Source organism: Archocentrus centrarchus, unplaced genomic scaffold, assembly GCF_007364275.1.
Source record: "Archocentrus centrarchus isolate MPI-CPG fArcCen1 unplaced genomic scaffold, fArcCen1 scaffold_26_ctg1, whole genome shotgun sequence".
Lineage (NCBI taxonomy): Eukaryota > Metazoa > Chordata > Actinopteri > Cichliformes > Cichlidae > Archocentrus > Archocentrus centrarchus.
In genome coordinates, this window is record NW_022060256.1 from 2,151,435 (window position 1) to 2,264,681 (window position 113,247).

Sequence of the window (113,247 nt, forward strand, 5' to 3'; positions counted from 1 at the left end):
AATTTTCACCAGATGAAGCTGAATCCTATTTTACATGAGATTTTTTTCACTTTTTCTTCCTGTTTATGACAATTCCTTTGTTTGAATCATTATTCAGTAGAAATTTCATTTATTAATGGAATAGCAAGCTCACTTTTAAAAAATTTTTCTTAAACATCTGTCATTATTTCTAGCATTAGATAAAAATGCTTACTGGATAAAAATGCTGAGAAAAACTGCTTTAATATTCCTCAGTATAAGCATTTCTCAACTGATCTAATCTCAGCTTCACTGATTCAGGATGGCTGTCTGACAACCACAGTGGAGATATTTCACTGAGTTAAAGGTCAGAGTTCAGTCACAGTTTCATATTTAACTGAAAACTTGTAGAGCAGCTTTCCAAATCTGTAATAGTGAATGGTCAGTTGACTGGTTCTTATAGCGCTTTCCCACTCCACCTAAGCACTCAACGCGCTTTATACAATGCACAGAATGTAAAGGTAAATCAATAAAAGTCAAACATCAGAAATGTCTCAGCTTTATAGGTTTTAAATATTTCAGTACACTTTTGGGAGGACGAGCCATTTAAAATAACAAATGCAGAGCGTGTCAGGAAAAATTAAGCCATTATGAATGGATCCAGATGGGATGAGCTGGGAAATGGCTGGAGCCTGAAGTGGATCTAGGACTTATCCGGTCTGAATCCATGACCCTCGTCTGCTTTGGATCCTTCCTTCTGTGGAGCTGGACTCGGACATGTTTTGCTGATCTGTTACGGAGCTGATGATCCCATCGGATGGATCCAGCAAAGCACCAAAATCACAGATTGAAGTCATTTTCAGTGGAAATTATGTTGTGATTAATGTTCTCAATTTCAGACACCACAACTTTCAAAATGATGACAACATTTAAGCCACTTCAAACACATTTATCCTTAAAACTATTTCACTCTCATGTTCACTCCAATATTCACATTGTCTCCAGGATCCAGACATTTTTCCATCAGTGTGACCTTTTACAAAACAACAAATGATTGATCATTGATCAGTGTGTTCTGCAGCTGTTCAAATCAGTTTGATTTGAACAGCCTGACAAAGGGTCGGAGCGCTGTTGAGCCGAGTATTCCTTTCGCTTTAACTAGTAGTGACTTCATGAATTTCTTCACAAATAAAATTTTATCCATTAGAGAAAAAATGATTCATAACCATCTCAAAGACTTATCTTCATGTTCGGCTGTTTTCAGCACTGCTGGTATTTGTTTAGACTCTTTCGCTCTAATTGATCTTTTGGAGTTAACTTCAATAGTTACTTCCTCCAAACCATCAACGTGTTTATCAGACCCCATTCCTACTATACTGCTCAAAGAAGTCCTTCCATTAATCGATGCTTCAATCTTGAATATGATCAATCTGTCTTTATTAGTTGGTTATGTACCACAGACTTTTAAGGTGGCAGTAATTAAATGAAAAGCAACTCATTGCACCAGTTGGGGTTAAATGTAGGATAATACATAATATACTGTAAATAGTCCAGCACATCATGCACATTGTATATAGTGTTATTATTATTAGTAGTATTAAGGTTAATATTGTTTGTTGATTTTATATATATTCTTTTCTTAATAGTGTGAATTATTATATTATTATATCTTTATTTATATTTATAATAACTGCGGCTGCTGTTACACCCAAATTTCCCCTCTGTGGGACAATAAAGGCTGTTTCTTCTTCTTCTTCTTCTTCTAAATAGCTTGTTGCCAGCTGAAAAATAATCACCAATGCAGTAATTATCCAATAAGAGGCTCGTACGTATTTGCTTAGTTAAATCTGGGTGGCAACTTTGTTTTTTTTTTTTTGCCCAGGCAGTGTAGATTTTAATCAAATTTTATTTATATAGTTTCCTCGTGCAGCCGCTAGAGGTCAAGTATTGTTCACAAAATGTGCTTGTACAAACGACTGTCTGTGAGGAACCACGTCTACCTGCAGAGAGCCACTGTTGTCAGATGAGGGCAGTGGTATAACCATCCTGTGGGCTAGTCTTGCCTGTGCTGTTCTTGGTCCATCAGTCAGCTATTTAAAGAGCAAAGTGATACATGCAAACATGCAAAGAACTGAAACAAAGCAAAGTGTTTAAAACAAAGAAAAGCGCCCAATGCAATCAGTGTCTGTGCTTTTCCTACAGTTTTGTTTTGTTTTGTTTGGATTTTTTAAATCTTTGGTGTGTTTCCTTTTTTTCTTTCTCCCGTTCGTGGTGATCTCTGCTGTCACTCCCTTCCTTGTTTTGGCCCAGTTGTCAATCAGTCAGCATTCAATGCACAGCATCATCTGCATCGAGCATCATGCAGTTGGGATTTTATATATGTTGAACTTTCTTTATAGTACTGGGCCCTGGACTGATGACCCGATTTCTGCTGCGACAATTGAATTGTAGGCTCAGAAATTGGTGTAAACAACATGAAAGCATGGACTTATTGATGAAAGCAGATGAACATGAGTTCAGTGCAGTAGATCGCCTCCATAGTCACCACATCTTGTAGACCACCTTTGGTAGGTGATGGAATGGGTGAATCGATGATGGATGTGTAGTCCACAAATCAGCTGCAGCTGCATGATGTTGTCATGTCAGTATGGACCAGAATCTCTGACGAATGTTTCCATCACCTTGTTATCTCATCCCAGTACTAACAAGCTTTACCTAATACTGTGTCTAGTGAGTGTTTATTCAAAGTAGTAAAGATAGCAATAACCGTTAATTGTAAACTGTAATTTTTGTAATTAGCATTCATGCTGTTAAACAATTATTATTAATCAATGCTAATAATTTGTCACCAGTTTAAGAAGAGTCTTCTGAATTATATATAGTTTTATGTATATCATTATTGATAACGGACCATGCAATAATAATTCCACTCTAATCACATTTGCATATATAACATTAACATTAATGACATTAATAACAGTATTTAACAATAATTAATGTAACTAATATGAACAATATATTAAATCTATTATTATTATTAATAATAATATAATAAATAAGATTCATATTAAAAATGCTATTGAAAGCAAAAGTGAATGAAAAGGATATCTGTATCTGAAGGTTCAGTCTTGTGATACACACCACTGTAAAAACTGAATTTTATATTAGCATCCAAATAATGTTTAGCACCACTACACACTTTTTTAGAAATTGTTTTTTAGAGTAATTGTTTATAAACCAATTATTAACAACTGGTAAACATCTGTCATCTTTTCATTAACAGTAAAAAACAGTTAACTTCAGTTTAATTAACCATCACATGATTTAATAGTGATAGTTAATAGCAAGCATTACCAGCTTTTTTTTAAATTCAAACTAACACTGATCTATAATTTTTTTGGTGTATTTTTTAAAGTATTCACAAAGTTTTTAGCTTCTTGTCTGTGAATATCTATCTGCTTCACTCGGCCCATGAAACTGCTGGTCAGAACCTATGAAAATGGAGGACTGTGTATAAAAATGGCTGTACTTTTTAAACATCCATCCATCCGCTTATCCTGTTCGGGGTCGCGGGGGGGCTGTCACAGGGCAAAAGGCAGGGTACACCCTGAACAGGTCGCCAGCCTGTCGCAGGGCTAACACAGCGAGACAAACAACCTTTCACACTCACGCTCACATTCACATTCACACCTATGGGCAACTTAGAGTAGCCAATTAACCTAACCCCAGTAAGTACATGTCTTTGGAATGTGGGAGGAAACTGATGCAAGCACGCATGCAAACTCCAAGGTGGAATCGAACCCAGACCTTTCAGATGTTATTCTAACTGTGAGGCAGCAGTGCTAACCACTGCACCACCGTGCTTACGGTACCACATACCACCATGAACCTGCTTGATCTCATCTGATCTCGGAAGCTGCGCAGGTTCGGGCCTGGTTAGTACTAATTTTTAAACAATTCATGTTAAATTTTTGTAAAACCCCTTGAATTAAAGTCTGCACTTCAACCACATATTGATAACCAGACAAGACTTGCAATGGTATTTTTCATTATCATAACATTTGCAAACTGACTTGTTGCAGGAAACTTTATTTTGATTGGTGAAACAGGTGAGCAAGAACTGAAGTTTAGGAGAGACAGATTTAAGAGTTTTCTCGTTAATGTGAACATGATCAGAACCATGAAAAAACTATTGCACAACTATCACAATAGTCCGGATAGCTAAGATGTGGTAAATAAAGGCTGCTTATAGACATCAGACATCATTTAAATCTCCACATGCCTACTGATTATTTCAACCAAGGGTATAAGTGTAATGGAGGGTCCCGCCTTTGTCCAGGTAGCAGTCATGCGTAAAGGTTCCCACCTTGATCTGCCTTTGGCAGACTCCCAGCAGGTCATCGAAGAGGATGTCACTGTCATAAACCTCAAGTTTCAGCACATCATTTTCCTGAGCCTGGAAGTAGGTGAATTCCTCTTCCCACCAGGGGTTAGCGTCGTTGTTGCGAACAGCTGTTTTACCGAGCACAGCAGAGCCACATATCACCTTCACATAGCCATCTGTAGTTGAAAAGATATTGGTCGGAAGCTTGCTGGCTCGCATATTATACAGCTTCAGCTGGGCTTCGACCATATTTAAACTACATATGACCAGCAAAAGGAGGGGCACATTAGACTCCATGGCTTCGCTGGAGGCTGTGGAGAAGGAACAATAGATGTGTAAATTTTAGCCAGAGTACATGAGTTGACACAATCAGCCCTTGTGAGGGTCTTTATATACATCCTTTGTTGATACAGCAATGAGCTACTTTCACTGTGGTTTTCAGAAATGTCCATAAAAGGATTTCTAATGCAGAAGTGTGTCTGTTTTTAATGCTGTACATGGCCATTCAACAACTGTTTCCCAGTTCCAATGTATTGCTATCCCAGCTGTTCACCTACGCCAGGGATCCTCAAATCCAGGCCTCGAGGTCTGGTGTCCTGCAGGTTTTAGATGTGTTTCTGCTTCAACACACCTGAGTCAAATATAGAAGATATTAGCAGGACTCTGGAGAACTTGACTGCATACTGAGGAGGTAATTCAGCCATTTGATTCAGATAAGATAAGATAGTGTTTATTTCTCACATGCGCAGTTATACACAGTACAATGGACAGTACAATGCACAGTGAAATGTATTTTGTACCTGCAACCATATATACAACACTTGAGTACAGCAGAGGGCTGAGCACACAGCCCTGGGGGGATCCGGTGTTGAGGGTGAGGGAGGATGAGGTGAGGTGACCCACTCGTACCACCCTCCTCCCTATAGGCTCAACAGAGACTCTTCTTCCTAAGGAAGCTGAGAAAATTTGGATTTTCCCCCAAGCTCCTCAGCAACTTTTACAGATGCACAGTGGAGAACATCCTGACAAACTCCATCACAGCGTGGTAAGGGAACTGCACTGTTCAGGACAGGGAGGCTCTCCAGCGTGTCATCAAAGCGGCACAGTTCATCTGTGGAGTTGCCTTCCCTTCACTACAGGACACTTATTATACCCGAGTAACATCATCAAGGACCCCCCCACCCACAGCACACACTGTTCACACTCCAGCCATCTGGCAGATGTTACAGGAGTGTAAAAGCAAGAACAACCAGACTCAAAAACAGTTTCTATCCACAGGCCATCAGGCTGCTGAACCACTGACTAAAAAACTGTGATTACCTGCCTTCTTTCATCCATATAGACTGCACTTGCTTTATTATTATAATTTTTTTTTTTACTCTTTAATTTTATTTTAACTTAGTTATTTATTTCACTTGTGTGTAGGGTACTCACAAAGTAAGAATTTCATTGCTCAGCATAACCACTGTGTTTTGTGGTGTATATGACAATAAACTTCTTGATATAGATTAACTCTCCTTTACTCCTATCGCAACTACTACACAAGACTCCATTATCAAAATTAAATGATTGTTCCCCCTCCCCATACACAAACACACACACACACACACACAGAATACACATCACTCACAGATGTAGGATGGAGAGGCCACGTGGAGAGCTGCACCACCACTTGCCTCTCCGTTTTAATTGCACTTTAGTCATTATAACTCACAACACATACACACTTACACCCTGATACACATAGGACCTTTGGGGCAGGCATGTTACTCAGAGGTTGATGAGATGGGCCGCTGAGGTGGCCCCACTCGGATCCTCGTCACTGTCTGTCTCCAAATTTTATTTGCACTTTAGACATGGAGGGTTTTGGGGGGGCAGTGTGGGCAGGCGCTGACGACCAACAGTTGGCGCTTGTGGCATAACTGTCCCCTCAATTTTAACTACACCCTATACACCTCATTCACTCACAAACATTAACACATAGACCTACAAGTTGGGGAGGAGGAGGGGTGGATGGGTCATCTTACACCCCGATTTCTTGCGTCTCGCCCGGGGTAGGGGTCGGGTGGTTCCTTGGGGACCGGGCTGGTGGCGTCCTGGGGTCGCTGTTGGCCCTGGGGTGGTTTCCACTTGCCCCGCCTTCAGAGGGTGGGTAGCTATGGATGAATGTGTGTCTTTGTGTATTTGTCACCGTCTCCGTGAGTATGGGTGGGTGAGTGAATGTGTATGTATGGCATATCTGTGTGTGGGTAAGTATGTATGGGCATGTATGAGTATCTGTGTATAAATGTGTACACGGGTGTCTGGGTGTGTTTGTATGTATGGCTGGACCTGGGTCTGGGCCTTGTGCCTTGCCTCCTGGCCGCTCCTTGCTGGTTGCCTCCTCCCCCCTACCCCCCTGGGATGGGGGTGCCTCGGGGTTCCTGGGTGGGGCTGGGTGTTCTGGCGTGGGTACTGGCCTGCCCCCCTTGGGGGTGCGGTGCGGGGCTGCGTTGGCTTCTTCGGCGTGGGGGGGGGCTCTGTGGAGGGTCGGGCGGTCCTTGGGTGCCGTGGGCCCGGGAGCCCTGCCGCCGGCCAGTGCAGGGGGCTGGCCGCTGGGGGGGGGCTGGCTTCTCATCGCCTTGGGTTCCCTGGAGCCCTCGCTCCTCGACTGGGGGGGCTCCGTCTGAGACCACCCTCTCCCGTCTGCTGGGGTAGGTGTGCGGTTGTCTTTGGACTGAGTGGCCGGGGGTCTTCCTGGCCCTTGGTGGGCTGCTGGTGGCCTGGGGTTCTGGGGGCTTTCCGTACCTGCCTCTGGCTTCTGATGGGTGGAGCTGCAGCGTTTTGCCCTCATTGGTAAGTACGTTCCATGACACAGACACAAACATGACACAGACACAAACGCCCACTCAATCACAACTCAACAAAATTGTTGGTGTGCGTAACATGCTTTGTTAGTTTTGTTTTTCACACACAAATTTATTTTTGCAAGTATTGATAGTATTTTTTTTTATATGTTAAAGTGATGAACTATCTGATTAATAGACTTGTGCTCTTTCCCCTTTTTTTTTTTGCTCCCTTTCTCTCTCCCTTTTTCTTCTCTGTATTTTCCTCTTCTTCAGCCTGTCAGCTCTGGCTGTTACATAGTATGTGGAAAAATAACTCAGATAAATAAAATAAAGGGTTAAAACAACAACAAGAAGAGCCTATTGAGAACCTATAGAGCTCATCTTGAAATAGCAAATATGTTTGGCACAACAACGCATTCAGATCACAGTTCTGCTTGCAAGATCTACCAGACATGACAGGCTAAAAAAAAAAAAAAAAAAAAAAAAAAAAAAAAAAAAAAAAAAAAAAAAAAAAAAAAAAATTAAATGATTGTAATAAACTGCAGCATTCCTTTTTTAATTAAAAAAAGAAATAATGATAACAATTGAACATTGACTGAATACTCCATGGGCATCTGAATTATTTTTAAATTAAGACAGAATTATATTATGTGAGGTATTCTTTGGGTTTTAGGAAAGTTCTTAGGGCTTTTAATGCTGTGTGTAACACATGGCTTCTTGCCTGTTCATGGTCAGCGCCGTGTAGCACATAACACTAAGATGGTGTAGAGGTGCATGTTCAAAAAGAAAAAAAAAAACACATCTGAGGGAGAAAAACACCTAATGTTTACACAAACATGTAAATATCACATTAGCTATGGAAACATATTTCTTTTTAGAAATATTGTCTTTCTGGTTTAAAGAGAAAAAAATGGAATACTGACTGTCAGTGCCATACAGCACACGGTAACATTCACTGAGCTCTCAGGATTCAAGGGAATGTGTGTGAAAAATTGAGTGTGCTAACAGCTGAATTTCTTTGGACTTCACTTTGCTGTTATCACATGTTTTGCTAATAGAGTGGTCGTTTCCATAAATGTGACCTGATCTAATAAAATAAGTCAGAGGCTAATTCTTAGGCCAATAACATATGAACCTGTGTTTCTGGTCATTTCCAGGTTCCTGGGATGTTCTTAGTAACAAGGGAGAGATAGCTTCCATATTTTGAGCACTTGTGTGTGCTACCAGTGATGTCATTATTAATTTAATAATGTCATTATTAAAATTACTTTTTAATGACATTAGGTCGCATATGCAATTAAATGATAATTTTTTGTGGCTTCTTCATGAATGTATTTTTATTTTGCTGTCTCTGTACTATGTTAGAATATTTACCTTACAGATAAAGTGTGTTGCACTGACTGTCATTAAAGTTTAAAAAGTTAAACTTAAACTTGACTTAAAATTAGGAGTTTGGATGCATCTTGGCAAACGTGAAGGCCACAGATGGCCTTTAGGTCACGGGCTAGTTTGATTGGATTTGAAAAATGAAAACAAAAACCGTACACTTTTAACTAAAAGCAAAAAAGCAGTTATAAACTCTTACCTGTAAGCTTGATCTTGTCTCTCATCGTTACCTGCTGTTCAGGATGTTTTAGAGGCTGGCTTATCAGCTTTGTGTCAACAATACACTGGCCACACAACCTGCTCCACTCTCACCATTATATAATATGTCAGAATTAGAAAATCTGGTTGGGATGGTTTGGTCCTAACTACTGGAGGACTGTAATGTAAACTTGTTGCATAAGGCTCTGTCAGGATTCCTTGCTGCCACATTTTAACCCACTTGGTGTGCCTCAGGTGATAGTTTTCAGTGTGCAGGATAGTACAATTGTTCACACTAGATATGCAGTTTAATATGTGAGGAAGTAAAACCAGAAACATTCTCTTATGGGAGAGGACAGGGCTGATGGTGATGGCATTGGTCAAACTCAGAGCTTTCCTGTTCCAGAAAGCAGGTTTAAAACGCTCTGCCCCTAAACTCTGAGCTGATGAACAGATTTAGTTTATTCAGCTCTGAATATGTTCAGTCTGAGTTAAGCCTGTACGCACTACACAATATTAAGCTTATTAGAGTATTAGTTGATACTCAATTCAATATTTAAAAAGCATTATTCCTCTTAGTATATTGTTTATAAGAATGGATATAAATGTTTAGGCTTGCTTAATAAGCTCATATGTAGTATATAACATGTTTAGTGACATTAACGATTTCTAAATAAAAAGAAATATTACATCAAGTACATCATTTAGAAAGTCTAAATAAATGATTAACAAAGTATTTCTAAGCACATTTATACACATAGGGAAATGAGCCAGTTATTTGCGTGTGCATTAATAGATGTTTAATAACTGCTTATTTCATATTGTAATTCATGGTTAATTCAGAAAGTTACTAGTTATTAATGAAGTATTTTGTGTGACCTCATCTCAGCTATCTTCATATCAGAAATATGAAATGGAGAAAACACAAAGTGATACAGTACGTATAAATATTTATTACAAGATGCAAACATATCTCTTAACATTTGTGGAATACTGAAATGTCAGTAGGACCAGAGTGAGTTTGTAGGAGGGTTTAAGACAGAAAGAGACACACAGAGCAACTGGAGCCGGAGTATTTAGAAGTATATTGAAACATAAACAAGGTTATCAAAAAGCAATGGGGAATATTTCACAGAGCTTCACAAACAAGTGTAAACACCACAAACAAAGTATACATATTAAACTGATAGAAGCTGCTTTAGGCTGCTCCCTTGTAATGGTAAATGGACTAGTTCTTATATAGTGCTTTTCTACTCTGTCTGAGCACTCAAAGCGCTTATACAACATGTATATACCCACTCACACCCATTCAGAGAGCAACTTGGGGTTCAGTATCTTGCCCAAGGATACTTTAGCATGCAGTCCCGAGCAGCCAGGAATCAAACCGCCAACCTTCTGATCAATGGGTGACCTGCTCTATCTCTTGAGCTACAGCCACCCCACAGGGGACACAGGGGATCACCTGATGATGCAGGAATGGGATGTTTAAGAGTTAAAAATTCAGTTTGTTCCTCAAGTTCAACTTTCCTCTGGTTTTTGGGAGTTGTAGTCAGTGAGTTATAGTCAGATATCCAACTTTAGTCAGAAAAGCCAGCAATTAAAAATTAAATGTTAAGTGCTCCCTCCAAGTCTCACCTCATGACCGGGCAGACTCCTAGAACTATTTTGTTTTTGGATTGTTGTGCTCCTAGTTTGTCTCATTCTCTTCCAGATGGCACATGGCAATGCCTCCCCAGAGACTGTTGCTCCATCAGGGGCCTTCCCAGAGACTAAGCACCCTGTACCGATTCCCATTTCCAGGGTGATTGTGGCCAGGGCCCAGCTTGCCCCTTTCACCCATTCCTGTTCTTAGGGTGAGAGCGGCTGAGCATCTTGAAAACCCAAAGGCTTATGCCCGTCTTTTTTTTATAGATTTTAGCTTTGCTTTTAATATCCTACAGCCTCATTTGCTCATTAAGAAACTATAGCAGATGAACCTGAATCCTTTTCTCTTTAAATGGTTTTACTCTTTTTTTAACAAATAGGACACAGCTTGTCAGAATTAACACCACTCTGTCAGAGCCAAGGTCTATCAGCGCTGGGGTTCCCCAAGGCTGTCTCACCTTCCCTGTCCTCTTCACCATTTACACAAACGACTGTACCAGCAGCTGCCCAGGGAACTATGTTTTAAATTCTCAGATGACACTGCTATCCTCGGCTTGCAGATATGGACCCTCTACCATATTTTAATGTGGTAAAGTCCTTTGTTCAATGGTGTGATGACCACCACCTCATTATTAAAGCCAGGAAAACAGAAGAAATGCTGACTGACTCCAAGTCCTTAAGCAATAATCTCCTGCTTCTTATTCATGACCAGAAAATAAACCAGGTCTGTTCTTATAGATACCTACATGTTTACCTAGATAACCAATTCAAGTGGGAAACTCATGTTAACAAGTTGTGCTGTCGTCTGCAATTATATTTTTTATGCAGACTGAGAGTATTTGGTGTGAATCAGAAACTTATGTTTTTATTCTATCAGGCCGTATTGGAAAGCATCATCAGGTTTGGAATGTCAGCGTGGTACAGCAATCTCTCCATGCAATTAAAAACCAAACTCAACCATATGGTACAAACTGCAATGAAGGTGATAGGTAAGACCGATGTCTCCTCCTTGCAGTACATTTATGAAGAGTCTGTGCTCATACTTGCTCGGAGGATCTTGTCTGACCCCGCTCACATCCTCAACCCGCAATACGAACTGTTACCATCTGGCAAACAGTTTGTAGACTTAACAGATTCAATTCAATTCAATTTTATTTATATAGTGCCAAATCACAACAAACAGTCACCTCAAGGCCCTTTGTATTGTGGGTAAATAACAATTAATAATTAAATGCAAAGTGGAGTATAAACAAAGTAAATAAGGTGAATGAAAAGAAACAGTGCATTATGGGAGCCCCTCAGCAGCCTAGGCCACTAGCAGCATAACTAAGTGGTGGTTCAGGGTCACCTGATCCAGCCCTAACTATAAGCTTGATCAAAAAGGAGAGTTTTAAGCCTAATCTTAAAAATAGAGAGAGTGTCTGTCCGAATCCAAGCTGGGAGCTGGTTCCACAGAAGAGGGGCCTGAAAGCTGAAGGCTCTGCCTCCCATTCTACTCTTAAGTATCCGAGGAACCACAAGTAAGCCAGCAGTCTGTGAGCGAAGTGCTCTATTGGGGTGATACGGGACTACTGTATGAGGTCTTTAAGATAAGATGGGGCCTGATTATTCAAGACCTTGTATGTGAGGAGAAAGATTTAAAATTCTATTCTAGATTTAACAGGGAGCCAATGACAAGCCACATTTTATATTTGGACCTCTTTATTGTTTTCTCTTTTGGCGCTAAGTTTTTTGTTTTCACATGCAGCAAAGGGCTTAGTTGAAAGTCGCTTTCTCTGTTAAGACACTTAAACATACCTGTTCAACTTTTGGCAACAAGCTAAACAGTGAATATTTAACACATGAATGATGTTACACAACCTCCCTCTTCACTCAAGGTTAACCGATTCATAGAACAAGCCTGCAGCTGGTAAGACCTAGCTGCATGAATATGATAAAGGCTGTCTTTCAATCAGTCGATTTGTCTTTCTGCCTGTACGTTTTTTCTGAGTCTAGTCTATTTTCACAGCAAAAGTTTCCAAGTTGGAAAAATATCCACTCCCTATCCAGAAGATAAACATAAGAGTCACATTTCTTGCATCTGCTCTCTCCTTTTCTCCTCCCTGCCAGACCTGCTTCTTTTTCCATTATGCTTGATTATAGACTGATAAGAAACACAAAGGTTTAAAACAGCATCATCCACATCATAGAAATAACAAAAAAACAAAACAGGGATGGAGAAATAGTTAGGTTTCAGACATTTTATTAGCATTGTCCACTCAGTCATCATTTACTCAGCTGGAATTTTCAGTAATAAATATAGCAATAATCCTACCATGTTTTTTATTTCATCTTTCAATATACAGTACCAGTCAAAAAGTGTGCCTATACCAGCTGTCATAGGGTAAGAGGTAGGATGAGCTAAGGCACACCTTGGACAGGTTTCCAGCCTGTCACAGGGCTAACACAGAGAGACAGACAACCATTCACACTCACATGCACACCTATGGGCAATTTAGAATCACCAATTAACCTAACCCCGGTAACTGCATGTCTTTGGGCTGTGGGAGGAAACCAGAGTACCTGGAGAAAACCCACGCAGACACGGGGAGAACGTACAAACTCCACACACAGAAAGGCCTGGGCCAAGGTGGATTAAAACCCAGGACCTTCTTGCTGTGAGGCAACAGTGCTAACCACCATGCCACCGTACTGCTCCTGAGAAATACAGTTTTTGTCTTTTTGGATAAAATTACTCTTCAGATTCACATAAGGGAAAATATGAAGTTAAGTGACACAGTCTATGTGTGTCATAATTGGCTAAAAAATAGCTAAAAATGCCAGATATAACTAAAAATCACATTAAGAACAATGGATGAAATCCAATAATGATTACCAGACAGAACAGCAGCAGTAAAATGACAACTACACTACCCATATTTTAGAATCTTAAACTCATTTTTGTACATTTATCTTCATTCAAATAGTCACACGATCTCCAACTCTGACAGGCTTTTATTGGTGTGACACAGCAACAAACGAGTGTTCATCTGTCAGTGTGTTATGTGTCTAACCCTTCATGCAAACTAGTTATTTGATTGCTAAATAACATACGGCTAATATATCGACAGGTGGAGGCAACCTGAAAGCTGCCTACTGTCCAAAGTCACACAATTATAAAGATATAAGCAACTGTAACTTGCTTTTATCAGTTTTCTACACCCCCCACATTCATTAAAATTTTAGTGATCCTTTAATATTTTTATTTGCATTTTGCAGACTTAAAATGGAGTCTGTCTTCAAAATGTAGGGTCAGTCACTGCTGACTTGTTCTTTAGCAGTGCAAATCTATGCAGTCAATCAGAAATCAGAAATAGAGTAGAATGTAGCTGGTTGACCTCACTGGGTATAATTAAAGGATTCATCATCTCCAGAGTTATTTTCTTCTTGCCGCTATGGGGGTGTTTTCAGGAGGGGAGGGGGTGAGGTGCAGCCAGTGGTTTTACATCATTCCACTGATCTACAGGTGAGACTCATGCAGATGATGTTGCGCACACTTTCACACCAAACTTCTTTGCTGTGGCACTCTAACCCTCTGTCCCACTTCAAAACAGGCTGCACATGCACAAAGATTGCTTTGGCGACTAAGCTGAATTTCTGCTGTAAGAGTGGCATTATTGGCAGGAGTCAGGGTCACAGCAGAAAACAAGATTACACGGGGAAAAAAAGGAGCTGAAGTTTTATTTGTTTTTCCAGCTGTTCCCTGGAGTCTTTCCTGCTGAGTGAGTTACAGCAGACGGCTCAGCATCAGCATTTCCAAAGTAGACACTGCACTACAGTTTCACACATAGCAAAACTTCATTATTTCAGTTAAAATTATTTACGCATATGGGAACCTTATGTACCACATCTGCTTTCTGTTAGCTATGCTTATAAAGTGAGAACAGATCAATCTGCACATCACATAAAGATACCTGTTGTGCACCTTCTGTGCAATATTCACTGAGAAAAGGTCCCGTCTTAATATTCGATGTGAAGACATCCAGCAGATATTAATGAAAAAATTTCACTGTGTCTGCTTTTTGGAGTTTTAGAGGAAAACTGCTACCTAAATAACTCTCAGAGTATCTGCATGAAACAGCAGTAAAAATCAGAGGTGGGAGGTAACGAAGTTTAAATACTTTGTTACTGTACTTACTGTAAGTTGAATTTTCAGGTATCTGGACTTTACTGGTATTTATTGTTCTGACAATATTTTATTTTAGGAGTTTACATTTTCAGTACAAGCTCATTACTTTAGATTTAACACATGAAGTTTTTATTTACTAGCACTGTGCGCTTTCGAACATCAAACTGGTTTGAGCTTAAATATAGGAAACAATAAGATATAAAAGACAATCCTATTAGTGTGTTTGTCATCGGGGCTCTTCACATCCAAAGAGATGAAATAGGCAGAAAAAAAAAATATTATTTGTGCATCATTTATGTACTCAGGGGTTAAAGTGGACCGGAATGATCCAGAACAGTGTTTTTGGTACAGATGTCCACATGTTGTGGTCTCAGTACTTCAACTAGCCTAACAGAAGAGGAGCGAGTACAAAGGCAGCGATGTTTTTTAAGTGGCAGGTAATTTCAAATGTAACCTTTCTCACAGCTCCACAAATATCAGCAAACACACAAACTGTTTGTGTGCAGTTTGTCACAGTATGTCTGCAAGCTGAAGGCACAGCTGCTGTATTACCCAGGGAGAGAAAATAGTGCAAGATAACTTTAGTCAGAGATACAGAAAGATGGAAGAAACACAGGAGAGGAAGTAGAGAGAGTATTTTTAAACTTAGGGATAAACTGGAAATTTAAAGCTTACATGTTATTCTCATCTTCAAATCAAATTTGTAGATGATGTGGAGTTATGTTTTTTTTTTCATATTATGAAACATCCTGCAAAATAAACTGAGGTACAACAACTTTGTGTTATTCAAATAGTCGGCAGTTTGTGTAGGATAAACAGGTCAGTTTGCTGTACTGTGGTGAGTTTACAGTAAAGCTCTGTGTTAGACTGGTGCACAGCAGCTGTGGTGTTCATAGAGTTAAGTTATATGAAGTGTAGCAGAGATAAGTTTGAATTTCAGCTGATGATGCTTAGATTGATTCGCTGAATTCAACCTTTAAACCAGCTGTATACTGTCAGTATAAAAGGTCAGTGTAGGAGATGAAAATCAGCCAATGTTCCTTGAGAAAAATAGTCAGCTGATCACAGCCTGTACACAACAAAAATATACTGGAGCTCTCAATAGCAATGTAATATTATATATATATATATATATATATATATATATATATATATATATATATATATATATATATATATATATATATATATATATATATATATATATATATATATATATGCCAAATCCCACTTTAATCCCAGATTGTTCTCATTTTTCTTTAGGTTTAGATGTGGAGTGAAGGAAAAAAAAAAAGAAAAAAAAAAGTTTGTATTTTTATGTTTGCTCTTCTTTTATTATTAACGTAGCATGAGGTTCAGTTACCTTTGCACAAAACAGCAGGTAGAAATATCCTCCAAAGAGCTACTTTTTTATTTCTTACTTTGAGTACATTTGAGAGCATGTACTTTTTCATTTTTACTTGAATAAAGAACTTGAATTGGTACGTCAACCTTTACCAGAGTATTTGTAACACAAGTATCTGTACTTCTACTTAAGTAAAGAATGCCTGCAGTTTTGCCACCTCTGGCAAAAATGTGTATAAATAAAATACAAATGACTTTTCTAAAGATGTACCTCTGTTGGCACTTGTGTCATGGAATAAGGATTTGTGTCAGTTTTTCAAGGCAGGAAACCTTCCCACAGTGGTATCCCTAATGATAAAACACACAGTATGAAAACTGGTTGTTGCAGCAATTTTTAAAAAAATTTGTTTTATTCTTTTAATGACAATATTGAAATTGGGGTAAAAGAGCCAATAGGCAGTGTGACAAAGGCACCAGATTACAGTTTATTGATTAGGTGTATGAGTTTTTTTCTGGTAAAATCCTTAACAAGGAACCAAAATAGACAGACTGGGAGTAATGCAGTTTGTATGTAGGGTCTACATCTTTTTACGAGCCAAATGATGGTCTTAGCCAATGGTGTAGGTATAATGGAGGGTCCCGCCTTTATCTAAATAGCAGTCATGCTCATGGGTTCCCATCTTGAGCTGTCTCTGGCAGACTCCCAGCAGGTCATCAAAGACGACGTCACTGTCATAAACCTCGAGCCTCAGCACTTCATTCTCCTGGGCCTTGAAATAGGAGAACTCCTCCTTCCACCAGGGGTTGGCATTGTCAGGTCGGATTGAGGTTGTACCCAGAGTGGTTGCGCCACAGAAGACCTTGACATAACCATCTGTGGTTCCCAACAAGTTAGAGGGAAGATTACTGGCTCGCAGATCGAACAGCTTCAGCTGCGACTCGGCCAAACCCACGTAACAGAAGACCAGCAGGAGGAGAGGGAGGTTGGAGGCCATGACTTCACAAGAGTCTGTGGAGGAAGAACAACAAATCTAAACTGCAGCCAAACAGTTTTATGTCACAAGTTTTCATTATATGAATTTGAGGGTTTTTTTTTTTTAAATCATAAACATTCTATTTGACAAGCTACTGCAAGAAAAGACTGCCATTTCTTTTAGGCAACAGCTATCTCTTAATTATCACACATGGCCAGGTAGTAATGACTGGCTATTTTGCCTCACTTCACAAACCCTTCTATTGCTTTTCATGCTTGTAGCATATCCTAGTAACTTTTATGTGATATCTCTTATATTTTAGAAATTAATTTCCCAACATTTTTTTCCAAATTTCAGGTGTAACTAGTTCTTATATCGCGCTTCTCTACTCAGTCTGAGCACTCAAAGCCAGGAATCGAACCCCTGACCTTCCGATCAGTAGGTGACCTGCTCTACCTACTGAGCTACAGCCACCCCAAGAATTTTTAAAAAAATTAAAAGTATTGTAATTTTTCTTGTTGTGAATAAATAACTTGGAAGCATCATGTTTGTCTTTGAAATTTTGAAATAAAGACAGCTGGATTTCTTTTTGGTTGTAGGTGTATGTAGTTGTGGACATTCTGATGAAAGTTAAGTTATTTATGTTACTCAATAATATGACAACAACATAGGATTTTACTTGTGTCCTTATCTATTTATATCTTATGTAATGTTTCATTTACAGGCAATCATGCCGTGACTTTGTTTATTTTTGTTTAATAATAATTGATGAAATACATAACAAGTTAGTGACTTTGTGCATGGATAAGTGTATAAAATAAGTCAGTCATGTATTCTCATTTTAGTGACTAATTTCACCCCAATTTAAACTGAGGCATTTTCGTGGCCTCTGTAGTCCAGTTGCATTTAAATACTAGTGCAAACTGCATATGCAAAACTCTACACCAGTGTATCAACTAAAGAAATGCAACAAAGTAAAAATGCAGAGATATTCAATTCAATTCAATTCAGTTCGATTCAATTCAATTCAATTCAATTCAATTCAATTCAATTCAATTCAATTCAATTCAATTCAATTCAATTTTATTTATATAGCACCAAATTACAACAAACAGTCGCCTCAAAGCGCTCGAGATTTGTAAAAGTGCCATAGATGTAAAAGTCTTACCTGCAGTCTCAACACCTTGTTTCTACCCTCTCCTTGTCCCGTTCCTTGTTTATAAAGACCAGGAGACCTCATATCAGTTTGGAAAAAAAAAAGAAAGAAAAAAAATCCCTCAGTATACAACCTGTGGCATTCTCAGACAGACAAGAGACAGAAGGAGTTGTTTTGCTTATTATACAGTAATAATGGCAAAAACAGCACCACACAAATTTTATATGAATTCATATTAATGACATGACTTTTACCAAATGTAAATCCAGTTTGTATAAATCTTATACTGTCATGGCCCATACTGTCTTTCCCTCCCTCTCGTTTGTGGGCTCCTGGCCTGTGTTCTGACTCCGGTCTCCGCCCTCTGAGCACTACCACCCAGAAAGGCTAATCAACACACCTGTTCCTGATCTAGAGGACTACTTAAGCGAGGAAGCTGCACCTAGTCTTCGCTGGATCATTCACTGTTTTGTAGTTAGTGTTACCGGCTATAGTATAGTCTAAAAATGACTATAACCTGAAAAACACAAGTTTTGTGATTTTAGCGATTTTTTTTAGCTGCAAAAGTGGAGGTCAAACTAATTCAGGCTAATAGTAAACAGCTAATAGCAAACATATATCTGCAGTATTATATGGATCATGCAATTAACACACACATTACCTCGCATCTTTTTCTCCCTCACAACACTAAAGAATCCTATGTTTCATTTAAGCATCTCCATATATATATATATATATATATATATATATATATATATATATATATATATATATATATATATCTTTTCTCATGTTTTTCAGGTGAGGCAGGAAAGAGCAGCTTCTAAAGATGTTCTAACTGTGTTTTTTTTTTCTTATGTGAACAGTAAGATGTTATTTTGCCCTACATTACTGCCTTTCCTGCTTCCCAAAGAACATGACCACATTTCTGACAAGTCATTATTTTCTCAGTACATTGCACACCCCTTTTGGAAATCATTAATGAAATCTTGTTCAGCAAGTAATGATGTATTAAATCTCCAGTTCCTAATTGTTGGTGTGTCTCTTTTCTGCGTCAGATATACACAGGTGCATGATCACTGATAGTGGGAGGATGAATCTGAGTGTCTGTGATATCCATCATAATAGAGCTGCTAACTAAAAAATAGTCTAAGCAAGAGTGTGTGGCGTACTGGTGAAATGTCTGCAACTGCCAGTTCCTTTGGCTCACTGCTGCACTGAGCCTGTCAATATCTGCATTAAATACCAGGTTGAAGTCTCCTATCATAAGTGTGGTGTCAGAGTGAAGTGAAGAAGCTATGAAAAAAAGAGGGGTCATCAACATTTGGTCTATATATTAGCAATAAATGAATCCATATTTTGAATAGATAAGTTAAATATTATAAATCTATCTTCAGGATCTCTTGTAGTCTTCCTATTAATCAGTATGGCTATGCCTCTTTGTTTGGGGTTGTAACAGGCTGAATATGTGTGCGGGAACTGTAGAGAGGTGAGGGTGTGTGCAACTTAAGTGTCTTCTGTAGAAAGACAATGTCTAATTATTTTAACAGACAATTTTTAGCCTCTTTTCCCTTGAACCAACTCCATGTACATTCCATGTGACAAACCTTGTGAAAAAGTGATATAAGTGAAATAAAACAGTGCAGACACCAAAGAGCCATTTTAGATTTATTTAAAACAACAGGAGAAAAAAACAAAAACAAGGCACTGTCGCCCACATTAATTATCCTATGTATGCTGTGTTTCCGTTAGCACCTACTCAGCGCAGCTCGACTCGACTCTGCACGGTAGACATTTCCATTAGTACCTGGTACCAGCTACCAGGTACTGTTTTAGTAGCCACTCAGCCAGGGTTCCAAGCGATCTGAGGCAATCTGAAAATGTGACGCAGAAGAGCAGCATGCCACTGCTTGGCCAGGGAGTGTCGTAACTAGTTGAGTCATGAGAGCGACCCTAGACTGACAGTTTGCAGCGGTAGTTTTGCAACAAGAAATCCATCTGAAACGTGCACACAGCATACATATTTTAATCCTGTACTGCCGGGCAATCATCTGAAGCACCTGTTACCTGCCCCTACTAGCCGTGAACAGCTGGTTAACAGCGAGCGCTGAGGCGGCTGACCAAAAAAACTTCGAAATACCGTAATTACATTACCGTTTATCCTATCGGAAAAATTCTAAATTTTCTGAAAGCTGAGAAACTGCAGAGTTATTATGATAATTGTTGCCAGAAGTAAACAAACTGTGGCACTTTTGAAGTACAGTGAGTCAATTACATGTTCTGCGGTATGGGGCTAATACTTAAAAATGATAACTTTCATTCATTAAAACATTGTAAGGGGGACTTATGCGTGATGATGATAGTAAACTGGCCTTAGCTATGGTAGCTTGTATCTCATCCATTCTTATTAACAATTCATGTTTTGAATCGCATACAAATTACGTCAAGAGACTACTGCCAACATTGCTATATCGACTCCACCCGCATTGACGTGGTACTCAATTGCAATGGAAACAAAAAAAGACCGTAGCGAGTTGTGCTGAGTCAAACGTGGCAGTAGACATGTCCATTAGATCAGTGGAAAGCAAGAGTAGAAAAAAAAGATGAATCAGAAAAAAGCTCAAGTATGGATCCAGATCACCTGTTGGTAGGATCAGTACAGCCATGGAGTGATGTACTGATCCATTGAGGTCAAGTTTATTGATCGCGATGATAGCCTGGGAGCCTCCTTGGATGAATTTCTTCCAGATTGGGAACAGAATCTTATGTCACTCCGGGATCTCTTTGGGAAACTGGTAATTGATGCTGAAGTCCGTTCCTTTCAGCTCCTGGCCATCAGCTAAACATTGAGATACCGGTCACCTGGTATTCTTTGGATACATCATTAGCCTGCTTTTTTCTTTTCCTTTTTTGTGTGTGTGTATATCCATGCAGACATCTGAGGACATGTTTGTGATCTTTCCCAAATCAAAAGTGGTGAACTTGACTCATTATGAAAGAATTGTTGCCAGCTAAATTTTAGGAAAAGTCACCAGCAAAATGCACCTCAGTGAAACTACCAGACACCTAAACAAGAATTAAAGAAATAGCACAAACAAAACGAGGCAGTGTGGGGATTTTGAGGACACCGCCACCCTCATCAAAGTCATTGGAATTACCAGAATTCAAACATTATAACACAGACCAGTGATAAGAACCCATGTGAGCCCAGAGACCCCAAGTGGATGCAACCTTTAGTGCACCAGTTTCATCACATTACATTTTTCATGTGCATTAAAAAAAACCTGAACAAACTTGCTAGGTCAGCAAACATGTGCAGATGATGCTACTGTTTTATTTACAACGCATCACTTTGTTTCACATCAAGCATGATGTGTGACAGCAGATCAGTGGGTGTGAAAGAGAAATACTGCCACCATCAGGAGGTAGAAATCATGTACTTTTGCAAGTGTTTTTTCTTTTCTTCACAAATAATGCAAAAAAGAAAAAAAAAAAAAGAAAATATGCAGCATCACAAAAAACACAGTAATTTTTTTTTTTTTCCTTTTGATTTTGCGTGAATTTCCTTTATCGCAGAATTGCAAAAAAAATTGCAGGACAGGTGTGCAGAGTTCAGCAGTTACTGTTCTCTAACGAATAGAGAGAGACAGAGAGAGAGAAAGAGAGAGTGTACATATATATTGTGTCATTTTATAAACATTGTCTTTTGTGCCTGATGAAAGTCAGCTTGACCAAAGCGTGATTTAAGTGATACAGTAAATGAGACTGTGTGCGGAGGTTATACTTTATCTTTTAATATGACGTGGACAGCTATTTGTTTTGCTTTAGTTTTTTTTTTTTAATTTTGGGTCCATATTTCTTGGCATGTGTGAAAAGGATGTTTCTAATTAATATTTTGCATTTTCGTTATTCATCCATCCAGTAGATTTTTTTTTTTAAGTTTTATTTAACTTATTTAATATTATCTTTTTACTTTTGCTTTGTTATATAAATAATATTTCATATATTATAGTAATCAAATTTATTTAAATAATATTCACATCTGTGTTAAATTCTTTGTGGACATTCTGTCCTACTGCAAAAGCAAATAAATTGTTTTGTAAATGTTTAAGCATGATAATAGCTGTGTTAGATGTATAACTATGAAGCATGAACAATACATACTTAATATTGACAGTGAGTGGGTGGTGGGTTTATCCAAATCAAGTTCGGGTTGTGGCCACATAAATCTTTAGGCTGGTTCTGTGAATGTCGGGCCTCGAACATTCAAATGGTGTATCTTATATTTTATGGTTTCATATTGGATAGAATAAAAGTTAGTGGGAACTGGGTCAATTGGGTTTCGAACCTTAGAAATGTAAAATATTGATAAATATTATTCAGTATTGCATTGAATAAGTAAACGCTTGCGGGCTCTTTTATTTCGAAAATCCTGAACCGGAAGTGTATTCTCACTAATTTGACCGCGTTCTTCTGTTTTGACTTGTGGAAAAGAGAAATGAAAACGAGTCTTTTAACATTTCTAAGAATTGGTTTAGTTTTAATCGGGTGTTTTATATTTTACGTCTTGTGGAATTCAAGAGGTAAAATAGGCAGAAATATCGACTTTTTCACTTATTCGCAGCAATTTAGTTAGCTACGCTTTATAGCAGCGAGTTAAAGTTAGACTGGATCGAGGCGATCCGGGGTCCTGGCACTGATCCTCCGTTTATCTGTGCAGGTAGGATGTGTGACCAAACGTTGGACTATTTCTTCAGTAGGAGTCTGATAAAGAGGAGGGACGCTGCCGAGGTTAGCTGGTGGCACGCAGCGAACAGCAGAAGCAAGCTGACACAGGCGCTCACAGGTGGGTCTGTACCTGTCTGTGTACGTCTGACGTTATGAACCCTAACCCCGCTGGCAGCTGTCAGTCCATCTGACGTCAATATGAAAATTGAAACACCTGTCATTTTATTTTTGCGTTTCTGTATCTTAAAGGTAATTTGTAAGCCCTTTGTGGAAACAAATCCTTGCTCTGTCCTTAAATTTCTAGAGAGGTGTTTGATCTGTTTTTGTTACTATCATTATTAGTACTATTGTTTTGCTAGGCCTAAAAAAAAAGGCTTCACTTCCGGTAACCCTGCCGCTTAGTAATTTATTTAATTTATTGGCAAAATTAAGTAACCTTCACAGACACTTAAAAACTTTTATTTAAAGTGCTGTGGAGCCACAAATTCCCATCAATATACAGTACTAGTCAAAAATATATATTAAAAAAATCCCTTTTGAATGCCAAAAGACTGAAACAATGCCGCTTTTAGAGACTTTACGCTGCACCACTGAGAAACCTGCAAAATGAAAACATTAAACATAATTAAAATTGATAAGTAAAAAAAAAAAAAAAGAGTCAATGTCAATAAAAGTCAACTCTCAGGCTGTTGCCAATGAAACATGGTGGTTTAAGACTTAAAAATGGACAGTGAAGAAGCCTGTCTAATGTACCGTGGGAGCGAATTCCACAGTCTAGGTGCTGCCACAGCAAACGCTCTGTCCCCTCTGTGCTTTCCTTGTGTCCTCGCACATCCAGGAACAGCTGATCAGCTGACCTGAGCACATGTAAGAGCTCCAAGAGGTAAGAAGGGGCAACACCATTTAATGACTTAAAAGCAAATAAAAGAATTTTAAAATGTACTGTAAAATGAACAGGGAGCCAGTGCAGTGAGGCCAAAACAGGAGAAATATGATCTCTCTTCCATGTACCAGTCAAAAGCCCAGCAGCTGCATTTTGCACCAGCTGAAGACAGAACAGAGATGACTGGGAAACCCCATAATAGAGAGAATTCCAGTAATCCAGTCACGATGTAATGAGCACATGGATTACAATTTCAAAGTCCTGTTTTGAAAGGATCTGTCTGACTTTAGCCAATTTTCTAAGTTTAAAAACTTAGTAGGACCCAGGAGGTAAAAAAAAAAAAAAAAAAAGCTAGAGATGGAGGCTGGGGGAGAGGGAGTTTCTTAGTTTTAGACTAGTCAGTCTAATTTTTTTTTCTTGTTTAGTCAACTGATAAATTAGTCACCAGGAACATCCCTAAACAGAAACAAAGCAAAAACTATGTGAAAGACACAGGTCATCCCATCTCATTTGATTTAGAAAGAAACTTCCCCGCCTGACCATCTCAGAATTGCCTGGAAAAAAAGAAAAATCCAGGGGAAAGTACACTTGTTAATATGAACTGATTGTTGGAAAAAAAAAAGGTTTCTACTTCCATTAATTTTCTGAAAAAATGAATCTGATTTTGGGCTCTCTGAAGTACAGCTCACCGAAATTTTGATATCAACACTTATCAATAAATCAAGAATAAAACAGATATTTCTTAATTAAATTTATATTTTATATTTTGCTATATTTCACCCAAGTTACCTCAAAGGCTTTGGCCGAGATTTATCTAGTGAGAGAAGGCTGTAAGATCACTGTTTACCTCATGAAGTTTCCACATCTACTTACTCTGGAGGAGGCTGGAGAACTTTGTGAAGAGTCCAAAATGAGGCGATGAGTCAGAGAAGGTCAGTTCTGTCCGATGACAGTGATACTGATGTGAGTTATTGAGGATTTCCTGGACTTCTCTGTCGGTATCCACTCCTTTGATACCTTTCACAGACTATAGACCAAAAAGTTATTTACAACAGTTTAAATACAGCCAATCATTTTTTGGCAAATACCAGAAATCACTTTTTGCAGACGATCACTTTTGGGACAACATCGATTCCTGCCAGCTATTCATAACAGGGTTCTAGCCAAAAAACATTTTTAGCCTGGCGCGTTTAGTGGGGTGGGGGGTCATTAGCAAGCTAATGCTTATTAGCTTACTAATGTTAAACGCTAAATGCTGCACCTGCTTGCTAACTGAGTGATGGTGAACAGTTAGGCCTGAATTAGACTTCTGCCTCGGGTCTTTGTGGGGCCTACGTTGGTTAGTTGCTTGTGGTCATACCACCCAGAACACACCCAAACATGTCTGATCTTGAAAGCTAAGCAGGGTCAGGTCTTGTTAGTACTTGGATAGGAGACCCCATGAGAATACCAGGTGCTGTAAGCTGCGGCTCAGGTGGTAGAGCAGGTCATCTACTAATTGTAAGTTTGGTGGTTTAATTCCTGGCTGCTCCAGTCTGTATGCGCAAGTATCCTTGGGTAAGATACTGCACCCCAAGTTGCTCTCTGATGCAACTGTCGGAGTATGAATGTGTGCGAATGTTATATAGTAAGCGCTTAATTGTAGAAGGAAGTGCTTGTACTGTATGAATAGGTAAATGCAAAGGTGTTGTATAAAGCAGTACACAGCTAGAGTAGAAAAGCGCTATATAACAACTAGTCCATTTACATTATCATTTATGTACGTAATCGGAAATCACCATTGAAGCCTACGCGGTAATCACAGTCCTTCCAGGCTGCATCTACCTGACGTGTAGTTGCATTTCTCAAGAGATGCACGTCAGGTTATGTCCATATGTTACAGCGTAGGGTTCAGAGGGGATTTCTGGTTACTTGTATATTAAAGCGCTAATTCTTTTTGAATATAAACCAGAAGAGTTACACTTACGTAGCTGCATTCAATGTGTCCCAGAGTGCCATTTCCTTCCACTAAAGGGTTTGCAGAAGTCACGTAAAAAGCATACACAACAAAAGCACTTCACCTACCTCACATCAAATTCATTAATTAATGAATTTAGAATGCACAATTTTTAACTGTGGGAAAAGGCTGGAGTACCTGGAGTAAATTTTGCTGTTATGCACCATTGCTGTTGTGCTAACCATTGCACCACAAAAGAATTGTGTGTTCATTATACGTAGTGTGCTAACATTTTTCTGGGTTGAAATCAAAAAAGATGGATTCAATGGTGTTTGCAGGCAGGATGCTACTTGATGAAAATAAGACCCAGGTTGTAATGGGCAACAATTTTTTACCATCAGGTCCTTCTCTCATGATTGAAGCTGACATTATCATGAGGGGTCATGACCCCAAAGAGCCAATCATGGCACATCCGCCTGATACAGACAGTGACATCACACTGAGGGAATGGCTGGAGGGAGTGAAGGAGCACAGCAAGGGAATAAAGCTAGATTTTAAGAGGTGAGTGGCAGTTTATATTTCACCTCAATGCTGTTTCAGTTTTTTGTCATGCTAAAACTGAAATGTACTCTTCATGTAGCATGGAGGCTGTGTCACCATCTTTACTCCTGCTGGAGGAGGTGCTGACTGAGCCATGCTGTCCCGTGTGGATCAACGCAGATATCTTCTCTGGTCCTGGGGGCCAGGCCAGACCTCTAGAGCATCACACTTTCCTGTCTGTTGTGACTAAGCTTCCCTCTCACACTGTACTGTCACTGGGCTGGACAACAGGATGGACTGCTGGGACAGATAATCCAGGTAAAGATACCGCAAAGCCAATATTAAATTGGATTTGTGTATGGTCATACTATTACACTATATTCCCAAAAGTATTTGCTCGTCGCAGGGATCTAGCCAGAAAAAAAAATACGGTGGTATCGGAGGGTCGGACGACTGCTTGCTAGTCCTAATACAGGGTTCTTGTCAGTGGTTGATTACCCGGCACTGTGCTGGGATGAGAATTTTTCTTTACTTTACTTTATACTCCTCAGCCTCCTTGGTAAGGTCTATAGTAGGGATGAATCTCAGATCCAGGAAGAACACTGCATTTTTTGTTGTTGTTTTTCTCTGGTTCGAGAACACCGGTTTTTTTGTTGTAACACTGCTTCTTTGCAATAAAGCTTATACCATTGGAAAGCCTGTTTACTTCCCCTTAAATGGTGCTACATTGTGCCATATGGCATAGAAACTGAATACTAGGGATGTTCCTAGCGACTAATTTCTTTGTTGACTAAACAAGGAAAAAACTAACTACCCGGCTTGTCTAAGCTAAGAAACACTCAGATATCAAATTCAATTTTATTCCTGTTTAATGGACAATGTCAAAAACTGTCTAAACAAAGGCATTTGACACCCTTAATTGCGTTCTTCTATAATGAATCACACTTTAAGCTGTGAGCTAAGCTTTTTAACTGTGCAGCACCGCACATTATGAACACTAAACACTCCAAACAACAAAGAAAAAAACTTAAAATAAATTGATGTTAAATATGAAAATGCGTTACTGCAAACAATGTTCATGCATCATTAAAATATGAGAAAACAATAAATGAAAAACTAATAAATTGCATCTTAAACAATTGGCCCATTGTGCCGTGCATTATTAACGATGCTCGTTGCTCTCTAGTTCATGACACACATCAAAACAATACAGTACAAACACCCATCCATCCATCCATTTTCTTCGGCTTATCTGGGGCTGGGTTTTGAGGGCTGCATCCAGAGCAGTGGAGCCCAGACCTCCCTCTCCCCCAGACTCCTCCTCCAGTTTACCCCTGATTCAGACTTCAACGCTGGGTCTTCATACAGCTACGACATAACCGCCTTAAGTGGCCAATGTTGGCTGTGTTTATGCTTGTGCAGGTGCGCTGTGTGTATTAATTACCTTTCGGTCATGTTCCAGTGTTTTACATGCAGTGGCGGCTGACCAGTGGCGGTGCCAGGGAGGGTGCTAGGGGGTGCTATAGCTCCCCCTGGAAAAGTCATAGCACCCCTGTAGCACCCCCAAGAAAATAGCTTGAGTCTGTGTGTGTTGAGAACTGAAAGAACAAATGATCCTTCATAGCCAGTGGCAGTTCCTGATGTGGGCGACATGGGCAGCCGCCCAGGGCAGCTTCTCATCTAGGGCGGCATGACGGCCCCCCCTCTCCCTACGCATTGCGATCGCTGCAGCAGCGCCTACCGCACTACTCCACCTGTGGGGTAATGGTCGCCCTCTGCCTGCTGTGTGGTGCATGTAGCTTTCTGCCATGGTCTGACAGGTTGTAACAGAAAGAAAGCAGCAGGCGGGGGATTCTCTCGTCTCGTTTGCTGAGCCTAGAATGAATCTATAATGAATCTATTGATAGAACACAAAGCACATTTCATTTATAATTAGTGATGCGAATCAAGAACCGGTTCCCAGTAATTCAGTTCCTTGGAATCGTTAGTCTGCTTGCTTAATGATTCCGCTCATCAATTCCACTAACATGAGGATGCATTTGCGTGATTACATCATACACGCACCTTATTTGGTTCGGAATATATCCAACAGCCATGACAGAAGCGTCGAGATAAAAAGCATTAACAACAGCAGCAGCTGTTTTACTGCAGTCTGTCCACACGCAGCAAGCGCAAAAAAGGCGGAGCCGTTACCGATGAGCTCGGATGGAGCGAAAGGAAATGTTTTTCTGGCGCCCAAAGCAGCAGCGCTTTTTCCTGTAACCACCGTTAAAACCTTTACTTTAAAACCGCTGGAGGTCCTTCATCAACCACCTGATCAGTAAGTGCCAATGTGCAGAAAAGAGAAATTGATAAGAAATTGCTAAATTCTTATCAGTTCCCATCCCTATTTATAATACTGTAAATATGGTCATTAATTCACAGTATTTGTGTGAACCTGAATCCTGATGAAAAAATAACACAAATATGAATCTAGACAGTTTGGACAAATGTTGGTGGATGTGTTGCGACCTTGAAATATCCCTTTTAATCTTATTTGTATTTTCAATTATTTAGTTGGCAGTAACAGATTTAAACAATAGGTAAATATTTTACGTTTCTATTTTATTTTGATGTTATGCCAAATATTACTGTGATTAATGTTGCTACTATGGGGTCAGAGTTCAGGATGTGATGTCATCAACTATCGCGAGGTTGGTGAGCGGTGCGACCTCTGGGGAATGTTTTTTTTGTTACTTTCTCTCGTTCATCTGTGCTCATGTTTGTGCCTGCTTTGTGGAGCCATTCAGAGAATCGGGAATAAAAAAAGTTGCTGAACTGAAGATGGAATCCTGTCTTTTTAAGAGGGCAACATAAACTTGGTGTTTCCGCCCGGTTGAAGTGTTTTCTTCACCGCGAAGCAAGACGAGAGAGAGCGACAGATGCGGACTCGGTGCGAGCTAGCACTAGCTGCTAACCAAGGCTACAGACTCCAAGAGCCCCGAGGAAGAAGGTAAAACGTTTTGATCATGGCCGAAGTGCAACAGATGTCATCTGACTGGGAAAGCCTGGTGGCTGAGATAGAAGAAAAGTTGTTGAGTCTGAAAGCACAGGACCTGAAGGATGTGTGTACAGCCCTCAGCCTAACTGTAGATGAACGTGACAGCGACGTAGCACGTAAGTTGAGAAGGTGTATTCTTCAGTATATAGAGGGAGAAGATATTACCTCAAGAGAAGATGAAGGAATGTCTGTTTTGCTGAAACTCAATGACCAAATCGACGAATTAAAAGAGAAATGTGAGTACAGTGAAGTACCCTTGCCTCAAAATGTCATCCAGAAGCGCCACCCTGTGGCCGAAAATGAAATTGCACCCAGTGATGTAGAGGGACAAAGGGAGAGTGACTTGACCATGAATGCAACAGCTGCTATAGCTAGCCAAAATGTCTCTTTTGTCCACCCGCTGTATAGAAGAGAGTTAAAAATAACTGGACAGATTGGGGAACCAAATCAAAGGGACAAATTAACATACTCAAGTCTGGAAAGACAGATTCAAAAGGCACTGAAAAAAGGATATGATGAGGGAGAAGTTGTCGAAGCTGTTATTCAAGCAATAGCTCCTGGAACAAAACTAAAAAGTTATTTAGAGAGTAGGATAGACCTGACGCTGCAAGCCCTCAGACAAATCCTGCGGACCCACTACATTGAAAAAGATTCCACTGAGCTGTATCATTCCCTCACACGTGCAGTTCAGGAACCTAAAGAGACGCCCATACAGTTTCTGATGCGAGCCATGGACATGAGACAACAAACTGTCCTTGCCTCAGAAAGAGTCAAGTCTGGTCTGAAGTACAGTGCAGAACTAATTCAAAACCAGTTCCTTCAAACAGTGATGACTGGTCTTCGTGATGACACCATTCGAACAGACATGAAACCACACTTACAAACCCCCAAAGTGACTGATGAAGCTCTTCTGGAGAAAATGACTGCTGCATACAGTCTGGAAATGGAAAGGAGAAACAAGCTGTTAACCACACCGAAAACCAAAATGATCAGTGTGGCAGCAATTAATGAGGAAAATGAAGGAGCTGAATGCGAACATGTGTCTAAACCCAACAAGAACAAAGGTGGGGAAGCAAATAAACGTGATACACTCATGGACAAAGTGGATCAAGGTAACAGAGCCATATGTGAAGCTATTCAGAACCTCACAACACACATTGCAACCCTTCAGCAGAGCCCGCAGTCTCAACAAAGAGCGAATGGAGAGCCAAACGTAAAATACAGAACCCAACCTAAGACTGGGAACAGCCGAAAATGTCAAAAATGTCAACAGTCCAATCCTGATGGAAGGTGTGCTCATTGCTACAAGTGCGGCAGTACTGAGCACTGGGCAGCAGGTTGCCGAATGAAAAACGTAAGAGCCAGCACAAGCAAAATTGAAATCCTGCACTGTCCCACTGAAAGCGCAGAGAAAGCAGATCTTCTCAGTCTAGGAGCACCTCTCACTGGTAAACAATTGCAAACTGCAAAACTGGTGGGGAGGAGGTGTCTAGTTCGAGCCTCCCTAGGAGGAGTGGACACTACAATACTGTGGGACACGGGCTCACAGGTATCAGTAGTGGGAATGGGCTGGAAAAGAAAACATTTGCCAGATGTGGAAGTCAGACCGGTGACTGAGCTGCTTGAAGATGGATCGTTAGAGCTTTCAGCGGCAAATGGAACTGACATCCCATATCAGGGATGGATGGGGATTGAAGTGACTTTAGCTAAAGATGCTGTAGCTGGAATGAGCGACAAACCTGTCCTGGTCCCCATCCTGGTGGCAAGCCACGATATGGAACGCCCAATAATCGGCTTTAATGTGATTGAGGAATTAGCCCTGACCAATGACACACATGAAGACTGCATGCGATCCGGTCATATGGTTAAGAGACTTTGCTCAGCACTGGAGGTAGGGCACAGAACTGCAAAGGCTGTTTTATCTGTTTTGAAAAAGCCAAAGCTTGAAAATCAGCCCCATGTAGCCAGAGTGGGTAGACAACCAGTGACCATCCCCCATAACAAAGTGATGGGGGTGCAGTGCGGCCGACTAAACAAGAGTATGGTGGGTGCATCACATGTAGTGCTAGAGCCAAACCTTGAAGCACCCTGGCCATCTGGTCTTGCCATTAGAGCACAGCTGATTAAGCTCCCTCCAGGAGATCATGAAAACATTGAAGTGACTGTTGAGAATGTGACTGATAATGACATTGTGCTACACAGTCGCACCACACTTGGCCTGTTGTACAGTGTGGATGCCATCTACCCATTGCAGACAAAACTGGCTGATGAACAGACTTCGCAGACACCACACAGCTGTGCTGCTCCACCCACACAGCAGTCAAGTGGAGAGCTACGAGGTGAGCCATGGGACCCACCCGTGGACCTGAGCCATCTATCTGAGGACCAACGACAGCAGGTACAGCAGATGCTCAGGGAAGAGTGTGATGTTTTTGCTAAGGATGACTGGGATACAGGGTGCATTAAAGATTTGGAGATGGAGATACAGCTAAAAGACAATGTGCCTGTTCAAAGAACATATAATGCGATCCCCAGACATCTCTATCAGGAAGTTAAAGCGCACATACAGGACCTACTCCACCGAGGCTGGATCCAGAAATCCTGTTCTTCATACTCTTCACCTGTGGTATGTGTCAGGAAGAAGGATGGGAGTCTGCGGCTATGTATAGACTACAGGCTACTGAATGGGAAAACACTGCCTGACCGTCATCCCATCCCGAGGATACAAGAGATTCTGGAAAACCTGGGAGGCAACTCCTGGTTCACGGTGCTGGACCAGGGAAAAGCATACCATCAGGGCTTCATGAGTGAGAAAAGCAGACCCTGCACTGCATTCATAACGCCATGGGGACTCTACGAGTGGGTGAGGATCCCATTCGGGCTTACGAATGCCCCTGCCTGTTTCCAACGCTATATGGAAGGATGCTTGGGAGACCTCAGAGATGAAGTGTGTGTCCCGTATTTGGATGATGTATTGGTCTTTAGTCCTGACTTTGATCAACACATCCAAAATGTAAGACAGGTGCTCAGGAGGCAGCGAGAGTGTGGCATAAAGCTGAGACCAAAAAAATGTGACTTTTTCAAAAGTGAGGTCTGTTATGTGGGTCGTGTGATTTCTGCAGAGGGATACAGGATGAATCCTAAAGAAACAGAAGCAGTTCAAGCACTGAAGCACGAGACACCAACCACTGTGCGAGAGGTGAGAAAACTAATGGGTTTCCTTAGCTATTATAGATCCTACATCCCAGATTTCTCCAGGACAGCCAAGCCCCTTTATGAACTGTTAGCCAAGCCAAAATCTGAGGTGAAGCAAAACCAAAAGAAAAAGGGGTGTAGCCGCAAATCAGCCCAGTTACCACCTTCCCATCCAGTTCAGTGGACCTCCTCCCACAAAGAGATACTGAACCAAATTGTGGATCAGCTGACCAACCCACCTGTTATGGCATACCCAGATTTGGAGAAGCCCTTTGTGCTTCACGTAGATGCTTCTGAAGATGGCTTAGGTGCGGTTTTGTACCAACGGCAAGAGGGGGTACTCAGAGTGATAGCATATGGATCAAGAACCTTAACAGCAGCAGAAAGAAATTACAAGCTACATTCTGGTAAACTGGAATTCCTCGCGCTGAAATGGGCTATCACAGAACGGTTCCGTGACTACCTCTTCCATGCACCTCACTTTACAGTCTACAGTGACAATAACCCTCTGACCTATGTCACCAAGTCAGCAAAACTCAATGCAGCAGGACATCGCTGGGTTGCAGAGTTGGCAGACTATAGGTTCACATTGAAATACAGGCCTGGAACAGCAAATAGAGATGCAGACTTCTTGTCACGCAGACCAAAGCCCATCGAGGAGCTCATCCAAGAATGTACGGAGGAATGCCCACAGGAAGCTGCTGAATGCATCACGAAAGCTCCGCACCTGGACAAAATAGGTGAGGTGAATTGGATATCAGCTGTTACCTGTAACGAAGATGTGCTGTCAGAAGGGTGCAGCATCACTGAGCCACTTCAGCCTCTTGCAGTAGAGGACATGAGAACAGCTCAAAACACAGACCTCATCATAAACAGAGTGGTGGCCTTAAAAAGGACACACGCCCACATGAAACATAAAGACAAACTGGCAGAGAATGAAGGTGTCAGACAGCTTCTCAGAGAGTGGCCCCGCCTACACATGGATGGTGATGGTATCCTCAGAAGGGAGACGGCGACACGAAAACAGCTAGTTGTTCCTGATTGTCTGAAGCCAGTTGTGTACAAACTCCTGCATGAGGAGATGGGACACTTAGGTGCAGATAAAATGGTAGCACTGGCAAGAGAACGCTTCTTCTGGCCTAAGATGAGACAGGAGATGGAGCACTATGTCACAAATGTGTGTTGCTGCATAAAGAGAAAGAAGCCTCACAGAATAACCAGAACAGCTATACAGAGTATAGAGACCTCCGCACCGTTTGAGATGATCTGCATTGACTACTTACATCTGGACAGGTGTAAGGGAGGTGAAGAATACATACTGGTCGTTGTTGATCATTTTACAAAATATGCACAGGCATATGCAACGAGAGACAAGTCTGGGAAGACTGCAGCCAAAAAGCTTTTTGATGACTTTATCATGCGTTTTGGTTTCCCATCCAAGATACACCACGACCAGGGAAAAGAGTTTGAAAACACTCTCTTTCACAAACTCCAAAGCTACTGTGGTATCCGCCACTCCCGCACTTCTCCATATCACCCCCAGGCTAATCCTGCAGAGCGCTTCAATAGGACGCTGCTAGGAATGCTGCGCACACTGGAAGAGTCTCAGAAGACAAGGTGGAAGGAGCACCTGAACAAAGTGGTTCATGCTTATAACTCAACTGTGCATGAGGCAACAGGGTTTTCTCCATTCTTTCTTCTCTTTGGTCGTGAACCAACACTACCAGTGGACCTGATGTTCCCCAGGAAGGGAAGGGAAAGAAACCAGTCACAGACTGGCTATGCAGAGAAGTGGAGAGAAGCCATGCAGGAGGCCTATGCGATTGCGATGCAGAATATGAAAAAAAATGCACGAAAAGGACAGAAAACCTACAATCAGAACGCATGGAGTTCTACCCTGGGGTCAGGTGACCATGTCCTGGTGAGAAACCTGACGCCTAGAGGTGGCACTGGAAAACTACGCAGCTACTGGGAAGATCTGATTTATGTTGTCAAGGGAAGGAAAGGACCTGATAGCCCTGTGTATGTAGTTGAGCCATTGCAAGGAACAGGGAGACAACGGGTGTTACACCGAAACCTACTCCTGCCGTGTCCTTACCTGGTTGAAGCGCAAGAGGAGCCCAGCCTGAAAGAGAAAAGCAATGGAGACAAAACAAAGCAGAGAACAAGGAGACAGCATAAAGCCAAGCACACTTACCCCACTGATGCAAGCAGTTCCAGTGATGAGGAAAATCACATGTGGGCAGCAGTGAGGCGGGCAAATCCACCCCTCAATATAGAAGCAAAAGAGTTTTGCCCCCGGAGTGAAATGCTCAGAGGTGAACCTGAGGAGGTGTTCATACCTGAGGAGCACTCTGAAGAGGAACATGAGGAGGAACAACATGAAGTGCCATCTATGGAACTTGAGGATGAACAGAGTGATGCTGAAACAGGGAGAGAAAGGCCTAAAAGAGTCCGACATCCCAGGCGTGTCTACACCTATGACCAGCTGGGGCAGCCGACCTTTCAGCCGCTGGAAACCTGCCCTGTTAGTATGAGGGAGTCCTCCAGAACCAGCCATGGCCTGCTAACCAGTCCATAATCCATGTATCCTTTTTACATTGAATAGAGGCTCACACACACATATACAAGACAACTACAAGTTAGTTTATTTGTGATTTGTTATACAGTTATAGTTCACGGGGATGTGGTAATTCAAATGCATCACAGAATATAAAAACAGGTTTTCTGAACATTTATTTCAATAATAAGTACAGAAAATGGGGAACTAAGCTAACATGTTGGAGTTAAGGCAGTAGTGTGGTACATACTGTAAAGTGAGAACTAGTAATGTGTACACTTACTGATAGGCATGCAGAACACATGGCTATGAAATGTGTGAATACACAGTTCTGGGTGTAAATGGTAATTTCCTTGTCCCATTTGTGAAGATTTGGGGGGCCCACCAATGCTTCTATGGACTATGCACCTTACAATACTTATGGACTGTAGACATTTGATCCTGTATTGTGGCCATGAGAGACCATTAGAAAGAAAAAAAAATGAAGAATGGACTGTTAAGATAGCACAGCCTCATCATCCTGTAAAAGAGAAAAAAATGTGATGTGTATGATACTCACCTGTTTATGTACCTTTGCATCAAATGTTCAGTTAAGAAATTAAGAAAATGTTCTGCAACATTTTTTTTAGTGGGGGAGGGTGTTGCGACCTTGAAATATCCCTTTTAATCTTATTTGTATTTTCAATTATTTAGTTGGCAGTAACAGATTTAAACAATAAGTAAATATTTTACGTTTCTATTTTATTTTGATGTTATGCCAAATATTACTGTGATTAATGTTGCTACTATGGGGTCAGAGTTCAGGATGTGATGTCATCAACTATCGCGAGGTTGGTGAGCGGTGCGACCTCTGGGGAATGTTTTTTTTGTTACTTTCTCTCGTTCATCTGTGCTCATGTTTGTGCCTGCTTTGTGGAGCCATTCAGAGAATCGGGAATAAAAAAAGTTGCTGAACTGAAGATGGAATCCTGTCTTTTTAAGAGGGCAACAGATGGCGCAGTGTTGCCCGATTGGGCCAGATTCTACATTATTTTTTTAGTTGGTTGTTATACTTTTAACTTACCCAGTATTACAGTTTCTTTTTTGTGATGTTTGTTTATAGTAATATTTCAGTTTCTTCCATGTTTTTTTAAAATAAAATTTTAAAAGAAATTCTGATTGTGCCTGTGATGGTGGTGGTGGTGGGGACCTTCTGTTAAAACCTGCCTGCCATGGCAGAAAGCTACATGCACCACACAGCAGGCAGAGGGCACTCATTACCTCCCAAGTGGAGCAGTGTGGTAGGCGCTGCTGTGGCAATCGCTGTGGGGGGTGGTGGTGCTCGCTCAGGGCGCCAAACAGGCTAGGACCACCACTGTTGATAGCACCCTCAATCCTCAATAAAATGCTTAGCCCCCCCCCCCCCCCCCCCCCCCCCCTAGCACCTGCAGAAAAATATTTCTGGAGCCGCCACTGCGGCTGACAGAAACATAAAATGCTGGGACTTTTTCCCCTGGGTCCTACTCTTTGCTGCGGTCAGTTTTTTTTTTTTTTTTTAAAGGTGCAAACACATTTGTTCCTCGAGTATTTTTGCTTCTTTGTACAAATTTGGGAGAAGTAGCCGGAAATACAGGGAACGAAGGGTGTTTCTTGGGAGGTGCACTTCAGGTTACGTTGTAAAATTTCAAAAATAACTGACAATATTAGACCTAATAAAAGTATCAGGTCAAGATTAACAGAGCTATTACATTTTTCTATAACAATATTAGGACTGCAGCTCCATCTGGTGGCAGATGGTTGCATAGCATTTAGGACAAACATTTACCGGCACTGGGTTACTTAAAACCTTAATAATTAGGATAACCAACTAGTGCGTGTGGTATTAGACTAGTGACAATAGCAATGATTAGTCATCTATTTACTATGCACATCCCTACTGAATACCCTGAAAGTATTCCCTGAAAACACTATTTTGCCTGGTCATTTCTTAATAACATTTAAATTTACTTTAATGGATTACACAACAGTGGGGGATGCATTTTATTACAGTTGAAGTCTTTCTGAAAGTGCAGTAACTAAGTTCAAGGATATAATTCCTCCATTATTATGCTCTTCAATGCCATGTGCAAACACATTACACAGCAGCTCTCGAAACTCTGCTCCCACAGAGGTAGATTATCTTGTCAATAGTTTTACATCCTCACTTGGAAAAAGAGTTTGTTGCTCTATAAAAAAAACCCTCCGTAAAGCTAGACAATCACTGATTAAAGAAAACAAGAACTTGACCAGCTATCTTAGTTAATTATAGGCCAATCTCCAACCTTTCTTTTGTGTCAAATGTTCTTGAAAGAGTAGTTGTAAAACAGCTAACTGATCAAATAAACCATTCCTCTGCAGATGAAGAGTTTCAGTCAGGTTTCAGAATTCATCACATTACAGAAATAGAATTTGTGAAGGTTACAAATGATCTTATGTCCTCTGGCTGTGAAGTCATCTCTGTGCTTGTCCTGCTAGATCTCAGTGCAGCTTTCAATAATGTTGATCATAATATTTTATTACAGAAATTAGAGCATGTCATAGGTATTAAGGGGACTGCGCTTTGTTGTTTGAATCATATATACTTCAATTTGTTAATGTAAATTGGGAGTCTTCTTACCCACTAAAGTTAATTATGGAGTTCCACAGGGTTCTGTGCTGGGACCAACTATATTTACACTATACATACACTCCATACATTTTCATTGTTATGCAGATGATACCCAGCTTCATCTATCCAAGAAGCCAGATGACACACTATTTAGTTAAACTGCAGGAATGTCTTAAAGACATAAAGGTTTGGATGACTTCTAATTTCCTGTTTCTAAATTTTGATAAAACATGGTGTCTAACCAGATACGTACTCTGGATGGCATTACCTTGCCTCCAGTAAGACTGTTAAGAATCTTGGAGTCATTTTTGACCCTTTTGTGACCTTAATGCAGATACTAAGCACAAGCACAAATAATCTATGAATCCTCCTTTAAATGTTCAAAACAAATTTTCATCTTTAACTTTCCAACTTTTGGAGATCAGCTCTTTTCATAAGATTATGAGAATTTGCATCACCAGTTGAGCTTTTTGTAAGAAGATCACAATCAATAATTTATTTTTTTATTCAGTAAGTGATTAATAATGAATATTATCATGGGCAGCACAATGGCACGGTGGTTAGTACTGTTACCTCACAGCAAGGAGGTCCTGGGCTCCAGTTTGTCATTTGGCCGTTGACTGTTTATGTGGTGTATGCATGTTCTCCTTGTATCTGCATGGGTTGAATGGACGGATTATGGATGTAAGCGGAGGTGTAATGTGTTAGACAAATCTGGAAATTAAAGGACTTCTATTGCATAGAGGGATATGAAATTAAGCCTCAAAACACCCACAGTAATTGGAGACAGTCACTGTTGTTGCGGCTCTTTATGATGTTTGTTGACAACAGGAAAACCAGTGAATCCTTGGCAGAGTGTTACATCTCACATGACAAGTTTATGAAACCACTGGATGCCATAAAAGCAGAACTTGAATGTTGATTTTTTTTGTTTTACTTTGTACAGGCTACAGCTGGGATATGGTGCATATGATGGAGGAGATATGTAGAGACCTTAAACATCCAGTCACCTTCCCAGTACGTGCAGCTCTGCTGGCCAAGTCCTTCTCCCAGCTGTCATGGCTGCTGAAGCAGTCAGATAGGTAAATATTAGCCACTGGCAATACCTTATTTCTGTGTAGTTACACTGTTGAACAGTTACACATGGCTCCTCGTCTTATTTTACTGTGTTCAAGAAAAATTCTTCATATTTCAAACGGCCTGTTTGTAACTTTTCTTGGGTTGTGCAGATTGCTTCTGTACATAGTATGTCTATTTTATTTGCTTGAAACAAAGTATTTTGGATACTTTGGAATTAATCATTTCACTTACACTATATTGGCAAAAGTATTCACTCACCCATCTAAATCATTGCATTCAGGTGTTCCAATCATGTCCATGGCCATAGTGGATATTGTGCAATATCCAGTATTCATTCACTAATGCAGTATTCATTCACCAAGTGCAATACCACCAATCACCATTTTCATCATTATATGTACTTTACTTATTTTATTTTTTTACAATGTATATATTTTTATACATTCTGTTTTATTTTCTGTATATTTTTAGAAGTTCTATTTTATATTTTAGAAAGTGTGACTTTCTAAAGCACGGCACTGAACAGGAGTGGCCCTCCAATCTCATTGTACATTCTGTATGACAATAAAGGCATTCTGTTCTATTCTGAGTGTATAAAACCAAGCACTGCTTCTACAGACATTTGTGAAAGAATGGGTAGTTTTCAGGAGCTCAGCCAATTCTAGCATGGTACTGTAATAGGATGCAACAAATCCAGTCATGAAGTTTTCCACTAAATATTCCATAGTCAAGTGTGGTATTATAACAAAGTGGAAGCAATTGGGAACGACAGGAACTCAACCACAGAGCGGATGCTGAAGCACAAAGAGGACAGAGGTTTCCAACTTTCTGCAGAGTCAATTGCAGTGCATAGAGAGCTTCATGGAATGGGTTTCCATTGCCAAGTAGCTGCATTCAAACCTTCATACTTTACCAATCGCAATGTAAAGTGTCAGGTACAGTGTTGTAAAGCACGTCGCCACTAGAGTCAAGAGCAGTGGAGACGTTATTCTATGATGAATCACACTTCTCCATCTGGCAACCCGGTGGATGACTCTGGGTTTGGCAGTTATCAGAATATAAGATAATTGCTGTAGACTGAAAACATTTGTGTTTGACAAAAAAAAAAAAAAATCAATATCAGACAAAAGATCAACATCTCAGCTTTTATTACCAGGTATTTACATCTGGATCTTAATACACAGTTCAGAAGATGGCACCTTTTGTATTTCATGGAAACGTGTGACTGACAGGTGTGTTTTGTCACCTAGGTGTCCTGTTACACTGATTATTCAAACAATAAAAAGCAATGAATGTATATGCTCTGTTTCAGATTTGGGTTTTGCCTGTACAGAATATGCATTTATAGTTAGAGGAGTAACCAACATGAAAACCAGAGAACTGTCTATGGGTGAAAAAAAGCAATTGCGAAGCTGAGAGAATATGGAAAATCAATCAGAGCCATTGCACAAGCATTGGCCATAGTCACCACAACTGTTTTGAATGCCTTGAAGAAGAAAGTTGTCACTTGTGTGGAACAGGTAGCCCAAGGGAAACAACAGTAGTTGATGACAGAAACATTTGTAAGTGCTGGAAAGAAAGACCCTAAAACAACTGTTAGTAACATCAGCAACAATCTCTAGAGGGCAGGAGTGAAGGTATCACAATCTAATCTTCACAAAATAGCAGTAGATTGAACAAAAGTACAGCGAAAGATGCAGACCACTAATTAGCAATAAGAAATCTCATTGTACATCCTGTATAATGACAATAAAGGCATTCTATTCGATTCTAGGAAGGCTAGACTGGAATTTGCCAATAAGTACAGAGACAAGCCTCAGAAATTCTGGGACAAAGTTTTAAGGTGATGGAAAGACTAAAGTTTGGAGAAAGAAAGGATCTGCTCATGATACATAGAATCGTAGAAACATATTGTCAAATCAGATACTCACTCTGGATGGCATTACCTTGGCCTCCAGTAACACTGTGAGAAATCTTGGAGGCATTTTTGAGCATGATATGTCCTTCAATGCACATGTTTAACAAATAAGTACAACCACTTTTTTGCATTTGCGCAATATTTCTAAAATTAGAAACATCCTGTCTTGGACTGATGCTGAAAAGCTAATTCATGCATTTATTACCTCTAGGCTGCACGATTGTAATTCATTATTATCAGGCTGTCCTAAAAGTTCCCTGAAAAGCCTTCAGCTGATCCAAAATGCTGCAGCTAGAGTACTGACAGGGACTAGAAAGAGAGAGCAGATTTCTCCCATATTGGCTTCTCTTCATTGGCTCCCTCTTAAATCCAGAATAGAATTTAAAATTCTTCTCCTCACATACAAGGTCTTGAATAATCAGGCCCCATCTTATCTTAAAGACCTTACAATACCGTATCACCCCAATAGAGCACTTTGCTCTCAGACTGCTGGCTTACTTGTGGTTCCTCGGATACTTAAGCGTAGAATGGGAGGCAGAGCCTTCAGCTTTCAGGTCCCTCTTCTGTGGAACCAGCTCCCAGCTTGGATTCAGGAGACAGACACCCTCTCTATTTTTAAGATTAGGCTTAAAACTTTCCTTTTGATAAAGCTTATAGTTAGGGCTGGATCAGGTGACCCTGAACCATCCCTTAGTTATGCTGCTATAGGCCTAGGCTGCTGGGGGGGTTTCCATAATGCACTGTTTCTTTTCATTCACCTTATTTATTTTGTTTATACTTGACTCTGTATTTAACCATTAATTATTATGAATCTGTGGCTCTCTTCCACAGCATGTCTTTTGTCCTGTCTCTCTATCCTCAGCCCCAAACAGTCGCAGCAGATGACTGCCCCTCCCTGAGCCTGGTTCTGCCAGAGGTTTCTTCCTGTTAAAAGGGAGTTTTTGCTTCCCATTGTTGCCAAGTGTTTGCTCATAGGGGGTTGTTTTGACTGTTGGGTTTTTTTTTTTTCTTTTTGAATTGAATTGAATTGAATTGAATTCAAAAACATAAAAGCTCACCTGTGAAACACAGTGGAGGTAATGCCATGGCTTGGGCTTGCAAAATTATCCTTTGAGCTTTGTTTTTCCTCTGCTTCCGCCTTGGTTTCATGCTGGTCGCTATTTTGCCCCTCAAAATCAAGCATGAACAGGACCATTGCGAGATCGCGCCTGCACATTGTGAAGGAAACTGGCTGTGCCCACTGGTATATTCTTGTAGTGAAATAATACTATAGTGCTGGGATCTAGCCAGAGAAAAAAATCAGTCTGGTATCAGCAACGGGGTGGCGTGCGTGGAGTGAGGGGTGTGCACCCACTTGCTAATTGCAGTGATAGAACAGTTTGGATAGATTGTGAACTGGTGAAGTTCTCAGCCCAGTGCAAGGAGACCTCAGCATGGCGTAGCATCGGGTGATCAACTGCTGGCTAGAACCCTGGGAAGTGGAAGGTTTTACTGTAGACTGGCCTTGTCAGTCTCCAGACTTAAATCCTATAGAGCAGTTTACCTGCTAAAAAGGAGACCGAAGGGAAAAAAACCGACCGAAAGAGGCCTGTGGTGAAAGCCTGCAAAAGCATCACAAAAGAAGAATGCAGAAGGTTAGCAATGTCAGTGGGTCAGCTTGATGTAGTTATTGCAAGCAAAGGATTTGTAACTCAATATTATGCCTTATTCATGGTTTCCAATACTTTTGCTCACAAGAAAAATGGGTGGCTTCAGACAAAAGATGCTATCTTCTGCACTATATCAGATCCAGATGTAAATTCATGGTAATAAAAGCTGAGGTGTTATCTTTTCTCTCATATTGATTTTTTTTTTTTTATGTCAAACCCACATGTTTTCAATCTACAGCAAAAATAAATGGATTGGCCTCACTCTTCTCACACTCCAATAATTTTGCAGAGGACTGTATGTTCTGGCTTTTCTTAAGATGCAATACACTGCTCAAAATGAAAGGAACAGTTTTTAATTGGGGTACAGCATCATCAGTTCAACTTCTGGGATATTGATCTGGCCAGTTAAGTAGCGGCGGGGGTTGTTGATCAGTTTCAGCTACTTTGGTGTTAATGAAATGAACAACAGGTTCTTCCTTCCCCAGGTTTTCTCACTGTTTTCACTCACTGTTCATTAGTTTTGCATTTGGCTGAGGTCAGTGTCACTATTGGTAGCATGAGACAATACTTGGACCCTACAGAGGTTGCACAGGTAGTCCAACTCCTCCAGAATGACACATCAATATGTGCCATTGCCAGACGGTTTACTGTGTCTCCCAGCGTAGTCTCAAGAGCATGGAGAAGATTCCAGAAGACAGGTAGTTACTCTAGGAGAGCTGGGCAGGGCCATAGAAAGTCTTCAAACCATCAGCAGGACCAGTATCTGCTCCTTTGTGCAAGGATCAACAGCATCCAAAATCCAAATTTATTTATAAAGTGCATTCAAAACAACAAAGTTGACCAAAGTGCTGCATATGAAAGAAAGGGTTATACAATAAAATAAGAGATACACCATACACACGCACATGTATACACACATCAATAAATATATTCAAACACAAAAATACAACAGCCTTAATACCTAAGGTCTCACTCCAGGTTGAAAGCTAAAGAATAAAGTGAGTTTTAAGGCATACTTTAAAAATGTGCAAGGTAGGGGCCAGCCTAACAAAGAGGGGATAATGCCAGATGGGCTTTCAGCTTAATGGGCTGCTGCATTTGCCTTGACACCTGAGGCATCTCTTCTGGGGTGACCTGCTCTAACTAGCTCAGTAGGTAGAGCAGGTCACCTACTGATCGGAAGGTCAGCGGTTCGATTCCTGGCTACTCCAGGCTACATGCCAATGTATCCTTGGGCAAGATACTTAACCCCAAGTTGCTCTCCGACCATCCTGTCGGAGTATAAATGTGTGTGAATGCTAGTTAATTAAAAAGCACTTAGCTTAGTATAAACATGGAAGTGCTTGTATGAATGTGAGTGCATGGGTAAATGTAAACATGTTGTGTTAGCGCTTTGAGTGCTCTGACTGAGTAGAAAAGCGCTATATAAGAGCTAGTCCATTTAGTCCATTTACCATATGAAACAGGTGAGGTATACTTGCTAAAAGCAGGCGAAGAATGCTTTCTTGGCTTCCCTCATCATATTTGATCAGTTTTTCAGTGAGTAGTCGAATATCCAACAATTCTTGGTGATCATACACCAGCAGAGAGCCAACATAAGCACTGCCATAGTCCTACAAAATGACCTCCAGGAGGCCACTGATATAAATGTCTCTGACCAAATAATCAGAAACAGACTTCATGAGGGTGGCCTTAGGACCTCCAAGGCCATCCTCTAGTGGGCCCTGTGCTCAATGCCTGGCACCACGGAGCCCAATTGGTCTTTGACATAGACTACCAGAATTGGTAGGCAGACCACTGGCGCCCTGTGCTTTTCACAGATGAGAGCACATGCAGCAAAAGTATGCAGGCAGTTCGTGGAAGATGAAAGAACTGATACCACTGACTGGCCCCACAGTCACCTGACCTAAATCCAATAGAACACTGTCCATCCAATACAGCCAGTTTGCACCTCCGACTGTCCAGGAACTCAGTGAGAGAACACCATTCGTCATTTCATTAGGAACCGCGACATCAGGCATGCATACAAGCATGTGGGGGCCATACAAACTGCTGAGTACCATTTGAGTTGCTGCAATGAAATTTCAGCAAAGTAAACTAGACTTCCCACATAATTATTTCTCTTTGATTTTTGGTGTGTCTTTGAATTCAGCCTTCTGTAAGTTGATAATTTTCCTTTCCATCAAGAGATGTGGATCCTTTCATTCCTAACACATTATCCAGTCCATATCAATGTAGTACCTCCACATCAGTCAGGGTGTGATTCCCACACCCTGACTGTGTTTTTCTTGAGCTTTTGATCGTTTCAATGCCACAAAGTTAGATTTTCATCTATTCCCACAACAGAGTCATAACTTTTCCATCTCCAAGTCATTTTATGTCTTGTAGACCAAAAAAAAAAAAAAACCCTTACCAAAACATGGCCTGCTTAGTCCTGGATGCTTGAGGCTCACAATCACATTCATATGTCACTGTATACAGCACACCTGGCAGCAATCTTTATGAATGGTAAATCCCCACCAGCAATCAGCTGATCATGCTGAATCAGCACACAAATGTCTATCCCTAGAGGGGTGTTGTTGTAATGAAAGCGTTGGCCATGTGCTCCTGTGTAGTAGCATGCTTTGCAAGGTGATGCGTGATTGTCCATGACATAGATTTCTTCTTGAACCAATCAGGGGCACAAGGCTTTGGCATCGGGCAACCCGACAATCGCGATAATAGTTCAATGTAACTGACAGTTTTAAATGAATCTTGCAGATAAGCAGGAAAAATGCAATACCATCAGCCTCAACATGTTTTTTTTTTTACCTGAAAGGTGGACAACACAATCAGCTATTGAAGCGTAATAGAGGCAGGGAAAGAGTTTGTTACTGGAATGAGTAGTCAGCCTCACCCTAGATGGCTCCCAGGCTCCCGGCCTTTGACTTGTGCCATGCGCTCGGCTATTCACACTCCTCACCTAAAGCTGAGGAGCAGGAATTTTCACACACCTGCAAAATGTATAAATCCAGGACTGCCTGTTGTCCACAAATCGGCTCAGTTTGCAAAACTCAAGATACTTCTAATAGACGCATCTATTTATTGTATTGTTTTTACTTTACAATTAAAGGACCTTGAGATGACATTTGTTGTGATTTGGTGCTATATAAATAAAACTCAATTATGAATCTGACACGTTAACACCTTTTCCCTTGACATTCACAGGTACACTCTAACAGTGTGGATGGGCCACAATGATGAGTTCTCACTACAGGACTTGCTGCCCTACAAAAAAGAGTTTGGCATGAGCAGGATCTACTATGACCTGCCGGACCCACTAAGAACACAGCTAATTTCAGCACAATAAGTAAAAGTAAATCCAGTGAGAAGCTGACTGGCTCTGCTTCCTCAGCTCTGACAGTGGACTGAAGTGGAACAGTTCTTGCTGCTTATCTGCCATCTACTGATATTATAACTGCTAGTTTACTAGCACACTGGTTCTCAGGTTTGGAGATGTAAGATCATTTTAAAGATGTTTTGACACATGTACTACTCCCGTGAACTTTTCTGAACAGTAGCCAGTGTAGCTGTATGTGAAAACACTCTGTCCAAATCAGTTGGATTGGACATTGGACCGACTTTATCCTCAAGGTCTGTACCTTAAGGTATAGAGGTTATCAAAGTCCTTGTCCAAAGTTCATGTCCAAAGTTGATTCAAAGTGAATCAACTCACTGTCACCACTATTCAGTACTGACGTCCCTAGTTTTCAAGGGCATAAGCTGTTTGCAGTTATAAACTACAGATGGTAATTTGAAAATGTTTGTAGGGAGAACGAGATGGTAAATGGACTAGTTTTTATATGGCGTTTTTCTACTCTTGTTTGCATTCACCCAGGCACTGTTTTCTATTTCAAAGTGCTTTCTATCTAACATTCACACACATATTCATATTCCAACGGTTGCATCGGAGAGCAGCTTGGGGTTCAGAATCTTGCCCAAGGATACTTTGGCATGCAGACCGGAGCAGTCAGGAAGGAACTGAACCACCAACTTCTGATTAGTAGATTATCTGCTCTACCTCCTGAGCCACAGGCACCCAAAAAGGAATTCTGACCTTGAAGGCTTTCCACTCAAAAATGATGTAAGATGAATTTAACTAGTTCTGTATAAATGAAATTGACATGAAAAGATTCTCCAACCCAGCTGATGAGATATTTTCTGACTTTTCTCTGTTGGTTGCTGTGGGGAAAATTCCTGTAATAAAGAATTTTCAAATCATGAGTTGTCTTTTTTTTAGGAGTTTTATTCCACTTGCAAGTTGGCTTACTCAGGGAGAGTTTTAAGCACAAGGGGCTCTCTTGAAAAGTTACACTTTTCTTGTCCTCTTAAAACAATTACAGCTTGTTTGCAGCTGTGTCTTTGAGAAGCTGAGCTGAATTTTTTGTTAAAAATAAATACAGTCAAGTAGGTAATGAAGTGCATGTGGCTAAATTATGTTTTGATATTTTAATGAGTAAACAGTGAGCGACATCTGTTGGGTGTCATTAGAGAAAAACAAAATCCATAATACGCTTTCTGCATACTGTAACTCCAGTGGGCTAAGAGTGAAGTGGACCTCCTCTGGGCTCCGCTTTTAGGATTTAACAAATTTAGCCATGACCCAAGACTGGCCAGTCTCGGGTCACTTTCAGATGAGATCAGATGAGTAGTATTCATCACAGCACTGTTGACAGAATTATAAAGTTGCTTTAGAAAAACATGAAAACATTACAGCTGTTAAGCACACAGACTGTTCTCAACCAAAGCTAAAGAACTGTTATCAAACAGGGTGTGAATTAATGAAGTGAATTATTTATGTTCGAGGGCTGATTCTGAAACATTTTCACACCATCCTTTTTATTACAGACACTGGATTGTTCAAATTTACGACTATAATAGGATAATACAGGGGCACTCAACACATTTCTTAGCTGAGATACAGTAATCAGGGTAAACTTTTAATATTAAATTGTTTTGTCATTGCAGTGACTGCACATAGTGTCAGCAGTCCTGGTGGCACAGTGCCATAAATCTATATGCCTCTCAAACATGTCTTGTGACATCACTGAATGAAGATCTCCATTAATCGCCTTGGAGCAGATTTCCGTATTCTCTGCAAACACAATACGGAGGAAAATTCCAAATATACTTTCAATACACCTACCTGTAAGATACACATGAATATACAAATATTCAAATATTTCTCACAAGATTGATTAAAAACATAGGGCAACAGGTGGGGGATAAGCGGAAGAAAAAGGATGGATGATTAAAAACAGAGAAGTGCAATACAAGGCAGTTTAATGAACACTTTGAGTCCCTGAAATGTTGCTATTGGCAACTCTGCATGATGAAAAGAGAAGCATAAATGTTTTAGGTTTTCAAGGATGCAGAGTTATGAATTGGCAATTTAGATAAAAGGTTTTCTAAAAGAGAAAGCTCTTACAACAAAGTAAAATAACTCAAAAATATAAGTGCTGTGTTTTCCAGCTGTTCACTCCATTTTCATAATGATTATGGATGTGCAATGTGCTATCAAAAAATTCTGACACTGCTCCTCTTAAAAAGCAAAATCTGTACCAGTTTTTATTTTGCATCATAAATAATAAGTTAATCTTCATGGATATGGGTTAGCTTTTAGCTTTTCACTTTGTGCTGTTTGTAACAGCCAGTCTATGAATGTGAATGGGTTGCAGTACTGGATGATTCCACAAGGAGCTGTCTCTGTTGTATATTGGACTGAGGGCTGCACTCATTAGAACCGTTATTATTTCTTCCAGTCGATGCTTACGGACATGTAAAGAAGAAAGCTCACCCTTTTTCAGCTCTGACTTTTTACACATCAGGACAGAATTTAAAAGAAAACGGTCTTAAAATGGTTTAAGGTGAACAACAGCACATGCCATATTATATATTATACGATGTCATTATTTATTTATAGTACACTGTTATTGTTCAATAGGAACTAAAAGGGTAAATAGTAGCCAGGTGCTGCTAAACAAATTTGCTTGAGTAACTGATCCTCAGGAAGTGTGACCACCTCTATGAAAGCAAGTTGCCAAAGGTTTTGGCAGTTTGCTGGTCTGCATTCAGGTGTGTGTTTGTTAACATAATGAGCAGTGATCTTAGAGAAGCAATTATTGCAACCTGGGAAGGGTTATGAGGTCATTTCCAAACAATCTGGAGGCTGTCATTCTGCAGTGAGATTATTCACAAGTGGAAAACATACAAAACAGTAGCCAGTTGTCCCAGGAGTGGACATCCCAGCAAATTCACCCCAAGGTCAGACCATGCAGTGCTCAGAGAAACTGAAAAAAATCCAAGAGCTACACTCAGATTCTACAGGCCTCAGTTAAATGTTGAAGTTCATGACAGTATGATTAGAAAGACTGAACAAGTATGGTTTGTTTCGGAGGGTTATCAGGAGAAAGCCTTTCTAAAAAGAACATGGCAGCACAGCTTAGGTTGGAGACATGCTGTGGAAGAGAGCCAGAGATTAATAACAACTGATTAAATGCAGAGTGGAGTATAAACAAAGTAAATAAGGTGAATGAAAAGAAACAGTGCATTATGAGAACCCCCCAGCAGCCTAGGCCTATAGCAGCATAACTAAGGGCTGGTTCAGGGAAAGTTTTAAGCCTAATCTTAAAAATAGAGAGGGTGTCTGTCTCCCGAATCCAAGCTGGAAGCTGGTTCCACAGAAGAGGGGCCTGAAAGCTGAAGGCTCTGCCTCCCATTCTACTCTTAAGTATCCTAGGAACCACAAGTAAGCCAGCAGTCTGAAAGTGAAGTGCTCTATTTGGGTGATACGGTACTATGAGGTCTTTGAGATAAGATGGGGCCTGATTATTCAAGACCTTGTATGTGAGGAGAAGGATTTTAAATTCTATTCTAGATTTAACAGGGAGCCAATGAAGAGAAGCCAATATGGGAGAAATCTGCTCTCTCTTTCTAGTTCCTGTCAGTGCTCTAGCTGCAGCATTTTGGATCAGCTGAAGGCTTTTCAGGGAGCTTTTAGGACAGCCCGATAATAACGAATTACAGTAGTCCACCCTAGAAGTAATAAATGCATGAATTAGCTTAGCAGCATCACACTGAGACAGGTTGTTTTTGAGATATTGCACAAATGAAAGAAGGCAGTCCTACTGGTCAAAAATGACACCAAGATTGCTCCCAATGTTACTGAAGGGAGAGGTAATGTCATCCAGGGTAAGTATTTGGTTAGACACTGTGTTTCTAAGATTTGTGAGGCCAAGTAAAATAACTTCAGTTTTATCTGAAGGAAGCAGGAAATTAGAGGTCATTCAGATCTTTATGTCTTTAAGACATTCCTGAAGTTTAACTAATTGATGTGTCATCTGGCTTCATGGATAGATAAAGGTATCATCTGCATAACAATGAAAATTTATGCAATGTTTTCTAATAATACTGCCTAAGGGAAGCATGTATAGTGTAAATAGAATTGGCCCTAGCACAAAACCCCATGGAACTCCATAATTAAGCTTTGTTTGTGAAGAAGACTCGTCCATTTACATGAACAACTTGGAGTCTATTAGATAAATATGATTCAAACCACTGCAGTGCAGTACCTTTAATACCCATGGAATGCTTTAATCTCTGTAATAAAATGTTATGGTCAACAGTATCAAAAGCTGCACTGAGGTCCAACAGGACAAGCACAGAGATGAGTCCACTGTCAGAGGCTCTAAGAAGATCATCTGTAACCTTCACAAATGCTGTTTTTGCACTGTGATGAATTCTGAAACCTGACCAAAACTCTTCAAATAAACCATTTTTCTGCAGAAGATATAGTTTAACAACTACTCTTTCAAGAATTTTTTGAGAGAAAAGTAAGGTTGAGATTGGCCTATAATTAGCTAAGACAGCTGGGTCAGTGATGGCTTTTTAAGTAGAGGTTTAATTACAGCCACCTTGAAGGTCTGTGGTACATAGCCAACTAATAAAGACTGATTGATCATTTTTAAGATTGAAGCATCAATAATTGGAAAGACTTCTTTGAACAGTCTAGTAGGAATGGGATCTAACAAACATGTTGCTGGTTTGGAGGAAGTAACTATTGAAGTTAACTCCGAAAGACCAACTGGAGCAAAAGAGTCTAAACAAATACCAGCAGTGCTGAAAGCAGCCGAACATGAAGATAAGTCTTTGAGATGGTTATGAATATTTTTTCTCTAATTTCTCTAATTTTATTTGTAAAGAAATCCATGAAGCCACTACTAGTTAAAGTGAAAGGAATACTCAGCCGGGCTACAGTGCTGAAAAGAAACCTGGGGTTGTTCTTATTTTCTTCAATTAATGATGAGTAGTAAGATGTCCTAGCTTTACGGAGGGCTTTTTTATAGAACACAAAACTCTTTTTCCAGGATAAATGAGCATCTTCTAATTTAGTGAGACACCATTCCCTCTCCAGCTTGCAGGTTATCTGCTTTAAGTTGTGCGTTTGTGAATTATACCACGGAGTCAGGCACTTCTGATTTGAGGCTTTCCTTTTCAGAGGAGCCACAGTATCCAAAGTTGTACGCAGTGAGAATATAAAACTATTGACGAGATAATCTACCTCACTGGGAGCAGAGTTTAGGCAGCTGCTCTGTACTGTTTTGACACATGTCACTGAAGAGCATAATAATGAAGGAATTAGATCCTTAAACTTAGTTACAGCACTTTCAGAAAGACTTCTACTGAAATAAAACTTATTCCCCACTGCTGTGTAATCCATTAAAGTAAATGTAAATGTTACTAAGAAATGATCAGACAGGAGGGGGCTTTCAGGGAATTCTTTTAGGTTTTCAGTTTCTATGCCATATGTCAGGACAAGATCCAGAGTATGATTAAAGTGGTGGGTGGGCTCCTTTACACTTTGAGAGACGCCAATTGAATCTAATAATAGATTAAATGCAGTGTTGAGGCTGTCATTTTCAGCATCTACATGGACGTTAAAATCACCTACTACAATTATTTTATCTGAAGTGAGCACTAAATCAGATAAAAAGTCTGAGAAATCAGACAGAAACTCTGAGTAAGGACCAGGTGGATGATAGATAATAACAAATAACAAATTTGAATTTCCCAATTAGGGTGGACAACACTAAGAGTCAGAGTTTCAAAAGAATTAAAACCCACGGGAAATGAGTCCGACTTATGGCAGGCAATACGGACCAAGCTCTCGCTGCGGTTGTACGGGGACTGAATGGCACGCAACAACAGGCCAAACACCCCATACTCCCACAGCACCCCCCACAGGATACCCCGAGGGACGTGGTCGAATGCATTCTCCAAGTCCACAAAACACATGTAGACTGGATGGGCAAATTCCAACACACACTCGAATATCCTTGAGAGGGTGAAGAGCTGGTCCAGCATTCTGTGACCAGGATGGAACCCGCATTGTTCCTCTTGAATATGAAGTTCGACTAATGGACGGACCCTCCTTTCCAGCACCCTGGCATAGACCTTTCGGGGAGGCTGAGGAGTGTAATCCCTCAACAGTTGGAACACACCCTCCAGTCTCCCTTCTTAAAGATGGGGCCCACCACCCCAGTCTGCCAATCCAGAGACACCGCCCTAGATCTCCACGCGATTTTGCAGAAGCATGTCAACCAAGACAGCCCTACAACATCCAGAGCCTTCAAGACCTCAGGGTGAATTTTAATCCATCCCAGGGGCCCTGCCACCAAGGAGCTGTTTAACCACCTCAGTGACCTCACCTCCAGTGATGGGGGACTATGCTTCCACTACAGAAGGTGTCTCCTCAAAGTATTCCTTCCACCGCCTGACTATAGCCTCAGTTGAAGTCAGCAGTGTCCCACCTGCACTATGGACCATGTGAGTAGAGCACCTCTTTCCCCTCCTGACTCACCTGATGGTTTGCCAGAATCACTTCGAGGCCATCGATGGCCTCACCAAACTCAACCCACACCCAAGTTTTTGCTTTTGCCATCACCCGAGCCATTCCACCAGATGGGTAGAATGGTCCTGTTCAGCGGCCAGGCGAGTGCTGCTGAACAGTGATGCTTCTACTTCACAGTTTCTCTCAGATATGCACAAATGATCCATCAACACTCGTACAGGTTGTAATCCATGGGGTCCACTGCGTGGTCACATCCTACTGTCGTGTACCATTGTGGCACGCAGGTTTGAGGATCCCAAAGTAGGACTCGAGAGACACAGGCTGAACTTTTCTTTCAGCTTTTATTAGCTGGGAAACACAAGATGGAGCTGGATGGGGCCAACAGAACAAATTACTAAACTCATTTGAGCAGACAGAGGGCAGTACACACAGTGACCAGGAAGCGACAACAAGGATGTGACAGAGAACTAAGGGAAATTCAGAAATTCAGGCAATCAGGGAAACGGGACACACCAGGGAGCACAGCTGAACAGAATTTGACTAACAAGACAAAGGAAGCTGAACTGAATACAGAGCACAAGATACAATGGACTGTCAAAATAAAATAGAAAGCAAAAAACAGAAAATACCGTTGTCCTAGACCCAACACCATTACAGCTTCAGAATTCCATTCTCTTCTGACATTCAATCTGTGGTTCATTCATCTTCATCCCTTCGATTTCCAGCTTCAAACTCACAGTCCTGTCTGTCACTCTCTTCACCTCCACAACACTATTCATATACTCTTCCTTCAAGATTACCCATACTCCATTCCTCTTCTTGAATCCACCACCAATGATCTTGGTCTTGCTTCCCTTCTACCTGGTCTCGTGCATGCACAATATATCTACCTTCTTTCTCTCGATCATATCAACCAACTCTCTCCCTTTACCACTCATAATCCCTACATTTATTGTCCATATTCTCACCTCCACACTCCTTGCCCCTCTCCCTTTCCACTGTCTTTGGCCAACAGTAGCACACTTTCCACCAGCACCCTGCTAGCCAACAGCACCAGAGGCAGTCTTTGTTAACCCAGGCTCCAACTGATCCTATTCTTTATGATCTGCATGTTTTCTTTGGCACAGGTTATATGATGGACGCCCTTCCTGACACAACCCTCCCCAGTTATTTGGGCTTGGGACTGGCATTAATAATACACTGTCTTATGAGTTGAGCTGAGTGAGTTAAGTTGTGAATCAAGTAAATACTTGTAGTAATTAGTTCTTGATTATCATTAAACCCATCTAATACCTTCTTTATGATGAACTCTGAGTGGCCATTCATTACTGATTACTCCAATATTAGTTGGTGGTGGCTGTAGCTCAGGAGGTAGAACAGGTCATCTACTAATCTATAAGGTTGGTGGTCCAATCCCTGGCTTTGAGTGCTCAAAGTAGAGTAGAAAAGTGCTATAAAAAATCAGTCCATTTCCATTTAGTTGCTCTTTACGTTATTATACTAAGGAGCTCTTCTGTAGTTCCTCCACACTGATGGAGTATTACCAACCTTTTATTTGTGCCTTTATGTAATACTCTCTTACTTTTCTTACTCTTGTTTGTGTGTCACTCCAGAGTGAATTATCATCAGAGGCTCAGACTGATGATAAAATGAATAACTAAAGCCTGTATACAATAAGCCAGAAATATGCAGATGTAACAAAGTCTCACTGCAGTAACTGCAGAAAGTCACAATTTTTATCTATTATCGATTCATGTTATTTGATATGAGGTTTTATTTCCTGTACTTAGAGACAAGGCAGTATCACATATAGTGGTATTTCAAATTTACAGATGACAAATGCATTACGAGGCAAGCTGGGTGGTGTGATACAAATTAAAGATTTTGATCCAAGAGACTAGGGTTCCAACACCATGCAGGACTACATTTTAGACTTTTCTTTGCTTTATTTTTACACTTAAGTTTTGTATTTCATTTTCTTTCACTGTTTGGTTTTAGGCAATAAAACTACTTTGTTAGCTTTAGAAAAAGATCATGGTTTGGGTTAATATAGACCCTTTCATGAGGGTCCCTTTGCTAGACAGCTGCATTTCCAAGGTTGCCAGTTTTGCCAGGAGGTCCGTGAAAAGACAGTCTTGGAAAAAAATATGGTGCAGGTGCAAATTTATTTTAAATTTAAATTTAAATTTGACGGTCAGAGGAGAAGACATCTGGAAAAACATGCTCCCCATATAGAGGGTTTAACCATCTCCACATACAACTCATATGTATTTATGTAGTCATGTGACCCAAAACCCATATTTGATAAAATACAATTAAAACAAAATCATCTCAATGACAACTTAGCAACTCAAACAAATAAGTTGGGCCTTATGCCTAGAATTATTTTGGAACATCTGAGGCCTTCTTCACATCTGGCATTAAATATGACTTCAAGTGAACTGTTCTAAACACAGATGTGAATGCACCCCAGACACACTGAAACCCAATCACTTAGACCACATTCAGAGCCAGCCTGGGGCACATGGCTACATTCTTTAGCTTTTGTAGAGAAAAATTATATATGCATGTTTTTGCACATCAGTCAGGTAAGTGGAAAAAAATTACAGTGCCTGGTGTAAACATGCTTACAGCATTTACTGGATGAGCCAAGATGATCCCAGTGTTAATGAACAGGACCTGACAATATTTAAAGGCATTCTTTCTTTTATCAGGAGATGAGAATGCAAAGTGTTACGCCAAAGTAGCACATTTTATTCTTTATAATTATTGTTTCCAAACTGTCCTCATAGCTAGTATGATGTGAAATTTATCTTTAAAAGGATACATCAACACAATGCTGAGGACATCTAAACTAATTAGTTTTAAAGAACATATGAATTGACAATTAGAGATGCTGTTATAGCTATAATACTGGTGTTTATGTTGCACATAAAGCACATGCATTTTCCTCCTAACTGATGCAACATATTTTTCTAGTGGCCAAAAGTTTCCTCAAAGTTGGCAAGTTGCTTTATCTGCTCACTCTGCATTGAGTGACGTCTCCACAACATTTTCTTAGCTTTCAGATCCCTGGGGAAAACATGTGCACAGGGTAGAATAGATTTTGAGCCTGTAAGAACACCATTCAATGTCTTGTTACTTCCACTCAAAGGGTAGGAAGAGCTAGAGTTAACACCAATATCTGGTATAGGAATGTGAGGATTCAGACGAGGCAGGTATCCAGGGCGCGTGTGGGCAATGTGATCCAGAAGAAGAGCCCCTGACCCTCTTCGCTCCAGTCCTGTAGCACCTCGCCTCTGAACAGAGCTCTCCAAGGACTCCCTGGATCCTGACAGATTGGAGGATCTGCTGTTGGCTAGCTTGTGTCTTTCTGCTCCTGATCCAGTGCCACTACTGCTCTTTGAGGTTCTATCTCGGCTGCCAAATTGCTGTAACTGAGAGTCAGAACTGTAGTGGTCGATACCAATGTTCCGCCGACGCACCACATTTTGCAAACTGGAAACACTCAGCTGTCTAAGACAGTCAGATGAATCTTCATCCACAGGTCTGAATTCATGGGAAAAGGCAAGACTGTCTTGAAGCAAGTTCGGGTGTGAAGCAGAATACAATGAACTTGCAGCACTGTCATATGACATCTTTCTACCAAAGCCTCTTCTTACACCAACTGCCCTGTTTTCACTACCTGACATGTTCTCTAGTGCTTTCATGAGTCCTGTTGCATCTTTAACGTCAATGCTGTGGTGCCGTGAAACACCTGGAGGTCTTCCTTTTGCTCTGAAGGACAGCTCTTCCGTGGGAGTAATTTCCACTGGTTCCTCAGTCAGAGAGGTGGCCTGACTCTGCTGGAGCAATAGGGAAGGACTTTTGGACCACTGTTCCGAGTGTAGCCGATGGAGGTTAAGTCGCTTATCCACACCAGGAACACGTAAAGGACTAGGATGCTGGATTGGTGAACCTGGTTGAGATGTTACCAGGCTATGCCCTAAGCTTAAATACTGGGAATCCTTGAGGCCAAGAAGGGGGCTGCCAGGTTGAGGAGAGGCAGTTGCTGAAGAGCCCTGAGGAGGAGTTCGTAGCTGGGCCTCACGTGATGACATGCAACAAGATGCTTGCATGTAATGCACACGGTCCTCAAGGTCAGGAGATGGGGGAACATTGAGGTACTGCTTTGTCATCTGATGGCCAGAAGGCAGTTTGTTGGTGGTGATGATGATAACTTCCTTACCCTTGGCTTTACAGGCATCTAAGAGGACACGGAGGATGTCGCTGTTGCCTGAATTGACTGCATAAACTAATGCAGATAAGCCTGCGTGGTCCTCCAGAGTTGGATCAGCTCCGCTGCTAAGAAGAAGCGACAGAATTTCAGCTCCCGTTTGTTCAATGCAAGCATGCATAAGAGCTGTTTTCCCCATCTTATCTTGGATGTTTGGATCAGCACCATTTTCCAGAAGATACCTTGTAGGAACAAAGAGTACATTCATTGTACCAGATATATAGAAGATAGTAATCGTCAATAAAAAAGAATAAAACTCACCGAACCATCTTGTGCTTGGGTACACTCTGTGAATCTGTATGGCGTGTCTTGCAAGCTACCATGAGTGGCGTCTCACCATGCTCATTACTCTCATTAATGTAAGCTCCTCCTTCCAGGAGCAGCCGAGTCAGACGTAGCCGACACAAATACACAGCCTTCAACAGGGAATTGCCCTCTGTTCGAACTTCTGTTGACTCATCCATTGTGAGGAGCTTTGATGAAGGATCACCGCTTCAATGATTTAAGGTGTGCACAAAGAAAACCCCTGCAACAAAGTAAGAAGTTTTTAGGTGTCCATAAAGTGAGCAGCTGTTGGAGGCTTTATAGTATAGGTCCTCAAATGAAGATTCAGCGCTGTTATTAATGGTTACTAATGGTTCTACTAAATACGGAGTAAAGGTTCTGAATACTTAGGTGATATTTCAGTTTTTTCTTTTTTGATAAATTTGAAAAAGACCCCAGGTGTGGAACTCTGTGATGCAATGTAATCCAGACCTCAAAGGTCTGCAGTACCAGCCCTGGTCAACTATAGGCTTGTAATGTAAAGTGTACTACTCTGTGAAAGAATGTGTTAAAACAAGAATTTATCATTATGTTTCTTAAAGTAAAATTGCAACACATATTTCAGGATTTTGTGAAATCATTAAATCCCCAGTCGAAACAAAGTCCAAAAAAGAAAGACTGCTCTGCGGTCTGGCCAATCAAAATCTGAAATTCCTTTTGGAAATCTTGCATGTCACGTGTATTTATTTGGCTTTGCCAACTTTTTTTTTTTTTTTTTTTTTTTTTAATGTGCTACAGGGATTGAATTTAAAATGGGTATATATCTTATTTTTAAAAAAATCATATTTCTTTATTTTAATATTTAATATATTGTCTATGTACTTTTTCAGTACTTACAGGCTTTACAGTAAATGACTTGCAAATTGCTGCATTCTGTACTTAATTTAATAAAACAGCTTTGTTTGGAATCAGTGTTGTAGGTTTATGTAATAGGTGTGTTAATGAAACCTGTAAGCAGGTAGTACATGTACTCACCTTTGCACTCTTACCCATAGTATTAATGTGAGTGTATGTATGTTAGAATACTTGTGAGTTATGGCATGCTGTCAAGTGTACTGTGTCTTTCATCCAATGCATCCAATGCTGAGGTAGGGTTCGGCCCACTCATGACCTTGAACAGGCTAGACGCATTGGAAAACTGATGGGCGTCAGCATAGAAAAATTTGACTACCAAAATAAAAGACTGTAAAGCAATCACACAGTTAAAGGGCAGAAGTTCTCCCTGCTCATTCCTCCTTCTAGCTTCAGATATAAGAAAACATCATCTAGTGGACTGTCTGTATTCTCTCATCTAGAGCCTATTGAGTGTGCATGGCCTTGCATTTCTCTCCTCCAAGTATATCAAACTGTGACCAATGACAGTTTAACTGTGTAGGTGTGTGTGTTTGCCTAGAAAGCATGTGTGGAAATACAGCTGAAGATCAAATATAGAATAAAGAAAGGAAAGTGTTGTAACACACGTTTCAGTGTGGACACTGGCACTGTCATGTATTTCACTTCATAGGTGCAGCTTGGCAACACTTTTTTAACCACATTTATCGCTGATGAGCAGTTTACATTTTGACTTTTGACATTTTGACATTCTGCGTTGGGCATCTGTGTAATAGTTGGGTTTCCTGTTTTATGCATAACTGGCTTGGATTTTAGGGTGACACTCTATTTATTTATTTATTTTTTTACAGTATTGGCATATGCAGATGTGCTTTTCTTTCTTTTTTTTTAAATATATTTTTTTTTTATAATCCACCACTTTTTATCGCAGCGATTTTGTAGTCCAAGTTCAGTTATGCCAAAGTTGCAGGTAGACGAGTCAGAATGTTCAGTTGTTGGGTGTATTAACCCACACAATTCCTTACATCGCCCCCCGGCATCAGAGCCTCTTCGAAGTGCCTGTTTCTCTGCCAGTAGATAATCGTATCGTTGCTATCAAACTACAAAAATGGCTGAATGGGGTAGAGTGGAAAGCTACGCGACCTGGAGGGGTGCGGGGCGTGAAATTCACATTTAGAGAGACCACACCAAAACAAGCTGGTCTAAGATTTGCCTCAGAAAAGGGGCAAAAGAGGGGTCTGTGGAGCTACAATAATGAGGAATTCAGACCAAAGCACTGCAGTTCTACTTTATATAGACCACAAGTGAATGATTTATATATGAAAAGGAAGGATTTAAAAGCATGATATGTGCCCTTTAAAAAGCAATCGCTTGAGTCAGCTGTCTTTTAACTAATTATAGGGCTCCAACCTTCCTGTTTTTTTCAAAAAAAAAACTTGAATGAGTAGTTGTAAAACAGTTAACTGAACATCTCCAGAGGAATGGTTTATTTGAAGAGTTTCAGTCACAGTACAGAAACATCATTAGTGAAGGTTGCAAATGATCTTCTCTGTGAATTGTGGTAGGGGGTTTGTGTGACCCAGTGATCCCAAGAACTATGTTGTCCAGAGGTTTTTGCCATCTGGTAAGGACTCCCAAAGCAAATTGGTACTGGGTGATGGTGCCAGACAAAGAGTGAGCAACCCTATGAGGTATCAAGGGAACAGATTACCCTGCCCGGGATAGGATTACTGGGCCCCACCCTGGAGTCAGGCATAGGGGTTGGGTGCAGTGTGTGTTGGGTGGTGGCCAAGGGCGGAGGCCCTGAGGTACCAATTGCCAGCTATTAAGGCTGGCTACTGGGACGTGGAATTTTACCTCTCTGATGGGGAAGGAGCCTGAACTTCTGCGTGAGGTTGCGAGATCCTGGCTAGATATAGTTGGGCTCACCTCAACATGTGGCCTGGGCTCTGGAACCAGTCTCCTGGAGAAGGGATGGACTCTGTTCCAGTCTGGAATTGCCCTCAGTGAGAGGTGGCGAGCTGGGGTGGGTATCTTTGTATCCCCTCGGCTTGCTGCACGCACATTGGAGTTTTCACCAGTGGACAAGAGGCTGGCTTCATTGCACGTTCAGACAGGGAAAGGGTCCTTACTGTTGTTTATGCACCAAATGACAAATCAGAGTACTGGAGTCACTGGGTGGGGCGCTCAAGGGTGCACCATCCAGTCACTTTGTTGTCCTACTGTCATTCAACGCTCACGTGGGCAATGACAGTGAGACCTGGAGGTGCGTAATTGGGAGGAACGGCCTGCCTTATCTGAACCTAAGTGATGTTTTGTTATTGGACTTCTGTGCAAAACAAAGTTTGTCCATAACGAGCACCATGTTTGAACATTAGGATCTCCATAAGTGCTTTGAGTGCTCATATCTGAGTAGAAAAGCGCTATATAAGAACTAGTCCATTTACCATTTACCATAAGTGCACATGGCACCAGGATACCCTAGATCGGAGGTTGATTTAGTTACAGCTATCTGAATGAATGAATGAATGAATGAATGAATGAATGAATGAATGAATGAATGAATGAATGAAGTTTTATTGCCATGTGGGTGAACAAGTTCACACATTGGAAATTGCAGTTACAGAACACCATCCAAATACACAAACACAACACACATAGGGGGATATGTGTCCTCGGGTCATGCAGCCGTTTACTTGCGGCGCTACCTTTGGCAGGAGGAGAAAACAACACATCATGGGGAAGTTAGGTTAAAAAAAAAGTCATCTGGTACAGTGCTCAAAAGAGCACTATACCAGGGTCCAAAAAAAACCACCTTAGCAAAGCATTTGCACATGTAAAGCAAGGACAGCGGCGGTAGGTGAGGTCAGGTCAGGAGGGGATGCAGACGGAGACGAGAGGTGGGGGCATTGTGGAGCCAGATGCCAGGTTCCAGCCAAAACAGTTTGCTGATAGTGGTGGAATTTCATCAGCGGCCGTGATACACCAGACCCAGCTTCACAAGTCACAACGCGGAGTGGGGGAGAGAGCAGCCGCACACAGTGCCCTGGAGAGAGATATGGTTGCCAACCCAAGGCCGGCAGGGGAGCCGAATTCCTGATAACAAATGTTGTTTTGGAACAGGCTGCTTGTTTTTCCAACAGCCTTCAGTCTTACTGGGAAACCATTCAAAAATCCAATATTCCAAATTCGTTGATTGCCGTCCTCACTGTGCAGAACCGAACTATATCTCCTGATCTAACCCCTCTCGCCTGCGAGCTCGCTAATCTTGCGGCTCAGGTCCACCAGGCTTTGAGTCTGAGTTTGTACGGCTCTGCTCAGCCCCTCCACCTGGGTCGGCAGCCTCTGCAGATGTCGAACCGCCGTCCAGATTTTCTTAATTTGCCAGTAAAGCAGGTATCCACCGAGCCCAAACAGAGAGGATACTGCTACCAAAAAGCCGAATATGTAGGCGTCTTCCACGTCTTCCACTCCAAGGGCCGAGAAGCACACAGGTCTCCACGAGCTCCAAGAGTCGATGACGTATCCAACCGGGTCTGTTCCACTCGGACACGCAGGCTCCCCTGTCCCGGATCTCATAGTGGAAAAAATTCGATCAATGATGGAGAATGCCCAGTTTGCCAGATCCATGGTTCAATCTTGTTCTTATTCGGACAGTGTGTAAAAGACGCTCTCACAGCAAGCAGCAAGCGGAGAGATGGGGAGGGCAGGGAGAGAGAGATAGTGCGACCGTCTCCGACAAGAGCAGGAAGAGAAGATCTGCAGCTATATGTTCTGGACACTCAGGTGAAGAGAGGAGCTAAGCTCTCAGCTGATTACCACCTGGTTGTGACTTGGATCGGGTGGGTGGGGAGGATGCTGGAAAGTCTTGGTGCACCTAAACGTATAGTGACGGTGCATGGGGAACACCTGGCAGAGGCCCAGTTCACGAGCTCTTCAACTCCTACCTCCAGCAGAACTTCAACAGTATTCTGCAGGAGGCTGAGGATATCAAATCAGAATGAAGCATGTTCTGCAACTTCATTGTTGAGGTTGCTGCATGGAGCTGCAGCTGCAAGGTGGTTGATTCAATTCAATTCAATTCAATTCAATTCAATTCAATTCAATTCAATTCAATTCAATTCAATTCAATTCAATTCTATTCTATTCTATTCTATTTATATATATATTGTTCATTCTTTAAATTGTTTCAGTTTGGATGTTATGGGATCATAAATAAATATTGTTGAGGTTGCTGCATGGAGCTGCAGCTGCAAGGTGGTTGATTCAATTCAATTCAATTCAATTCAATTCAATTCTATTCTATTCTATTCTATTTATATAGCGCCAAATCACAACAAACAGTCGCCTCAAGGCGCTTTGTATTGTGGGTAAAGACCCTACAATAATACAGAGAAAACCCAACAGTCAAAACGACCCCCTATGAGCAGCACTTGGTGACAGTGGGAAGGAAAAACTCCCTTTTAACAGGAAGAAACCTCCAGCAGAACCAGGCTCAGGGAGGGGTAGTCATCTGCCGCGACCAGTTGATGCTTCTCATGGCGGTAATCCCCAGTCCAGATGGTGAACACCAGAGGTGAAGGGAGCCATCAAGGTGAAGGAGTCCTTTCGGGCTGACAAGGGGGATGACTCACTGGGGGTGAGGTCATTGAGGTGGTTAAATAACTTCTTGGTGGCAGGGCCCCTGGGGTGGATAAGATTCACGAGTTCCTCTCTGAATGTTGTAGGGCTGTCTTGGTTGGCATGCCGCTGCAATGTCACATGGAGATCTGGGGCGATGCCACTGGATTGGCAGACTGGGGTGGTGGTCCCCATCTTTAGGGGGTGGAGGGTGTGCTCCAACTATTGGGGTATCATATTCCGCCAGTGCTGCCTTTTGGTCAATCTATTTCCCCACCCTCACCTATGGTATATGGTAAATGGACTAGTTCTTATATAGCGCTTTTCTACTCAGATATGAGCACTCAAAGCGCTTACACAACACGTTCACATTTACCCCATGCACACGCATTCATACAAGCACTTCCATGATTAATTAATTAAGCTAAGTGCTTTAATCGTCTAACATTCACTCACATTCATACTCCGACGGAACGGTCGGAGAGCAACTTGGGGTTAAGTATCTTGCCCAAGGATACATTGGCACGCAGCCTGCAGTAGCAAGGAATTGAACCACTGACCTTCCAATCAGTAGGTGACCTGCTCTACCTACTGAGCTACAGCCACCCCACTACCCAAAACTCATGACCTATGGTCATGTGTTTTGGGTAGTGACCGAAGATCTTCGGTAGTGACCGAAGATCTTGTTCTTTCGGTAGTGACCGAAAGAACAAGATCGAGGATACAAGTGGCATGATTGGGCTTCCACCAAAGGGTGGCTGACCTCTCCCTTAGGATGATAGTGAGGAGGGAAGTCATTTGGGAGGAGCTCAAAGTAGAGCCGCTACTCCACCATATTGAAAGGAGCCAGTTGAGGTGGTTTGGGCATCTGACTACAATGCCTCCTGAGCACCTGAGGTGTTCCAGATATGTCCTACCGGGACCTAAGTGCAGCGTCCCATCCAATACTGTTGACCATAATATTTGATTACAGAGATTAGATCATGCTGTAGGTATTAACGGTACTGCACTGCACTGTTTTGAATCATAGCTATCTAATAGACTCCAGTTTGTTCATACACTGAGGTTGATTATGGAGTTCCACAGGGTTCTGTGCTAGGACCAATTCTATTTACTCTACATGCTTCCCTTAGGCAGTATTATTAGAAAGCATTGCACACATTTTCATTGCTATGGAGATGACACCCAGCTTCATCTATCCACGAAGTCAGATGGCACACATCAATTAATTAAACTGCAGGAATTTCTTGAGGACATAAAGGCTTAGATGACCTCTAGTATCCTGCTTCTAAATTCAGATAAAGCTGAAGTTATTGTACTTGGCCCTGCAAATCTTAGAAACACCGTATCTAACCAGATACTTAATCTGGATGACATTTGGCCTCCAAACATTGTAGGGAATCTTGGAGCCATTTTTGACCCGGATATGTCCTTCAATGCACATTTTAAACAAATATGTAGGACTGCTTTTTTGCATTTGTGCAATATCTCTGAAATTGGAAACATTCTGTCTCAGTGTGATGCTGATAAGCTAATTTATACATTTACTTCCAGGCTGGACTGTAGTAATTCATTACTATAAGGTTGTCCTAAAAGCTCCCTGAAAAGCCTTCAACCTTCAGCTGATTCAAAATGCTGCAGCTGGAGTACTGACAGGGACTAGAAAGAGAGAGTATATTTCTCCCATTTTGGCTTCTCTTCATTGGCTCCCTGTTAAATCTAGAATTTAATTTAAAATCCTTCTCCTCACATACAATAATCAGGCCCCATCTTATCTTAAAGACCTCATAGTACTGTATCACCCCAATAGATCACTTCACTCTCAGACTGTTGACTTACTTGTGGTTCATAGGATATTTAAAAGTAGAATGGGAGGCAGAGCCTTTAGCTTTCAGGCCCCTCTTCTGTGGAATTAAAATCAGTTCAGTTCAATTTTATTTATATAGTGCCAAATCCCAACAAACAGTTGTCTAAAGGCACTTTAAATTGTAAAGCAAAAACTATACAATAATTTTTGTGAAAACCCAATGGTCAAAACGAACCCCTATGAGCGAGCACTTGGCGAAAGTGGGAAGGAAAAACTCCCTTTTAACTGGAAGAAAAAACAGCTTTCAGTCTGGATTTGGGAGACAGACACTCTCTCTATTTTTAAGATTAGGCTTAAAACTTTCCTTTTTGATAAAGCTTATAGTTAACGCTGGATCAGGTGATCCTGAACCTTCCCCTAGTCAAGGTGCAATAGGCCTAGGCTGCTGGGGGGTTCCTATGATTTCTTCTTCACTCACCTCTTTTCACTCTTTCTGTTTTTATACACCACTCTGCATTTAATCATTAATTATTATTCATTTCTGGCTCTCTTTCACAGTATGTCTTTTGTCCTGTCTCCCTCCCCTCAGCCCCAACTGGTCGTGGCAGTTGACTGCCCCTCCCCGAGCCTGGTTCTGCTGGAGGTTTCTCCCATCTGGTCATCCAAAGTTCTTGCTCAAAGGGGGTCATCTGATTGTTGAGTTTTCTTATTATTGCAGGGTCTTTACCTCACAATATAAAGTGCCTTTAGGCAGCTATTTGTTGTGATTTGGTGCTATATTAATTTAAATTAACTCTAGTGGCACTGACCAATAGAATTTTGGTGACACTGCCATAAGAGCAAGTCAAACTATGGCGATTTCAATAATTCTATAGCAGCATGGTGGCGTGGTGGTTAGCACTACTCACAGCTAGAATGACATCTAGAAGATCTAGAAGGTTCGATTCCACCTTGGCCTGGGCCTCTGTCTCTGGAGTTTGCATGTTCTCCCTGTGTCTGTGTGGGTTTTCTCCCACAGTCCAAAAACATGCAGTTACTGGGGTTAGGTTAATTGGTCACTCTAAATTGCCCATAGGTGTGAATGGTTGTTTGTTTCTCTGTGTTGGCCCTGCGACAGGTTGGCGACCTGCACAGAGTGTACCCTGTCTCTCGCCCTAAGTCAGCTGGGATAAGCTCCATGGAAAAGGCCCAGTGTAAAGTGATGATAGGTTTTTTTTTCATTAAGCATTATGAAGTTTTTAATTACACAAGTTTGTAAAGGTTATTTAATAACAGCACCATCTGTATTTAGGCTGGTTCCCTATAGCCCTTATTACAAATTTGTCTTCCACCTGGTCTCCCTGAAAAATGAAGGAAAAAAAAAAAAACTCAACAAAACAACCAAAAAACAGGGTAGGATCGAGCTTTTTTCCTGGTAGCTGAAATGGTGGAAAAACCACAGAAAGTAAAAAAAAGAAAATTAAAGCGTGAAACTCTGACAAGCATTCGGTTGTGAGAGCTCTAAGACTTTTCAGAGGGTAATAAGTTCAGGGTAAGTAATAAAAGCTGCCTTCTTCTTTTCTTTTTAGCCTAGTATAACTTGTTTGTATTGTTTGACTTTATGAAATGTACAACACTAAATGACTTGCACATTTTAATCATTTGTGTAATTGTTCATTTGGAAAGACTATAATGTATGTGACATTTCACCCTGAGGTGACTGTTGTTCTGATTTGGTGCCAGATAAATAAAAATGAATTGACTTTTATGAAGAGCAGGAGGTTTTAAATTCTGCCTTTTCTGCAGGGTGACATTCAAGCCCCCATCTGAGGGGGTCAGATCTGGCCTTCCACCAGCACAGACAGAATATCTAATGATAAGGCAGCAGAGAAAATGTCATTCCTTAACATTATAACACTTCACACAGAAAGGCCAGATTTTTTTTATATTCTATCCGAACAAGTCAAGACTGAAACATTATTACTGATATATTCTTTTGGTCCAGTATATACATGTATTCTTCGCTACTTCTACAGGTAGTCAAGAGGAAGCAGAAAAAAGAAATACCAGGGAAAAAATTGCTACAAGGACAAACACAGTCTAATCCATCTGCTGCCTGCATCCAGATTCTTAATGGTTATTCTTAGATTCTTATAACTGTTAAATAAAGATGACTTCATGAATGCTTCACATCTGAATTTATTGTCTTATACACCAGAAGAGCAAACTGATAGCTCCTGCTATGCACAGAATATACTGTATCTCAGTTTTAGCACATCATTACAGTTGCTCTGGTGTATGCCATCTTAAATAGTAAAATTCTGCTGTTAACATTAATTCCTAATTCTTACCCTTACTAAATTAGGCAAATGAATGGCACGTGCATTCCATGTAGAGTAGAAATGCTCATCCACGATATGTTGCTAGTGTATGTAAAACTTACCTGAATTAGTTTCATTCTTCACTGTGAGTGCTGTTCAAACTGCAATTTTATAGGGCACTGTTAGATTCCAGGCTAAGCAGAAACCAGTAGGGAGACCAAACATCCACACAGGAGTGACTGATGAAAGGAGGGAGCGAAGACTAATATATGTCAGATGAGCGCAAAAGGCTGGCCAATGGCTGAGAAGCAGCAAGCGCACAGCCAGTGACGGCACATCCTTTTGTGAGCATCCTTGGTGCAGATAGTGCTGTTTGATAAAGCATTTGCGCAGGTAAGACTCATTTCTTTTACCCTTCAGGTATTCTGACAGCTGATGTTTGGAATGACAATAGTGTGGCCAACGTCACTGGAAAGTTCAAGGCTGCAGACTTATTTGTTTCGGTGAAGATTTCTCAACAAAAAACTTCACTCTCTTCATAGAACTGTTGCCATATTCAGAAGTCAATGACAGAGAAGCACTGAGAAACTAAGTCACTTTTAGTGGTAATGCAGCAATAGCTTTCAGGCACATCAGACCTGACATCCTTCACCAGCACATCCTGTTTAATTCCTCCTGACTCACCTGTTTGTTGTGATTTAATAGAGAATGTGTGTGAACACAATATATTATAGACCCTTGGGTTCCTTTTGAGTTTCTTTTCCACCTCATCCATAATCTCCTGTTCATTTTTAATTTTTATTATTGTTGTTTCAACAACAATAATAAATCATTTGAATATTCAATTCAATTCATATAGCGCCAAATCACAACAGTAGTCACCTCAAAGTGTTTTATATTGTAAGGTAAAGGCACTACAATTACAGAGAGAAAACCTAAGAATCAAAACGAGCCCCTGTGAGCAAGCACTTGGTGACAGTGGGAAGGAAAAACTCCCCTTTAACAGGAAGAAACCTCTGACAAAACCAGGCTCAGGGAGGGGCAGCCATCCACCGCGACTGGTTGGGAGTGAAGGGAAGGAGACGGGGCAAAACACAAGCGTGGAAGAGGGCCAGAGATGAAGCCTCATCAGGAGATGAGGCTTGATGTGAGGACGATGACATATTGAGATGCCAGTGGCATTGTCGCTTTCCTTTGTGTTTTTGTTTATTTGATGGAGAGGACACCTTCTCTGACAATAAAACGTAGGTATGATCCTTCATATCTTGAGTCTGAAGGTGCAGACACAAATTCAAATGTCCCTCGATGGAGGCAAATGTCTGTAACGTCTCTTTTCCTCCTCCTCTGGTGTACGGATGTGGCCAGTCTCTCCTCACTGTATTCAAATATGGTGGGGGAACATGGCTTCGTTCCTGCTCCAATGTTTTTTTAAAGGATTAATTATAAGTTTATGAGAATGCATCAGTTTGTTGGAAGATGTAGTTGCACATTGATCTTTGTATATTTGTGAGTATAATATCCTTTCTTTCTACTAGATAATCTCCACAAATTACTGACTGCACCTTTAAACAGCAGAAATTGCTGACTCACTTCTACTGTTGCACTGTTTTTTACAGTAAGCCCACTCGTGGTATTTTTCATGGAAGTATCTGACAAATATGGCAGGTTTTGTGGTAAATTTGAAATTTGTGGTTCTGCTTTGGTGAGTGAAATTCTGGTATTTTATTAACCTCTTCACAAATACACATCTTTTAACTGTATTTGTATAAACTGTGTGTTCACACACACACAGTTTATGGGCACTGCTTGCTAACCAAGCCTGCTATCATGAGTTGGTAACACCACCATCTTTTAAAAATATGGTCACTTCTGACTCCAAAAACAAACACAGCAGGTGAAACACTGACGCTTGAAAATATGGAGTCCAAAATCAAAGGGTGACATCTTTCATATACAGTCTATGGACAAAAGTTTAGCTTTTTTGTGGATTTTTGAGGTATTATTAGGATCACTAACATTTTTTATGTTATGAAACTGTAAATTTTGATTTCAAGAATTTGCTGTTTGAATCCATCCTTCCTACTGAAGTTAAAATGTACTTCTTGACGCTGCCTGAAGCACAAGGCCAAAGCATGATTGATCCATCACTGTGTGGAACAGTTCCAGACTTATAATGATCCTCTGCACCTTACTCAAACATTCAGTAGTCACTTCATTAAGTACCATCTGTTCAAGTGCTCATTGTCAATTAACAAGTCAGCCAGTCCTACGGCAGCAACTCAGTGCATGTACAGTTGTGGTCAAAAGTTTCCAATACTCATCATGGGCATTAATGTGATATAATTGGTCTTGTTGCATATTTGTCACACTTGTATTTACATGTTTCAGATCAAACACATTTTAATATTAGACAAAATATTGACTAAATACAAAATGCAGCATTTTTTTCTTATCAAGAGAAAAGCTATCCCAAATATACCTGTCCGTATGTGAAAAAGTAACTGCCTGCCTTTGTCAAATTATGAATTAACTGTGATTAACCACATTTTTTTGGATTGCTGAATTCAATTTCATTGCCAGACCAAGGCCTGATTATGACCAGACCTGCTGAATGATGAAATCACTTATACAGAACCAGTCTGACAAAGTGAAGCAGGCTAAAAGAGCTCAAAAAGCCACACATCGTGCCACAATCTAATGAAACTCAAGAATAGATGAACAAAGTGACTGCCATCTATCAATCTGGAAAGGGTTACAAAGACGTTTCTAAGGCTTTGGGACCCTTTCGAGACTAACCCCAGTTTCTCCCATATCCACAAATGGAGAACATTTGGAACAGACGTTAACCATTCCCGGCGTGGCCGGCCTATCAAAATTACTCCAAGAGTGCATCGACCACTCACCCAGGTGGTCACAAAAAGATCCAGAACAGAACTGCAGGCCTCACTTTTCTCAGTTAAGGTCAGAGTTCAAGTTTCAATAATAAGAAAGAGACTGGACAAAAATGGCATCGATGGGAGAATTCCAAGGAGAAAACCATGGCTGACCAAAAAGAACACAAAGGTTTCCCTCACACTTGCCAAAAGGTTTGGAAGGTTTGAGTCTCATTACATCTGGCATGAATTCAGTACTCTACCAAAAAATCCCAATGCCTGGCCATCAGTTTTCATTTCAAATATATTTTATAGATATTTTTTGAAGTCATTAAGGATGTACAATCATTCCAGCCTGGAAAAATACAGTTCAAAGAATCATTAAAAGCCCAAAATAACCATGACATTCATGCCCGTGATGAGTTTATGGAAACTTCTGTCTAAGACGACCTGCTCAAGTTCAACGTGAGCATCAGAATGGGGTAGAAAAGTGTTAGCATGGTTGCTGAGGCCACAGGGAATGGTCAGAGTATTTCAGAAACTGCAGAACTTCTGGGATTTTCCCACACAGGCATCTCAAAGGTTATTTTTATATCAAAAATGTTTTGTTCATGTCAGAGTTCAGAGGAGATTGTATAAAATCAAGTACCTAATCATGCAGTGTGGCTTTACAAATACTTGTGAAAGAATGGGTCATTCTAAAGAGCTCACTGAATTTGAGGATAATGTAATAGGATCTCATTGCTCTAACATTAAATTTCTCCCCTCCTGGATATTCCATGATCAGCTGTAAATGTATTATTGCAAAGTGGAACCACAGCAACTCATCTATTAAGTGGTACAGAGCAGGTTTGCTGACTTTGTAGTGTGTAAAACTCTCCAGTGCTCTGATAACTGTACAATTCGAAAGCTCCTCTGGCAACATCAGCACAAAGACTTTGCACCAGGAGCTATGTGGTACGGGTTTCCACGGCTGAACAGCTGCTGTAGGTGGAACATGTAGGTTCATTTATTTTTCATACAAAAGAGACTTTACAAAAAAAATATAAAGTGGAACCATGGCTTTTGTAACTAGATGTGACGTATTTATGGTTTATCTGAGACTGAACAGTAAGAGCTCAGAGCACAGTGCTTTTAACTGGCCTTTACATCACTCGCTCTCTTACAAGGTCATTTGTTGCTTGAAGAAAACTGAACAAACTAAAATTAGATTTGGTTCCTCCTTTACTTCCCTCATAGCCTGGGTGGGTCCATTCCCATACTAGTTTACATAGGGTTTTTTTCCCCCATCACCTGTTCCCAGCAGTAAGTTCAGCATTTATATTTTAGTGCTCATTTACAAATCACATGCACTTTTTTTTTTATCTCTCCATTGTCTCTTCATTCCTGGATGCTCTCATACACTTCAAATCTGTACTGAATCCCATTCTCCTCCTGCAGCTCGTGTGGTACATCTGGAAACCTGTAGGAAAAATTCTCTTTACCTTTTATTCATCTACAAATCAATTTTACATTCAGATACCCAATTTCAACATCAGCATACATGGCCCAGGCAGAGACTGACTGATGCTACTGAAACATCAGTCAGTTTATGGTTTTACTGCCATGACTAGTAAATGTGCTAAACGTGTTTTCAAAACATATTTCAAGCCAATTTTTTTTTTGTTCAAATTTGACTTAGTTTTTCATTGAGTGCAAGACCACTTGCTATAATTTTAAATTCAAACAGACAAAACTGTGCAACTTACAGCGACATACACCCACCCCATTTCTGCCCAGCTATCCCAGCCAGAGATCTGTTAAAGCATTTGCACTTCATCTGAAGTACTGAAAACCAAAGGGCCATTCGCAGTATTGGTGTACTGCAGTGGGGTGCAATTACAGTGCTGTGGGTAAAGTATTTGCCCCGTTCCTGATTTCTTTTTTTGCACATTTGTCACGTTTCAGATCATCAAACAAATTATGAGACAAGATAAATAAATACAAAATGCAGTTTTTAAATGATGATTTTGTTTAATAAGGGAAAAAAGAACTGCAGATTGTGAGAACTGGAATTGAGTCCTTCAATTGCTGTGGAGGAATTTTGGCTCGCTCTCTGCAGAATTTCTTTTTAATTCAGCCACATTGGAGGGTTTTTGAGTATGGGGAGGCAGTGAAACTAAACTCAGCTTTCCAAAAAATGAATCACAGTTAATTCATGAGTTAACAAAGGGAGGCAGTTACTCTTTCACATAGGTTAGGTTTGAATAGCTTTTTTCCCCTTAATAAAAAAATGTAGTCAGGTTATCTTTATCTAATATTAAAATTTGCTTTATGATCTGAAACGTGACAAATGTGCAAAAAAAAAAAAAAAAAAAAAACTAAAGAAAGAAAAAAATATCAGGAAGGGGCAAATACTTTTTCTCAGCACTGCAGTGTTAATCATGTGTGATGGTCTTACTCTGGTAGCAGACGATATTTGTCCAGACTGATTTCAGGTAAGAATGTGTCACATTCAAACTGCTTCAGGATTCGCGTGACAAACAGTCTCCTGGTTCCCGGGCTATCCATCAACTCCTGGGTAGCCAAAGTGAAAACATAATTCAAAAGAAAAGATGTGTGTAGTTGCAGCTCCTCTTGAAATGCTTCACTGCAACCATCATTGGCAGTAGTCACCAGTGTGAAAATAAACACAAACTTGGAGCAATTCTTTGGAGGCCACTTCTGACTATTAATATGTAATCACATCAGACCTACTCTTTTTTTTTTTTTAAATAAAGTTTGGACTCTAAAACAGTGGAAGGGAATAAAAATGTAGGTACCTTGTAGAGAGAGCTGCCTCCTATAACCCAGACCTGGTCAGCCTGCTCAGCCAGTTCTGTGTCGACCAGCCGGAGAGCTGAACTGAAGTCTGACGCCAAGTAGTGTGCTCCTGCAGGAGGCATTCTGGGCCAGAAAGGCCAATTACAGCACGTCAGTTACAACAGGGCAATACTTAATGCAAAGTTATATTTCAAAGAGTAATATACTATTAAGTGGTCAAATCCTTTTGTTTTCCCAAACTGCCATACATCACATGAATGTGTTGATTGTGGCTCGATGATTCTTTCTAATTTTGCAACTCTCTTGTAGAGATTTGGGTTGAACAAACCATGCCACTTAGTTTAGGACCAAATCATATTTTGGATTCTTTCACAACAGGGATTATAAAATGTTACAGTGCAGGGACCATATTTGGGGCAAACTACAATACACATGTTTACTAAGAGTACCTAAAAATATTTTAAATTTCAGGTTTTTACAAAACAAACAAAAAAATGTAAAATGGACTGGTACTTGTATAACTCTTAAGTCAAAACTGTTTCCAGATTAACCTCTAAGCTCAACTCTGAGGCTTGAAATATTGATGCTCTGTTTGGATACAAGCAGAAATTTACAACACAATCTGTTCACAAGACCTGTATGCCAGCTGCTGTGTGTAATGCTTTATTTGTATTATGATGTTAATGTCGTAGCTGATGTTCACCTTCCATACATTTACCGGCACGCTGCATCAACACAGGTCTGTTTAGAAACGTGGTGTAAACACTGATTAGCACAAGAGTAATGACTCCATGACATAAATAGGCTCTAGCTTGCTAATGTCACAGTTCTGCCAGTGTAATCATACTATTTTTGTCATTTTCATAGCTGAAAAAACATGTAGAGAAAATCAGTTCTGAAGTCTTCTCTTTGTCTTTCTTTGGTTAAAGTAATGTTAGACTTCTTATCCAACATGAGCAGCTCGGTTCCACTTTTCATGGCAGAGTAATACAATCACACCAGGTAATGGAACAATTACCCACATCGTTGTATTTCCGGTGAGGATTCAATGCAGCAATGTAAACTGGGCTTTATGGTAAAACATGGCAGTGTGAAGGAACACCAACTGTGTGCCACATACTTGCACTGCCTGCTGAGGACAATGTTGATTCTGTTGTTTAGAGGTCTGTTCTTCTCTGGGATGGAATACCACGTCTTCCTGCCCATGATCACCACATTCTGCTTGCCTGCAGGACAGCAAGTTTTGAATTAATTCATTTACTATTATTATTATTACCTGTTTTAGCATGTACTGTGTGTCAAACTGACACTGCTGCTAAACCAACTTTTGACTTTACACACAACACGAATTATGGGTTGGGTTATAATTATATATTTGATTATATAATCTGTCAAATTGAAGTGTTATGATACATACTCTTGCACTGATAATGTTTTGATGCGTACCATTGTCTTAAATACACAAATTTTGCTGATACAAAGCCCGGTCTTTTGATAGGAGCAGCACACTCCTGCCTTCTGGTTATGTTTAACTTGTGTGACTAATGAACCTTTAACCTCTGAACCTGTGAAGCTGTGATAAAAACCAGGCAGATATGAGTTACCTTTCACAGATGGAGTTGATGTCATCTTCCGGAAATGCGCAAATTCCTTACTGTGAAACAAGAACACAGGAGTTAGAGCAGAGATGTTCTCCTCCCTGCGACAGGGAGGCAGGATGGCACAAAAAAAAAAATCTGTCAACCATCTCTCTCATGAATCATATCAAGTCATTTCGCGACAGAAATAGCGTTCCCATCTCAAGCTACAGACAGTTTTTGGTACTGACAGGTGGCCTTTGAGTCTCACTGGCATCAAAAATGTATTTCTCAAGAGCGCTGTGGATAAGCGGGCAGCAGAAATGACCACATTATGAAGATATTTTCAGTGGCCAGAAAGGACAGGACTGATAATCAGAACCGAGCAGGCAGTCATGAAGATACAGCAGCTCATTTCTTTATTTAACATGTAGCCCCTTCGTAAAACCCTGTTGACCGCAGCCCGGTTACCCATACAAGCAAAGATGTTCATATTAAAAACACAAAACTCAGAAATCACTTTTTGGCACGAGCAAAGTGACCCACCTGAGCCTGACCGGGTGCCAGGGCAGGTTTCCATTGATCCCGATTCCCAGATCCGGGCACACCGCGACGATTCCGTTCAATATGCGGACCATCGTGGACGAAGACCCACGGAGCAGCTTCCCGCCCGCAGGTTACAGAAGCGTCGGAAGTGACGACTTTTTTCTTTCCGACAGCGAAACTTATCATTACCTCATTGCCACCTTGTGGAGGGACCCTTTATTATTCACAGCAGCCTTCTCTGTACTGTTAGGAATAACTCTACTGGTAAAAAGATATTTTATTCATTTAGCTGAAAAGTTGCCACATTTAAACATAGTGAGTCAAAGTCAGTCCTACATGTGTAGGGTTTTTACTGTATTATGTAAAAAGCTAAATGACTGAGGGGTGGGTGAAGCCCCTAAATCCAAACTATACAGTCCACACCTGCTTTAAGTTTAGCTATCATGTCACAGAACTATAGTATAGAACCATGTTCTCACAATGCACACAAATGATTTCTTACATATAATACAGTGATGTGCTTTATGACAGAAGGAAAACAATGCAGTAGCTCAGGTAATTATAGGAGCTTTGGTCCATCGCAGCACCCGCTCACCTCAAATGATGGATCAACTAAAATGATCCCATATTTTGTGCCGGTCTTCAGATATAAAGCTTTCAATGACAAGCTCCATCGGAATCATTTGTACTGAAAAACATGCATGCCTCATTTTCATCCTATCTATGAAGGCTCGATCTGTTTTCTGTCTGAGCTTCAGGGAGCAGTCTGACTGTGAATACAGCAGGGACAGCAGTGCAGAGACTCGTGGATGAAGAGATCACACTCCACGCAGAACACACTGTGACACGATGGACAGTTGAATGTCTGAAAAGAGAGCAGATCAAAAAAAGGCAGATAAAGAGATTATTGGGACACTTGTAAAAAATGTCAAAATGAATCAAGCAGATGCCAATTTGTCACAGTGGCTGAAGACGAATCCCTGATTTCACCAAAATGTCAAAAACCCATCAACCACCTGTAGGTCAAAATATGTAGTGCTTAATTCCATAAATCATCAGGTAGTCTGCTGACTTATCCTCTAGTGGAAAGTTTTTTGGGACTTCCAGTAGAGGCAGTAGATGTCGGCACTGTTTACAATCCCAGTTCCAAAAAAGTTATGTAAACTGTAAATAAAAACTGAACGCTATAAATTTCAAACCTCATATTCAATTCACATCAGGACATTAAAAAAACAGAAAAGATGCTTAAACTGAAACATTTTACAATTGCACTCGGGTGCTGTGTCTGCAACCAGGCTTATGGCAGAGTGGATTGTGTGGGGCTAGCAGAGGGAGGAACATATATAGCCACTATGTTGACATGCGAAAACTCACAGGGTACATCATATGGTTCACTATCTGGGAAACAAATATACTCTTTGATGTTGATGTTGTTCATATACACAGGCAGCCACAACACAGTCCAAGGATAACTTTTGGGCAGTGTCTAATTTCAAACAGAAAATGTCTTTTATGTTGCAGACACTTAGACCCAGATGAAACACTGGAGTGGGTCCAGTGTCATGTGTGCAAAGGCTGGCTGCATACAGACTGTGCAGGAGCATCTGAGAGAGGAGTTAACTGTGGACGCAGAGATTCAAATGAAAACACGAGGTACTGTGGCATTTACCAGTTAAATATGTATATGAAGTATCACACAAAGAGGATAAAGATAAACTCAAACATTTGACTGACATACTTGCATTTACTTATACCTACATTTCTTCAAGAATTGCTTAGCAGTTTAAACATTTTGGGGGGAAAAATGGCAGCTTGGAGCAAAAAAATCAAACCTCAATATGAGCTGTTCTCTTAGGTAGTGTGGAAAATTGTGACTGTCTAAAACTGGAGGCTGTAAAAAGTAACAGTTTTGTTTTTGTGCTTGCTTGGCTGCAAAACAAATGTCCCTTTAGAGACTATGAAAGTGAAGTTGTGAGTGCCACAAGGTATGACTGGATTATTTATTTTTCAGGTCATCATCAAATTCTTGGCAATGCAAGGTCTGACCCGGCTACAGGTGGAGGTGGTGATGGCCAGCAGGAGTCAGTTTTAACTGTTTGTTGTGGTTTCTTGTTCATTCTTTAAATTGTTTCAGTTTGGATGTTATGGGATCATAAATAAATATTTAGAATGAAGCAAAACTTGTCAAACTATTTATCATTTTCTGTATTGAGTTGGGAATGACCCACTGCCACTGTCTTCATTATGTTTTCTGCAGACAGTTTTATCTCACATACACTGTTGCTAAAGTATTCACTCACCCCTGAAAGGGGACGCTCTTAGGAGCTCAGTGAACTCCAACACAAACACCTTTGGGATGAATTTGAGTGGAGACTGTGAGCCAGGCCTTCTCTCCAACATCAGTGTCTGAACTCACAAATGTGCTTCTGGAAGAATGGTCAGAAATTTTCATAAACTCTCCTAAACCTGTGGAAAGCCTTCCCAGAAGAGTTGAAGCTGTTATAGCTGCAAAGGGTGGATCAACATCATAACAACATCCTATTGAGAATGGGATGTTACTCAGGTTCACATGTGAGTGAAGGCATTTGAGCGAATACTTTTGGCAGTATAGTGTGTCTCACACTTGCAAAGTAACAAATAGTATTTCACACTTCAGACCCCTTTAACCTCCAACGTAAAAACAGCAAAAATTACTTGATCTAAAAAACAAACTTCAAACTGTAAATGGGTCAAACACATAACGGTATGGTTAACAACTTTGTGTAGTATGGAGATTTCACAAGCTATAAATCATCAGACCGTATTTATTTCTAAAGTTAAATCATCAAGACTTTTGAATGTTGCCTTTAAATCCTGTTAAATTAATATTTAAAATAACTTTAAAATTAAACTTAGCTATTACAATGTGAAAACAAAGTAACTGGGCAATCTTGCTGATGCCAAACACCATAGCACTTAGCCTCTGTCATGACATTATTGCCACTACTGCATTACTCTTTTGTGCACTTTGAGACGTTTCAGCCAAAAACAGAACAAGGATAACAATCACATGGTAATGTACACTAATCCACAGTATTCCATCTCCTTGACTCTGAACCACAGCTGTGACTTCTTATCCTGAAATGACATTTACATGCATATTTGAGGGTCGTTATCTTGGCTGGGGTCTATGATAGGATGAATCAACAGTCAAAATATGGGATGGAAAGACGGGCGGGGCTTTATTTTGTGCCACAATGTGTGGAGAATTTTAATTTTTAATATTTGAAAGTCAAGAGCTATAAGAAATAAGAGAGACAAGCTGGCAGTATTAGGAGAATGTGGGACAAGTGGAAAGAGCAACTGCCACTACCCTATAACCCAGGCCCTAATGAAATAGCAAAGAAAGAAAGGCTAGTGGCATTCAGAGGTCAGTGCCCATTCAAGCAATATATGTCTTCCAAACGAGCTCAAAAAGTAATAAATAAATTAATGTTCATTTCAGGCTAAAAAAAGAAGTGCTTAAACAAATTGTATTTTCAAAAATCCAATCATCTGTATGGCTCATTTGCCTGGATTTTAAGTCACAGGGTCAATTTGACTCTGAACAAAAGAGGTGTCTCATGTTAATTTATAAAGATCACTCCATAGGAAAAATAAAAAAATGATGTCATGTACATGCTCACTGAACTGAGCGGCAAAGAACACCACTGCACTAAATATTGATTGAAATGGTCAGTAATGAAATTAATAATCAGACCCAAATAATATTTATTGGAAATTTTTGATTTCTGACACTTTTGGATAAATAAAACTGGCCTTAGGTCAAAGTGACTCAGCAACTCATTACTGAGAATTTATTGAGAAACGAACATAAGGTTAAACGACCTGAAAATGTAAATTAACGAACTGTAAAAATAAAATAAAGCCGACGGATTGTTTTAAACCAGCCGGCTACATCACGGGGAATAAGCACACGAAGAAGACCCACTTCCGCCATAAAAGTCACATGCCTTCCGGTTTAGAACAACAACTTCCTGTGGAGGTCCCGAATAGAGTTGAGGTATGGCGGCCCCCTTTTGCCTGCAGCCAGGTACTCTGGTGATTCTTCCAGAAGCACATTTGTGAGCTATGAAATTTTACATGGCCTACCACTTCGTGGCTGAGTTGCTGTCATTCCCAATTGCTTCTACTTTGTTATAATACCACTAACAGTTGACTATGGAATATTTAGTAGTGAGGAAATTTTATGATTGGACTTGTTGCACAGGTGGCATCCAACCACGGTACCACACCAGAATTCACTGAGCTCCTGAGAGCGACCCATTCTTTCACAAATGTTTGTAGAAGCAGGCTGCATGCCTAGGTGCTTGGTTTTATACACCTGTGGCCATGAAAGTGATGGGAACACTGGAATTCAATGATTTGGATGGGTGACTGAGTGAATACTTTTGGCAATAGTGTATATTTGTCCATATCATTCAAGCTCTTTGAGTGAGTCAATAAATTGAGACAAAGGAGTCCAAGCTCTCCAGCTACATAAAAGGACTAATACCAAAAAATTCATTACGCTAATTTGTAGATGTATCTGTGAGATATTTTAATCACAGTTCTTGTTATTTAAACCATCTCCAAATACTTCTCTGTAACATTAGTGCGTTCAGTTATCCACATAACCCTGGTTCGGAAACACTGGTAAACCTCTATAAATCACTGAATTTATATACCAAATAGTGAAGTCAGTTTACTTTGGCAAATAAACTGACTTTTGTGAGTAAAATTGGAAGTTTATAAGCACAACAAGAAAAAAAACACCACGCTCAGCCCTGTACACACGTTCAGCCATTTCACTTACACTTTTATCCTTCAGCTCTCCTTGACATGCTTGACAGAACCTGAAACCAAACCAAAACAGTTAAAGATATCCAGTGAAATACCCTCTGTATGTCACTGTGTGAGTGACAGAGATACCTGTCTCCTTGGAGCTTCTCTACTGGACTCTCTATAAAAGCTTGGAGGGGGAAAAGGTGATGGAAGGATCTGGCCAGATGGGGGGCTGACACCAGAGTCAAACCTTGGACACAGAACACCACACACAGACCAGTCAAAGCTTCATTACGTGTGCACAAAGCACAACAAAAGTAAATGTTGTGATCTGATCTTAGAATGAATGCTCCCATCAGACATACCACAGACTTTACACTCCACGGGAAGCTCCGTGTAAGTGGCATGGCACTGTGGACAGAAGTATCCTCCCAGAGACAGACCTGGATCTCCACTGCTGTCCAAATGACTGGAAAAACAAAGAGCACCACAACAACTGTATACTGTAAATAGTCCGGCACATCATGCACATTGTATATAGTGTTATTATTATTAGTAGTATTAAGGTTAATATTGTTTGTTGATTTTATATATATTCTTTTCTTAATAGTGTGAATTATTATATCTTTATTTATATTTATAATAACTGCGGCTGCTGTTACACCCAAATTTCCCCTCTGTGGGACAATAAAGGCTGTTTCTTCTTCTTCTTCTTCTTCTTCAACAAATGTAACAAAGTCTCAGCCACATGGCTACAATAATGCTATTTTTACTTACGACATGCTGAATGAAGGCTTGGCATCCTGGTCAGTCACAGAGGCGATGGTGTGCTGAGGAAAACCTGAGCAAACACAGGGGTCACATCATGTGGGTTTGAAAAGAATATTCAATGACAATGAAGAGCTTTCTTCCAAATCTTAGTATTTTTTAAAGAAATTATTTCAAAATATAACAACAAAAGAAAAAAGCCCACAGAAGGGTTTCAAGACAAATTTAAGGTTAATGTTACTCTGCATGATGCTTTTGTCACTAAACCCTGAACAGAGCCTTTCACATAAGCTTAGAAGAAGCACACAGTTAAAAAAGCTTACAGTTACAAAAGAAGAAAATAGTGGTTCAGGAATGGCTTGGTGAGAATCCTGACATTAACATAACTCATGTTTTGTGGCATGGCCTGAAGAACCAAAACATCACATAAATATTGATGAAATCTGTTTCATATAAATGACCGAACCAAAATCCCTCACATTGATGTAAAAGTCAAGAGCTCACTTCCAGACTACGCTGTGAGTAATAACTCAGTGTGTTTACCAAAGACAGGAATTACAACACTGTTTGTGTGTTACCAGTTTAGTCCCATTGCATTTATTGATAATTGTGATTAAAGATAAAGTCCTAATAAGCCCAAAGGGACAGGAGATGAGTTGATTCAATACCAAGAGATGGAGATGACATCAACATACTGACCCATGCGGATTAAAGAGCATTCAGATGAGGAGCTGGCAGGAGGAGGTTTGACATGTAGCATCAGCAGCTCTTTGAAATGGCTCTCATCCAGGATCACATGGTACGAGCCGCCTGTCTCTCTGGTCAGCACCGTACACACCCGGACCTCTGCTGACAGGCCGATTACGGATACCCGCACCTTTAGAGACTTCAGGGTCTGACAGAGGGGAAGGAGCAGTTCAGTTCAATTAGATTTATATAGCACCAAATCACAACAAAAGCTACGTCAGGACCCTACAATAATACAGAGAAAATCAATCAAAACCTTATGAACGAGCACTTGGCGACAGTGGGAAGGAAAAACCCCCCTTTTAATAATGGTAATAATGGACTAGTTCTTATATAGCGCTTTTCTACTCAGTCTGAGCACTCAAAGCGCTTATACAACGCGTTTACCCATGCACACCCATTCATACAAGCACTTCCAATATTAACTAAGCTAAGTGCTTTTAATTATCTAACATTCACACACATTCACACTCCAACGGCTGTGTCAGAGAGCAACTTGGGGTTAAGTATCTTGCCCAAGGATACATTGGCATGCAGCCTGGAGTAGCCAGGAATCTAACCGCTGACCTTTCGATCAGTAGGTGACCTGCTCTACCTCCTGAGCTACAGCTACCCCTATAATAATAATGCATTTTATTTGTGGGCACCTTTCAAGACACTCAAGGTCACCTTACAGAATAAAACAGTAACATAAGAACAATAAAACAAAATAAAACAGGAAAAAACCTCCAGCAGAACCAGGGAGGGGCTGGGACTGGTTGGGAGTGAGACAGGACAAAAGACACACTCTGGAAGAGAGCCAGTGATTAATAATAACAAATGATTAAAAGCAGAGTGATGTATAAACAGAGTGAAAAGAAGTGAATGAAGAAGAAACAGTCAGTGCATCAGTGGAAGCCCCCCAGCAGTTGTGGCCTATTTAAGCATAACTAAAGGAGGGTCACCTGATCCAGCCCCAACTATAAGCTTGATCAAAACCCTGCGGGACTCCATAATTAACCTTAGTGTGTGAAGACTCCCCATTTGCATGAACAAATTGGAGTCTATTAGATAAATATGATTCAAACCACTGCAGTGCAGTACCTTTAATACCTACAGTATGCTCTAATCTCTAAAATAAACTTATGGTCAACAGTCTAAATGCTGCACTGAGGTCCAACAGGACAAGCACAGAGATGAGTCCACTGTCAGAGGCTGTAAGAAGATCATTTGTAACCTTCACTAATGCTGTTTCTGTACTGTGATGAATTCTGAAACCTGACGGAGACTCTTTAAATAAACCGTTCCTCTGCAGATGATCAGTTAGCTGTTTTACAGCTAATTCTTAAGAATTTTGAGACAAAATGAAGGTCGGAGATTAGCCTATAATTAGCTAAGACAGCTCGCTCAAGTAATGGTTTAATTGTCTTGAAGGCCTGTGGTACGTAGCCCATTACCAGAGATAGACTGATCATATTTCATTTCAAAGTATTAATTAATGGTAGGGCTTCTTTGGGCAGTCTTGTAGGAATGGGGTCAAATAGACATGTAGATGGCTTGAAAGAGGTAACTATTGAAGTTAAGTCAGAAAGATCACAGATCAAAGCACAGACCGAGTCATGTCTTTGGACCTGAGAATGACCAATTCTCAGATGAACTGTCCATCAGGTAATCAACTGACACTAATAACCGGTCTCTCAAAAAAAAAAAAAAAAAAAAAAAAAAAAAGACTAGGGAGTGACTTCACCTTGATCAGCTCATAGATGTTGCCTGGGTCACATGTGGTGAGGCTACTGAGGATTATCAGGATCTCCCGGCTTGTATGTCCAGGCATATGCCTTCACACAGAGACAATCAGCAGCTCAGTGAAGTCCTCTTATTACAGAAGCTAAATGAAAACAATGACATGGCTGAACCTACTTCAGGGTCTGTACGGCCAGGTTGAGGGAATTATACAGAGATGGCTCTCCTACACAAACAGTGTCTACTGCTTTCTTCAGAGCAGCAATGTGCTTCTTTGGATTTCCTGGTGATAATGAAACAACACATCACAGTACATTAGGGTTAGAAAATAGATGATATAAAGGTAAAAAAAAAAAAAAAGGTTTAACACTGATATAATGATGCTCTCTGCTACTAATTGACATATGCAATGCCATCATTAGCACTGTTGCACTGCAACATTTTTGTATGGGTTTAATGGCAAATCAAACATCTTTGATTCATCTCTGTGGCTTAAAGAGACCACTGTGAAAAAGAAGTTTACCTCAGTATCTCTGTAATTATTACCTGCCAGATCAGTCAGCTTCTCAGCCCTTTTGTTCTTTGTGGTGATAATACCAACCTAGAAAACAAACAAAAAATCCCAAAACAACTCATTTAGTGAAGTCACTCATCAGCTATTATTAGTAGCCCTGCAAATCCCACAATGCACTGCAACAGCTGCCGCGCATCCCATTTCCTGCATTGCCAGTGACACGTTGATCAGTGATCAGCAGATAGACACGTCGGTCAGCACTTTTTACAGTGACATTTAAGCCAGCCTGATCCCCAAAATGGCCAAATGAAAAGTGGAAAACAGGCAAGGCAGAGGACCTGATCACTGACATCAGAGGGACACCTTCTGTCTCTTTTCCTTGCCTGTGATGTACGAGGGAAAGTGCGAATTGGTGGGACAGATACGGGAAGAACATGCAGAGGGAGACCTGCACAGGTGAGCTGACAGTGCATCACTGCGGGAACACAGACAGTGAACTTTATAAGAGGTAAAAGGATCACGGACAAGGTGATCCCTTTACAAGAATGTAAAGGAAAAGACTGAGCAGGTCTCTGGGATGAAAGGTGTCTGTGTGAGTCGCCTTTCTCCGCGACATAAGGAAGCATCTTAATGTGTTAAACCTGCAGCTTCAGGGACGGGGCCGCGTGATTATGCGTGTGATTGCCCAAAAAAATAAATCAATCAATAAATAAAAATCAGAGCAGGTCTCCACCTCTGTGTTTGCAGCTGTGCTTTTTGCTGATAACCTGGAAACACAGCGCAGTTTACCAGCGTTTTTCTGACTTTGACACGCAGAGATTCACATCACAGTTTTTACCTGAAAAAATCGCAAATTTTCATCAGCTTGAAATATTTTCATTTTCACTGATGTTATTTTTGAAGAAAAATATAATTTTATATTTTATTAAATGTGTTGAGGAAAACATTGCTGTATTATGGCCATTCAAATTCATATTGCTGATTTTTCTTTTTTTTTTTTCCTCCTGTCCGACCCGCTGCTCAGACTGTGTCTTCAATTTTGGCCCGTCCTGTGACTCAGTTTGACACCCCTGCTGTAGATCACAGGTAGACAATTGATACAGTGTGAGGGGGCAGCTCTATCAGTCATTTAAATTCAAATTCTTCATACAGTTTATTATTAAATACGCACAAAAGTCATGAACATACCTGGCTGATGGGATTTTGGTCAAAATATTCATCAACAAATGCTTCCATGAGCTGAGGATGAAAGGAGAGAGGAGAGCATAGTTTACAGACAGTCACCATCATATGGCTGCTGGTGTACAGTGAGTGGGTCTGCTACTGAGTTTACCTTCAGAGCAGAGGTGAGCCGGTTTGGTTTCAAGTCCTGGTCTTCCATACTTCGTGAACAGTCAATCACCACATACAGGTGACGCATCTGAAGCACAGGACAACCTTTAAAAATCTTCACCTTTGTGTCTCAAATCTTTTAAAAAGTTTATATTACACACAATAGTAACCAGAAGTCTCTGTGGGTATTTTGTCTACAAATACATGAAGTGCTGCAGATCCCATGCTGACATGACATCTTGGAGGCCATGGGTTTGCACTACCAGAAAAAAGTGATGCAAATAAACCTGAACCGAATGAGAAATCAGGTTTATTTCTACACCACACAACAGTCATTTCAAGGCACTTTACAGTGCACCCTAAAGACCTTACAGTACATGCAGGCACGCACACACACACACACAGTTGAATGACTAGTCCTCAGCCTCTGCTTAGCGTACAGTCTCAGGGTGCTGGATTTGGGGGTGAAACCCTCCATGCATGGCAAAGAGCTTTCTTGTGTTGATGCGAGTGGCTTTCATCTCCTCCTTTGGCCAGCCGAGGTGCTGATTTCCTGGATCTTGTTCTTTCCAATCAGCTGACTCCTCAGGACTTGCCTCACTCTCTGCAGGCACTTGGCGGTTGCAGCTTCATAGTGTCCTCTTCATGAATCCAAGATATTTGTAGCTGTCCTCAGCATCTGCAATGTTACCTTCTGGTAGTGCACACCCTGTGGGGTGGCTGTAGCTCAGTAGGTAGAGCAGGTCACCTACTGATCGGAAGGTCAGCGGTTCGAATCCTGGCTACCCCAGGCTACATGCCAATGTATCCTTGGGCAAGATACTTAACCCCAAGTTGCTCTCCGACCATCCCGTCGGAGTATGAATGTGTGTGAATGATAGTTAATTAAAAAAAGCACTTAGCTTAGTACATATGGAAGTGCTTGTATGAATGGGAGTGCATGGGTGAATGTAAACATGTTGTAATAGCGCTTTGAGTGCTCATACTGAGTAGAAAAGCGCTATATAAGAGCTAGTCCATTTACCATTTACCCTCAGATCTGACTACCTTCCCTCTCTTTATTATCATCTGACTGCAGTTCTCCGGTCCGAATGACATTCCGATGTTGTTGTTGATCCATGTGGTGTGGATCAATGGATCAATCAATCAATGTCTCCCTCACTCCTGGCATACACCTTGATGTCAAAGCTGCAACCACCACATACCTGCAGAGAGTAAGGCAAGTCCTGAGGAGTCAGCTGAATGAGAAGAACAAGATCTGGGCAATCAACACCTACATCCTGCCGGTCATCAAATACCCTGCTGGGATAATAGGCTGGCCAAAGGAGGAGACAGAATCCACTGACAGAAAGACAAGAAAGCTTGTTACAATGCATGGAGGGTTTCACCCCAAATCCAGCACCCTGTTGGGTGACTGTTGGGGCTTTATAGTACCAGTCAAAAGTTTAACCACTCCTTCTAATTCAGTGGTTTTTCATTATTTAAAACTTGCCTGCATTGTAGATTAATACAAAAGTCATCCAAACTATGAAGAAACACACATGGAATTATTTAGTAAACAAAAAACAAACCAGAATATCTTTTACATTTTAGATTCTTTAAAGTAGGCACCTCTTGCTTAGATAACAGCTTTGTACAGCTTGACATTTTTATGAGGCATTTACCTAGAACGGCTTTCAGTTAACAGCTGTGCCTGTCAAGAGTTAATTTCTTGCCCTCTTAATGTGTTTGAGACCATCAGTTGTGTTGTGAAGAGGTAGTTAGTATACAGTAAATAGTCCTATTTGAGTAATGTAATCTATTTTATGGCAAGAACTATGCAACGAAGCAAAGAAAAACAACAGTCTATCATTACTTTAAGAAATGAAGGTCAGTCAATCTGAAAAATTTCAAGAAAGTATTCTTGACTGCAGTAACAAAGACCATCAAACATTATGATGAAACTGGCTCTCATCAGGACCGCCCCAGGAAAGGAAGTCCAAGAGCCCCCTCTGTTGCACAGGATAAGCTCATCAGAGCCTCAGAAACTGCAAGTTAACAGCATCCAGATGAGAGCCCACCTAAATGCTTCACAGAGTTCAAGTAGCACACACATCTCAACATCAACTGTTCAGAGAAGACTGCCTGAATCTGAACTTTATGGTCGAATTGCTGCAAAGAAGCCACTTCTAAGGAGAACAAGAGGAAGAATGGCTCAGGCCGAGGAACACAAGGACATTAGAACAGTGGGAATCTATCCTTTGGTCTGATGGGTCCAAATTTGAGACTTTTGGTTTCAAATGCCATCTCTTTGTAAGATGCAGAAAAGGTGAGCAGATGGTTTCTACATGAGCAGTTCCCACCGTTTGGTATGGAGAAGGAAGTGTGATGGTATGGGGGTGTTTTGCAGGTGACACTGTTGGCGCTTTATTCAAAATCCAAGGCCACCATGGCTACCACAGCATTCTGCAGCGACATGGCATCCCATGTGGTTTGTACTTAGTAGGACCATCATTTGTTTTTCAACAGGACCCCAAACACACCTCCAGGCTATTTGACCAAGCAAGAAGGTGATGGAGTGTTGCGTCAGATGACCCGGCCTCCACAATCACCTGGTCTAAAGGGATTGGGATGAGATGGACTGCAGAGTGAAGGCAAAGCATCCAACAAGTGCTCAGCACCTCTTGGAACTCCTTCAAGACTGCTGGAAAACCATTTCAGGTGATGACCTCATGAAGCTGACTGAGAGAATAAAGGGGGTGTGCAAAGCTGTAATCAAAGCAAAAGATGCCCACTTAGAAGAATCTAAAATGTAAACCATATTTTGGTTTGTTAACACTTTTAAGTTTACTACATGATTCCTTATGTGTCCCTTCATAGTGTGGATGACTTCAGTATTAATTTACAATTGATTCTCAATGAATGAGACAGCATGTCCAAACTTTTGGCTGGTACGTATGTGTGTGTGTTTCAAATATATCAGCATAATGAAGGGATGATTCAGGGTCACCTGACCAGCCTTAACTAACTCATGGGGTTATAATAATTTGTTTCCTGCCTGTACATTTTCTATTCTTTATTTCAGAGTACTGAAACATTACTTTGTCTGCAGTCACAAACAGAAAAACTGAAGTGTTGTAGGAAATGAGTGACTCACAAGGTTCTGCCGAACTCACTCACCATTCCAAGCCTCACTTGTCCATGGCTCTCTATCACCCTAGGCAGCAAGCAAAGCATGAGTTAAGGAACATGATTAGTTTCTTAATGGAATCAAAAGTGTAAAAAAAAATTGTTCTGTTTCAGCAATTATTCTAACAGGTGTAAACATGTCTCATTTACATCACAACAGAGAAGACATACAAAACATAAATAAAAATCCTACACTGTGTTTCTGAAGTCCTAAGAATAATAATAAAAAAATTTTTATCTGCACACACACCTTTTCCGTTTGGACTGGTACAGAATGTCTTCCACTGTGGCTTTGAGTGAGCCTGATTCGTCCTCCTTCAGTACCTCCCTAAGGACAGTACATACACATATTCCACAATAATGCACTGAATGACGACACATACCTCACTGCAAATCTGCACAGCTGGGCAGTCTTACCATGTCCTCTCGTAGCCCCCTTCCCAGCGCTTGGCTCTCTCTGGTTCTTCATCCATTGTGTCTCCCAGCCAAAACACTACGAAACGAAGTACATACACGGACTCACACGTAACTCGTGAAACACGACATTAAGAGCTGGTTTAAGGATACGACGTATGATATTCTTAATTAATCCTTATTCGCTGCATTTAAGCATCCCATCAACCTCGGTCCCCCTCAGGAGCACAGTGGTAGAGTTATCGAAAACTGTGTGATGGATTATGCACTACGAAGTTAGCGGTAAATAAAACTAAGGCACACTTAATCAGCTGAAGCATACTGAAGTGAAACGGGCAGCGGCGGATTCAGGCGTCCCCGTTAAAAACAGCAGCCTGACAGACACGTAGTTATCCGACGCAGAGCTCATGTCCAACCTTTCTATCCCAGCCCTGGGCAACGCGGGAAACTAACGCTAAGTGTCTAAAATGAAATACTTGCTGAGCTGACAGCTGATGCGCAGCATTAGAAGCGCGTCGGTGTTTCAGATGAACTCACAGTTTCTGACCACAGGTAACTTCCTCCAGATTTCCTCACACAGACACACAAGCTCCGATGAATCCGGGTTTTCTTTTATGCAATTCAAAATACAAACGGGAATTTGTGATACGTATCATGCAGTTAAATGCGACCACGTTCTTAAACACCTCATTAACTTTCTTACGGAAAAAATAATTTGCTCCTCAGCTGGTGCAACACGAATTTTCCTCCGGATGGAAACGGACACAAAGAGATCCGATTCCGCAGTGTTATTGATGACTTCTATTACAACTACAGTCATCTAGTGATGAGAATGTGAAACCACCAGAGAACACGAATTCATGCTCATTACATTTAAAAGATTTGGTTTTGATGAGTTTTTCAACAGATGTGTACAGACTTTGTATGCAGAAGGTAATAGCAGCATTAAACTTCCTTATCTCCTAGGTTTAGCCTCCAAAGAGGGGTTCGACAGGGATGCCCCTTATCTGTATATCTGTTTTTGTTAGCAGCTGAGTTTCTAAATGTTCATGTCAGAAACAGTCCTATACTAGCCGACTGCTAGCCTTTCAGATGCGTAAAATACAATCGAACAGGGTTGTCTATAAGCTAAAATGCACTGGGGGACTTTCTAGTCATCCTGAGGATGTTACAAAAGCATTCGCCAAGTATTACCTGGAACTTTACAAGGAAGAAAAACATACAAAGAAGTTGGAAAAAATTAAGCAATTCTTTAACTCAATCAACCTCAACAGGTTGAGTAGTGAGGAAGCAGATGTTATGACACGACCTATCACAGGGGAAGAAATCCGAGACAGTATCCTCAGACTTAAGAATAATAAATCCCCGGGAGTGGATGGCCTCCCTGGAGAATATTACAAAATGTATGCACATGAACTAACCCCAATTTTGGTGAGGGTTTATAACTACGCAAAGCTACGCATTTTATTTACTGTTATTAACTCTGTTCTAAATCCTCCCGGTGCTCCTCCTCTTGTTGCGTCTAAAGCTGTGTGTGAAAAATTACTAAGATTTTTTGTTGATAGGATAGCTAATATTAGGTCTCATATTATCCCTCCTGTCACCGACCCATCTGTTCACACAATAACCGCTACTACCTTTGACCACTTTGAGCCCGTGTCTCTCTCACTGCTGAATGAAGTAGTCAACCAGTTGAAACCCACAAGATGTCCTTTAGATATTATTCCATCTCACCTACTAAAGGATGTTTTTTACACAGTGGGAAAGAATGTGCTGTCTATTATCAATAGCAGTCTTAATTCTGGTTGTGTCCCTGCTGATTTTAAACACGCTGTGGTAGAACCTATTCTTAAAAAACAAAACCTTGACCCAACCATTTTATCCAACTTCAGACCAATTTCTAAACTGCCATTTCTTTCAAAAGTCTTGGAGAAAGTTGTCCTCCTTCAGCTCCAGACCTTCTTAGACCAAAATGGTGTTATTGAAGTATTCCAGTCTGGGTTTAAAGCATATCACAGTACTGAAACCGCACTTTTAAAAGTTTTAAATGACCTTTTAACTATTACTGATTTGGGGGACTCTGCCATTTTAGTACTCTTAGACCTTAGTGCTGCCTTTGATACCATAGATCATGGTATCCTTTTATCTCGACTGGAGCACTTTGTTGGTATTAAAGGGACTGCACTTAAATGGTTCAAATCCTATTTAACGAACAGAAGTTTTACAGTTAGGCTGGGAGAGATTTCTTCCTCTGAAAGCCTGCTCTCATGTGGGGTGCCCCAGGGGTCCATTCTTGGCCCAGCCCTCTTTTCAATTTATATGCTCCCCTTGGGTTCAGTCTTTAAAAAACACTGCATCCCCTTCCACTGTTATGCAGATGACTCGCAGATCTATCTGCCACTGAAAAAAAACTCAGTGAGTCCTTTGAAGGCCTTACTGGACTGTCTGGAGGAAGTTAAAACATGGATGGCTCAAAACTTTCTTAAATTAAATGAGCAGAAAACCGAGGTCATTGTGTTTGGTACCCCTGACCTCTATGACCTTGGCCCCTTAAAGATATATAATAAACCCTGTGCAAGGAACTTGGGGGTGATCCTTGACACAAATCTTAGTTTTGACAAGCACATTAATACCGTCATCAAATCTAGCTTCTTCCATCTTCGTCTGCTTGCAAAGGTGAAGCCATTTCTCTGTTCCACGGATTTTGAGAAAGCTATCCATGCTTTCATTTCATCTCGACTCGATTACTGTAACAGTCTCTATTCAGGTGTCAGTCTGTCGCTACTTCGTCGTCTGCAACTGATTCAAAATGCAGCAGCACGATTACTAACCGGCACTCATAAACGAGACCATATATCCCCCATACTTGCATCCTTACACTGGTTACCAGTCTGTTTTAGAATTGATTTTAAGGTTTTATTATTTGTTTTTAAGGCGTTGCATGGGTTAGCACCTACCTGCCTCTCTGATCTTATAAGCCTGCACACTCCCATCAGATCACTGAGGTCTGCTGAGCAAATGCTCTTAACTGTACCGAGGTCAAGATTAAAACATAGAGGTGATCGGGCTTTTGCAGTCGTTGCTCCGAAATTATGGAACGAGCTGCCCCTTCACATCAGGACCTCCCCTACAGTTGACATCTTTAAATCTCGTTTGAAAACCCATTTTTATTCTTTGGCTTTTAAATCAAAATGAGTACTGGATACATTACTGATGTTGTTTTCTTTTCTTTTTATTTTTGTTTTTATAATTTTATGCTTCCTGTTTTAACTATCTCTTTTACATTGTGTTTTAAGTTATTTTATTTATCTTAAATGTACAGCACTTTGGTCAACTGCTGTTGTTTTTAAACGTGCTTTATAAATAAACTTGACTTGACTTGACTTGACGCACTGACAGAAGGGGACCCTCCCAAGTCATGGTCTAAAGCTATAATTAGTGTCATTCATAAAGACGGAAAAGACCCAACACTATGCACATCCTATCGGCCAATCAGTCTTCTCTGTGTTGATTAAAAGATACTCACCTCTATTATTGCCAATAGAATCCAAATGTATATAAGAAAGCTTGTAAAACCGGACCAAACTGGCTTCATAACACAAAGACAGGGAATTGACAATGTGAGGAGGGCCCTGAATTTACAGTTGTTGGCACAAAAGAGAGATGCTCCTTCAATGCTTCTCAGTCTTGATGCTGAGAAGGCATTTGACCGAGCGGACACTCAAACAAATGGGCTTCAATGACACCTTTCTTAGATGGATCCAAGTCTTTTACAAGAACCCCAGATCTAGAGCTAGGGTTAATGGACATTGCTCGGAGTTTTTCCCGCTGGGGCGTGGCTCCCGACAAGGAGACGCCTTGTCACCCTCGTTATTCGCGCTTAGCCGCTTGCAGAATTGATTCGGTCCAACCCCAGGATCCAGGGAATATGTGATGAAACAAACGCTCAACATAAATTGTCACTCTTCGCGGACGATATATTAATATTCTTGGAGCAGAGCCGTCGCTATGGGCGGGTCCTAGGGGGCCGTGCCCGCCCACTGATACGCTTGGGCCCGCCCACCCAAGCCAGATCACTAATCAAGCTAATAATAGTGGTGCCCCCCTGTTGGATTGCACAAGCCCCCCTTAAGACTGAGATCTGGCGACGGGACTGCATACAAATGTATACTGATGTCATGTCATGATTCATGTCAAATGTAAACTGAACTGTTGGCTGACATGTAGCTCCTGTGATCCCACCGGCCGTCCCTGGAAAGGGGGATCTCTCTTTGAATTGCCTTTCCCGAGGTTTCTTCCTCATCAGTCTGGCCTCTGGGGGAGTTTTTCCTCGTCTTCATAGAGAGCCTTGGGCTGGATCAGGAGCTCCATGACAGCAAAAACAACAAATAATTAAAGCCGCAAGCGGCGTTTTACGGCCCTCGCTGCCTGCGCGACCGCCAAACCCAGCGCGAGCCGCAAGTGAGCCCCCGCGAACCCCCAGCGAGCCACCTACGAGCTCCGCAAATCTCCAGCCAGCCACCTGCGAGCCCCGCAAACCCCACTGCATGCCGCCTGAGAGCCGCTGCTCCTGCAACCTGCGACCTGCCTTCCCTGCGAACAACCTGCCCTGCAAACAGCCTGCAACCCACCTGCGAGCCACCTGAGATCCCCCTTCAAGCTGTCAGAGAGCCACCTGTTCTGCCAAATGTAATCCCCACTGGCAAAAGATGAAAATCTTGGCAAGGATGGACATGATAACACTGTTGAATCTATCTATTTGACTGTTGCGAAGTTTTCTACCTTTTTGTCATGCATTTCAGAAAACCTAAATGTGATTCCCACCATCTAATGATTTTGTTCCATCTGTAGGGGGCACTAGTGCACTTGTTGCTCTGAATCCACAAATCTAAATTAAGTCTTGTCCAGTACATAAGGGAAAGGAAATTGCAAGCAAAGTGCAGAAAGAGTGCGTGAGTGATTGCGCAATACGTGTGACAAGGTAGTGGTTTCTCCATAGTGACGTCATCTTGACATTGGGGTGGTGGTCACGGCTGCAGCGTGCAAAATAGGGCATAGGTCTGATAGACTTTTCTGATCAGGAGTATCTGAAGAACATGTAAAAAAATTTTCATGCATTTCAAAGAAACTAATGCGGTGGACCTCCATACAAAATTGCAGCTTCTTCTGTAGGGGGCGCTATTGCAGCAATCGCCATTGTTTCTCCACTTATGGATTCAGTGTAGGTGTGTTCATAAATGATTCCATTTTGGGGCAGATCGGGCAAAGCACGTGCGATTGATGGCAGGAAAGAGGACGGGAATTTTTGGTCAAACGAACGCCAAAATCAGGGGCCTCATGTGACAAGCCCGTTGAATTGAATACGAAGCCTTCGATAACTTTGGATGCCCTACGTCTCTAGATGATGCAGAGCCATTTTGGTGTTAGTGCGTCAAATGCCCTAGGAGAAGTTCGAGCAAATATGAGGTGTCCAACAGTGCAAAATTGGCAAAAACAGAATTTCAAGCCAAGCTAGCGGATTTCCTGTGGGAATGTGGGCATGGGTGTCATTGACTTTTTTGATCGTGCTGGGGTCCAGAAAGTTTGTCTCGAATTGCATGCATGTCTGAGAAAGTAAATTGTTGGCTCCCCATAGAAACGCAACGCACATTTGCGGTGTGGTGGCGCGTGTGGCGTGCAAAATTGGGCATAGGTCTGATTGCCTTTTCTGACCAGGAGGATCTGAGGATTGTGTACAAAAATTTTCATGCATACCAGAGAAACTAATTTTGTGGACCCGCATACAAATTTTCATTTTGTTCTGTAGGGGGCGCTATGGCATCAATCGACGTGGTTTCTGCACTTATGGATTCAGTGTAGGTGTGTTCATAAATGATTCCATTTTGGGGCAGATCGGGCAAAGCATGTGCGATTGATGGCAGGAAAGAGGACCGGAATTATTGGTCAAACGAAGGCCAACTTCAGGGGCCTAGTGTGACAAGACAATTGAAATGAATACGAAGCCTTCGATAACTTTAGATGCCCTATGTCTCTAAATGATGCTGAGCCATTTTGGTGTTTGTGGGTCAAATGCTGTAGGAGAAGTTCGCGCAAATACAAGGTGAGCGAAATTGCTGACTCGGCAAAAGCCAAATTTCAAGTGAACCTGGTGGATTTCCTGTGGGTCATGCAGGGGTGCCTCAAGAGGATTTTTTGTTTGTCCTGACATGATCTATGTGTGACGAGAATTTCATGAATCTAGGGCAAACTTGAATTTGGCCTCTCCCATAGGGGCCCGAAAAATGAAATTTCCAGGGGGCGCAGTGTAGCCGTGTTTTTGAGTTAGTTTGTGGCGACATTAAAATACGTAATTTTTCGCCAGACCTGACCACCATGCAAAAAATGGTGACTTTTCGCGCATGTTCAGGGGGTCAAAATTGGGTTCAAAGAGAGAGAAAGTATAATAATAATAATAAAGAAAAATAATAATAATTAAAGCCGCAAGCGGCGTTTTACGGCCCTCGCTGCGTGCGCGACCGCCAAACCCAGCGCGAGCCGCAAGTGAGCCCCCGCGAACCCCCAGCGAGCCACCTACGAGCTCCGCAAATCTCCAGCCAGCCACCTGCAAGCCCCGCAAACCCCACTGCATGCCGCCTGAGAGCCGCTGTTCCTGCAACCTGCGACCTGCCTTCCCTGCGAACAACCTGCCCTGCAAACAGCCTGCAACCCACCTGCGAGCCACCTGAGATCCCCCTTCAAGCTGTCAGAGAGCCACCTGTTCTGCCAAATGTAATCCCCACTGGCAAAAGATGAAAATCTTGGCAAGGATGGACATGATAACACCGTTGAATCTATCTATTTGACTGTGGCGAAGTTTTCTACCTTTTTTCATGCATTTCAGAAAACCTAAATGTGATTCCCACCATCTAATGCTTTTGTTCCATCTGTAGGGGGCACTAGTGCACTTGTTGCTCTGAATCCACAAATCTAAATGAAGTCTTGTACAGTACATAAGGGAAAGGAAAATGCAAGCAAAGTGCAGAAAGAGTGCGTGAGTGATTGCGCAATACGTGTGACAAGGTTGTGGTTTCTCCATAATGATGTCATCTTGACATTGGGGTGGTGGTCACGGCTGCAGTGTGCAAAATAGGGCATAGGTCTGATTGACTTTTCTGATCAGGAGTATCTGACGAACATGTAAAAAAATTTTCATGCATTTCAAAGAAACCAATGCGGTGGACCTCCATACAAAATTTCAGTTTCTTCTGCAGGGGGCGCTATTGCAGCAATCGCCATTGTTTCTCCACTTATGGATTCAGTGTAGGTGTGTTCATAAATTATTCCATTTTGGGGCAGATCGGGCAAAGCACGTGCGATTGATGACAGGAAAGAGTACGGGAATTTTTGGTCAAACGAACGCCAAATTCAGGGGCCTCATGTGACAAGCCCGTTGAATTGAATACGAAGCCTTCGATAACTTTGGATGCCCTATGTCTCTAGATAATGCTGAGCCATTTTGGGTTTAGTGGGTCAAATGCCCTAGGAGAAGTTCGAGCAAATATGAGGTGTCCAACAGTGCAAAATTGGCAAAAACAGAATTTCAAGCCAAGCTAGCAGATTTCCTGTGGGAATGTGGGCATGGGTCTCATTGACTTTTTTGATCGTGCTGGGGCACAGAATGTTTGTCTCGAATTGCATGCATGTCTGAGAAAGTAAATTGTTGGCTCCCCATATAAACGCAACGCACATTTGCGGTGTGGTGGCGCCTGTGGCGTGCAAAATTGGGCATAGGTCTGATTGCCTTTTCTGACCAGGAGGATCAGAAGATTGTGTAAAAAAATTTTCATGCATACCAGAGAAACTAATTTTGTGGACCCCCATACAAATTTTCATTTTGTTCTGTAGGGGGCGCTATGGCATCAATTGACGTGGTTTCTGCACTTATGGATTCAGTGTAGGTGTGTTCATAAATGATTCCATTTTGGGGCAGATCGGGCAAAGCATGTGCGATTGATGGCAGGAAAGAGGACCGGAATTTTTGGTCAAACGAAGGCCAACTTCAGGGGCCTAGTGTGACAAGACCATTGAATTGAATACGAAGCCTTCGATAACTTTAGATGCCCTATGTCTCTAAATGATGCTGAGCCGTTTTGGTGTTTGTGGGTCAAATGCTGTAGGAGAAGTTCGCGCAAATACAAGGTGAGCGAAATTGCTGACTCGGCGAAAGCCAAATTTCAAGTCAACCTGGTGGATTTCCTGTGGGTCATGGAGGGGTGCCTCAAGAGGATTTATTGTTTGCCCAGACATGCTCTATGTGTGACGAGAATTTCATGACTCTAGGGCAAACTTGAATTTGGCCTCTCCCATAAGGGCACCGAAAAATGAAATTTCCAGGGGGCGCTGTGGAGCCGTGTTTTGGAGTTAGTTTGTGGCGACATTAAAATACGTAATTTTTCGCCAGACCTGACCACCATGCAAAAAATGGTGACTTTTCGTGCACATTCAGGGGGTCAAATTTGGGTTCAAAGAGAGAGAAAGTATAATAATAATAAAGAAAAATAATAATAATAATTAAAGCCGCAAGCGGCGTTTTACGGCCCTCGCTGCCTGCGCGACCGCCAAACCCAGCGCGAGCCGCCAGTGAGCCCCCGCGAACCCCCAGCGAGTCACCTACGAGCTCCGCAAATCTCCAGCCAGCCACCTGCGAGCCCCGCAAACCCCACTGCATGCCGCCTGAGAGCCGCTGCTCCTGCAACCTGCGACCTGCCTTCCCTGCGAACAACCTGGCCTGCAAACAGCCTGCAACCCACCTGCGAGCCACCTGAGATCCCCCTTCAAGCTGTCAGAGAGCCACCTGTTCTGCCAAATGTAATCCCCACTGGCAAAAGATGAAAATCTGGGCAAGGACGGACATGATAACACTGTTGAATCTGTCTATTTGACTGTTGCGAAGTTTTCTAGCTTTTTTCATGCATATCAGAAAACCTAAATGTGATTCTCACCATCTAATGCTTTTGTTCTATCTGTAGGGGGCACTAGTGCACTTGTTGCTCTGAATCCACAAATCTAAATTAAGTCTTGTCCAGTACATAAGGGAAAGGAAATTGCAAGCAAAGTGCAGAAAGAGTGCGTGAGTGATTGCGCAATACGTGTGACAAGGTTGTGGTTTCTCCATAGTGACGTCATGTTGACATTGGGGTGGTGGTCACGGCTGCAGCGTGCAAAATAGGGCATAGGTCTGATTGACTTTTCTGATCAGGAGTATCTGAAGAACATGTAAAAAAATTTTCATGCATTTCAAAGAAACTAATGTGGTGGGCCTCCATACAAAATTGCAGTTTCTTCTGTAGGGGGCGCTATTGCAGCAATCGCCATTGTTTCTCCACTTATGGATTCAGTGTAGGTGTGTTCATAAATGATTCCATTTTGGGGCAGATCGGGTAAAGCACGTGCGTTTGATGGCAGGAAAGAGGACGGGAATTTTTGGTCAAACGAACGCCAAATTCAGGGGCCTCATGTGACAAGCCCGTTGAATTGAATACGAAGCCTTCGATAACTTTGGATGCCCTATGTCTCTAGATGATGCTGAGCCATTTTGGGTTTAGTGGGTCAAATGCCCTAGGAGAAGTTCGCGCAAATACGAGGTGTCCAACAGTGCAAAATTGGCAAAAACAGAATTTCAAGCCAAGCTAGCGGATTTCCTGTGGGAATGTGGACATGGGTGTCATTGACTTTTTTGATCGTGCTGGGGTACAGAATGTTTGTCTCGAATTGCATGCATGTCTGAGAAAGTAAATTGTTGGCTCCCCATATAAACGCAACGCACATTTGCGGTGTGGTGGCGCGTGTGGCGTGCAAAATTGGGCATAGGTCTGATTGCCTTTTCTGACCAGGAGGATCTGAGGATTGTGTACAAAAATTTTCATGCATACCAGAGAAACTAATTTTGTGGACCCCCATACAAATTTTCATTTTGTTCTGTAGGGGGCGCTATGGCATCAATCGACGTGGTTTCTGCACTTATGGATTCAGTGTAGGTGTGTTCATAAATGATTCCATTTTGGGGCAGATCGGGCAAAGCATGTGCGATTGATGGCAGGAAAGAGGACCGGAATTATTGGTCAAACGAAGGCCAACTTCAGGGGCCTAGTGTGACAAGACAATTGAAATGAATACGAAGCCTTCGATAACTTTAGATGCCCTATGTCTCTAAATGATGCTGAGCCATTTTGGTGTTTGTGGGTCAAATGCTGTAGGAGAAGTTCGCGCAAATACAAGGTGAGCGAAATTGCTGACTCGGCAAAAGCCAAATTTCAAGTCAACCTGGTGGATTTCCTGTGGGTCATGCAGGGGTGCCTCAAGAGGATTTTTGTTTGTCCTGACATGATCTATGTGTGACGAGAATTTCATGAATCTAGGGCAAACTTGAATTTGGCCTCTCCCATAGGGGCCCGAAAAATGAAATTTCCAGGGGGCGCAGTGTAGCCGTGTTTTTGAGTTAGTTTGTGGCGACATTAAAATACGTAATTTTTCGCCAGACCTGACCACCATGCAAAAAATGGTGACTTTTCGCGCATGTTCAGGGGGTCAAAATTGGGTTCAAAGAGAGAGAAAGTATAATAATAATAAAGAAAAATAATAATTAAAGCCGCAAGCGGCGTTTTACGGCCCTCGCTGCCTGCGCGACCGCCAAACCCGGCGCGAGCCGCAAGTGAGCCCCCGCGAACCCCCAGCGAGCCACCTACGAGCTCCGCAAATCTCCAGCCAGCCACCTGCGAGCCCCGCAAACCCCACTGCATGCCGCCTGAGAGCCGCTGCTCCTGCAACCTGCGACCTGCCTTCCCTGCGAACAACCTGCCCTGCAAACAGCCTGCAACCCACCTGCGAGCCACCTGAGATCCCCCTTCAAGCTGTCAGAGAGCCACCTGTTCTGCCAAATGTAATCCCCACTGGCAAAAGATGAAAATCTTGGCAAGGACGGACATGATAACACTGTTGAATCTATCTATTTGACTGTTGCGAAGTTTTCTACCTTTTTTCATGCATTTCAGAAAACCTAAATGTGATTCCCACCATCTAATGCTTTTGTTCCATCTGTAGGGGGCACTAGTGCACTTGTTGCTCTGAATCCACAAATCTAAATTAAGTCTTGTCCAGTACATAAGGGAAAGGAAATTGCAAGCAAAGTGCAGAAAGAGTGCGTGAGTGATTGCGCAATACGTGTGACAAGGTTGTGGTTTCTCCATAGTGACGTCATCTTGACATTGGGGTGGTGGTCACGGCTGCAGCGTGCAAAATAGGGCATAGGTCTGATTGACTTTTCTGATCAGGAGTATCTGAAGAACATGTAAAAAAATTTTCATGCATTTCAAAGAAACTAATGCGGTGGACCTCCATACAAAATTGCAGTTTCTTCTGTAGGGGGCGCTATTGCAGCAATCGCCATTGTTTCTCCACTTATGGATTCAGTGTAGGTGTGTTCATAAATGATTCCATTTTGGGGCAGATCGGGCAAAGCACGTGCGATTGATGGCAGGAAAGAGGACGGGAATTTTTGGTCAAACGAACGCCAAATTCAGGGGCCTCATGTGACAAGCCCGTTGAATTGAATACGAAGCCTTCGATAACTTTGGATGCCCTATGTCTCTAGATGATGCAGAGCCATTTTGGTGTTAGTGCGTCAAATGCCCTAGGAGAAGTTCGAGCAAATATGAGGTGTCCAACAGTGCAAAATTGGCAAAAACAGAATTTCAAGCCAAGCTAGCGGATTTCCTGTGGGAATGTGGGCATGGGTGTCATTGACTTTTTTGATCGTGCTGGGGTACAGAATGTTTGTCTCGAATTGCATGCATGTCTGAGAAAGTAAATTGTTGGCTCCCCATATAAACGCAACGCACATTTGCGGTGTGGTGGCGCATGTGGCGTGCAAAATTGGGCATAGGTCTGATTGCCTTTTCTGACCAGGAGGATCTGAAGATTGTGTAAAAAAATTTTCATGCATACCAGAGAAACTAATTTTGTGGACCCCCATACAAATTTTCATTTTGTTCTGTAGGGGGCGCTATGGCATCAATCGACGTGGTTTCTGCACTTATGGATTCAGTGTAGGTGTGTTCATAAATGATTCCATTTTGGGGCAGATCGGGCAAAAGCATGTGCGATTGATGGCAGGAAAGAGGACAGGAATTTTTGGTCAAACGAAGGCCAACTTCAGGGGCCTAGTGTGACAAGACCATTGAATTGAATACGAAGCCTTCGATAACTTTAGATGCCCTATGTCTCTAAATGATGCTGAGCCATTTTGGTGTTTGTGGGTCAAATGCTCTAGGAGAAGTTCGCGCAAATACAAGGTGAGCGAAATTGCTGACTCGGCGAAAGCCAAATTTCAAGTCAACCTGGTGGATTTCCTGTGGGTCATGGAGGGGTGCCTCAAGAGGATTTATTGTTTGTCCAGACATGCTCTATGTGTGACGAGAATTTCATGACTCTAGGGCAAACTTGAATTTGGCCTCTCCCATAAGGGCCCCGAAAAATGAAATTTCCAGGGGGCGCAGTGTAGCCGTGTTTTGGAGTTAGTTTGTGGCGACATTAAAATACGTAATTTTTCGCCAGAACTGACCACCATGCAAAAAATGGTGACTTTTCGCGCATGTTCAGGGGGTCAAATTTAGGTTCAAAGAGAGAGAAAGTATAATAATAATAAAGAAAAATAATAATAATAATAATAAAGAATAATGGAGAATTCGAGCAAAAACAATTAGGCGTTTTCCCAGTCACCCCGACGCATACCTTTTCGGAAACGTCTCGACCTGACCCACGTCCCTATGAGGTCAGGGGTCACTGGCGACCGCGTCCCATGCAACCGTGGGGATTTTAACGCATTTTGGGGTATGTGGCATAGTGAATCCAATAGGCTCCTCGCCGAGACTTCGTCGGCTCGGGCCTAATAATAAAGAAAGAATAATGGAGAATTCGAGCAAAAACAATTAGGCGTTTTCCCAGTCACCCCAACGCATACCTTTTCGGAAACGTCTCGACCTGACCCATGTCCCTATGAGGTCAGGGCTCACTGGCGACCGCGTCCCATGCGACCGTGGGGATTTTAACGCATTTTGGGGTATGTGGCATAGTGAATCCAATAGGCTCCTCGCCGAGACTTCGTCGGCTCGGGCCTAATTAAAGCCGCAAGCGGCGTTTTACGGCCCTCGCTGCGTGCGCGACCGCCAAACCCAGCGAGAGCAACCAGTGAGCCCCCGCGAACCCCCAGCGAGCCACCTACGAGCTCCGCAAATCTCCAGCCAGCCACCTGCGAGCCCCGCAAACCCCACTGCATGCCGCCTGAGAGCCGCTGCTCCTGCAACCTGCGACCTGCCTTCCCTGCGAACAACGTGCCCTGCAAACAGCCTGCAACCCACCTGCGAGCCACCTGAGATCCCCCTTCAAGCTGTCAGAGAGCCAACTGTTCTGCCAAATGTAATCCCCACTGGCAAAAGATGAAAATCTTGGCAAGGATGGACATGATAACACCGTTGAATCTATCTATTTGACTGTGGCGAAGTTTTCTACCTTTTTTCATGCATTTCAGAAAACCTAAATGTGATTCCCACTATCTAATGCTTTTGTTCCATCTGTAGGGGGCACTAGTGCACTTGTTGCTCTGAATCCACAAATCTAAATTAAGTCTTGTACAGTACATAAGGGAAAGGAAAATGCAAGCAAAGTGCAGAAAGAGTGCGTGAGTGATTGCGCAATACGTGTGAGAAGGTTGTGGTTTCTCCATAATGATGTCATCTTGACATTGGGGTGGTGGTCACGGCTGCAGCGTGCAAAATAGGGCATAGGTCTGATTGAGTTTTCTGATCAGGAGTATCTGACGAACATGTAAAAAAATTTTCATGCATTTCAAAGAAACCAATGCGGTGGACCTCCATACAAAATTTCAGTTTCTTCTGCAGGGGGCGCTATTGCAGCAATCGCCATTGTTTCTCCACGTATGGATTCAGTGTAGGTGTGTTCATAAATTATTCTATTTTGGGGCAGATCGGGCAAAGCATGTGCGATTGATGGCAGGAAAGAGGACGGGAATGTTTGGTCAAACGAACGCCAAATTCAGGGGCCTCATGTGACAAGCCCGTTGAATTGAATACGAAGCCTTCGATAACTTTGGATGCCCTATGTCTCTAGATGATGCAGAGGCATTTTGGTGTTAGCGCGTCAAATGCCCTAGGAGAAGTTCGAGCAAATATGAGGTGTCCAACAGTGCAAAATTGGCAAAAACAGAATTTCAAGCCAAGCTAGCGGATTTCCTGTGGGAATGTGGGCATGGGTCTCATTGACTTTTTTGATCGTGCTGGGGTACAGAATGTTTGTCTCGAATTGCATGCATGTCTGAGAAAGTAAATTGTTGGCTCCCCATATAAACGCAACGCACATTTGCGGTGTGGTGGCGCCTGTGGCGTGCAAAATTGGGCATAGGTCTGATTGCCTTTTCTGACCAGGAGGATCAGAAGATTGTGTAAAAAAATTTTCATGCATACCAGAGAAACTAATTTTGTGGACCCCCATACAAATTTTCATTTTGTTCTGTAGGGGGCGCTATGGCATCAATCGACGTGGTTTCTGCACTTATGGATTCAGTGTAGGTGTGTTCATAAATGATTCCATTTTGGGGCAGATCGGGCAAAGCATGTGCGATTGATGGCAGGAAAGAAGACCGGAATTTTTGGTCAAACGAAGGCCAACTTCAGGGGCCTAGTGTGACAAGACCATTGAATTGAATACGAAGCCTTCGATAACTTTAGATGCCCTATGTCTCTAAATGATGCTGAGCCGTTTTGGTGTTTGTGGGTCAAATGCTGTAGGAGAAGTTCGCGCAAATACAAGGTGAGCGAAATTGCTGACTCGGCGAAAGCCAAATTTCAAGTCAACCTGGTGGATTTCCTGTGGGTCATGGAGGGGTGCCTCAAGAGGATTTATTGTTTGCCCAGACATGCTCTATGTGTGACGAGAATTTCATGACTCTAGGGCAAACTTGAATTCGGCCTCTCCCATAAGGGCACCGAAAAATGAAATTTCCAGGGGGCGCTGTGGAGCCGTGTTTTGGAGTTAGTTTGTGGCGACATTAAAATACGTAATTTTTCGCCAGACCTGACCACCATGCAAAAAATGGTGACTTTTAGTGCACATTCAGGGGGTCAAATTTGGGTTCAAAGAGAGAGAAAGTATAATAATAATAAAGAAAAATAATAATTAAAGCCGCAAGCGGCGTTTTACGGCCCTCGCTGCCTGCGCGACCGCCAAACCCAGCGCGAGCCGCAAGTGAGCCCCCGCGAACCCCCAGCGAGCCACCTACGAGCTCCGCAAATCTCCAGCCAGCCACCTGCGAGCCCCGCAAACCCCACTGCATGCCGCCTGAGAGCCGCTGCTCCTGCAACCTGCGACCTGCCTTCCCTGCGAACAACCTGCCCTGCAAACAGCCTGCAACCCACCTGCGAGCCACCTGAGATCCCCCTTCAAGCTGTCAGAGAGCCACCTGTTCTGCCAAATGTAATCCACACTGGCAAAAGATGAAAATCTTGGCAAGGATGGACATGATAACACTGTTGAATCTATCTATTTGACTGTCGCGAAGTTGTCTACCTTTTTTCATGCATTTCAGAAAACCTAAATGTGATTCCCACCATCTAATGCTTTTGTTCCATCTGTAGGGGGCACTAGTGCACTTGTTGCTCTGAATCCACAAATCTAAATTAAGTCTTGTCCAGTACATAAGGGAAAGGAAATGGCAAGCAAAGTGCAGAAAGAGTGCGTGAGTGATTGCGCAATACGTGTGACAAGGTTGTGGTTTCTCCATAGTGACGTCATGTTGACATTGGGGTGGTGGTCACGGCTGCAGCGTGCAAAAAAGGGCATAGGTCTGATTGACTTTTCTGATCAGGAGTATCTGAAGAACATGTAAAAAAATTTTCATGCATTTCAAAGAAAGTAATGCGGTGGACCTCCATACAAAATTGCAGTTTCTTCTGTAGGGGGCGCTATTGCAGCAATCGCCATTGTTTCTCCACTTATGGATTCAGTGTAGGTGTGTTCATAAATGATTCCATTTTGGGGCAGATCGGGCAAAGCACGTGCGATTGATGGCAGGAAAGAGGACCGGAATTTTTGGTCAAACGAACGCCAAATTCAGGGGCCTCGTGTGACAAGCCCGTTGAATTGAATACGAAGCCTTCGATAACTTTGGATGCCCCATGTCTCTAGATAATGCTGAGCCATTTTGGGTTTAGTGGGTCAAATGCCCTAGGAGAAGTTCGCGCAAATACGAGGTGTCCAACAGTGCAAAATTGGCAAAAACAGAATTTCAAGCCACGCTAGCGGATTTCCTGTGGGAATGTGGACATGGGTGTCATTGACTTTTTTGATCGTGCTGGGGTAAAGAATGTTTGTCTCGAATTGCATGCATGTCTGAGAAAGTAAATTGTTGGCTCCCCATATAAACGCAACGCACATTTGCGGTGTGGTGGCGCGTGTGGCGTGCAAAATTGGGCATAGGTCTGATTGCCTTTTCTGACCAGGAGTATCTGAGGATTGTGTACAAAAATTTTCATGCATACCAGAGAAACTAATTTTGTGGACCCCCATACAAATTTTCATTTTGTTCTGTAGGGGGCGCTATGGCATCAATCGACGTGGTTTCTGCACTTATGGATTCAGTGTAGGTGTGTTCATAAATGATTCCATTTTGGGGCAGATCGGGCAAAGCATGTGCGATTGATGGCAGGAAAGAGGACCGGAATTATTGGTCAAACGAAGGCCAACTTCAGGGGCCTAGTGTGACAAGACAATTGAAATGAATACGAAGCCTTCGATAACTTTAGATGCCCTATGTCTCTAAATGATGCTGAGCCATTTTGGTGTTTGTGGGTCAAATGCTGTAGGAGGAGTTCGCGCAAATACAAGGTGAGCGAAATTGCTGACTCGGCAAAAGCCAAATTTCAAGTGAACCTGGTGGATTTCCTGTGGGTCATGCAGGGGTGCCTCAAGAGGATTTTTTGTTTGTCCTGACATGATCTATGTGTGACGAGAATTTCATGAATCTAGGGCAAACTTGAGTTTGGCCTCTCCCATAGGGGCCCGAAAAATGAAATTTCCAGGGGGCGCAGTGTAGCCGTGTTTTTGAGTTAGTTTGTGGCGACATTAAAATACGTAATTTTTCGCCAGACCTGACCACCATGCAAAAAATGGTGACTTTTCGCGCATGTTCAGGGGGTCAAAATTGGGTTCAAAGAGAGAGAAAGTATAATAATAATAAAGAAAAATAATAATAAAGAATAATGGAGAATTCGAGCAAAAACAATTAGGCGTTTTCCCAGTCACCCCGACGCATACCTTTTCGGAAACGTCTCGACCTGACCCACGTCCCTATGAGGTCGGGGGTCACTGGCGACCGCGTCCCATGCGACCGTGGGGATTTTAACGCATTTTGGGGTATGTGGCATAGTGAATCCAATAGGCTCCTCGCCGAGACTTCGTCGGCTCGGGCCTAAAAAGAATAATGGAGAATTCGAGCAAAAACAATTAGGCGTTTTCCCAGTCACCCCGACGCATACCTTTTCGGAAACGTCTCGACCTGACCCACGTCCCTATGAGGTCGGGGGTCACTGGCGACCGCGTCCCATGCGACTGTGGGGATTTTAACGCATTTTGGGGTATGTGGCATAGTGAATCCAATAGGCTCCTCGCCGAGACTTCGTCGGCTCGGGCCTAATTAAAGCCGCAAGCGGCGTTTTACGGCCCTCGCTGCCTGCGCGACCGCCAAACCCAGCGCGAGCCACCAGTGAGCCCCCGCGAACCCCCAGCGAGCCACCTACGAGCTCCGCAAATCTCCAGCCAGCCACCTGCGAGCCCCGCAAACCCCACTGCATGCCGCCTGAGAGCCGCTGCTCCTGCAACCTGCGACCTGCCTTCCCTGCGAACAACCTGCCCTGCAAACAGCCTGCAACCCACCTGCGAGCCACCTGAGATCCCCCTTCAAGCTGTCAGAGAGCCACCTGTTCTGCCAAATGTAATCCCCACTGGCAAAAGATGAAAATCTTGGCAAGGATGGACATGATAACACTGTTGAATCTATCTATTTGACTGTCGCGAAGTTGTCTACCTTTTTTCATGCATTTCAGAAAACCTAAATGTGATTCCCACCATCTAATGCTTTTGTTCCATCTGTAGGGGGCACTAGTGCACTTGTTGCTCTGAATCCACAAATCTAAATTAAGTCTTGTCCAGTACATAAGGGAAAGGAAATGGCAAGCAAAGTGCAGAAAGAGTGCGTGAGTGATTGTGCAATACGTGTGACAAGGTTGTGGTTTCTCCATAGTGACGTCATGTTGACATTGGGGTGGTGGTCACGGCTGCAGCGTGCAAAAAAGGGCATAGGTCTGATTGACTTTTCTGATCAGGAGTATCTGAAGAACATGTAAAAAAATTTTCATGCATTTCAAAGAAAGTAATGCGGTGGACCTCCATACAAAATTGCAGTTTCTTCTGTAGGGGGCGCTATTGCAGCAATCGCCATTGTTTCTCCACTTATGGATTCAGTGTAGGTGTGTTCATAAATGATTCCATTTTGGGGCAGATCGGGCAAAGCACGTGCGATTGATGGCAGGAAAGAGGACAGAAATTTTTGGTCAAACGAACGCCAAATTCAGGGGCCTCGTGTGACAAGCCCGTTGAATTGAATACGAAGCCTTCGATAACTTTGGATGCCCCATGTCTCTAGATAATGCTGAGCCATTTTGGGTTTAGTGGGTCAAATGCCCTAGGAGAAGTTCGCGCAAATACGAGGTGTCCAACAGTGCAAAATTGGCAAAAACAGAATTTCAAGCCAAGCTAGCGGATTTCCTGTGGGAATGTGGACATGGGTGTCATTGACTTTTTTGATCGTGCTGGGGTAAAGAATGTTTGTCTCGAATTGCATGCATGTCTGAGAAAGTAAATTGTTGGCTCCCCATATAAACGCAACGCACATTTGCGGTGTGGTGGCGCGTGTGGCGTGCAAAATTGGGCATAGGTCTGATTGCCTTTTCTGACCAGGAGGATCTGAGGATTGTGTACAAAAATTTTCATGCATACCAGAGAAACTAATGTTGTGGACCCCCATACAAATTTTCATTTTGTTCTGTAGGGGGCGCTATGGCATCAATCGACGTGGTTTCTGCACTTATGGATTCAGTGTACGTGTGTTCATAAATGATTCCATTTTGGGGCAGATCGGGCAAAGCATGTGCGATTGATGGCAGGAAAGAGGACCGGAATTATTGGTCAAACGAAGGCCAACTTCAGGGGCCTAGTGTGACAAGACAATTGAAATGAATACGAAGCCTTCGATAACTTTAGATGCCCTATGTCTCTAAATGATGCTGAGCCATTTTGGTGTTTGTGGGTCAAATGCTGTAGGAGGAGTTCGCGCAAATACAAGGTGAGCGAAATTGCTGACTCGGCAAAAGCCAAATTTCAAGTGAACCTGGTGGATTTCCTGTGGGTCATGCAGGGGTGCCTCAAGAGGATTTTTTGTTTGTCCTGACATGATCTATGTGTGACGAGAATTTCATGAATGTAGGGCAAACTTGAATTTGGCCTCTCCCATAGGGGCCCGAAAAATGAAATTTCCAGGGGGCGCAGTGTAGCCGTGTTTTTGAGTTAGTTTGTGGCGACATTAAAATACGTAATTTTTCGCCAGACCTGACCACCATGCAAAAAATGGTGACTTTTCGTGCACATTCAGGGGGTCAAAATTGGGTTCAAAGAGAGAGAAAGTATAATAATAATAATAAAGAAAAATAATAATAATAATTAAAGCCGCAAGCGGCGTTTTACGGCCCTCGCTGCCTGCGCGACCGCCAAACCCAGCGCGAGCCGCAAGTGAGGCCCCCGCGAACCCCCAGCGAGCCACCTACGAGCTCCGCAAATCTCCAGCCAGCCACCTGCGAGCCCCGCAAACCCCACTGCATGCCGCCTGAGAGCCGCTGCTCCTGCAACCTGCGACCTGCCTTCCCAGCGAACAACCTGCCCTGCAAACAGCCTGCAACCCACCTGCGAGCCACCTGAGATCCCCCTTCAAGCTGTCAGAGAGCCACCTGTTCTGCCAAATGTAATCCACACTGGCAAAAGATGAAAATCTTGGCAAGGATGGACATTATAACACTGTTGAATCTATCTATTTGACTGTCGCGAAGTTGTCTACCTTTTTTCATGCATTTCAGAAAACCTAAATGTGATTCCCACCATCTAATGCTTTTGTTCCATCTGTAGGGGGCACTAGTGCAGTTGTTGCTCTGAATCCACAAATCTAAATTAAGTCTTGTCCAGTACATAAGGGAAAGGAAATGGCAAGCAAAGTGCAGAAAGAGTGCGTGAGTGATTGCGCAATACGTGTGACAAGGTAGTGGTTTCTCCATAGTGACGTCATGTTGACATTGGGGTGGTGGTCACGGCTGCAGCGTGCAAAAAAGGGCATAGGTCTGATTGACTTTTCTGATCAGGAGTATCTGAAGAACATGTAAAAAAATTTTCATGCATTTCAAAGAAAGTAATGCGGTGGACCTCCATACAAAATTGCAGTTTCTTCTGTAGGGGGCGCTATTGCAGCAATCGCCATTGTTTCTCCACTTATGGATTCAGTGTAGGTGTGTTCATAAATGATTCCATTTTGGGGCAGATCGGGCAAAGCACGTGCGATTGATGGCAGGAAAGAGGACAGAAATTTTTGGTCAAACGAACGCCAAATTCAGGGGCCTCATGTGACAAGCCCGTTGAATTGAATACGAAGTCTTCGATAACTTTGGATGGCCCATGTCTCTAGATAATGCTGAGGCATTTTGGGTTTAGTGGGTCAAATGCCCTAGGAGAAGTTCGCGCAAATACGAGGTGTCCAACAGTGCAAAATTGGCAAAAACAGAATTTCAAGCCAAGCTAGCGGATTTCCTGTGGGAATGTGGACATGGGTGTCATTGACTTTTTTGATCGTGCTGGGGTAAAGAATGTTTGTCTGGAATTGCATGCATGTCTGAGAAAGTAAATTGTTGGCTCCCCATATAAACGCAACGCACATTTGCGGTGTGGTGGCGCGTGTGGCGTGCAAAATTGGGCATAGGTCTGATTGCCTTTTCTGACCAGGAGGATCTGAGGATTTTGTACAAAAATTTTCATGCATACCAGAGAAACTAATTTTGTGGACCCCCATACAAATTTTCATTTTGTTCTGTAGGGGGCGCTATGGCATCAATCGACGTGGTTTCTGCACTTATGGATTCAGTGTAGGTGTGTTCATAAATGATTCCATTTTGGGGCAGATCGGGCAAAGCATGTGCGATTGATGGCAGGAAAGAGGACCGGAATTATTGGTCAAACGAAGGCCAACTTCAGGGGCCTAGTGTGACAAGACAATTGAATGAATACGAAGCCTTCGATAACTTTAGATGCCCTATGTCTCTAAATGATGCTGAGCCATTTTGGTGTTTGTGGGTCAAATGCTGTAGGAGAAGTTCGCGCAAATACAAGGTGAGCGAAATTGCTGACTCGGCAAAAGCCAAATTTCAAGTGAACCTGGTGGATTTCCTGTGGGTCATGCAGGGGTGCCTCAAGAGGATTTTTTGTTTGTCCTGACATGATGTATGTGTGCCGAGAATTTCATGAATCTAGGGCAAACTTGAATTTGGCCTCTCCCATAGGGGCCCGAAAAATGAAATTTCCAGGGGGCGCAGTGTAGCCGTGTTTTTGAGTTAGTTTGTGGCAACATTAAAATACGTAATTTTTCGCCAGACCTGACCACCATGCAAAAAATGGTGACTTTTCGCGCATGTTCAGGGGGTCAAAATTGGGTTCAAAGAGAGAGAAAGTATAATAATAATAAAGAAAAATAATAATAAAGAATAATGGAGAATTCGAGCAAAAACAATTAGGCGTTTTCCCAGTCACCCCGACGCATACCTTTTCGGAAACGTCTCGACCTGACCCACGTCCCTATGAGGTCGGGGGTCACTGGCGACCGCGTCCCATGCGACCGTGGGGATTTTAACGCATTTTGGGGTATGTGGCATAGTGAATCCAATAGGCTCCTCGCCGAGACTTCGTCGGCTCGGGCCTAATAATAATAATAATAAAGAATAATGGAGAATTCGAGCAAAACAATTAGGCGTTTTCCCAGTCACCCCGAGGCGTACCTTTTCGGAAACGTCTCGACCTGACCCACGTCCCTATGAGGTCAGGGGTCACTGGCGACCGCGTCCCATGCGACCGTGGGGATTTTAACGCATTTTGGGGTATGTTGCATAGTGAATCCAATAGGCTCCTCGCCGAGACTTCGTCGGCTCGGGCCTAATAATAATAATAATAATAAAGAATAATGGAGAATTCGAGCAAAAACAATTAGGCGTTTTCCCAGTCACCCCGACGCATACCTTTTCGGAAACGTCTCGTCCTGACCCACGTCCCTATGAGGTCAGGGGTCACTGGCGACCGCGTCCCATGCGACCGTGGGGATTTGAACGCATTTTGTGGTATGTGGCATAGTGAATCCAATAGGCTCCTCGCCGAGACTTCGTCGGCTCGGGCCTAATAATAAAAAAAAAGAAAAAAAAAAGGTTTCTTTTAGATTTTTTCCCCATGTGTAAATTGCCAGCCTTAAACCTTGGTTAAACACATTCCCACACTGTAAAAATATCCGTATATTTAACAGTGATAAACAGTAAAACTGTGACAGGACAAATCCGTAAACTATAAAATAATTTAAAACTGTTGATTTGATGTGAATGCACCGTAAATAAGTTAATCTGTGAAAACTGTAATTTGTACATTTTTTCTCAGAAAAAAATACTTAACACTACCATAAAGCACTCTTGGAGTGTTTTTTTTAATGGAAATGTTTCATAAAGTTTAAAACAGTCAAACACTATGATTTTACATTTATTTGTTGAAAAAAATACAGATTTTAATTGCTGAATGCAAGTATGGTTGTGCTGGTAATGAATGTATGCTGTAATATGACTTTGTGATTTTTGAAATATGTTCACATAATAATGAATTAAATAGCACTATTCAAGAAACCAAAAGCACTTTACACTGAATCCATTCTTTATTCACTCCACCTTCAAACATTTTCATGTTGACCTGTGAATAAGCAGTGTACAATGTTTGTTGATTGTGGGAGATTGGCCCCCTCAGTTAGATGATTTAGTCTCCTTTAAAAAAGCCAAGCAAGGATTTAGATACCTTGGAGTATTTCTCACCCCGAAGACCACCCAACTGTTCTCCTCTAATTATGATAAATTAATAAAAAAGCTAAAGCAAGACTTAAATAGATGGGATATGCTTCCACTCTCATTCCTTGGACGGATTGAATGCATTAGGATGAATATTTTACCAAGATTACTATTCCTTTTTCATTCACTCCCAGTTTTTATACCACAGTCTATATTCAAAATGTTAGAAAGAATTATATCAAGGTTCATTTGGCAGAATAAAAGACCGAGAATAAGACTCAAGGTTCTGATGTCAGGTAAAAATAAAGGAGGCTTAGGGATATCCGATTTAAGACTCTATTATTGGGCTGCTCAAATAAGATCAATAGTGGCATGGATCATCAAGGACCCAGAAATACAATGGGTCTCTATTGAGGAACACTCATTACCAGGTATAAGCCTCTCAACTCTCCCGTTTATTTGGCGATCTCTGAAAAAAATTAAAATAAGTAATATATGGGTCAAACAAACACTGAAAGTATGGAATCAAATACAGAAACGACTAAAGGGAACTATAGCTCTATCAAGAGCCATGCCTATCAAGGGGAATATGGAGTTTGTACCTTCTCTGTATAAGGCCTTTGACAGATGGGCTGAACACGGGCTGATTACAATAAATCAGTTATTTGAAAGCAATATATTTATGACCTTCCTCAAATTAAAGGATACTTTTGCCCTTTCCTCAACCGATTTGTATAGGTTTCTACAGGTTAGGCATTATTTAACACAACGTCCAGATTGGGAACACATTAAAAGAGAACCAACAAACATAGAAAAACATTTAATTGATTTACTTGAAAATTCAGGAAACATGAAAAAACAAGTATCCTTAATGTATAAAAATTGATGATCGACAAGGCAAATGACACTCAGCATATTAAACAACAATGGGAGATGGAATTGAATATCACTTTAGAGGAGGAATTATGGGAGGACATCTGTACTGGCTGCCACAAGGGAATTGGGAGTCAGTACTGGAGAGAATTTGATTGGAAGTGTAAAATAAGATTTTTTCAAACTCCACTCAAAAGCTCTCTCTCAAAGAGCAGTGTAAGTGATAAATGTTGGAGGGGATGTGGCCAAGTAGGCGATCAGACCCATATATTCTGGGACTGTCCTCAGATACAACCTTTTTGGAAAAATGTTAAAGAGGTACTGGAGAGAATACTAAAATTAAACATCCCTTTTGACCCTGTAACTTTCATACTTGATGTGTTCTCTGATCACCTCACACATGACCAAAGAACTTTGCTACATATCCTTCTAATGACAACTAGGAAGATGATTACAACAAACTGGATGAAGCCCGACCCACCAAATATGCATCACTGGACACAGAAAATTAAGCATGTATATATAATGGAAAGACTGACTGCCCAACTACAATCGAAAGCTCAGAGCTTTGAAAGACTGTGGAAGCCTATTGTGACTTTTCTTAATTAAGGTGCATATTTCTCTGACCTGCCTCTCTGTCTATTGTGTTGGGGTACCTGTCCTACCCTACCCTGTATGATGGTAAATAAAAATTTGGGATTCAGTGTACGGATAATGATGTGAAGCCCCAATTTCAGTCTCAGGATAAAAATGTTTGTATGTAAATTGCCTATGTTTGGTTGGCAATAAAGTTCAAAAAAAAAAAAAAAAAAAGAAACAGTCCTATACAGCCCAGTCTTTTTATTGTTGAGAAATCAGTTTGTAAATCTGCTGACAGAATGCTTTCCAGCTTATTATGGAAAAACAAAATGCATTACTTGTGCAAATCTGTTGTCCTTAACAACGATAAGTTTGGCGGTCTAAATTTTATTGATTTTGACTCCTTTAAAAGCACTTTAAAATAAAATGGATCAAAAATTATCTTAAAAACCCAAACTCCATCTGGAACTTCATTTCACATCATGTCTTTTCACATTTAGGCGGCCTAGAGTTTGTTCTCCTCTGTAATTATAGTATTCCAAAAATACCGACTAAGCTATCCAGTTTCCACCAACAGGTACTTTTAGCCTGGTCCCTTATTTATAAACAGAAATTTTCTGCACAGAGATGTTACATCTGGAACAACTCTAACATACTATACAAAAACAGGTCATTATTTTTTCAAAAATGGTTTAATTATGGCATTATTCAAGCTATTTAATAATAATGGCCTTCTTTATAGCTATGAAGAATTTCTTACTCAGTACAAGGGCCCTGTCACTCCAAGAGAATATAGCATTGCTATCCCATCTGGTTTGCTCATGTTGCTCAGGGATGTTGACTTCTCTTCCACCCAGCCTATGTGTCCCCTTGACCCTTAAACAGTCCGCTGTTGGTAAGCTCTGTTTCTCAACTCAACTAAAAGCTGTCAATTCCAAAATCTGTTCTTTATTCCAAGAAAATCTGGTTTCATCCCCATCTTGTGTATTTTATTGGAACTCCTTTGTGCAGAATGTTAATTGGGAAAAAGTTTGGTCTCTCTCACACAAGTTTTTT

The 113,247-nt window shown here is 41.7% G+C and overlaps 6 protein-coding genes and 1 pseudogene across 9 annotated transcripts; 2 read left to right on the top strand and 5 right to left on the bottom strand.

Moving 5' to 3' along the window:
- Positions 1-4,036: 4,036 nt before the first annotated feature.
- Positions 4,037-8,878, bottom strand: LOC115776067 (protein C2-DOMAIN ABA-RELATED 1-like). Its single transcript, XM_030723679.1, has 2 exons — positions 8,756-8,878; positions 4,037-4,653 (listed from the first exon to the last, which is right to left on the bottom strand). The coding sequence occupies exons 1-2, from the start codon at positions 8,778-8,780 to the stop codon at positions 4,253-4,255; spliced, it is 426 nt and encodes a 141-aa protein (XP_030579539.1). The 5' UTR covers positions 8,781-8,878; the 3' UTR covers positions 4,037-4,252.
- Positions 8,879-16,289: 7,411 nt separating this feature from the next.
- LOC115776065 (perforin-1-like) lies at positions 16,290-18,107 on the bottom strand. Its single transcript, XM_030723678.1, has 2 exons — positions 18,053-18,107; positions 16,290-16,919 (listed from the first exon to the last, which is right to left on the bottom strand). Exon 2 carries the CDS (start codon positions 16,903-16,905, stop codon positions 16,519-16,521), a length of 387 nt encoding a protein of 128 aa, XP_030579538.1. The 5' UTR covers positions 16,906-16,919; positions 18,053-18,107; the 3' UTR covers positions 16,290-16,518.
- A 4,431-nt stretch (positions 18,108-22,538) lies between these two features.
- fam151b (family with sequence similarity 151 member B) lies at positions 22,539-46,418 on the top strand. The gene is made up of 6 exons (XM_030723705.1): positions 22,539-22,623; positions 22,761-22,886; positions 25,989-26,148; positions 26,228-26,445; positions 38,495-38,630; positions 45,403-46,418. The coding sequence occupies exons 1-6, from the start codon at positions 22,539-22,541 to the stop codon at positions 45,542-45,544; spliced, it is 867 nt and encodes a 288-aa protein (XP_030579565.1). The 3' UTR covers positions 45,545-46,418.
- Positions 24,998-25,116, top strand: LOC115776102 (uncharacterized; annotated as a pseudogene).
- Positions 46,419-55,059: 8,641 nt separating the features above from the next.
- On the bottom strand, positions 55,060-56,824 carry ankrd34bb (ankyrin repeat domain 34Bb). The gene is made up of 2 exons (XM_030723688.1): positions 56,622-56,824; positions 55,060-56,542 (listed from the first exon to the last, which is right to left on the bottom strand). The coding sequence occupies exons 1-2, from the start codon at positions 56,822-56,824 to the stop codon at positions 55,060-55,062; spliced, it is 1,686 nt and encodes a 561-aa protein (XP_030579548.1).
- Positions 56,825-70,102: 13,278 nt separating this feature from the next.
- Positions 70,103-74,199, bottom strand: dhfr (dihydrofolate reductase). 2 transcript variants are annotated; one of them, XM_030723641.1, is made up of 6 exons: positions 74,041-74,199; positions 73,522-73,571; positions 73,038-73,143; positions 71,917-72,040; positions 71,556-71,671; positions 70,103-70,577 (listed from the first exon to the last, which is right to left on the bottom strand). In XM_030723641.1, the coding sequence occupies exons 1-6, from the start codon at positions 74,130-74,132 to the stop codon at positions 70,496-70,498; spliced, it is 570 nt and encodes a 189-aa protein (XP_030579501.1). In that variant the 5' UTR covers positions 74,133-74,199; the 3' UTR covers positions 70,103-70,495. The 2 variants fall into 2 exon arrangements, with proteins under 2 accessions (XP_030579501.1, XP_030579500.1); XM_030723640.1 differs by having other exon boundaries at positions 71,917-72,055.
- Positions 74,200-74,299: 100 nt separating this feature from the next.
- On the bottom strand, positions 74,300-88,259 carry gtf2h2 (general transcription factor IIH, polypeptide 2). Of its 3 annotated transcripts, XM_030723638.1 has the most exons (16): positions 88,212-88,259; positions 88,046-88,117; positions 87,512-87,587; positions 87,345-87,422; positions 87,086-87,122; positions 83,928-84,014; positions 83,783-83,833; positions 82,627-82,681; positions 82,258-82,363; positions 82,085-82,175; positions 80,311-80,506; positions 79,621-79,684; positions 79,209-79,312; positions 78,991-79,093; positions 78,875-78,914; positions 74,795-74,905 (listed from the first exon to the last, which is right to left on the bottom strand). In XM_030723638.1, the coding sequence occupies exons 3-16, from the start codon at positions 87,565-87,567 to the stop codon at positions 74,795-74,797; spliced, it is 1,179 nt and encodes a 392-aa protein (XP_030579498.1). In that variant the 5' UTR covers positions 87,568-87,587; positions 88,046-88,117; positions 88,212-88,259. The 3 variants fall into 3 exon arrangements, with proteins under 3 accessions (XP_030579497.1, XP_030579498.1, XP_030579499.1); XM_030723637.1 differs by having other exon boundaries at positions 74,300-74,905; positions 88,046-88,244; XM_030723639.1 differs by lacking the exons at positions 88,046-88,117; positions 88,212-88,259 and having other exon boundaries at positions 87,063-87,122; positions 87,512-87,545.
- Positions 88,260-113,247: the final 24,988 nt, after the last annotated feature.

Coding starts and splice junctions, on each gene's coding strand:
- fam151b (XM_030723705.1), top strand. CDS start 22,539: ATGAAAACGAGTCTTTTAACATTTCTAAGAATTGGTTTAGTTTTAATC. Junction 22,887..25,988: donor GCTGACACAGGCGCTCACAG/GTGGGTCTGTAC, acceptor TTTTACCATCAG/GTCCTTCTCTCATGATTGAA. Junction 26,446..38,494: donor TGCTGGGACAGATAATCCAG/GTAAAGATACCG, acceptor TACTTTGTACAG/GCTACAGCTGGGATATGGTG.
- ankrd34bb (XM_030723688.1), bottom strand. CDS start 56,824: ATGGATGAGTCAACAGAAGTTCGAACAGAGGGCAATTCCCTGTTGAAG. Junction 56,543..56,621: donor CCCAAGCACAAGATGGTTCG/GTGAGTTTTATT, acceptor TGTTCCTACAAG/GTATCTTCTGGAAAATGGTG.
- LOC115776065 (XM_030723678.1), bottom strand. CDS start 16,905: ATGGCCTCCAACCTCCCTCTCCTCCTGCTGGTCTTCTGTTACGTGGGT.
- dhfr (XM_030723640.1), bottom strand. CDS start 74,132: ATGGTCCGCATATTGAACGGAATCGTCGCGGTGTGCCCGGATCTGGGA. Junction 73,144..73,521: donor ATCAACTCCATCTGTGAAAG/GTAACTCATATC, acceptor GCTGTCCTGCAG/GCAAGCAGAATGTGGTGATC. Junction 70,578..71,555: donor AAATATCGTCTGCTACCAGA/GTAAGACCATCA, acceptor TTTTTCCTACAG/GTTTCCAGATGTACCACACG.
- gtf2h2 (XM_030723637.1), bottom strand. CDS start 87,567: ATGGATGAAGAACCAGAGAGAGCCAAGCGCTGGGAAGGGGGCTACGAG. Junction 83,834..83,927: donor GGCTCACCTCTGCTCTGAAG/GTAAACTCAGTA, acceptor TTTCATCCTCAG/CTCATGGAAGCATTTGTTGA. Junction 79,313..79,620: donor AAGCCTTCATTCAGCATGTC/GTAAGTAAAAAT, acceptor TTGTTTTTCCAG/TCATTTGGACAGCAGTGGAG.
- LOC115776067 (XM_030723679.1), bottom strand. CDS start 8,780: ATGAGAGACAAGATCAAGCTTACAG. Junction 4,654..8,755: donor AGACAAGATCAAGCTTACAG/GTAAGAGTTTAT, acceptor CCTTCTCCACAG/CCTCCAGCGAAGCCATGGAG.